The sequence below is a fragment of the Panthera tigris genome, chromosome A1 (genome assembly GCF_018350195.1).
Source record: "Panthera tigris isolate Pti1 chromosome A1, P.tigris_Pti1_mat1.1, whole genome shotgun sequence".
Taxonomy (NCBI): Eukaryota; Metazoa; Chordata; class Mammalia; order Carnivora; family Felidae; genus Panthera; species Panthera tigris.
This window is the reverse complement of record NC_056660.1, coordinates 237,705,485-237,844,550: the sequence shown is the minus strand read 5'-3', so window position 1 is coordinate 237,844,550 and position 139,066 is coordinate 237,705,485. Positions and strand designations below refer to the sequence as shown.

At 54.7% G+C, this 139,066-nt stretch overlaps 3 protein-coding genes and 2 long non-coding RNA genes across 21 annotated transcripts; 2 read left to right on the top strand and 3 right to left on the bottom strand.

Annotated features, from left to right (window-relative positions):
* Positions 1–27,477: 27,477 nt before the first annotated feature.
* LOC122241563 lies at positions 27,478–28,960 on the bottom strand. Of its 2 annotated transcripts, XR_006221830.1 has the most exons (3): positions 28,869–28,960; positions 28,359–28,481; positions 27,478–28,091 (listed from the first exon to the last, which is right to left on the bottom strand). It is a non-coding gene; the product is annotated as an uncharacterized LOC122241563 (long non-coding RNA). The 2 variants fall into 2 exon arrangements; XR_006221829.1 differs by lacking the exon at positions 28,869–28,960 and having other exon boundaries at positions 28,359–28,666.
* On the top strand, positions 28,747–64,743 carry CEP72 (centrosomal protein 72). Of its 6 annotated transcripts, none has more exons than XM_015539864.2 (12): positions 28,750–28,878; positions 34,535–34,650; positions 35,817–36,009; positions 37,708–37,816; positions 45,520–45,698; positions 47,021–47,203; positions 49,650–49,951; positions 52,069–52,210; positions 53,276–53,472; positions 60,014–60,140; positions 62,693–62,804; positions 64,274–64,743. In XM_015539864.2, exons 1-12 carry the CDS (start codon positions 28,797–28,799, stop codon positions 64,413–64,415), a joined length of 1,884 nt encoding a protein of 627 aa, XP_015395350.2. In that variant the 5' UTR covers positions 28,750–28,796; the 3' UTR covers positions 64,416–64,743. The 6 variants fall into 6 exon arrangements, with proteins under 6 accessions (XP_042854164.1, XP_042854159.1, XP_015395350.2 ...); XM_007087282.3 differs by having other exon boundaries at positions 34,535–34,662; XM_042998212.1 differs by lacking the exon at positions 28,750–28,878 and adding an exon at positions 28,935–29,005 and having other exon boundaries at positions 34,535–34,662.
* A 3,890-nt stretch (positions 64,744–68,633) lies between these two features.
* On the bottom strand, positions 68,634–97,069 carry LOC102966506 (tubulin polymerization promoting protein). 5 transcript variants are annotated; one of them, XM_042998186.1, is made up of 5 exons: positions 96,107–96,170; positions 82,496–82,816; positions 73,194–73,347; positions 72,940–73,024; positions 68,634–68,949 (listed from the first exon to the last, which is right to left on the bottom strand). In XM_042998186.1, the coding sequence occupies exons 2-5, from the start codon at positions 82,810–82,812 to the stop codon at positions 68,918–68,920; spliced, it is 588 nt and encodes a 195-aa protein (XP_042854120.1). In that variant the 5' UTR covers positions 82,813–82,816; positions 96,107–96,170; the 3' UTR covers positions 68,634–68,917. The 5 variants fall into 5 exon arrangements, with proteins under 5 accessions (XP_042854120.1, XP_042854114.1, XP_042854098.1 ...); XM_042998180.1 differs by lacking the exon at positions 96,107–96,170 and adding an exon at positions 96,891–97,069 and having other exon boundaries at positions 68,634–73,024; XM_042998164.1 differs by having other exon boundaries at positions 68,634–73,024.
* LOC122241559 lies at positions 78,226–79,807 on the top strand. Its single transcript, XR_006221809.1, has 2 exons — positions 78,226–78,752; positions 79,410–79,807. It is a non-coding gene; the product is annotated as an uncharacterized LOC122241559 (long non-coding RNA).
* A 5,020-nt stretch (positions 97,070–102,089) lies between the features above and the next one.
* LOC102963810 (palmitoyltransferase ZDHHC11-like) lies at positions 102,090–137,478 on the bottom strand. 7 transcript variants are annotated; one of them, XM_042998155.1, is made up of 11 exons: positions 134,067–134,596; positions 133,097–133,356; positions 130,302–130,477; positions 129,757–129,858; positions 126,053–126,177; positions 123,763–123,915; positions 121,234–121,343; positions 113,901–113,935; positions 112,319–112,419; positions 106,779–106,851; positions 102,529–102,855 (listed from the first exon to the last, which is right to left on the bottom strand). In XM_042998155.1, the coding sequence occupies exons 1-11, from the start codon at positions 134,212–134,214 to the stop codon at positions 102,615–102,617; spliced, it is 1,524 nt and encodes a 507-aa protein (XP_042854089.1). In that variant the 5' UTR covers positions 134,215–134,596; the 3' UTR covers positions 102,529–102,614. The 7 variants fall into 7 exon arrangements, 6 of the variants coding, with proteins under 6 accessions (XP_042854074.1, XP_042854071.1, XP_042854080.1 ...); XM_042998158.1 differs by lacking the exon at positions 102,529–102,855 and adding an exon at positions 106,189–106,264; XR_006221791.1 differs by lacking the exon at positions 102,529–102,855 and adding an exon at positions 117,193–117,280.
* Positions 137,479–139,066: the final 1,588 nt, after the last annotated feature.

Genomic DNA, 139,066 nt, shown 5'->3' with positions numbered 1-139,066 from the left:
TCCATTTCCTGACTAGGTATTGGTCCATCCAGATTGTCTGCTTTTCATAATTCAGTCTGGGTGGGTTTTGTGTTTTAGCGATGTGCTCCTTCATCTAGGTCATCGGACTGGTTGGTGTCCATAGGACTCTCCTGACTCTTTTTATTTCTGTAGAATCGGCAGTAACGTCCCCACTCCCATTTCTGATTCTCGTATTTGAGACTTCTCTGTTTTTCTCAGTGCATTTAGCTAAAATTTTGTCAATTTCGTTGATTCTTTTGAAGAACCGACCTTTGGTTTCGTTGGTTCTCTCCACTGTTTCCCTATTCTCCACTTAATGCAACTCCGCTCTGATCTTTACTATCTTCTCTCTTCTGCTAGCTTTGGGTTGTTTGCTCTTCTCCTGGTTCCCGAAGAGTAAAGTTCACTTGTTGATTTGAGATCTCTCTCGTTTTTTAATGTAAGCCTTTAGAGCTATAAATTCCCCCCTTAGCACCACTTTCACTGTGTCCCATAAGTTTTGACGTGTTGTGCTTTTGTTTCCATTTGTCTCTAAGTATTTTCCGCATTTATTTCTTCTTTGATCTATTGGTTGTTTAGACATGTCTTATTTAATGTCCACAGACTGGTGAATTTTTCTTCTGTTACAGATTTCCAACTTCATCCTATCATGGTTGGAGAAGGTATTTTGTATAATATCTGTCTTTTAAAATCTACTGAGATTTAATTAGTGGTGTAAGACATGGTCTGTCCTGGAAAACGTGCTCTTGGAGGAACAGGTGTGCCACTGCTGGGTGGAGTGTCCCCTGGGTGTCTGTTAGAAGTCGGTGCTTGTGTGGTTCGGGTCCTCTACGTCCTTACTTCTCTCCTGACTGCTTGTCCTGTCCGTTACTGTGAGTGACATCGAAGTCTCCCAACTATGATCACAGGACTGTCTACTCCCCAATCTTGCGGATTTCTGCTTCGCGTAATTCGGTGGTCTCTCGTTGAGTGCGTAAATGTTTGTAATTGTATCTTCTGGCTGTAAAGAGCTTCTTATTAACATCTAATGCCTTCTTTGTGTCTTGTAAACTTGTTGATTTGGGGTCTGTTTTGCCTGATATTGGTAGGGCCACCTGCTCTAATCTGGTCACTGTTCACATGAAGTGTTCCCTCCGGCCTCTCATTTCACACGGTTTGTATCTGTGGATCTCAAGTGAGTCTCTTGTAGATGCCAGGTGGCTGCATCTTGTGTTTTTGTCCATTTTGCGGTCTTGGTCTTCTGATTGGAGAGTTTAATCCGCTTACATGTAGAGTAATCCCTGATAGCGGGTGCCTTACTTCCGTCATTTTCCCATTTGATTTCTGTGTGCCTTACAGCCTTTGTGTCTCTCGTTTCTGCATTATTGTCTTGTTTTGTGTTTAGTTGATTTTTTTGTAGTGAAATGGTTGAATTACTCCTCGTTTCCTTTTTTTATATATCCAGTAGCTGTTTTCTTTGTGGTTACCATGGGGATCACGTTTAAAAAATAAAGTTAAAATACTCTGAATTTATCCTGGCTTAACTTCAATAACAGATGAAAACCCTCCTCCTACATGATGCCGTCCTTACCCCTTTTCAGTTGTCGATGTCACAAACTTACATCTTTGTATGTTGTCCAAAAACAGACTCACTGGTTGTTTTTTTTTATGTATTAGTGTCAACCTATGTGGAATTATAAACCAGTTATAGTAATATTATCTTTGAACAAGCAATTTTTTTCCTAGCTGTATTAGTCTTTTAAATTACTTAGAACAAAAAGTAAAGGTACAAACCAAAGTTACAATAACACTGGCTTCTCCAGCTACCCATATATTTACCTTACCGAAATCTGTATTTCTCGACCCAGCTTTGCATTACTGTCCCGCATCCTTTCCTGTCACCTGCAGGGCTCCCAGGAGGTCTCCGGGCAGGTTTTGGGGTCACGAGCTCCCTCAGCTTGTGTGTGTCTGGCAGTGTCTTCATACCTCCTTCATTTTGAAGGATAGTTTTGCTGGGTATGGGACTCAGGTGACAGTGGTTTCCTTTCAGTCTTCGACTGTCCCAGCCCCCTGCCGTCAGGCCTCCACGGTGAACAACCTTCTTGTCTTACTGAGGTTCCCTCATAGGCAGCCAGCTGCCTATGTTTAGTTGATTTTTTGTAGTGAAATGTTAGAATTCCTTCTCATTTCTTTTTGTGTATATTCCATAGCTGTGAAGGGGAGGAAGGGCCCAAGCCCTTTAAATCCCCTGGAAGTCCCTTCAGCTGCAGGGCAAGGGGCTTGCTGCAGTGGGGTGGGGGGAAGGGGAGACACAACAACGACACCCACCTCCGTGTCCGCATCTCCCTGATCAGCCAGCAGTGGGGGCACAGATCCTCAGTATTGGAGGACGTGGTCCTTTCTGCTCACCCAGGTTCTCTCGGGCTGTGTGCGAGCTGCTTCAGGAGCATGTGGCGGGCTGGGCCGGGCCTGGGGAGCTGCTCCTGTGCTCAGAGCTACGACGGACCGAAATTAACCTCAGTTTACCACCGAGCCTTCTCTGGGAAGTTGCTGGCCTTCCGCAGACTCCACAGTCCAAGCAGTTACCCAGCTTCTGCCAGTGCAGTTGTCTGGGTGGCAAGACAGGTCCCCATGCTGTGTCCTCTGTGTCCTTCCCAGCGTCCCACACAGACAGGTCCCTGTCCTCTGCCTCCTTCCCAGTGTCCTGCACAGCCTTTTAGAAAAGAAATATTTCCTCTTGTCATAACATTTTATTCATTCTAAAGGCAGTACTAGCCCAGCCTTAGATTCCCTTTGTTTCCCCTTTTCAAGATGAGCAGGTGTTCCATTTCAATTGGAAAATGGGGGCCAGAAATGTTCGGTTAACAGTATTCTATATCTGAAGTCTTTGGTCTTACGAAGAAGGAGGGTGTGTCCCGAACTGACCGATCCACCTGCTTATGGACTTGGAAGAGGGAGACCAAACCCTGGGGTCTGCTGGCCTTACACGGCCTGGATTTGGGGGACTCTGCATGACTTAGCCTCATGGGCCCAGAAAGGCACCTGTCTCCTTGGCTGTCCAATAGCAGCCTTACCACTTATATCTCAAAGGAGAACGAGAAGAACCCAGCTCTTGAGTGTTCCAAGTGAAGAAAGAGAGCTGTGCCTGGATGCCCCAAGGTCCCTAAAGGAAGACACTATGAGTGGCCAGGACACTTTTTCTTTCTGAGACAGATGCCCCGTTGTCCCCCCAAAGCTTGGCTCTAGGCTGTTGGAATACCCCTCTGCACATGCCCTCACTCAGGACAAGCCACCTCACTCAGGACCGGAAGTGTTGAGTCCACTACGATGTTACCCTTGACAGGAGGCAGGAGGGTGGGCAGGGGATGGTGAACATTGCTCAGCATTGCCTTGGACAGAGTTTTAGGGACAATCAGCCTTTACTGTCTCCCTCAGTGCCCGACACTCCTGTCCTCCTACATTGAACAGCCTCCAAGAGACAGCTAATGTAGGTTGAAACCTAAAGGTGTCATGTTCTAAAATGTGTCTGTTCTCTGATTTTTTAGAATAACTCAGAAGGTATAATTGTCTTCACTGACGGTGGAATATCTTTGAGTAATTCTTTCCAGGGTGTGTGATGTGGATGTGTCTCAGACACTGAGGATGGCAAGGCGGTCAGGGTCCAGACAGCAGGCGAGGCTGAGACCGTCCGCAGGGCTGCGTGAGATGTGTCCAACGCACCCACAAAGGGAAGGAAATCAGACTGGCCACAGACGTCTCATTCACAGTGACAGATGCCAGGAAACAATGCAACGTAGCTTCATCGTGTGAGGGTTAGTAGCTGTCAACACTAAATTGACAGACTAGGCTCCAGAACGAGGGTAAAATAAGGCACTTTGGGACATTTGGTGACTAAAAGGGGTATGTATAACGTACAGCCTCCTTCTGGAGTAGCCACCAAGCAGGTACTTTGTCCGGAAGGAGGAAATGCATTGGAAGAAGCAAGAGCACAGAAATCGGTAAATGTAAATGTAAACAGTATCAATTATTTTGAAATTAAAACATGAGGGAGGCATGAAAACTCTATGGGGTTTTGCTTTGTAAACGGCAGAGTAACTCTCCCTTCGACAGTAATGACACATTCTGCACAAAATTAGAAACACTAAAGGAGCAGCTGGGTGGCTCAATCAGCTGAATGCCGTCTCTTGGTATTGGCTCGGGTTGTGACCTCAGGGTGGTGGGACGGAGCCCCCGACAGGCTCTGTGATGAGCATGGAGGCTGCTTGGGATTCTCTCTCTGCCTCTCTTCCATGCTCGTGCTCATCCTCTCTCTCTAAAATTAAACAAACAGGGGCAGCTGGGTGGCTCAGTGGGTTGAATGTCCGACTTCGGCTCAGGTCATGATCTCGCGGTCTGTGAGTTCGAGCCCCGCGTCGCGCTCTGTGCTGACAGCTCGGAGCCTGGTGCCTGCTTCGGATTCCGTGTCTCCCCCTCTCTCTGCCCCTCCCCCGCTCATGCTCTGACTCTCTCTGTCTATCAAAAATGAATAAGCATTAAAAAAAAATTTTTTTTAGGGGCGCCTGGGTGGCTCAGTCGGTTAGGCGGCCGACTTCGGCTCAGGTCATGATCTCGCGGTCCGTGAGTTCGAGCCCCGTGTCGGGCTCTGTGCTGACGGCTCAGAGCCTGGAGCCTGTTTCGGATTCTGTGTCTCCCCCTCTCTGACCCTCCCCTGTTCATGCTCTGTCTCTCTCTGTCTCAAAAATAAATAAACGTTAAAAAAAATTTTTTTAAATAAAAATAAAAAAATTTTTTTAATTAAACAAACAGCACTAGTTAAAGGTATTGGAAAGCAATGGACGAAGGTACAAACTTAAATACTTAAAAAAAAAACCAAAATGAACAGAACTGCAACAGGGGTTCGCACAGAAACAGCTGTGGCCTGCTGGCAGCTGGGGGTGGGGGGCTGGGCAAGTCAAGCAGAGGCCACGGCCCCCCTGGCTTGAAGAGCTGGACGCCAGAAAGTGAAGGGTGAAGTCCCCAGAAGGGCTACAATGAGGCTGTAGGTCGGTGTACAGATTCCGTCCAAACCCTCGTCTGACTCCCAAGCCGCACGTGCGGGGCGGATGCCGAGATCTCAGAGCAGAGGAGCAGCAGCCACAGGCAGGAAGGGCTGAGCAGACAGACAGCTGCCTCTGTCACGGGGAGGCCGAGGCCGGTGTCTGCAGCCAGGTAGACGGCCTGCTGGAACAAAGATGAACACCCTGCCGGTGAAGTTAGGACAACGCAGAGTCTGGGCTGCAGACCGGCACACAGTGGTTGCCAACGAAACGTCGCTCGACAGGCAAAGACACAGGGAAGTGTGACCCAGCTCAAGATCATGAAAGATGGCGAAACTGGAAGACAAGAACCTTATTTTCTTTTAATTTTTCAAATTATGTTTCTTCATTTTTGAGAGGCAGAGACAGAGCACGAGCGGTGGAGGGGCAGAGAGAGAGGGAGACACGGAATCGGAAGCAGGCTCCAGGCTCTCTGAGCCGTCGGCACAGAGCCCGACGTTGGGCTCGAACTCACGAGCTGTGAGATCACGACCTGAGCCGAAGTCGGAGGCTCAACCGACTGAGCCACCCAGGTGCCCCAGAAGACAAAGACTTGAATATGTTCAGGGAATTTAAGAGAAATGTGGTCATAACAGATAAACAGATGGGGATTCCCAACAGAGAAATATAAATTATTTTTTTAGAGAACCATATGCTGGGTTGTAAAGTACGTCTCAGATGTTTCTAGTAACTGAAATCTTAGAAACTATTCTCTGATCACAATGGAATTAAATTAGAAATTAATAATTACACATTTGGGGAAAAACAGATATTTGCAAATTAAAGAACATACCTTTAAATAATCCATGGGTCAAAAAACCACACGGGAGATTAGAAAATACTTCAAACTGAGCAATAATGAGTGTATAACAAATAAAATCTGTAAGATGAGCCAAAGATGGGCTTGGAAGGGAAATTTTGATTATAATTAAAGGTTATATTTAAAAAGTTATATAAATGTTCACATTAAAAAAATCAAACAGGGGTGCCTGGGTGGCTCAGTCTCTTAAGTGTCTGACTCTTGATTTTGGCTCAGGTCGTGATCTCGTGGTTTGTGAGTTCAAGCCCCGCATCGGGCTCTGTGCTGGCAGCATGGAGCCTGCTTGGGATTCTCTCTCCCCTTCTCTCTGCCTCTCCCCCACTCATGGTGTCTTTCTCTCTCTCAAAATAAATAAATAGACATTAAAATTTTTTCAAACAGACGATCTAAGATTCCACTTTAAGAAGTTTAAAAATTAGGGGCGCCTGGGTGGCTCAGCCGGTTGAGCATCCAATTTTGGCTCAGGTCATGATCTCACAGTTCATGGGTTCAAGCCCTGCGTCGGGCTCTGTGCTGACAGCTCAGAGAGCCTGGAGCCTGCTTCTGATTCCGTGTCTCCCTCTCTCTCCGCCCCTCCCCCACTTATGCTCTGTCTCTCTCTGTCTCAAAAATAAATAAAAACATTAAAAAAAATTTTTTTAGAGAAGTTTGAAAAATGAGCAAAATAAACCCAAATTAAGTAGCAGGAAGTAGAAGCAAAAATGAGAAAAGTGAAAGATGAATAACAGGATTGACCGAGAAGTCAATGAAGACAAAAGTTGCTTTTTGAGATCAATAAAATTATAAAACCCTAGCAAGACTGATCAAAAGAGAAATAACCATAAGTTGCCAACATCAAAAATATGAGATGAAGTTACTACAAACTCTACGTATGTTAATAGGATAGTATTAGAACATTATGAATAATTTTATACTGACAAATTTGACAACTTATGTCATACCTTCTTTCAAAATGCAACTTACCAAAATTGACACAAGGTAAAATAGACAATTTGAATAGCCCTCTTCTTTCAGGTGAGAATGAACTGGGTGCTGTTATTGACGACTGTGTATCTAGTAAAGGAATTAAATTAGTCATCAAATGCCTTCCCACAAAGACAATGCCTGAGCTAGAGGACTTCAAAGATAAATTCTATCTGATAGTTAATGAAGATATGATGCCAATATTTCACAAAATATGCCAAAAACTAGGGAGAAGGAAACCTTGTTTTATGCGACCAGCTTAATTCTGATGTCGAAACCCGGCAAAGGCATTGTAAGGTATGGAGACTGCAGAGGAACACCCTTCATGAGAAGAGATGCAAAAAATCTAAGCAAAATACTAGCAAGCTGAATGTAGCAAGATGTAAAAAAAGGTCAGTTTCTCTGGGATTGCAGGGTTCGGTTACTATTTGAGAGTCAGATCAATGGAATTCACCATATGGACAAAATAAAGCAGAAAACCTGTGAATATCTCCAGGGGGACAGAAAGAGCGCTGACCCAAACTGAAACTACGTGCAAGATAAAAGCTTTCAGCAATCAAAGCCATCAAAGTAAAACCTATAGGCATCCTCATTCTTAAATGGCAGAATATTTGGTGCTTCTCCTCTGAGGCGGAATGAGGGAAGGAGCCTGCTGTGACCTGCGACACCCCCCTCCACCCCACCCCCGTCTCACTGCAGCCCCTAGTGCAGCAAAGCAAGACGAAAATAAGGGACAGAGACCGGTCAGCACAGCATCAAGCTGCCTCTGTCTCCACTCACTGGTGGTGCACCTGTTCGCGCAGAAATTTTTAAGGAGTCGTCAAGAAAAACACGAGAGTGAAGAGTGCAGCCGTGCCTCAGAACACAAGATTAGTATGCCACGGTCCGTCCCGTATCTGCACACTAGCAGCAGATAATTTGGAAACAAAAATTTTGAATGACTCTGTTTATAATAGCATCAAAACTGTCAAGCACGTAAGACTACATTTAACAGAAGGTCCACAAGATCCCTATGAAGCACGGCTGAGGGAAATAGGGGAGACCCGAATGAGTGGAGAAGCATCCTGCATGGCGTGGAGCGTTCATAGTCGTTAAGCGGCTGGTTCTACCCTATGGACGCAACGTGCAGTCACCGTGGAAGCCAAGCAGGTCTGAGACCGGCCGGGGTGGGGGTGGGAGGGCCAGGGGCAGAGGAGGACCGGTGGGGTGGGCTGGGACAAGGCCCGCCTCTGTAGCGAGTGGGGCCCAGCACTGTTGACCTCCTCGCAGTTCAGCCAGGACTGCTGTCCTGACGCAAGGGAAGAGAGGTTGTTTGACCCAGCCAGAGTCACGCAGGTGCACAGAGGCCCGGCTGAGAGTGGACCCCGCACTCCTGCCCTGACCTCATGGCCTCGAGGGTCCTCTGCCCTGACCTCATGGCCTCGAGGGTCCTCTGCCCTGACCTCATGCCCTCGAGGGTCCTCTGCTGCCAGATGATCTGTTACTCATCACCATCTTGTTCGTCAAATGAGGTAAGGGGTCCCTGAATATTATCTGTGGACGGCCACTTCCTGGATTTCTCCGAACCCTAAGGGTTGGGAAAGACTGGTTCGTCCTGGCCCCACAGACCTAAACTCTGGGTGTGATGTCTTTGGCAGTGTCTGAGATGCTGCCGCCCTAAAATGGGCTATCTAGGCATCAAGGCCGTGCGCTGGGGCCCCCCGGGCTGGGGTCCTGCACCGTCGTGCCCCCCTTCTGACTAGGCGAGTTTGACCCTGGCCTTCCGTGAGCTCCGACAAGGCCTGTCCTCTGGGGACACGCGATCCAGTGGCCTCTGAGTCAGTCCTGCCCAAGACTCTTCACTTTGCTTGGACTGGCCCTGCCGCCCTCCCCACCGAAGCCTCACCGCGTCCCGGGGGGCTGGCACACAGTAGGTGTTCAGCGGACGGCGGAGGCTGGGGGCTGCGTGGAAGGGGTGTCTCTGCTTCTCTTCGTAGGGTGAGAACCTTTGACGAAGCCCACGTCCTGCGAAGGGGACACGGGGATTTCTCACGGAGGCAAGACCAGGAGCGTATCAGCATTTGCCGAGCATGTGAGCAAATACTGAGCCCCTTCGTCGTAACCCTCACGGTGTCGGGCAGTGTCTTCCTTTGATAAACTCGGCCTTGTTTTGAATTTCATCCTCATTATGTGTTTAAAGATTTCTTTACGTTTGTTCTGCCTTGTTAGGGCGTTCGTGTGATATCACACGTACAGTGCTCCCTTCCTGGCTCTTAATTCTTTGGTTTCTGCTGATACTTAATATTTCCAATTTCTGAGCCTTCACACGGGTATTATGCTTTTGTTTGCTACAGAATTAAAAAGCAGGAAGAGAACGAATAAAGCAATGTCTTTCATACGGTAAGCTCCAGGGATCCGCACCCTTGGTGTTCCCTCCGGGGAGGCCGCCCGGTGCCCAGGGCACCTGAGCAGGTGCGCAAAGTGCGAAACCTCCAGGCATCTTGAAAACACGGGGAGGGAGCTGAGCGGACGGGTAACGGGCGGGATTTGAGGAAAGTCAGGTGTGCGCACCACTTACAACTGTGCCTCTTTAGCAGATGCGCAGCCCGAAGTCACGGCGTGGCCCCATAACATCCGTGCTACCTCCTGGAACGATGCGCGTGCCCTCAAGGCAAAACTTCAAGTTGCTGACAGAACTCACTCTGACGTTCTGTGGTGAGGAAGCCGTGGACGGAAACCCAGGCCTGCCCCCGCTGCCACCTGGGATCCGCGAGGGCGGTGGGCCGCAGGGTAAGGGTGGTGCCATTTGGTGTGAAGGGAAGAGAAAACACAGTCAGGGGTGCTCTGGGGGCCGGCCTGCAAGAGAGCGGGGGCCGCCGGAGACTTTCCCATCACCTCTCTGTGGTCGGTCTGCTCCTCCGACCCCCTGAGCCCTTTCTTTACTTTCCAAAAATGTAAACGGGGGCTTCCGGACGGGGAGGTCATGGTCGGCTCTTGGTGTCTGTGCTCCTCTGGGTAAAGCTAACTGGACCGCCGTCCTCCCAGCACAGTGCACACCTGGAGTGGGCGGAGGGGGACACGGGCACAGGTCTCAGGACCGTCAGCAGATGTGAACGCGGGCCGGCTGCTGGACGACCTGAGGGACCGCGTTTATCTGGTCCCCACGGGGGTCTGTGGTTGCCCGTGGCGCCAGACCCCGGAGGAAACCGGCCTCTTTCTTTAGAAATGCCCGGTGAAGTACCGAGGGGGAAAATGCCACGCTCTCTGTCAGTTGGCCAAAATCCTCTGACCCAAACAGTAGATGGAGCAAATATGACAAAATGCCCAATGTTAAATCGGCGGGTAAGTGCCTGGGGATGTGCGATTCTCTTCTCTCTATGTGTGTGTATGTTGAAGATCTTTCCCGATCACTTATTGATCCTAGCCAGTGCTCGGGGCCACCGCCCCGCCCGGGGTACAAGGATGGGAGCCGAACCCTCCCGGGTCAGCTGAGGGTCCAGCCAGCCTTGACTGCTGGGCAGGTGTAATCACTGAAAGAAAATGACAAATTCCGATGACCCCTCGTCCGCTGCCCCAAACCCAGACTGTCTCCTTCCCCTCGCGGTCTTTCTCTCTATCTCTGTCTTAAGTTTTTTCCCACGAGGGAAACTACGTCAAGCCCCTTTCTCTAACTTAGTTAACTAGACGTCAGGGGAAAATGGGCACAGAATCACTTCTGTGGCCACCGTCCCACACAGCAATTATTCTCAATTGCATTTCCTCTGGAATTAGCAGTCTTGGGCATTTGGGGCTGAGATGTTCCGAGGCAGCTCTGTGTGGATTGAGCAGGTATGAAGTCTCTTTGTAGCAGACTTCCTGGGCCGTGCCGTGCATCTTTCCAGGAGCCCTGGTGTGCAGTGTGTGTGCGCAGTGTTTCCCGAGCCCCACTGACCACACAACCTTCCCCGCCTGCCTCTTATCCTGCAGGAGGCCACTGTCATCCTCATCGTTTTTCTGCAGCTCTGTGACCCTTTACTTCAGAGACGCTGCGAACTGTCTGGGGGGAGTAGACTTCAAAGTCATGATGCTTCCAGCCATAACCTGAGGTAAGAGTGAGGCTCTGTGCCCGCTCCCCCAGCCCACGGACACCAGGCAGCCGGCCCTGAGGAGCAGGGAGGAGCCGGGAGGAGCTGGCCTGTCACTCACTCTGTGGCCTTCGCCCGGGAGCAGCCCGGACCCACATCCCTCTGGGGCCGGAACGCCGAGGGGACGCGCTGGCCTTGGCACCCGCCTCCCCACGGCGGTCAACACGCTGGGGTTTATCTCCCGCTTCCCCAGCTCAGAAGTTGTCCACATTCAGGAAGAGAGAGTGTGACCCCATGGCGACGGGTCTGAGCCTTCCGGAAGCATCTTCAGAAACATCAGTTTCAGCAGGAGCCCTCCTCGAGACACCGGGTCTACGTCCTCGCCCCGCAGTCACCCCATTGCTTTGCTGAGTCGTGGATGATGCAGCTGGGGACACGTTGTTGTGGAAAGTGACAACTGAAGGCAGACAACTCCCAAGTTCTAGCTCACACCCGAGGTAGGGCAGCAGCTGCCTTCACAGAACTCAAACCACGGCCTCAGCTCCACTCTCGTCCTCCTGCCCAGAGGGACAGAGTTCTTGCGGGACGATCCGTAGCCCAAAAGCTAGCAGCTGGAAACAACAAACATGTCACAGGGGCCGCGGTTGGGAATGGGGGCGGTCTCGCCGGGTGGTCCGCTCAGGGTCCGGTGTGGTGGCCGTGCTGCTCTTGGCTGCAATGGCGGCCTCATCCTTGGCGGGGGGCTGGGGGTCCACTTCCAGGCTCACTTGTGTGAGGTGGGCACGAGGTGCCAGCTTCTTTCTGGACGCCGCCGGAGCGTCTCCCGGTCCAGCCGTCCAAGAGAGGGCCCTCGGGGTAGAAACACGGGCTTACCGACCCCGCCCAGAGCTGGCGCCCCCTCAGAGCCGCCCCCTCCTGCTGCCCCCACGGGCCACGCTGTGTGATGACAGCACAGCTGTGCAGGGCGAGAAACCAGGAGGTGCCGTGGGGGCCCCGGGCGGCCGCGATCAGCAGAGCCAGTGCAGCAAGGTGAGCCTCCTTCACCGTAAATAAACATTTGTGCTGCCCGTTGGGGTTCTAATGTTGTGCTGCATGTTGCAGCAGAAGTCACATCTCCGGCAGGACCTTAACAACCACCCTGCTTAATCTCCTTACTCTGCCGCACAAGGAACTGGCCTTCCAGAGACAGGCAGAAGCTTGCCCAGACATAAAGATACAGTCACTGGCCACAGGGCTGTGATCGGAATGTGTGCTCTAATTCATGTCCATTTCATCCCAATAGTTACCAAGAAGAAAGCACAGCCTCTGCTTTTAAGAATCTGAAAAATTTCTTGGGAAGGCGAATGCCGTTGGAATGAGTGAATGCAACGTGGTCTTAGTGTTTTCCAAAAGCTGTAGAGGGGATCCTGTTCCACAGTGAAGGTAAGAAAAAGGCAGTGGGTGTCTTAACATGTGAGCAAAATGTTTGGAGTAAATCACTAAGGAAGCTTATTCAGAAGCAGGAGAGACGTCCAAGCGTCTGTCACAGGTCTGCCTTGCCCTGGACAGAGCTCTGCTTCCCACTGCGTCCAGAGGGTGACCGATGACAGGTATTCAATAGCATGTTTGTCGGCAAAGAGGGTTCATTTGAATTCATTTAGTGCCAGGGAAGCAGAAAGAAATGACACATCCCGTGGGGAACAATAATTGAAACAGGGCAGATTTCTTATCAGTGTGGAGACCAGAGCACATGGAAGAACATGTTTAAAATGTGAAACCAAAAGAGCCATCAAGTCACAGTCGTATCAGCAAAAGCATCCTTCAGAGACGAGGAAGAAGCAGACCCCCGGGACACAGTCTCATTGCCTGGTGCAATGGGCTTGCTTTGGAAGAACTGTTAAGGGCCCTGCAGGCAGAAGGAGGTGACACTGGAGGGCAACTCAGACTCCAGAAGGAGGAACAGGAGAAGCGGTAGATCCCTGAGCGAACACGGCGGACTATATCTCATAGTCCTCATAGAATGATTTTGGAAGTTTTCCTTCTTCTTCTAATTTTGGGAACGGTTTGGGGAGAATGGGTATTTACTCTTCTTTAAAGGTTTGGTAGAATTCACCTCTGAGGCCTCTGGTCCTACACTTCCGTTTGTTGGGAGTTTTTTGATTACTGATTTAATTTCATTGCTGGTTATCCATCTCTTCAACTTTTCTATTTCTTCCTGTGGCGATGAGGTTCTACATCCCAGTTGCAGTAGTAAAATGTCAATTGTAAGTAGATTGACAAGTAGAGTGAGAAGTTAATCTATGTTGTAATCTGTAGAGAAACCACTAAAGAAACTGGGAAGAGATATAGCAAAAAAAAAAAAAAAAAAAAAAAAAAGAAAATTTAATAAAAACAAAATACTAAAAAATATTCTAATAATCCAAAAGAAAGCAAGCAAGAGAGACGGGGGAAGAGAAAGGATATAGCTAAAACATAATAGGTGGAACATGTGGTGACATCTAACACCGCTGGATCAATAATGAAGCTGGGCACAGATGACCTGAGCACACCACCTGAGACAGAGATTGTTAGACCAGAGACGAGCAACACAACCTACCTATATGCATCTACAAAAAATATAAAAACCCAGGCGGATTCTTCTTTTGAAATAGAAGGCAAGGAAAGTCCTAACAAGTCCTCTTTCAGTAAGTGATAGAAAAGTTGATGGAAGAAAAAAAAGAAAAGCTGATGGGAAACAAACAGGGACCTGGAAGGACTGACAGCGCCAGGAGCCAACAGGACCCCACTGACATTTACAGAATAGTTACTGAATGACCTCAAGGCATGCATCCTTCTTGAGTGCTAATGGGACATTCACTGGGGCAGACCATACTTTAGGTCATAAAACACACCTTAACAAATTTAAAACAAAAACAAAAAAGTCACAATGGAATGAAACTAGAAACCAATAAAAATATCTGGAAAATTTCCCAAATATGTGGAAATTTAACAGCACACTTCTAGATAACCCACACATCCTGGATGATCTCTCAGAAAAATTAGAAACTATTTAAACTGAATAAAAATAGAAATACAACATATCAAAACTTAGTGGTGTTCAGAGGAAAATTTATAGAATTAACTGCTTATATAGGGGCACTTGAACCCCATTGTTTATAGTAGCACTTTCAACAATAGCCAAATTATAGAAAGAGCCTGAATGTCCATCAACTGACGAATGGATAGAGAAGATGTGGTTTATATATACAATGGAATACTATTTGGCAACGAGAAAGAATGAAATCCTGCCATTTGCGGCAACGTGGATGGAACTGGAGGGTATTATGCTGAATGAAATAAGTCAGTCAGAGAAGGACAGATATCACATGTTCTCACTCATATGTGGATCCTGAGAAACTTAACAGAAGACCATTGGGGTTAAAAAAAAAGTTAGAAAGGGAGGGAGGCAAACCATAAGAGACTCTTAAAAACTGAGAATAAACTGAGGGTTGATGGGGGTGGGAGGGAGGGGAGGGTGGGTGATGTGCACTGAGGAGGGCACCTGTTGGGATGAGCACTGGGTGTTGTATGGAAACCAATTTGACAATAAATTATATTTAATGTAAAAAAAAATTTTTAATAAATAAAAAAGAATGAACCGCTTATATTAGAAGCATTTAATTAGAAAGAAGAAATAAATGCTTATATTTGAAACAAAGGAAAATTAGAAATCAACAATTTAATCTTCCACCTTAAGAAATTAGAAAAAGAAGAATAATGTACACTGAGAACAAGCAGAAGGAAAGAAATAATAAATGAGAGAAATCAGTGGAATTAAAAACAGAAAGACCATTAAAAAAATCAGTGAAACTGAAAGCTGGTTCTTTGAAAAGATCAATAAAATCGATAGACCTTTAACCAGACTGTTGACAGAAAGAGAGAGAGAGTGAGAAGGAAGGTTAAATGACCAATTCCGGTAATGAAGGAGGAGACTTCATTACTGGTCCCACAGACATTAAAACGACAGTAGGGGAATGTTACAAACTGCTCTGTGCACATACACTTGACAGCTTAGATGAACCAGACCAATTATTTGAAAGCAACAAGCTACCAAAACTCATCCGAGAAGAAATAGAGACCCTGAATAATCTGAATAATCCTTTCTCTATTAAAGTAGTTGGCTTCACAAGGGAAAAGCCTGAGAATGAGAATTCCAGATAAGACAGTTTCTTTAGTGAATTTTATGAATATTTAAAGAAGAGGGTGCCTGAGTGGCTCAGGTCATGATCTCCCAGCTCATGAGTTCGAGCCCTGTGTCAGGCTCTGTACTGACAGCTCAGGGCCTGGAGCCTGCTTCGGATTCTGTGTCTCCCTCTCTTTCTCTGCCCCTAACCCACTTTCATTCTGTCTCTGTGTCTCTCAAAAGATAAATAAACATTTAAAAAAAATGTAAAGAAGAAATACTACCAATTCTATACAATCTCTTTCAGAAAATAGAGGAGGAGAAACACTTCCCAACTGATGTCATGATGCCAGCTATTCACTGACAACAAAACCAGGTACATGTCAATATAAGAAATGAAACAACATACAAATATCTCTGGCAAACCCAGATATAAAAATATTCATCGATATATTAGCAAATCAGGTAAACAATATATAAAAGCAATAATGCATAATGACAAGCGGGGTAAAAGGCTGGTTAAACCTATGAAATTCAATCAGCACAATCCTCCATATTAACATATGAAAGAAGAAAAACTCCATGATCATTTCAAATAATGCAAAAAAAAAGTGACAAACTTCAAGATTCATTCATGACAAGAACTCTCAGCAAAGTAGAAGGAAGGAACTTCCTTAGTCTGATAAAGGGCATCTATTAGAAGATCTACAGTTGGGGCACCTGGGTGGTTCAATTGGTTGAGTGTCTGACTCTTGATTTCAGCACAGGTCATGATCCCAGGGTCGTGGGATCAAGCCCTGTGTCGGGCTCCATGCTGAGCATGGAGCCTGCTTGAAATTCTCTCTTTCTCTTTCTCTCCCTCTGCCTCTCTCCCCTCACTCATGGTCTCTCTCACTCTAAAATAATAATAGAAAAAGATCTGCAGTTAATGTGCTTAATGGCAAAAAACTGAACATGTTCTCCCTAAGATCTGGGACAAGAAAAGTACACCTGCTCTTTCCACCCCTTTCCAACCCCATGCTAGGGTGAGAAAGCAAGGTAAGGGTAAAGGAAGATAAAGACATTCAGACATGGAAGGAATAAGACCATACCTATTTGCAGATGTTATAATTGGGTAGAAAACCCAAGGAATTTACAAAATATAATGATATTCAGAGCTAATAAACAAGTTTGGCAAGGTCACAGAATACAAGACCAGTACTCATATGTCATACTCTTACGTACTGAGGGTGGACATGTGGAGACTGAGATTTACAGCTCAGTGTCATTCACAGTTGCTGCAGAGGGGCGCCTGGGTGGCTCAGTCGGTTAAGTGTCTGACTTTGGCTCAGGTCATGATCTCGCTGTTCGTGAGTTCGAGCCCTGCATTAGGCTCTGTGCTGATGGCTTGGAGCCTGGAGCCTGCTTCAGATTCTGTGTCTCCTTCTCTCTCTCTGTCCCTCCCCCGCTCATGCTCTGTCTCTCTCTGTCTCTCAAAAATAAATAAATGTTAAAAAAAAAATTCTGCAGAGGAAATGAAATATATATATACTTAACAAAACATGAACCAGATCTTTATGCTGATGAAAGCAGTCAAAGAAGACTTACTACTTAAGACTGCTTTAACATGTTCATTGATTGGAAAACTATCCCCCAAATTGATCTATGGATTTAATGCAATTACAACAAAAACCCCAGCAAGTTTTTTTTCTAGATAAAAAGGCATGTTCGAAAACTTTTACGGAAAGGCATAGGACTGGATTAGCTAAATCAATTTTAAAATAGAAGAGCAAAGTTGGAGAAGTCACATTATCTGATTTTAAGACTTACCGTGAAGGCAGGGCGTCTGGGTGGCTCAGTGGGTTAAGCCTCAGGTCATGGTCTCACGGTTTGTGGGTTCGAGCCCCACATCAGGCCCTGTGCTGACAGTGCAGAGCCTGCTTGGGATTCTCTCTCTCCCTCTCTCTCAAAATAAATATATAAGCTTTAATAAAAAAAAAAAAAGACTTACTGTGAAGGATATAAAGACAGTGTGGTATTGGCAAAAAGACAGATACATAAATCAACAGGAAGTAGAGGGTCTAGAAATAGACCCACACAATAAGGCCCATTGATTTTTATAATCAATGCAAAGGCAGTTCAATGGAGAAAGGATCAGCTTATCAACACATAGTGTTGAAACAATTGGACGTCCACATGCAAGAAGATGAACACTGATAGACACACTGATCTGTAAAAATTAACTCAAAATGGATCAAAAATATAAATGCAAAATCTAAAACTATAAGACTTTAGAAGAAAACAAAGGAGAAAATGTTTTTACTTTGGGTGAGAAATTGAATTCTTAGACATGACACCAAAGCACAAACCGTGAAAGAGAAAATGGATAAAGTGGACCTCACAAGAATCAAATGTTTTGCTCTGCAAAATATGCTACTAAGAGGGTGAAAAGGCAAGGCACAGGCCAAAGGGCAACATCTGTGAGCCATGCATCTGACAAGGGATTTGCATCCACAATATACTAAGAACTGCTAAACAACCCAATACACAAAGGCAAAAGATTTGAATGGATACTTCAGCCAAGAATTTGGGAGGGCAGATAAGCATACACAGAGTTGTTCAACACTGTTAGTCGAGGCAGAATGAAGAGGAACCTCACAGTGTGGTGCTGCCTGTGTCCATCAGAATTAGCACATGGTGGGGGAGGGGAGAGAAAGAAAGAAAGAAAGAAAGAAGAAAGAAAGAAAAGGAAAGAAAGGAAGGAAGAAAGAAGGAAAGAAAGGAAGGAAGAAAGAAAGGAGGAAAGAAAGAAAGAAAAAGAAAAAAAGGAAGGAGGAAAAGGAAAGAAAGGAAAGAAGGAAGAAAGAAAGAAGGAAAGAAAGGAAGGAAGAAAGGAGGAAATAAAGGAAGGAAGAAAGAAAGGAGGAAAGAAAGAAAGAAAGAGAAAGGAAGGAGGAAAAGGAAAGAAAGGAAAGAAGGAAGAAAGAAGGGAAGAAAGAAAGGAGGAAAGAAAGAAAGAAAGGAAAAAGAAAGGAAGGAAGGAGGAAAAGGAAAGAAAGGAAAGAAGGAAGAAAGAAGGGAAGAAAGAAAGGAGGAAAGAAAGAAAGAAAGGAAAAAGAAAGGAAGGAAGGAGGAAAAGGAAAGAAGGAAGAAAGAAAGAAGGAAAGAAAGGAAGGAAGGAGGAAAGAAAGAAAGAAAGGAGGATAGAAAGAAAGAAGGAAAGGAAGGAAGGAAGGAAGGAAGGAAGGAAGGAGGAAAGGAAGGAAGGAAGGAGGAAAGAAAGAAAGGAGGAAAGGAAGGAAGGAAGGAAGGAAGAAAAAGAAAGAAAGAAAGAAAGAAAGAAAGAAAGAAAGAAAGAAAGAAAGAAAGAAGGAAAGGAAGGAAGGAAGAAAGAGCGAGCAAACACTTGACAGCATCGAGTGCTGGTGAGGGTGCAGAGCACCTGGAAGTCTCTTCCGTTGAGGTGGGAATTGAAAGGTGACACAGGTCCTCTGGAGAAGTGGCAGCGTCTTTTAATGCTACACATTCACTACCATGCAATTCAGTAATCCCATCCCCAGAGAAGTGAAAACTTATCTCACAGAAAAATCTGTGCACAACTATTTATACCAGCTTTATTCATGATCACCCAAAGCTGGAAACAATGGAATATGTCTCAGCAGGTGAATGGATGAAGTGTGGACACCTGCACGAGGGGATACTGCTCAGTAACAAAAGGAACCAGCTCTCCATGGGTAACAACTTGGATGAAGCCATGGACACCCTCTGGGTGAAAGAGGCCAATCTAAAAAGGCTCCTGTTTTGTGACATTTCACAAAAGGCAAAACTTTAGAGATGGGGAAACAGATGCGAGTTTCCAGGAGTTTGCAGTGGCAGAAGGGTTTGACTCCACCAGGGAAGTCCGAAGGAAGTTTCTGGCATGATGAAATTATTTTGTGTCCTGATCATTTCTTTTTATTAGAAAAAAGTAAGTTTTATGGTATGCATATCAATTAATCAATCAAATTAAAATGAAAAGGAAAGAGTATAAGTTTTAAAAGTTTCAGAAGTGTTGTCAATATTGGCAACTAACATCTCAGCCTGTCCTTTTGATTTGCATTTTGGATCCTGTTTCTAAGCTGTCAGTTTACGTTCTGGGTTCAGATTCTGAATTCCAAGTTCTGTGTTTAGAATCTTGACTCCAAACGCAGATTCCAAATTCTGTAGTTGACGTCTCCCCACCGTTTGGTTGTCTGAGGCGAATTCTGTAGCACAGAGCTCAACAAACCATGACTCCTGGCGAAATCAAGCCCCCCACTTGTCTCTATGAATCCCCAAGGAAGACCAGTTTTTTATATTTTAGGTGGTTAAGTAAGCATCTTTATAATATCTTCAATTTGCCTCTTGACCCATAGAGCTTAAAATATTTACCATCCAGCCCCCAAGGCAATGTTGGCTGACCACACGCGCGGATTCCCTGAGTTCTGAGGGGTTCGGGTCTGCCTGTGGCCCTTCTGTTACCAATGTGGGTCAGTTGGGCAGGGCGTAGGGTCCCTGGCCTAGATGCTCTTTCCTTGGTTATCTTAAATATGGCACTCCATTACCTTCTGGCAAAAAAAAAAGGACTCTCTGGTTTTCTTTCCTTGAAAAGTGACCTGGGATTTTTGTCTTCTGACCAAGTCATTTCTCTTTTTCTTCCAAGTCCACCAGTTTTGTTAATAGACGCCTCAGAGCCGGTCACTCTGGCTTGTGTTTCCAGCACTTGATGTCCTCTTTCCACGCATGCCTTCCAGTGAGGTTTCTTCTTTGGGACGGTTTCCCGGACTCCCAGAGTTGCAGAGGCTCCCCCAGGGGTACGTGGCCCTGCCTCTTCCCCGCCCCTCCCACGTTTGCAGTCACCGCGTGGACAGAGCATCGCTGTGGCTTCCCACATCTGTGCTTCTGTGTCAGCTTGCCCAAAGTTGGGGACTATTTTAAGTCCCTTCCTGGGATCCGTCGTCTGGCTCCCAAAGGCTGACATTCTGCGCCCTCCTTCTCAGCCGCTCTAGCCACGCTGCCCTTCCAAGGCTTCTACCACTTGCTTCTTTCCAGCTCCTTGTACATTGTGGTTTTCACCAATTTTCTAGTTCGGTCTTACGATGTGCTGGCTGAATTTAATGACACGCAACCTTCAGTGTGGGTTAGAAATGATCCCATGAGTCCATCCCAGTTTACTTCAAGAAGCAGAAAATGAACTGGTTGAATCCAATTAATATTACCAATGGTAATAAATCAGCTATGAGTGTGTGAACGACTAAACTGAGAGCCACTGCAAATTGAAAGACACTTGCTTACATATTTCAATTATTTGCCTATTCTGTTTCTTTAGGGTTTGGCTCCAAATCTTCATTTACTCTTCTAATACCTACAGTTATTTCTGTGCAAGTGTATTAAACTTACCAGTTGACTATTTGAATAACTAATGTAGCAGGGGTGCCTGGGTGGCTCAGTCGGTTGAACGTCCGACCCTTGATCTTGGCTCAGGTCATGATCCCGGGGTCTGAAATAGAGCCTCACATAGGGCTCTGCATTGACAGTGTGGAGCCTGCTTAGGATTCTCTCTCTCCCTCTCTCTCTCTCTCTCTCTCTCTCTCTCTCTGCCCTTTCCCCCTTGAATGAGTGTTCTCTCTCTCTCTCAAAAAAAAAATAAATATTTAAAAACAAATAACTGATGTGACATTTATTTAAGACAACTAAATTAAATACGTCTTTGTGTACAACCTGCCATTGGTCTGGTATCCTGTGAGTCCACACAAACATGAAGAAAGACGAAGTCCACCGGATAGATAAGTGGGGAGGTGGATTCAGTGGAGGTCAGCAGAAGAATAATTTCAGGTACGAAGTCGGGGATAGAAAGGATGAGGACAAACTCTCAGTTGGCACTTTGGTTTCGGGAGGCGCTGATGCTGGTCAGTGGGGGCCCGGTGGGTGAGTGCATCACCCTTGCACAGCTGGCCGAGGTGCCACCCACCTGACCCCAGTGCACCCGGATGAGCGCCTGGCCCTCCCGCGATGCTCAGATGCTGTCCTGCACGCTCCCCGGTGTAAACAGCTAACCCTGCTGTGGTGTAACCCTGTCTAAACCCTGCCTCCTGGATCGGGTCTATCCTGTGCGTATTCAAGACCACAACGTGCCCGGCACCTGAGTGCCTCTCCTGTTCCCGTCTCTTGTTTCCATGGCACGGCTCAGCTTGTGGCACACTGTAGCGTTTCCTGATGCCACGTTCCGGCCTCTGCTCAGTGGAAACAAAGCCCCACTGTGCGCCCAGCACCTAGAACAGGCACTCATGAACACCTGTCGAATAGGTGAATGAAGGCTCCTTCCACAGAAGGAACTGGCCTCACCCACCTGTCTTCCGTGGGTACAAGCAACCACAGAGTAGAGGTGTCAGGAAGCAAGGGGGGTCAGGGCTGGCGAACAGGCCGAAACCGCCAGGAGGGGCTCCAGGGCACACCTTTCTTGGAGGTCCTGTCGGCTCATTTCACGTCTCAGTCACTTTCCTCTGCAGGCCGTGTCCTGCAGCACGAACCTCCTTAGTGTTCCAAGAAGACTGATGTGCCAGCATATCGAAAGCGTCTCAAACACCTGAGAGATGGGTGAGAATTCAGGTGGTGCCTGTGGGTCGGGCCGGGCCCCACGCATGGGCCAGGTGTCTCGGCCTCACGGGGACTTCAAAGGTTCGGGGAGAAAAGGGGCAACCGAGGCGCAAACAGGTGAGTCAGCCTCATTGTTCTGTGTAACTGAGACGTCAACTGGGTCCAAAGTAAAAATATTTATTTAATGAGCAAAAATGTGTGGCTAATTGGTTTTTAAAAGCATACTGCTTCCTGCTCCTTGAGACTGAAAAGAGACCTTTGAAAAAATATTTCCAGGGACTGAGTTCTGAAAACGGGTTTTGGCAGTTAAATGAGTACAGAAAACAGTGTATAAGCCGCAGGAGACAACTCAGGCTTTTGCGGGCGTCTGGAGGAAAGTGGAGTACGGTGGCCCCACGTGACCCTCCCTGCCCTCCAGGGGTCTCCATGGGAGGCGGTCTCCATTAGTGGGGAAGAGCTGAGGGCAGGAGGCAGAGCGGGGTTTGGATCTGAGCAAGTTTCATGGCTCCTTCGAGCCTCAGTTCGCTCCCCCGTAGAATGCGTGTGGGAGAGAGGATCTTCCATCCCGTAGCGCCTTCGTGGGATCCTCACGGCTACTGACCAAGACGACACGGGCAACCTGCCTGGCCCAGCACGGGGGAATCGACCCCTGAGGGCCTGCTTCTCTGCCTCCTCTGAGGACGGCTCTGCCCCGTCCCGAGGCTGGTCGTATTGCCCAGTGTCCCGGAACACTCGTCAGGGGCGTGGTCTCCCCGCCCCGCCCGGGCTCTCCTGAGATGTGGGAGGAGGCAGACCCCGTGGAAATGTCTTCCTTCAGCCCACCGTACAACACAGACTGGACAAGGGCACCGCGGAGCAGAGTCCTCGAACGTAAAGACAACTGACCATCTTGGGAGCTTAGGTAAGGCATTTCACACCTGCAAAAGTCAACTTTCTGCGTATGAAGGGGCTGATCAAGGCAATTTCTGAGGTCATTTTGTATTTCGACTCCCGTGGCCGCTGTGAGCAATCACCACAGACTCATGGCTTCAAACAACACAAATCCACTCTCTCCTGCTGTGGGGCCTGATGTCTGAGGCCAAGTCACTGGCGGGGTTGTGCTCCCTCTGGAGGCTCCAGGGAGCGTTCTTCCTGCCTCTTCCAGCTGCGAGTGCCCCAGGCGTCCCTGGGCTCCCCCTGGCCGTGTCCCTGTGACCTCCGCCTCCCTCGTCCCAGGGGGGCCAGAGTGTGTTTCTCGCGTCTTCTCTTCTTTTATGTGATTGCATTTAGGGCCCTCCAGAAAACCCGGGACAAACTCCTCCCAAGATCCTTAAATTAGTCTCATTGAGGTTCGAGAGATTTTACACGGATTTTGTTGGGGGGAGAGAGGAGTACTTCTGGTTTCATAAATGTTTTCCCAAAATAGCCTTTTCGGGAACCCACCATCAGCTAAACTATAAGCTCTTTGTAGGCAAGACCTTCCGCTTTGGTTTTGTTCTGGGCAGTACCACAGTGATAAGCGGAGGCGTGGTCCCTGTTCCGGGAGTCTCGTCACTGTTTGTCTTAACTGTTGGTGATTACGCACGAAGGGCAGGAGGCCGGGCTGTCGGAATTCTCGCTCACTTTGTAGCCGGGAAACCAGTCGATTGTTTCCGGTTTCTGCTTATACTTGGCCCCGTCTGCTCCATCATCTATACAAACCGCCTGGACTTGGCCAGGTTGGAACTGAGCTCAACCCCAGAGCAGAGGGAGGGCCGTGCCCACCCCAGGCGTCTCTTCCTCTCTGACTGAGCCTCAGGTACAGGAGAGCCCCTTCCTCCCCACTCTGCTGGCAACACCCACCTCCACGCCCCGTCCGCCCCTCTTCTGGGAGCCTGTCTCTCTCCCCCCAGGCAGAAAGGGAGCCCCTCCACATCTGCCTTGCGGAGTATCACGTCTTGGGGACGTCCTTGACTGCACACTCACCACCTGGCACGGCCCGTGCCACGCGTGGCTCGCCCACCACAGCGGGGGGGGATGCGTTTGGCTGTAGCAGGGTCACTGCACACTGGGGTCTTCTCACAGCTAGAAGGCTCGGGGTAGCTGGGACTGGCATTGGTTTGGAGCCCAGGCTGGGAACCTGTGCAATGCCAATTTTCCCCTCATTGTCCCCAAATAACTGCTGCAACCCCAGGCATCACAACTGTGTTCAAGACAAGGAGAAGGGGGGGCATGGCATGTGCCACCTACACTTATTCTTTTTTCCAGAAAGTCAAAACTCTACCCCAAAATGCCATGGTAGCCTCCTGCTTACTTCTTGTCAGTCTGAAATGGAAATCGGCAAAATTGAAGAGGTAGGGAAGCACCGGTTGCCTCAAAACCCTGTTAAGTTTTTAGCGACGGGGAAATCTGTGGTTCAGAGAGCGGCTTGCCCGGCCACACAAACTCGTGGGCCTGCCCACGGCGCCTGCTGGTTCACAGGCCGGCTGGCCTGCTAGAGACGGTCCCTGCCCCCAGCTGTGTCGCTCAACAAGAACACCATCTCGCAGACCAGTGTTCCCACCCTCCATGCTGCCCGCTTTACGGTGGACGTAACACACGAGCCGTAAGAGTGGGCAGCACCTGACCTTTCTCCTTGTGTTTGCCAAGCTCTGCCACATGATGACTCTGAGCCCAACAGGGAATCCCGCCCCGTGGGGATCTGCAGGGATCGGTGCAGGCTGGGGGTGGCCAGCTCTCTGGAGACATTAGGGCTGGCTGACCTTGGCTCGTGGGCAAAGGACCAGGGTGGGGGGCAGGGGCTCCGTGTGGCCACACTCTGCCTGGTCCAAAGGAACCCTGAGCCCTGTGCTCACTAGAGTCTCAGAGGTAGAGAGCGGGCTGCGGGTCCCCAGACCCAACAGAGGTGGGGTGACACCTGAGGTCCATCCCTCACTTGTCCTGCATCTCTCCCTGGCAGTTTAGCAGCCGAGTAGGTAGTGGGAGGGAAGGCAGCGGGTGGGCGCAGAGGCAGCTCCCACTGGGAAGACCCTAAGTCCACAGCAAGAAAGATGCAGGGTGGTTATGGGATGCAGTGTGCCCACAGTGGAGCTGACTGTCCCAGATGGTGGGCAAAGTCCCTGACCTCCGGGTAAGGGCCAAGGCTCAGAGGCCTGGGGAGCTTGCAGACCTGTTCCCGTGGTGCCACTGCTGCTTTGCCCCCACGCTGCTGTAGTGTGCAAACATAGGCCCAGTTGCCCCGTGTCCCCTTCCAGAAGGAGTTGGAAGTCCCCATCTTCCTGAGAAGTCTTTGGATTTTAGGTGTTGGCAACCACAGGACACCGGAGCCTCTGTTCCTCTCTCCCCCTCCGAAGCCCTGACCGGGACAGGGGTGGCTCGGGGACACAGGGCACCCAGCCCACGGACAGAGACTGCTGGATGGGGGGAGGCTCCCCGGGCTCTGTAGGCGGGGTGTGGAGGCAGGGGTTTCCACTGGACATGGACAGGAACGGGTCACATTAGGCCTCATGGGAGTTGAGCTGCGGCCAAGCGTCTGGACAGAGATGCGGTTGCTGGCAGCAAAGCTGAGCTCGCCCCGCATGAGGGGTTCTGCTTGTGTTTCATCCGGGTCTCGCATTGCGTCTGACACCTGAAGTCGGTAGAATGCTTGCCGGCACTCCGAGGTGAGACAAAACCCCCGCCCACGCTTCCCGGGGTGGGTGCATTTTCCTGCTCCGAGGACCTCGCTCCCCCAGGGGAGGCCCCCTGGAGCTGCAGGCCTCCCCAGCAGAGGCCTGGACTCTCACCTTCCCGGAAATGAGGGGCAGAGTCACGTGCCGTGAGTGCTTCCCGAAGACAAGTGGAGTCCACACAGCTGGACTTGCTCCCGGCCTGGAGCCGTGGCCACCCACAGCCTGTCCCCCCGCCTGCCTGGACAGCCCCCACAGCCTCCACCCTGCTGACCACACGGCCCGGGGCCAGCGCAGAGGCAGCACCACCCGTTTCTCCGAGTTATGATTAGCCACGTACGAGGTTAGCACACTAACACGAGCCCCCCAAACTACCCTTGATAGTTGACCTTAAAACAGCCCAGAAGGGGCCTCACACCCCATCTCATTTTGCTCCGAGGAGAGGGGTTAGTTGGCAAAATGGCGCACGGACAATTCACAGGTAGCAATGTTGCTCTTGCTGTTGGAAATACGGCGGGGGGCGGGCTCTTGGTTTGTGGGTGAGCACGAGCCAGCCCTCGTCAGATGCTTCTTCAGGAGGAGGATCTGGTGGGAGGTGGGGAGGACCGTGCCCGCTGGGCCGCCTGCCCCTCCCTCCCTCCCAGCGTGGCCCTCGGGAGACACCAGTAGCCACATCAGACCACAGGCACGTTCCATGAAGTCTCTGAATGAGGTGTGTTTGCAGGGCACCCGCTGTGTCTGGGTGGGGGGTGTCTCCAGCCTGGCCAAGGGTGGGTTCCATCACCCGGCTGGGGAAGGCCGTGTGTGTGAGGGTATGTGACTGTGAGCGTGCAGGTGCACGTGCATGAGTTTAGTGGGCTCACTAGAGACTGGCGAGGTGGGCTTATCCTCGCCGCACAAGAGCCCCTGTGTTTGCTGGACCTGGCACAAAACTGGCACAAAAGCGCAGGTGTGGAGCCTGTGCCCTAAAACTGCACCCAGGTGGTCACTCTGTTTCCTTGCCAGTGAAACGACACGATGCTGGCTTACACCACAGGATGGAGAGGGGAAACCTCATAGTAGGTAACAGAGCACTTCAGAGGCACACAGCGAGCACCCCTCAGCCACTCTGGCTCCCAGGGATGGGTAAGCTCCCCTGTCTTGGGGAAAGTGGGAAATCACCCCACATCGCAGGTCTCTTCCCACCCCCACCCCTTCCCTGGCAAGAACCGTGGTTTAGGAAAAGTCCAGACATCCCAGGGCACCTCTCCAGCTGCCCAGCACAGTGGACATGGGCACATCCTCAGATTGGTCTGTCTCCTTCTCTGGCCTCATCTCTAGGGATGAACTGACCCCAAAGTTGCTGCCTACAGTTTGGTGATTGAGGCTGAGAGGCCCGGAAGCCTCCTTGGAATGTTCTAGAAAGCTGTGGAGGGCTGCAAGCAATGGAGAGCTCGGTGCACGGGGGGGCCCTCCACCCCTGTGTCCAGTGCCTAGCCACCCGGGCTCCCCCCAAATTTCTCCATGCAGCCCCTTGCACTGGCTACGAACACGCTTTCTGGGTTTTAGTCTCCCTGGGTGGATTTGGTCTCCCTGAGCTGGATAAAAGCATTCCCAGAGTTGAAAGGCAGTTTCCTTGGGTCTCTGGACAGGCAGGTGCTGAGCTGGGACAGGGCTGTGTTCCCTCAGTGGTTTCCACACACCTGTTGGAGACTATTCCGTGAAACCCAGTTCAATGCAGTCAGATGTGCCAGGACTCAGGACAGGATGCCACGGAGTTTCCTGCTGTCTCCCTGGGGGGTGAGTGGGGGCTATGTGGGCCAGGGCTTAGGAAGTCCCTGCCTCCCCTTCTAGATCCTTCCTGCTCTATGGTTTCATGGTGCCAGCTCCAGGCTCCAACACTCCTGGCTCCATCCAAAGAGCCCCAAGAGGAACTTCGAGACAATACTCCACCAGACTTGTCAATGTAAGGAAATGGAAACAGGTGGAAGGTCCAGCAATGGAAGGTGAGTCAGATGAACCTGGGTTTGGTTTATGATCTGATGGTCCATTACAATGGATGTTTAGGGGCAGTGGGCGGCTCAGTGGGTTAAGTGTCGACTTCAGCTCAGGTCACGATCTCACGGTTCGTGATCTTGAGCCCCACGTCGGGCTTGCTGCTGTCCGCACAGAGCCCGCTTCGGATCCTCTGTCCCCCTCTGTCTCTCTGCTCCTCCCCTGCTCACGCTCTCTCTCAAAAGTGAATAAACATTAAAAAAAATTTTTAATGGAAGTTTAATAAATGATGTTGAAGAATATTTAGTGACATAAAGAGTTCTTACAAAGTAAAAAATACACATGTATATAATACGAGAACAGTCAGCATAGTCTTGTTTTTGTAAAATATACACAGGCTTGGAAAACACACTTGAAGGACACGTGGAAACATTAACGGTGCTTTTCTCTGTGTGCTGGAATACTTAATCTTTGTTCTCCTGTATTTTGCATTTTTCCTCCAATGAATATGCGATACTTCAGGAAGCAGAAAACACGATTTCCCAAGCTTTCTTGATGCGTCCATGACGGCAGAAACACTGCCTCTGTGGTGCTGTCCTGCAGGGTGTGCGCAGAGGTCCACTGTCCAGCCTCAGGACCCGTGATCGGAGGAAGCAGTGGGTGTGTGGAGTGTGGGCCGCCCCGACAAGCCACTTCCCTCGGGCGGCGCCAGCCGAAGCCTCTTGTTGGCCTTTCTTCGCTTCTGAAGCAGGACGTGGGTTCGCTGTTTGTCAGTGTCTTGCCTGCACAAAGTCCCCCTCAGCGGACCTGGTGCGGTGACCACACCCTGGGCCTGGGATGTGCCCAAACCCGTAGAGAGGGGAGCGCGGGCAGTACCTGGAATGGGACCTGTGTCAGAGTCCCAGGACAACCCCAAAGTATTACCGAGTGTTCGCCAGTCTCAGTAAATGACTCGGCAGCACAAGGGCCCAGTGCGCGAGGTTGGAAGCTCTGCTCTGCTTAGCAGAGATGCGGTACCCTGTACCCCACCACCCTGTGTACACCCCCCTACACCACCACCCCCCAGGCAGTGACATGCCACGTGACCTTGCCAAGGAGCCGGTCACATCTGGGGCGAGGGGCAGCAGAGGTGTTCCCACATACCAGGAGATGGAGGAGGAGAGGGTGACTCCACGGTTCTGGCTGGTTGGGGCAGATGCGACCCAGCCTTCCCTAAACCCTGCAGATCTCACGTGCTCCTCCTGACGCTCAAAGGCCCTAGAGGGACTGACAGGCCACGAACCTCCGGGTCAGAGGGAGAGCCACAAGCTCGGACCCCAGACGTCACCGGCCGCCTCCGAGTGACCCTCCGTGCGGGGTGTCCCGGTGGATTAGGCTCCCCACGGCCTGGTAGGCTTTCCTGGGGAGGGCACTGCTCTCAGCGAGGGCAGAGCAGGGGAGCTCAGAGACCGAGGACCCCCTCGCCCCGCCCCTCGCCCCGCCCCTCGCCCCGCCCCTCGCCCCGCCCCTCGCCCCGCCCCTCGCGGCTCCGCGGCCGCCCCACTGCGCAGGCGCGGACACAGGTGCGTGCCGTTTGAAAGTATGGCGCCTGCGGGCCCGTGGCTGGTGCTGTGTGAAGAGAAGATCCGGGAGAAGAGCGGCCTGGCGCCTCACCGCGACCTGTGTGCGTGGCGGTGACGGCGGGCAGGCTGGGGGCGCGAGCTTCCCGCCGCGGGGGTGGGCGGACGGGGTCCGGCCAGAGACGCGGCACCCGGACCGCGTCTTCCTGAACCGTCGAAGGCGGGTGTGAGGTGGTGGGGAAAATGGGGTGGGAGCGAGGGGACCCGAGTGGGGGTGGGAGGCCCGAGTGGGGCCGGGGGGGCCGAGTGGGGCGCGCAGCCCGAGTGGGGTGGGGCCCGGAGTGGGGCGGGGGACCCCAGTGGGGTCGAGGGGGGGCCTAGTGGGGCGCGGGGCCCGAGTGGAGGTGGGGCCCCGAGTGGGGCGGGGGACCCCAGTGGGGTCGGGAGGGGCCCGAGTGGGGTGGGGTGCCCCACTGGGGTCAGGGGGGCCGAGTGGGGTGGGGGACCCCAGTGGGGTCGGGGGGGCTGAGTGGGGCGCGGGACCCGAGTGGGGCGCGGGGCCCGAGTGGGGTGGGGCCCGGAGTGGGGCGGGGGACCCCAGTGGGGTCGGGGGGGGCCGAGTGGGGCGCGGGGCCCGAGTGGAGGTGGGGGGACCCAGTGGGGTCGGGGGGGGCCGAGTGGGGCGCGGGGCCCGAGTGGGGCGGAGGACCCCAGTGGGGTCGGGAGGGGCCCGAGTGGAGTGGGGGACCCCAGTGGGGTCGGGGGGGCTGAGTGGGGCGCGGGACCCGATTGGAGGTGGGGCCCCGAGTGGGGCACGGGGCCCGAGTGGGGTGGGGCCTGGAGTGGGGCGGGGGACCCCAGTGGGGTCGAGGGGGGGCCGAGTGGGGCGCGGGGCCCGAGTGGAGGTGGGGGGACCCAGTGGGGTCGGGGGGCCGAGTGGGGCGCGGGACCCGAGTGGGGCGGGGGACCCCAGTGGGGTCGGGGGGCGCCTAGTGGGGCGCGGGGCCCGAGTGGGGTGGGGGGGCATTCTTTCACCCATAAATAAGGCGGTTCCAGGTTGGCTTTTAATAAAACCTTGAACCTGCAGTCTTCATTCCTGGGAAGACGCGCCCTCCGCCCCTGTCGCACAATTGTCTCCTGAGGTCTGGTCTCCCATCTCTCTGTGCTGCGGAGTTTTGTGTGTATATTCATGGGGGACATTGGTTGCTGGTTTTCTTTTTGTCCTGCTTGTCTCTGGTTTTGGCATCAAGGTAAAGCTGAGCACCTGAAATACGTTGGGAAGTGTTGCTTCCTCATGTGCATTCTAGAAGAGGTTGTGTAGATTTGGTGCTCTCTGAAACCATATAAGCCTTGAAGTTGTTGTGGTTTTTTTGTTGTTTTTTTTTAATGTTTCTTTCTGAGGGGGGCAGGGAGAGGGACAGAGGATCGGAAGCAGGCTCTGCACTGACAGCAGTGTGCCCCATAGGGGCTGGAACTCACAAACCCCCAGCTCACGATCTGAGTCGCCCAGGCGCCCCTGTATTTGAAGCTTTTAAATTATACATTCAGTTTCTCTGTCTGTTGTAAAACTATCCTTATTATCAGTTTCTTCTTGGGTGAGTTATGGTTGGGATTTGTAAAATTGATTGTTTTCTGGAAGTTGTTGAACTTACGTGTGTAGAGTTGTTTACTCCCTTGCCAGCCTCTTAAATGTTTTTGGGGTCTGTGGTGGTAACCCTTCTTCCATTCTTGATATTGTCATTTCTGTCTTCGATTTTAGACTTGGTAAAGGTTTGTCGATTGTATTAACCTTTTCAGTGAGTCAGCTTTTGGTTTGGTGGGTTTTTCTCCATTGTTTCCTAGTTTCAAATTTTATTGATTCTGTTCTTTATTATTTCCTTTTGTCTGCTCACTTTGCATTTAGTTTTCTCTTGTAGATTCTTGAGGTGAGAGTTTAGATTACTGATTTTATACTTTATAATTTAGTGACATAAGTTTTCCTCTAAGCACAGCTTTAGCTGCATTCACAAATTTTGTTATATGTTCGTTTTCATTAAGTACAGTGCATTTTTAGGTTTTCCTGGAGACGACTTCTCTTTGACCTGTGGACTGCTTGGGGGTGTGTTTTCTCATTGTGTGTTTGGAGATTTTCCTTTTTTCCCCTTCTTTTATTGATTCTAGTGTGATTCCATTATGGTCAGAGTACATACTCTGTGATTTTAATTCTTTTAAATTTGTTGAGGTTTGTTTTTGGTCCAGGATCTGGTTTATATTGGTGAATGTTCCAACTGCACTTGAAAAGAAAGTTGTTGGGTGGAGTATTATGTGAATATCAATTAGATCCTGTTGGCTGATGATGAGGTTTAGTTCTTCTGTATCTTTGTTGATTTTCTGTCTAGTGATTGTATTAGTTACTGGGAGGGAAGTGTTGAAGTCCATAACCGTAATTGTTGATTTCTCTGTTTCCCTTCATATGTTTTGACACTGTGCCTACATATTTAGGGTTTGAAGTGACCCTTGTAACATGTGTGCTATTGCTCTTTGTCCCTGATGATTTTCTTTGTTGAGGCATGTAGTGTAGCCACTGCAGCTTACTTTTGATTAGTGTTTGCAGGGCATATCTTTCCCCTCTATTTACTGTGTAATATTTAAACTTATCTATATCATTATATTTGCAGTGAGGTTCTTATAGGCAGTTTATAGTTGGTTCATTTTTATTTACTCTGCCAATCTCTTTTTTTCTAGTGTATTTAGACCATTTACATTTAATGGAATTGTTAATATAAGATAGTTGGAAGTATGCCATTTTATTATTTGTTTTCTGTTCTTTCCCTGTTCCTGCCTTCTGCCATTTGAGTATTTTTTTAGTGTTCCATTTTGACTTCTCTATTATATTTTTGAGCATATCTCTTTGTATACCTATTTTTAGTGGTTGCTCTATAAGTTACAGTGTATTATGTAATTTAACACAGTCTACCTGTGTGGACATTTTACCCCTTCCAGTGAAATGTAGAAACCTTACCCAATGTGTCCTTTGGTTTTATTATCCTTTATAATTTAGTGATCTTAAATATTTTCTTTGCATACCTTGAGAACCACATTAATCACTTTTTTCTTTTACAGTCATCCAAAATTGTAAATAACTCAGGAGGAAACATTTTTACTTACATGCTTACCTGTTTCATTATTCCTTCATTTCTGATGACCTAGGTTTTCTTCTTTTATCCTTCCTATTTATTTGAAGAGTTTTCTGTAGCAGTTGCCTTAGGGCAGGTGTACTCATGACAGATTCTCTGTGTGTTTCTTCATTTGAAAATATCTTTATTTCACTTCAGTACCTAAGATTGTTTTTGCTGGGTACAGGTTTCATGGTTGAAAGTTCTTTTCTTTCAGCACGTGGAAAATGTGGCTCTCCTTCCTTCACGCCTCCTTGGTTCTGAGGATAATCACCTGCCTTGTCAGTTGTTTTTTCTCTGTGGGTAATGCCTTTTCTTTCTGGCTGTTTTCAAGATGCTTTCATTGTTTTTAATTTTTTTTTAATGTTTATTTATTTTTGAGAGAGACTGAGCGTGAGCAGGGGAGGGGCAGAGAGAGAGGGAGACACAGCTGTCAGCACAGAGCCTGATGTGGGGCTTGAACTCACAAACCACGAGATCATGATCTGAGCTGAAGTTGGACGCTTAACCAACTGAGCCACTCAGATGCCCCTCTTCCACTGTTTTTAGATTGTAGAAGTTTATTTCTGATGTATCTGGGCATGGCTTTTTTTTTTTTTTTTTTTTTTTGTCTTTATTCTGTTTGGGGTTTTCTCAGCTTCTTGAATATATAGCTTTATGTCTTTTGCCAAATTTGGTAAGTTTTCAGCCATTATTTCTGTAATTGCTAAACATTTTTCTTCTTAGTCATACTATCATTCTCTTCTTGGAACTCTAATTGGGACTGCATGGGGACTCATGACAGGAATGTTAGGTTTCTTTTTCCATGGGCCCCTGAGGCTCTGTTCATTCATTCTTTCTTTCTCTTCTTTTTTAAGTCTCTTTTCTCTCTGCTGGTCAGATAGGACAATTTTGACCAGTCTATCTTTGCATTCATTCTTTGAATTTTTTCTTCTGTTATCTCTATGCTGTTACTGAGCTGCTTCTGTGTGGTACTTTTGTTTTGGTTATTGTATTTTATGTTTCTGAAATTCCTATTTTTTTCTTCTTTATATCTTATGGGGTTTTTTTGCCAAGACTTCCTATCTTATCGTTTGTTTCAAGAGTGTTCATAATTGTTCATTAAAGTATTGCTTTAAAATTCTTGTTAAATAATTCTGTCCTGTCAGTGTTGGTGTTGATTGTTTTTCTATTTAAATTGAGATTTTTTTCAGGTTTTGGTCATTTTTTTGTTGTGTCATGGACATTTTGGGTGTTGAGAGACTTGTTTCTTATTTGAATCTTGTTACACATTATTGGCACTGAGCGGGCGCTGCCTTGTTCCTAAGGTAGTGGCCAGGCTCCTGTCACACACGCAGCCTCTATAGATGCCTGTGGGCCACCTCCTTGCAACCCAGGTGGTAATCCGCATCCTCTCACTCTGTCCCAGGGCTGGCCACTGTGCAAGGCCAGGTGTGTGGTGCGTTGTTTTTTGTTTTTTTTTTTTTGCTGGCTCTTGAGCTAGAGTGGGGCTGATTTCAGGAGTCCTTCCTCCACCGCTGCCCCTTCCTGGTCCTTCTACCATGGGCAGCAGGCTTATCCTTACTTTTCAGTCAGTGTCCATGGTGTCTGTGTGTCACCAGCTTCTTTGGCACTCATATTGGGCCATATGGGAGACAAAAAGGACCCCAAACCAGCACAGGGCCCTCACTGCTGGACTGTTTTCTTGAGGTCCCTAAACAGTTGGCCTTCTGTTCCCCACCCTCCAGATCTGTCTGGTGCTTGTTTTGTATATTGTTTTCCAGGCACTTAGGTGTAGTACCTGAGTAGGAGTAGGGTGAAATGGGTCTACTCTGTCTTGTCTGGAAATGGAAGCCCACAAATCAATTTTAAATTTAATTAAGATGTGTTTTAAAACATAATTCTTCCTGGGAAAGTACTGGTGTGCTCAGACCCAAACTGTCTTTTTGATCACAGAAACTTATTTTTGTAGCAACGTTCATTTAATGGCTGCCATTCATTTAATGGCACGCAGAGGCATATGGTGCATAGAGCACACACTGTGCCCTTGCATGTAACTGGCAGGGAGTTGTCACGTTAGCTCACCATTGGTTTTCGAATTGTGATCCCTGCATGGGGGCTCCACAAGTGGGGGCCCAGTTAGGAAGATATTCCTGGTGGGAGAGTGTCTGAGGGGAGAAGCAGGGGTGTGGGGAGCAGGGCATGCGTGGGCATGGAGGCATTTTGGAGATAAACGTGAGCTGGAAGCTTGCATGCATTTCTCCTGTAGTATCAGTACTCAGACCTGGAGTTACATTGTTCTTGTGACTTTTCAGATTCTGAGGTTGCTGTAGCTCATTCTTTTTTTTTTTTAATGTTTTTTTTTTTTTTAATGTTTATTTATTTTTGAGAGAGAGACAGACAGACAGACAGACACAGAATCTGAAGCAGGCTCCAGGCTCTGACCTGTCAGCACGGAGCCTGACGCAGGGCTGGAACTCACGGACCGTGAGATTATGACCTGAGCTGAAGTCGGCCGCTTAACCGGCTGAGCCACCCAGGTGCCCCTGCTGTAGCTCATTCTTATTACAGTAATATATTTTCACTGAAAAGGAAGGTGAAAATCTCATGATTTTTCTATTCTTAGCTGAACTTCGGTCATTATCTATTCCTGGAACTTACCAAGAAAAGATTACTCACCTAGGAAATTCTTTGATGAACTTAACTGGCCTGAAATCTTTAGACCTCTCACGCAACTCCTTGGTGAGTCTAGAGGTAAGTTTTAGGTTTTTTTCTTGAAAGAAATTTTATTGCTGTCAGTAGCAGTGGAAAGTACATTTATAGTAACAATGCAGTATGTTTTATAACTTTGCTTATAATGTATGTAGACCATACACTTAACAACGGTTGTAATATTGCGTTGTTTTTCTTGTGTTCGTTATGAGCTGTAGATTTCATACACATCTCATTACACCTTTAAACTACTTTGACAACTGAAACTCATAGCTCCGATGAAGACGGCTGTATCTTTAAAGGCAATAAAATAGGGGCGCCTGGGTGGCGCAGTCGGTTAAGCGTCCGACTTCAGCCAGGTCACGATCTCGCGGTCCGTGAGTTCGAGCCCCGCGTCGGGCTCTGGTCTGATGGCTCGGAGCCTGGAGCCTGTTTCCGATTCTGTGTCTCCCTCTCTCTCTGCCCCTCCCCCGTTCATGCTCTGTCTCTCTCTGTCCCAAAAATAAAAAATAAAAAAATAAAAAAAAATAATAATAAAAAAAAAAAGGCAATAAAATAAGGCCCGAAAGACTAGTGTTTGTGGCCTGGTCACTGTCCATCCCTGTCTCAGCTGTGTTTTTTTCCATCCACATTCTGCACTTCACGTCTGGCCTCAGACCCTTAAGTGGCAGTGCTGTGTGTGCAGGGCATCCTGGGAAGCCCTTGGTCCTGGTGAGGGAGTGAGAAATCACCCAGGTGGTGGCAGGGGGGGAATTGTGTAAACACTGCCCACGACTTCCTGGAGAGGAGGCTTCTGCCTCACGTTATAGAGAGCGCTTGGAGCCTGGTCGGCGTCACCCGGGAGTTTCAGTCCAGGGCACACCCAGGGCCGGCCCGTTGTTCAACCTCCCCGGGCTGTTTTCTAATCTGTAGAATTGGAGCAGTAACAGTTCTTAGTGTGTGGGGTTGTGTGCGGATTGAATGACGTTGTGAGAACTCCGCAGATACGGGCTGTCCTCCGCGGTCTGCGCTGCTGCAGACGTGGCATCCCGAACCTGCACGGCACGGAGCGCCTTCCGTCTTTGTGCTCCTCCTGGCAGTGCCATGTGGTCGCTTGCGGGTGCCTCTGTTAGGTTGGTGTTGGTTCGTATCGATGGCCCGTCTCGCTGTTTATTTTTCAAAGCATAAACTAATGCTGCGTTTTGCCCCGTTGGCAGGGCATTCAGTACCTGACTGCGCTGGAAAGCCTCAGTCTCTACTACAACTGCATCTCCTCGTTGGCCGAAGTGCTTCAGCTCCACGCCTTGACGGAGCTTACAGACGTGGACCTCCGGCTGAACCCTGTGGTGAAGAACGAGTCTGATTACCGCCTTTTTGTCGTGCACATGCTCCCGAAGCTCAGGCAGCTGGGTAGGCGCCACGGCTGTGCTCACACCCTTGCTCATGGGAGCCCTAATAGGTGTTTTGTGCTCTCAGAAGTTGACTTTCTACTCCCCTGGTGGAGTCCCTGTGTCTGCCAGCGTGAGTCTCGGAGCGCTGCCTGGGGGGATGGCCAGGAACTCTGGCCACAGACACCTGCCGGGGGGGCCGTGAGCACAGGTGTGGGCCAGGCTGCTCTGTCCCTTTCTGGCCCTCCAGTTTCTAGGTGATTGGCTTGGACGTGTTCTCTGAACATCCGGTGCCATTTCCGTGCGTGACTCCCTGGGCTTCATCTCAGGCTCAGCCAGGCGGTTGGATTTTACCTTGTTTCACATCTGCCTAGAAGGTTGTAGGAAGAGAGGTTCGTGTGCCCTCCCCTCCCCCAGGTGATAGCGATGGGAGAGTGTGAGGTCCTGTTGGCAGGTGTAGCTACCCACCGGCTTAGTAGCCCACGTCCCTAAAAGAAACAGATCTTTGTGTCAGGCTTGCAGGCAGAGCTCCCAGGGTGCCCAGTGGTCGTACCAGCTGGGAGGTTCATGCTTGGGGAAGCCATCCATAGCGGCACCTTCCCACCCACCTGCCCGGCTACCAGGAGTTGTCTTTGCCATGAACATTCTCGCCGGTGGCACTGCTGATGCTCCCCGTGTTGCACCTCCAGTGAGAGAGCTAGAGTGTGAGCACCAGGGCACGCGGAGCATGAAGAAGGAGAAGGAGCCTTGTATGCTCAATCCTTCTCCTCCATGAAGGGAGCTAAGTGCTGGGTATTGGGGGTGTGGGAATGTCTGCGTGAAGGGCAGTGTTGTTCTGTGTCCCCAGTGATGACAGTGCATCCTCAATCCTGAGGGCCAGTGCACTGTTTGTTGAGGCTGAGGGGCAGTTGGGGTGTGCCTCCACGAAATGCTCTTTGGGAGGCAGCTTTGGAACTTAACCATTTGTGACGTTAGTTCTGTGGTAGGATGTGTGAAAAGTTGCACAGCATTGACTTTTAGTATTGGGAACCATCTGACTCTCAGGTTTTCTGGGGGGAGACCCAGCAGTAACAAGTGAGCAGAGGCCTTCTGGGGCTCAGGGCTCATGTGTGGGGACAGTTGAAACTCCGGATCTGAGGATGCACACCCTAGGCCCAGACACACAGCCACCACATTCACTCTTCAGCATGTTCAGGATTCTCATCCACGGAGACATCTCAGATGTGCTCAGTGTGGTTCCAGAACCTCATCCAGCACCGAGAACATGCATAGAAAGGAGGTAGACGTGCCGAGAAAGACGTGCCTGTGTGTCAACTTGCATGTGTATTTCTTTTCCCACGGGCAGCAGCCGGCCTCCACAGTAGTGTCTGAGGAGTAGCTTTACGGGAGGAGGCTGACCCTCTTGGAATCGGTATTTGTCATCTGGGAAACCAAGTGTAGCCACCAGAGCCCAGCATTCCTTTACTGGGTCTACCCAGTACTTAACAGGGGATGCTTGTGGCAGGCCTGGCCCCAGGGGATGGAAGGTCCCTGAGCCAGGGGTGGCAGTGCTGGTCCCATGCAGTGTGCTACAGGGTGGGTGACGGGGGCACCTTCATTCCCAAGGGAAGGGTGATGTGCTTCAAGGCTGCTAGGAGGTGCCCCTGTGGGGCTGGGTCGTTGGGGGCCTGTCACCTGCTTCTTGGTGGTGTTTGCTAGTTCTCTGGCATCTTCTCCCTAGATGATCGTCCCGTGAGAGAGAGCGAGCGGAAAGCATCCCAGTTGCATTTTGCATCGGAGGAATCACTGGACTCAAAGGAGAGCTTCCCAGCTGTTTTAAGAGTTGGAAGGTATGAACAGAAGTGGTATTTGAACATTGAGAGAAGCTGTTCAGACTTGCCTGTTGATAGAATGTTTACCTAAAAGATAGGAGCTTCTTTGTGTGCTGATTGCCACTTCAAGGGCAGACGTGCAAAGGAGGAAAGAAGAAATGCTCAGGTACCAACGGGGGCTCAAGGAAATGGTGGTGGGACGGGGGACTTCTCCCCCTGTTGTCCACGTTTTCCATATTTATTTTATAATATTAAAATGTTTATTAAAGTAGTAACATGTAGGGGCGCCTGGGTGGCTCAGTCGGTTGAGCATCCAACTTCGGCTTGGGTCATGATCTCACGGTTTGTGGGTTCGAGCCCCACGTCGGGCTCTGTGCTGACAGCTCAGAGCCTGGAGCCTGCTTTGGATTCTGTTTCTCCCTCTGTCTTTTTCTCTGCCTGTTCCCCACTTGTGCTCTGTCTCTCCCTCAAAAATAAATTTAAAAATGTAAAAAATAAACAAATAAATAAATAATTAAAAAAAAAATAAAGTAGTAACATGTAAAGTCAAGTAGCGATAGGAAGTCACAGCATCTTGTCTCCTCCTTGGCCTGTCCCTCAGAGGCAGCCACTGCTTACTTTCGTGGTTGTTTCCTGCTTGAGTTACTTTCTCATCTCCAGACAGTACAAACACGCCACCTTTTATGCGTGTGAGCGCTTTAAGCGGTAGCTGACTGCTGACTGTCACAGCCCCTTCCTCCCCAACCCCAGTGCTCACGGCCTGTGGAGTACGATCCTTCCCATGTTCTCTGTGGTCAGTGCTGGCGGTGCCGTATGTAGTTGTGCCGTGGGAGTGGGATCCTATGCCTGCCCATGCCCCACATCTGTGCCACCTCCCCGCGGCTGCATTGCTGTGTTTAATGTACACTGTGATGGTTGGTAGTATTTAAATGTGTCCTGAGACCATAAAATGTCTTCGTGGTTTGTGGGTTGATTTTAAAAAAAAATTTTTTTAATGTCTCTTTATTTTTGAGAGAGAGAGAGAGAGAGAGAGAGAGACAAAGTGTAAGCAGGGGAGGGGCAGAGAGAAAGGGAGACACAGAATCCAAAGCAGGCTCCAGGCTCTGAGCTATCAGCACAGAGCCCGACGTGGGGCTCGAACCTACAAACCACGAGATCGTGACCTGAGCTGAAGTCAGACTCCCGACTGAGCCACCCAGGCACCCCTGTGGGTTGATTTTAAGGGGCAAAAATCAATACACTATGTTTACATTGCTTATAATGTGCTAGAAATTACATGATCTTGTACACCATTTTGTTTTGTCTGAAGCTTTTAATGGTTTTCTTTTTCTTGCATTATATGCTTTAGCTCATCCCTAAATTCCTGTAATGTAGGGGTTACCAATTCTTTTTTGAAAAGGGCCGGAGAGTGAATACTTTTGGTTCTGTGGACCGACCATATGATCTCTTCCTCAATTTTTGAACTCTGCCTTTGTAGCATGAAAGCAGCTATAGGCAATATTTAAATGGATGACTGTGTTCCAGTAAAACTTTATTTACAAAAATAGGCAATGGGTTAGATTTGACCTTGTGGGCCATATTTTGCCAGTTTCTGTTCTGATTTCTCAAGATCGATTCCAAATCCTTGGGGTCTCCTGTTCCCTCAGATACCTACACTGTCGCCATCTTCTCCTCACTTCCCCATTAAAACTAGATTAATTACTGTGTAGACAGCTGCTCCCAGTACCCTGTGCAGTGGTCTGGATGTTTGTGGCCCCCCCAAATTCATGTGTTGAAATCCTAACCCCTAGATGACTGTGTTAGGAGGTAGGGCCTCTGAGAGGTGATTAAGTCATAAAGATGGAGACTCATGAATGGGTCTGGTGACTGTTACAAAAAGAGTTTCCTAGCCCCTTTGTCCATGTGAGAGATGGAGTCCGGTGGTGCCAGACCTCTAACTTTGTTCTCCTTCAGTATTTTGTTCGTTTTCCTGGGTCTCTTGCTTTTCTGTGTAAACTATCGGTTTGTTGAGATTTTGACTGGGATTGCAGTGAATCTGTAGATTGAGCTGGGAAGAGCTGACACCTTGACAATATTGAGTCTTCCTCTCTGTGAGCGTAGAATGTCCATTCATTTAGTTCTTTGATTTCATTATCAGAGGTTTGTAGCTTTCCTCAAACAGATCTTGTACATGTTTTGTTAGATTATATTTGATATGTCATTTTTTTGTGCTATTGTAAGTGGCACTGCCTTTTTTTCATTTCAAATTCCAGTTGTTCATTACTGGTATGTAGTAAGTGGTTGACTTTTGTATATTAACCTTATGCATTAGTTTCCTAGAGCTGATGTAAAAGTACCACAAACGGGGTGGCTTAAAATAACAGAAATTTGTTGTCTCACAGTTGTTAAGGGTAGAAGTCTGAAATCAAGGTGTTGGTGACTTGATTCTTTGTGGAGGCTGTAAGGGAGAATCTATTCCATGATTCTGGTGGTTCTTCTGGCTTCTGATGGTTTGCTGGAAATCTTTGGTGTTCCTTGTCTTGCAGATGTATCTCTCCAGTCCTCTTTATATGGCTCTTCTCCCTGTGTCTTTTCATGTAATCTCCCCTTTTGCATGTTTGTTTCTGTGTCCCAGTTTCCCCAAAAGATACCAGTCGGGTTGGATTAGGGCCCACCCCAATCTCCTATTAACTTGATTACCTCTGTAAAGACCCCATTTCCAATTAAGGTCATGTTCTGAGGTATAGGGTATTGGGACTTCATATCTTTTGGCGGCAGGGGGGGGCGGGGGCGGGGGGCGGCAGGGAATACAATGCAACTTATAACTCCTTGTATTTTGCAGCCTTGCTATATAACCACTTGTTAGATCCAGGAGGTTTTTTCCTTTCTTGTTTTTGGTTGATTCTTTGGGATTTTCTATAGACAATCATGTATCTGTGAACAGAGACAACTTTATCTCTTCCTTCTCAATCTGTATATATTTTATTTCCTTTTCTTATTGCATTAGTGGGACTTCCAATATGATGTTTAAAAGAAGGAATGAGAGGGGACACCTTTCCTTGTCCTGATCTTAGCAAAGAAGCATCTAGTTTCTCACCATTGAGGGGGATGTTAGCTGCAGGTTTTTGTAGATGTTCTTTATCCAGTTGAGGAGTTCCCCTCTATTTGTAGTTTGCTCATCATTTTCATCAGGAATGGATGTGGGTTTTGTCAAATGCTTTTTCTGTATCTATTGATATGAGCATATGAGTTTTCTTTTTTAGTCTGTTGATGTGATGATTGCATTAATTTTCAAATGTTGACCTAGCCTTGCATATCTGGAATAAATCCCACTTGGTTGTGGTGAGTTAATTTTTTTTATACATTGTTGGATACAGTTTGCTAATATTTTGTTGAGGATTTTTGCATCTGTATTCATGAGAGATATTGGTCTATAGTTTTCTTGCATATTAAAATAAGGCTGGCCACATAGAATAAGTTAGGAAGTATTCTGTCTGTATCTGTCTTCTGGAAGAGATTATAGAGAATTGCTATAGTTTTTTTTCTTTAAATGTTTGGTGGAATTCACCAGTGAACCCATCTGAACCTAGTTTCAGAGGACTATTATTGATTTTGTGTCTTTAATATATATGTCCATTCAGGTTATCCATTTCTCCTTGTGTGAATTTTGTTAGATTAGTACATTTCCAGGAACTGGTCTGATTAGATTATCAAATTTGTGGGTGTAGAGTTCTTCATAGTATTCCTTTATTATCCTTTTGATGTCCATGGGATCTGTCATTGTGACCCCTCTTTCACTTCTGACATTAGTAATTTGTCTCTCTCTTTTTTTTTCTTAATTAACCTGGTATTGAGGTTTTTCAATTTTATTGATCTCTTTGAAGAACTAACTTTTGGTTTTTGTTGATTTTTCTTTGTTGATTTCCTGTTTTCAGTATCACTGATTTCTGCTCTGATTTTTATTATTTCTTTACTTCTGCTTTCTTTGGATTTAATTGGCTCTTTGTCTAATTTCCTAAGGTGGAAGGTTAGATTATTGATTTTAGATTTTACTATTTTTCTAATATATGCATTCAATGCTGTGAATTTCATTCTAAGTATTGCTTTCACTGCATCCCACAAATTTTGATAAGGTGTATTTTCATTTAATTCGAAATATTTTTAAATTTCTCTGGAGATTTCTTTTTTGACTCATGTCATACATTATTTAGGAGTTTGCTCTTTATTATGTTTTTTTAAATATTTATTTTTGAGAGAGAGGGAGAGATCGATTGCATGCAGGGGAGGGGCAGAGAGAGGGAAGACAGAGAATCCCAAGCAGGCTCCATGCTGTCAGTGCAGAGCCTGGCACAGAGCTCGAACTCATGAACTGTGAGATCATGACCTGAGCTGAAATCAAGAGTTGGACACTTAACTGACTGAGCTATCCAGGCGCCCCAGGAATTTACTCTTTAATCTCCCAAGTATTTAGGATTTTCCATTTTTCTTTCTGTTATCAATTACTGGTAGTCTGAGAGCAGATACTCTATGAATTCTCCTCTTTTAAATTTGTGAAGATTTGTTTTATGGCTCACAGTGTGATTTATCTAAGTTGAATAGAAGCTTGAGAAGAATGTGTAATTCTGCTATTGTTGGATGACGTGGTCTATAGACGTCAGTATATCCAGTTGATTGATGGTACTGTTGACTTCAGCCGTGTCCTTACTGATTTTCTGCCTGCCAGGTCTGTCCATTTCTGATATAGGGGTGCTGGAGTCTCCGGCTGTGGTGGTGGACTCATCTATTTCTCCTTGCAGTTCTGTCAGTTTGGTCTCATGTATTTTGATGCTCTGTTGTTAGGTGTATACAGGTTAAGGGCTTTAAATTCCTCTTGTAGAATTGATCCCTTATCTTTATGTAATGCCCCTTGTATCCCTGTAACTTTCCTTGCTTTGAAGTCAGCTCCATCTGAAATTAATGTAGCTGTTCCTGCATTCTCTCTAGTAGCATCAGGATGATGTATTTGTCATTGTCATTGTCCCTTTACTTTTGATCCATATATGCCTTTATATTTAAAATGGGTTTCTTGTAGACAACGTATAGTTGGATCTTGTTTTTTGATCCTTGTTGAATCTCTCTTAATCGGAACGTTTAGACCATTGATGTTTAAAGTGGTTATTGATACAGTTGGATTCATATCTACCATATTCATTCCTGTTTTCTCTGTTCCTGTTCTGCTTTGTTTCTTCCTTTTGTGCTTCTAAACAAGCATGTTACACCATTCTATTTTCTCTCCTTTGTTAGCATCTCAGTTATATTTTTGCTTTTTTAGTGGTTGCCCTAGAGTATGAAGTAGACCTTTACAGCTAGTCCAAGTCCTCTTTCAAGTAACACTGCACTGCTTCCCAGGCAGTGGAAATACCTCATACTAACAAAACATTCTTAACTCCACCCTCCTGTCCCTTGTATCGGTGCCATCATTGATTTCATTGATGAATAAGCTATAACTGCATGTAATACGTGGGCATCCATAATCAGATACTACATTGTTGCTGGTACTTCAGACTTTCATCTGTTAGATCAGTCCTCTTCCTTTCTTTTTTTTAATGCTTATTTATTTTTGAGAGAGAGAGAGGGAGAGAAAGAGAGCGTGAGTTGGGGAGGGGCAGAGAGAAAAGGAGACACAGAATCTGAAACAGGCTCCAGGCTCTGAGCTGTCAGCACAGAGCCCAACATGGGGCTCAAACCCACGGACCATGAGATCATGACCTGAGCCAAAGTCGGGTGCTCAACCGACTGAGCCACCCAGGTGCCCCAGTGCCCTTCCTTTCTATGTAGATCTGAGTTTCTGACCTGCATCATTCTTTTCTCTAAAGAACTTCTTCTAACATTTCTCACAAGGTAAGTCTACTGGCAACATATTGCAGTTTCTGTTTATCTGAGGAAGTCTTTATTTCTCCTCCACTTTTGAAGGATAATCTTGCAGGTTACCAAATTCTGGGGTGGTAGCTTTTTCTCTCAACAGTTGAAATGCTTCACTCTTTTGCTGCTTGTGTGGTGTCTGAGGAAAAGCCAGATGTAATTCCTATATTTCTTGCTCTATACATAAAGTGTTTTTCCCTTTGCCTTATTTCAGCCTTTTTTTACTTTTTCTTTTTCTTTTTTTTTTTTTTTTTTTCCAGTTTGAATATGATATTCCTTGACGTAAATTTTTGGTTGTTTACTCTGCCAGTGTTCTCTGAGCTTCCTGGATCTGTGGTTTGGTGTCTGACATTAATTTACAGAAATTTTCAGGCTTTAAATATTTTCTCTGTTCCTTTTTTCTCTTCTCTTTCTGATGTTCTCAAGAAGCATGTGTTACACCTTTCGTGGTTTGTCCCTCATTTCTTGAGTATTCTCTTCTGGGTTTTTTCAATCTTTTTCTTTGTTTTTCAGTTTTGGAGGATTCTTTTGAGCTATCCTTGGGCTCAGACACTCTTCCCTTGGCTGTGTCCAGACTTCTGATGAGCCCATCAGAGGCTTCTTCATTTCTCTTCTTTGATCTCTAGTATGTCTTTTGATTCTTAGAGAATTTCCAGCTCTCTGCTTAAATTTCCCACATGTTCTTGTATATTGTCTGCTTTCTTCATTAGACCTCAGTATTATTACTTGTAGTTGTTTTAAAGCCTAGTCTGGTAATGTCAGCAATTCTGCTATATCAGTTCTAATGCTTACTCTTCTTTTTCAAGATTGTTTACCATTTGGCATCCCTTGAGGTCCCAGATGCATTTTATGATGTATTTTTTCCATTTCTGCAAAAAACGTCACTGGGATTTTGATAGGGATTGCACTGGTTCTGTAGGTTGCTTTGGGGACTAGTGACATTTTAACAATGTTAAATCTTCCAGTCCATGAAGATGGGGTGTCTTTCCACTTATTTATGTCTTTAATTTTTTCCACCAATATTCTGTAGCTTACCTAGTCCTTGACCATCTAGAGACTGAACTGTTATGGCGTTTAGAGCTCAGAGGGTCTTATAGGTGACCCAGTGGAACCTTGTGATCCATAGGTGATGTGGAGACCCCCAAGGCAGAAGTGTGTCAGGTGTCCGGTTTCTGTGGACAGACCAGAAAAAGAACCCAAGACCCCTTCCCTCTGCAGTGAGCTGGAAAACTCTCAGAAAATAGTGAACAGTATTGACTTCTTAAAGTATGATCAGGTATCACAGAGTCAGTGTTCATAGTAGGTGATTATTATCTTGAAGAGATTTCATAAGCTGCCTTGTTGGAAATGAATTCCCTTCATGTGTGTTCACCTTCATGTGCGGGGGGGTCACCATTGGTAGGATGTCGTATCTAAAACACCTCATATTCAGTCAGTGTGGAGAGGTTTTCACTTAATGTAAAAATAGAAATTTCAAACACCATTCGCTTTAACTTTCTTGATCAAATGCATCACATCATGGATACGCTAGGAGGAGAGCACACTAGGGGATTTCAGAACAGGAGCTTTCTGGAACTTTCATTCTTGAACAGACCCGACTGGGATGTTGGGATGGCATGGAGACATCACATGACCTTCTTTTCATCACCCAGTGTCCTGGGGAAGCCCTGTGCTGACTTCTGCAATAGAGGCACCCAGAACCATTTTCTTCAGTGCACCAGCTCCTCCCTGGAGACCTTGTGGCCCCGCTGATAGAGCACCCATCTTCCTTCACAGGGTCTGCGTGGGCTGGAGCATGATGCTGGCTTGAACGACAGCACTGAGTTTGCTTTTCCTTGCAGACCACGCCACTCTAGGGCCACGTGCGCTGATCCCTCGGCCAAGAAATGCTTGGTAATGGACGCAGATGATGAGGCCGTCCTGAACCTCATTGCTGAGTGCGAGTGGGACTTGAGCAACCCTCCTGGGAGCACAAGCTCCAGCCAGAGGGGGCGAGAGGCCAACCTCCCTAGTTCCCAAGGTAGGCTGCTACTCTACCACAAAGGCCCAGTGGGCCAGCCTGTTCCGGGGTTCTGGTAATTACTGGCTTCCAGACACACAGTTGTGCTTTCTAGAAAACTCACCTTTAAGTACAGAATCTTCGTGAAGGCTTTGTGAACTTGTAAATACCAGTAGTTTGGATTATAGACTTGTGACAGAAAATATCAGTATAATTGGGCGTATAGTTCTACGGTGTGGTTGTGGAAGTTGTGTCCTTCCTCAGATCGACTTCAACTACACAGGAGACCCAAAAGGTCAAAGCAGACAGGAGGGTAAAGTGTCCTGTGGCTGGTGAGACTACTGTCCATCTGTACCACGAGTGGGTGTTCCCTTAGCTTAGGAGACACTGAGCGCTCAGGCTGCCAGGTTCAGAACTTTAGACCGGACGAGGATGTTGTGAAGTCTTTATAGCATGTGAGTTTCTTCAAGGGCTTTGCTCAGGGCCTCTGTTTTCCACCAGGGCTTGTGTCCGTGCTGTGGCTCTGCTTCTTCTCCTGTTAGGAGTTTCTGAGAGCTTTTCATGAAGACGGCAATAGGTTGAGGCATCAGTTGGGGCTGAAACCCCAGGACTCACCTGCTGGTGCGAGGACATCTGCCCATTGGGTGTCCTCGCCGGCTCCGCGTTGTCAGTCTTGTCAGTTCCGGCTCCTCAGGCAGCGCGGTGGTGTTCCTTATGGTTCTAACACGTGCTTTCCTGAGGACTCTGATGGGCAGGTTTTCAGGGCCACTTGTCTGCTGAGACACTTCTGTTCAAGCCTCTTCCCCTCCCATTTTTCGCTTCTTAGCGCCAGGTCATGAGAGCTCGTTCTCTGTGGCTTTTTTCATACAAGCCCTTTCTCAGATGCAGGTACCGCAGACCTCTCCTGTTCTGTGGCTTGCCGTTTCTTTGCCTAACGTGCTCGGAAGAGCAGAAGTTCTCAGTGGAGTCTGCCTGTCGATTCTGTTTTTTATATGGTTTGTGCTTTTTGGTGTCCTGTAAAGAAATCTTTGTCCACCCCGTGCTTGTGAAGAAACCGTCTTCTCACTCAGTACCATGGCACATCTGTTAGCTCAGCTGACTCGAGTCTCTTTCTAGATTCTGTGTGGTGTTCTGTTGGTTGTCGAGTCTTTGTACCGGTACCAGCTGTGCAGTAAGTGCTGAGGTCGGGCGTCTGCGGCACCTACTGCTGTCACTGCGGGGCTGGCTGCTCAGTCACCTTTTTCTTATTTAATTGTGTACTCTGTAGCCATCATACACTGTCATAAGGTTAAAATGTCATTTCTAATGAAATAAAACTTCTAAAATGTTTTTTAATAAAATAGAATCCAGGCACCTGTTGAGTCCCCAGTCAGTACAGTACCAGTGTGGGGATTCCATAAAGAAAGGCCCCGAGAAGAGGAAAAGCAGCTCTCGAGGGGATGGCTCGGAAGAGAGGCCTCAGAACCAGTACTGTGGGGAGCTCCCACCGCAGTGTGGGCTGCACACACACTTTGCCCCACACCCAGGTGAGCAGTGTCATGCGCCCTCTGTCAGCTCCTCAGCAGTGCATGTTTTCACCGTGTGCTGTCCCTGTGAAATCTCTCCTCCTGTCTTCGATATATTTGTGTGTTTGTGGAGCTCTCTAAGATGTCTTAGGAAAGAATCTCCTACACTGAAACGTGTAGTGGATCCGTGTTGCAGAGTCTAGTCGCTAAGTACCTGGCCCTTCTATCTATACACACATACACATCTTCTGAATACAGGGGTCCAGGTTACGACTGTGGCTACATTTTAAAAATTACAGTGAGGGGCACCTGGGCGACTCAGTCAGTTAAGCATCCACCTCTTGATTTCGGCTCAGGTCACTATCCCAGGGTCATGGGATCAAGCCCCACATCTGGCTCTGCACTGAGCATGGAGCCTACTTGGGATTCTCTCCCTCTTTCCCCCTCTGCCCTGCTTGCACTCTCGCTCTCTCAAAAAAAAAAAAGAAAAAAAAAAAGAAGAAAAGAAGTAAATCGGGAGTGTTGTATGCATGTGTGTGGCAAAGTTGTCAGAAAACCTCCCAATATGAGCAAACCAGGCACGTTCCTGAGGCTTGTCTGTGGGGCCTTTCGAAGCCAGCAGGTTGTGCTGGTGACGTGCCTGGCTTGCCTGCGGCCGCTGCCGAACAAAACATGGCAGACCGGCTGCTTTTACCCCTGAGGCCTCGCAGTGGTGCCGTGGGGTGTGTGGTGCACGGGACCGCCACGTTGTCAGCGCTCCTTATTTTACCTCTATTCACAAAGACGCATGTGCTTGATGTTCAGACCTCTCACAGAGTGATCACAGAAAAGCTGCCATGACAGAACCATGAAGGTTCATGTCTGCTTTGTCCAGATGCCCCCAGAGTTTGCATTTACCACATTTGTTCGGTTGTGCCCCTCCCCTCCCCACCATGTATGTGTGTATGGTATGTGTGTGTGTGCATCTTTGTGTGGGCACACGTGCTTATGTATGTAACGTAGGGACGTATACGCATATGTATGTGTGCACATAGGCTGTCGTCGGCCTTTCTGGAACCTTCTCGGGGAAGCGTATCCTGTCACTCTTAACCACTCTAGTGTGGTTTCCTAAGCGCAACGACACTCTCCTGGATAACGAGCATTAACTCTCCAGAATGGGACATGAACCTTACCACAGACCTGCCACTCAACCCATAGACTCTGTTCATGTTTCACTAAATGTTCCATTGATGTTTTGTTTTGTTTTTTTTCCGGTCCAGGATTTTGTCCAGGTGCACAGAGCATATCTAATTGTCACATCTCCTCAGACTCCTATGACCCAGAACAGTTTCTCAGTCTTTCCATTTTCTGTATCCTTGAGGCACTCAGACTTGACTTTACCCCCACTGTGACTTGCTCTGCTGATCCCTGGTGGCCAGACTCCACCGTGCGTTTTGGGAGAGTGGGCTCATGCAGAGGCGGTGGGCTGGAAGGGGAGAAGGAAGAGCACAGGTCACAGGTTGAGGTGAGGTGGCACGGCAGCACTTGGGCTGTGTCTGTCCCCGGGGCAGGGGTGGGGGGAGGTGGTGTGAGTGGCTGCTGTGTGTTTGGGTTGTAGAGGGTGCACGGGAGGGTCTGCCCCAGAGGGTATGGCAGACCAGTCCCAGCAAGAGGCAGCGGTCAGGCAGACTTGGGGAGGTTCAGCGATGGACGTGTTGCTCAGGGAGCAGAGTGCTGGTGATCTCTGACCCAGCAGCTGGATGACTGTTGTCTCCTCAGGTCGTGAGCACTTGAGGCACAGGTTCGCTAGGGAAGTCCTTGGCTTGGTGAGCCCGAGGAGCCTTGGAGCTGTCGATGCCACGCGAGAACACAGCAGCAAGAGCCCAGAGGAGAGGCCTGGGCTGGAGGGTGGCCTGGTGAGACGGGTGTGGCCGTGGGGCCTGAAGAGCCAGGCTGGCGTGCAGAGTCCAGAGTCCAGGCAGAGCTCGGTGCTGTGGTGCCTCGAGACAGCAGCAGGGAGGGGATGCAGGGAGAGCCTGCCCACGGAGCAAGGCCCTGTCTGCAGCGCACGGGGGCCTGAGGGGCCAGGGAGAGCCTTCGTCTCCTCCCGGTGCCGGGCAGTGCTTGGTGAAAGCCCGCTTCAGGGACGTGGCCCAGTGGCCGTCCCAGTGGCAGGGAGGGTCTCAGGGACTGACATGTTAACAAAGTCTGCTACAGGAGCAAATCGTTCAGTCCTCTGTAATTCCCAGACTCTAAGTTTTTACTCACTTCTTTTTCTCATACGTGATTTTGTCAGGAACATAGTAGTTGGTTGATTGATTTCTTAAAGTTATTAGCTCAGTTTTATCACTTTTGGGTGGATTTTCCATATTTGTGCGTGTGCACATACACACATATGCGTGCACACACACCTTTTTAAATTACGGTACTGGTCACTGAGGCCAGAGAACTTGGTCTGCTGAGGGCTCTCTTCTGCTCTCCTTTACAGATTCCACAGACATTGAGGAGTCCACCCTTTCTCAGAAGTCAAGTTTGTCAGCCCAAAAGGTATTGAATCCATTGCCAGCTCCTGAAAAGTACAGGAAGCGAAGAATGCCTGGTGGGAGATCTCAGGCACCTGCAGACCAGGAGTGTCTGCACTGCCCGGAGAGGCCCAGTGTGCCCTCGAGCCCTGAGGAGAGTCTGAGCAGGCAGAGTGGCTCGGAGGGCAGGAGTGAAAGGACCTTTCCTCACTCAGCGGTGTCGGAGCCCGAAGAGGAGAGGCCCCCCAGCGTGAGTGGCACCGGAGAGGTGAGTGGGAGAGGTGAGCAGGACCGGATGGAGAGGTGGGGGCTGCCAGGCCTGTGTGCCCCCTCTCCCTTCCCTGTGCTCACTGGCTCCCAGCTGGAGAAACTTCTACACATGCTTCTCCCCAGCATTTGCTACCTGTTGATCTGGTGGAAATATACTCCCAGGCTTCCCACCACTTTCTGCCACGCTCCGTGCTTTGAGGCTGGAATGTGGGCACAGTTGAGGGGCAGTTGTGCTCTGCTTTTTGGCAAGGGAGCTTGTCTTAGAGGCGGAACCCATCATCTTGGCCAGGGAGCCACCAGTGGCCCTGTTGTGAGGGTGTCCTGGACGTGCATCCTGTGGTTTTCCAAAGGACTTGGCCCTGGGTAGGGACTGAGGGTTCTGCCACCCTGCAAATGACCCAGAGCCACATGGGTGATGACTCTGTTGCCTTTGTCACTGGCTTTGTTGGAGATAGAGGCACAAAGTTGTGGGAACTGGGGCAGACATTGGGCGGGCACGGGCTGTGGCAAAGGGGTCTGCCCTGTTGCTGGTCTGCCAGACAAACCCAGACAGTCGGGAGGGTGGGAGAGCGTCACAGTGGAGGGGGTCTGGGGCCAGGGGAGAGAGAGGGTGCAGCAGAGTTAGGGACAAGATGCTGCTTGGTTAGGGAAATGATCTGGCTTCCTGTGGTCGGTCCTGAGTTGCAAAGAGGGAAAAAAAATTAGGGGAGCTGTCACTTAACTGATCAAATTCTGGCTGCTGGGCTGACCGTTACAGGGGTCACAGTTTGGCCTCCTGGCTGGTTGCCATACATGAGGGGCTGGCTTCTGGGCCGGTCGCTGCAGGTCTTGGGTCAGAGTGTCAGGATGCGGCCACTGTTTGTTTATATGGCCAGTCTCTCACTGTCTGGACCGAGAGAAGGAAGAGAAATGAGGATTTGCTTGAGTGGGGAACAGGCCCGGGCCTTTCCTGCCCCCTGGAGGCCTGGCCTCGCTCACCAAGGATGGACAGCGCCAGGGGCGAAGCTTCACCCAGAGAGCTCATGCACTCACCGAGGGGCTGGGACCTCACGGTGATCGGCCTCTCGCAGAGGACACTGCCCTGTGCTCCTCAGGTAGGAGACAGAAGCCTGAGTGAGTGCACTGGGGACATGGGCTCTGTCACCTGTGCCTGAGGACAGGTGTCCAGATAGTTTGATGGAGGATGGAAGTGTTGGTGCCAGACACTCACCAGGGCTATATGCTCTTACCCTTAGCTTTTTGGGGTGAGCAGCCAGGCCTTGGCATTTTCACCCTGCCCCTCCCCCAGTGTGACCTTGGTCAGTGCGGTGCTCGCTCACCAGGCCCTGTCCCTGGTGGACCTGGGGTGGGCGGTGGTGGCAGGACCTGAGCCCAGCCCATGTCCCGGCTCTTCCTGGACACCTGAGACCAGCCTGTGTCTTGGCTCTGGCCGTCAGCCCAGAGACAGATGCAGGCTTCTATTCCCTCCCTCCCCAAGCCCCCAGACGCTTGGAAAGTGGGTAGGAGGGCAGAACCATCTCCCTTTCTTTGGTAATTCTTTAAAATTGGTGAAGCAATTTCTAAAGAGGAAAGGAGAGCTGTTGATGTGATTGCTGACACGGCACTGATGTGGCCAGGCCCTGGGTGGAGTCTTGGTGGTTTTGCCTGGCCGTCTTCTGCACACATCGTCCTGGCCTGACCTCCGTCTGGTCTGGCATGTGGCCTCATGCATTTGGGGTACCGTTCAGGCCGAGACTGACTCTAAAGGGTCTGCAGCCTCCAGGAGTCCCTGTGCACTGGTTCAGGAGGGCCCAGGACAGGCCATTGTGGGACTGGGGTTCCCACAGCCTTAGAGCTTAAATTACGATGTGGGTCTCATGACTGACACACTTGGTGTGACACCTGCTAGCACGTCCTTTAGCTGTTCCTCCCGGTATGAGGATGCCACACGTCCGGGGGCAGGAAAGGGATCCCTATGTGCCACCCCTGTAGCGTTGTGATGTTTGGACAGCCCTATCGTGCACACCTCAGCAGGACAAGGGCATCAGCATGAGGCATGCTGGTGTCAGAGGCCTTGCTTCACACAGTAACCACTGATTTTGGCATCTCAGCATCATGGCTTTGTCTCCGTGGCAGGTGTCTCCTGCCAAACTGTACTCAGCTCCGCCTCCCGGGAAGAAGGCTGGCCTGGAAGTGGTGCTCCTGGAGGCGCTCCTCGACCTGGTGGACAGGTACTGGGGCGGCTGCAAGTCCCTGCACGGCAACGAGGTGTTCCGCGGTGAGTCAGGAGGACGGTCCACTCAGACCCGTACTTGGGCCGCCCTCCGGGCAGCATTCTGTTTGCAGGTGCTATTCGCCTGCTGGGTTCTGAGCCCTGCACCTTGCTGGACCCTCCCCATTGGCCGTCACCGTCCCTGCCGCACTGCATGGAGCATCCTGACGCCCTCTTGAAGCGGCTCGGGGCTTCCATGAGGTGTGAGGCACGAGGGGTGTCGTGCAGGACTGTGGCTGTTGGTTTTCCTACTGGTACTCTGCATCGTCACCTGGTTCTGTTGGAGGTGCTGTTCACATGTTGGGTTCTCGTTGCTCTGGTTTATGTGAAGGTTTGGAGAGATCACAAAGCTGTGCCGTCTCCTTCCGGCCCTCCAAACGTGTGCTCTTTTGTGCAGGGCCCTGGATTTGCTGAGCTTTCACTGAGGATGAGGCCCAGGAGGGTGGTCACTTCCCAGGGAGGACTTGGCTTTGCTTCTGCTTGTGCCTGGGTGCAGGAGCACACGGGGCGCCCTTCATCCAGGGAGTGAGACGCCACACCCTGGGGTGGTTACTGTGTCTTTCTCCCGCAGCCCAGTGTGTGGCCTTCAGGGTCTCAGTTGGGGCAGGAGCTCGCTCGTCCTTCCTGCAGACCCTGGACCCTGCCCGGAGCTGAGCTGTGTGCTCGGTATCATGGCCCTGGAGCTTCTAGAATCAGGACTGCCCAGGATGCTGGAGCCCCTGGATCCTGATCCTGTAAATCTTACCCACTTGCTCCCAGGCTAGGAGCAGGAGCAGGCAGTGCCATGGAAGAGAGCGTGGCAGGCCACTGGGACGTCCAGGCACACTGTCCAGTCGTGGCCTTCTCTTCAGGGGCACCTTTGCTTTAGAATAAAACTCTTCCTGTGTCCCCGCCTCCCATCCCACCTGTGAGTGGATGGGTGTGCAGACACCTGAGGGAGGTGGTGTCGCTGGCGTCCGTGTCCTTTTGCCAGTTGAGAGTTTGTGTTACTCCAGATGTGCTGGACACGTTTTGTTTATTCTTCGTGTTTTCAACGTAACTGCCACAATATCATTTGATTTTTACTCCTAGCTCAGGCAAGACAGATTTTGTCATCGATGCAAGAGTTTACAGCAGCTCAGGACATCTCAGCAGCCGTGAGTGAAGAAATTAGCTTCCTTACTCTGGAAAAGAGATCTTTGCAAAAGCTCCTTGCTGAACAGCAGCAGCAGTACAGCATGAGGATGAGCGAGGTGGCGTCGGAACTCAGCAACACGCGGAAGGAGATGGTGAGCCGTGCCCTTGGCGGCGTCTCTGTTCATTCACCCCTCTGTTCGTGGGGTGGAGGCCTTGTTTGGGGATGCATTTCCCCTTGGCTGTTGTCAGGCCACAGGGGCAGGGGTCCCCTCCCCCGCCAGCCTCCCCACCCCCCAACTCCCTGCATGGTTCCCGAGCCCTACACAGCAGGGCTTTGTGGATGACAGCATCCTGTCCTAGCCTCAATGTCCTAGCCCTGCCTGTCCTGCACAAGAGAGCACACATGGAGCTGGGCTTGAGGTGGAGTTTTTGTGGCTCTGGTGCTCCCTGGCTCGGGCTCCCTGACCACTGGGACCACTGGCGAGAGAGGCTCCAGTTAGCTGGGTGAGCCCGGGGTCCCTGCTGCTGTCCTGCCTGCATCAGTCAGCACAGGCCCACGACGTGCTTGCTTTTGGACCGGATGGACTTTGTCCACCAGGTGGCACCCAAGGGCAGGTAGAGCCAGTACAGCTTCCACCCCAGCACCCGAGCCCAAGACTCCTGGCTGGGCAGGGCTGCCCCCGCCCTTCCTAACCTCACCGTGTAAGACCGTGACACACAAATGCCTATGTTAAAAAAGAAGAAAGATCTCAACAACCTAACTTTACACCTCAGGGAACTAGAAAAAGAAAAGCAAACTAAACCCAAAGTTAGCAACAGAAAAAAAGAAAGAAATTGTAAACATCAGAGCAGAAATAAATCAAATAGAGAATTCGAAAAATAATGGGGAAAAAATACCAGAACTGAGATGGGTTTTGGAAAAAATATCCACAATCCACAGACCATTAGCTGGATTAAGAAAATGGGAGAAGACTCAAACCACAAGTGAAAGAGGAGACGTCACAGTGAATGCCTCAGAAATAAAAAGGGTCCTAAGGACTGTTACCAGTGCTTACATGTGAGCACACTGGAGAACCCGGAAGAAATGGGTAAATTCCGAGAAACATGCAGCCTGCCAAGACTACATCAAGAAGAAGTAAAGCCTGGGCGCCTGGGTGGCTCAGTCAGTTGAGTGTCTGACTTCAGCTTGGGTTGTGATCTCGCAGTTCATGAGTTTGAGCCCCACATTGGGCTCTGTGCTGACAGCTCAGAGCCTGGAGCCTGCTTCGAATTCTGTGTCACCTTCTCTCTCTGCCTCTCCCCCACTCGCACTCTGTCTCTCTCACTCTCAAAAATGAATAAAAATTAAAAAAAAAAAAAAAAAAGCCTGAACAGACCAAGAACAAATAAGGAAATTGGGCAATAATATAAAACCTCCCAATAACAACAACAACAAACAAAACCGAGACCTGATGCCTTCATGGCTTAATTTTATTGCACATTCACAGAAGAATTAATACTCCTTCTTAAACTCTTCCAGAAAATAGAAGTAAATACTTTTGTACTCACTTATGAAGCCAGCATCACCCTAATACCAAAAACACCACAAGAAAATAAAACAACAGGCTAATACCACGGATGAACATAATTTAAAAATCTGCAGTGAAATACTAGGAAGTCAAATTCAAGAAACAAATCAAAAAAAGTATACACCATAACCAAGTGGGATTTCCCCCTGGAATGCAAGGTTGGTTTAACATATGCTGATTAAAACACCACATAAACAGATTGAAACATCAAAACCACACAGTTATCTCAACAGATGGGAAAAAGCATTTGACCAAATTAACATCCGTTCATTATAAAAAGTCTCAACAAAACAGATAACACAAGAAAGTTTCCTCAACACCATATAGGCCGCTTATGATAAGGCCACAGCTAACCTCATGATCAGTGGGAGAAAACCAAAAGCTTGCTTTCTAAGCTGAGACCCGCTATCGGACACATATAGGACGTGCATATCCATGCACTGGAAGTAGTAGCAAGAGCATGCAGGAAAAGGAGACATCCAGATTGGAAAGGAAGAAGTAAGATTATCTGTTTGCAGAGGACAGGATTGTATGTGTAAAAAATCCTGAAGACTCAGAACAACAAAAACCTATTAGAACTAATCAATTCATAAAGTTGTAAGACATAAAATCAGTATAACAAATCAGTCGTGTTTCTTTACACCAACAGTCTTCTGAAAAGGAAATGAAATCATCTCATTTATGGCTGCATCAAAAAGGATAAAATACATAGGAATATATTTAACCAAGGAGGTTAAATATCTAAACACTGAAAACATTAAGACATGGATGAATGAATGGAGGGATATCCTATGTTCATGAATTGGAAGATTAATAGTGTTAAAAACCCCATGCTGCTGAAAGTTATGTACAGATTCAGTGCAATCTCTATAAAAATTCCAATGGCATTTTTCACAGAAATAAAAAATTATAAAATTTGTGATTATTTTTCTTAAAATTTGTATTCTCCTTTTTCTAGTTGCACAAAAAGACCCTCAATAGCCAAACCCATATTAAGAAAAAAGCATCACACTCCATGATTTCACATTATATTATGAAGGAAGCTATAGTAATCAAAACATATGGTGTTGACATAAAAACAGACACACAGATCAATGGAACAGAATAGAGACCCCAGAAATAAATTCATACATAAATGGCCAACAAATTTTTGACAAGGACACCAAGAATATATATGATGGGGAAAGGACAGTCTCTTCAATAAATGGTGCTGGGAAGACTGGATAGCTTCATGCAAAAGAATGCAGCCAGACCCTTAACACCATGCATAGAAGTCAATTCAAAATGGATTAAAGATTGAAATGTAAGACTTGAAACTGTAGAACTTCTAGAAAAAAACAGAGAAAAGGCCCCTTGATAGGGTCTTGGTGATGATTTTTTCGATTTGACACCCAAAGTACAGGCAACAAAAACAAAAATCCACAAGTGGGACTATATCAAACTCAAAAGCTCCTGCACAGCACCAGTGAGGAGGCAGCCTGTGGACTGGGAGAGAATGTTTGTAAACCATTTGTTTCATAATGGGCTAAATTCTAGAATATATAAATACCACAACTCCGTAGCAAAAAGAGAACCCAACTGAGAAATGGCTGGAGGCTCTGAATAGACATTTCTCCAAGGAAGACATTCAGATGGCCAACAGCTACATGAAAAGATGCCCAGCATCACTCATCATCAGGGAAAAGGAGATCCAAGCTACAAAGAGACGTCACCTGTCAGAAGCAGTTAGAATCAAAAAAAACAAAACAACGTGTTGGCGAGGATGTGGAGAAAAGGGAACCTCGTGCACTGTTGGAGGGAATACAAACTGGCACAGCGAGCACAGAAGACAGTATGGAGGCTCCCCCCAAATTAAAATAAGTCTGTGATATGACCCAGCAATCCCACTTTCAGGTATGTGACCACAGGAAGTGAAAGTAGTACCTCCAAGAGCGATCTGCACCCCCAAGCTCACACCAGCATTATCCACTGTGGCAAAGACACGGGAAACCCAACTGTCCGTCAATGGATGGACAGATTTAAAAAAATGTGTACTTATAGCATGGAATATTACTCAGCCGTTAAAAGAAGGAAGTCTTGTCTTCAATGACATGGAGGGACCTGCAGGACAGTATGCCCGGTGACCAGACAGAGCAAGAAATCAGCTGCATGGTCTCACTTATAAGTGGAGTCTAAGAGTTGAATACATAGAAACGGAGTGGGAGATGATCACCAGGGGCGGGCAGGTGGGGGGACGGGGAGATGGCGGTAAGGGGACATTTCCGTGGTTGTGCAGGATGACTAGGTCTGGGGCCACAGTTCCTATACTGCAGTGAGTCTGGAAGTTTGCTATGAAAATAGCTGTGATGTGCTCACCAAGAAATGTTAACTGTGAGAAGCTGCAGTAATCAGCTTGACTGTGGTCATCATTTCACCATCTATGTGTGTATCATCAAGTGCACACCTCAAATATATACGATTTTTACTTTAAAATGTCTGTCGTGTGGGGCGCTTGGGGGGCTCAGTCAGTTAAATGTCTGACTCCTGATTTTAGCTCAGGTCATGATCTCATAGTTTGTGAGATCGAGCCCCACGTGGGCAATCAGCGCAGAGCCTGCTTGGGATTCTCTCCCTCTCTCTCTGCCCGTCTTGTATGTTCTCAAATGCTCTCGCACTGTCCTCTCAAAATAAATGTGTGTGTGTGTGTGTGTGTGTAAATGAGTAAGATGTCTACTGTGCACTCAGCCGGGTGAAGTTGTTTACCTTGCAAAGTATTATGGTTGAGTTTTACTAGATGGACTGTGTTCAGGGGGCTCTTCTTGTAAAGAGTCAGTACTAACAGATTATGTCATGTGGTTGAGAGGGTGGGCTGGGACACAGCAGCCGGTCAGTCCTCGCAAGTTACGTAGCCCTCTGTGTGTGTCCCTCACTGCTGCCTATGAGGTTACCCTAGAGGGCAGCACCGTCAGTAGCAAGGATTTATTGTCGACATCTCCTGTGGGTCAGGAGTCCCAGAGCAGCCGAGCCGTGTGTCTGACTCAGGGTCTTGCCATCACGTTGTCGATTGAGGGCTTGGTGGAGGTGGGTAGCCCCTGCCGGACTTGCCTACAGCAGCCTTGGATCTGTGCTCGAGGGCCTCTCTCCAGGCCGCCCGAGGCCCTCACGGCATGGCGGCTGCTCCTCAGGGCCAGGGAGTGGCCCGGTAGAAGGTCGTCCTTTGTTACCTGCTCTTGAGAGGGACGTGTCAGCACTTCTGCATAGTGTGTCGCGCGGGATCCAGTCAGTAGGTCCACCCACATGAGGGGAGGGCGCCCCGTGATGGCGGGAGCACCCCCGGGCCGTCTCGGCAGCTGCCCACCCAGCCTCGGCGTCAGCCGTGTCTTTCAGACACCTGATGCCATCTTTATGAGAAGCTGCCATTTCAGAGATCCCACACGAAGCTTTACTTTTAGAGAAAAAGATAAAAAATGGTGAAATGATACTGGCGGCCTCTGGTCTTTGGATGGATGCACTGTGGACACGTATGTGTGCACACAAGTGGTGACTGCGCCCAGAAAGGACTGGAGCCCTGTGACCCTGAACCATAATCACTGCGTAGACGTTCTTTTTGTTGGACGGTGTTGACCCCATGGGACGCGGCATGGCCGGTTAACCATGGAAACAAAAGGCCACGGCTTTTGGGTTTGGTGCAGATGAGTAGGTAGCCCGTCCCCTTACAGTGCTGAGTGTGGGACCAGTGGGATCCATGCAGACGGGCCCCTGGGGTCCGTTCCACAGTGATGCGGTCTAGTGCGGAAGTCGTGCTCCTTCACCTCTGTGGACGGTCTGACTGACCCTGTCCTACAGGGTGACCTTGGCTGGGGGCAGTGAGAGGCCCTGCCCGGACAAGCAGTCTTGAACCATCGGGAAGCCCAAGAGTCCTGCTCAGTCGTTTCTGAGATTCACCCCATTGACCCCATCCCAGGGGAGGGGAGGCGTGGTCAGTGGAGCTCGGTCAGGAGACCTGTGGTGAGTCAGCCAGGAGGTACTTCTCACAGAAGAAGTCATTTGTTCCTGAAGGGCCTGTTGCTGACCCTGGTTTCCTCCCCGTTACGAGGACGCTGGTTCCGCAGTCGTGTCTCCTCAGATCCCAGTGCCCGGGGAGCCGGTCTTGGCGAAAGCCCTGCCCCCGAGCCGGTCCAGCCTGGCTCTAGGCAGCAGTGTCGCACATATCTGAGCGCCGTCTCTCCACTGTCCCTGCTTCAGCCTCCACTGAGACCGTCAGCACTGGGGCCCGGTCCCTGCCCTCTCAGCACCCCACGTGTTCGGGAGACGAGTCGTCGGACATAACTGGCCGTGTAACAGTTTCTGTAGTGCCCTAGTGTATGTGCACACAGAGGGGCCAGTGCGCTGGCTGGGCTGTTGGGGTGGAGAATGAGCGTAGCAGTTTCCTGAAAGGGCCCCTGTCACTTTGAGACAGACGCTCACTCCTCTGGTGGGGGTGTGTGTGTGCTGGTTTCTCTGCAGGCAAGGTGGCTTTGATGGGTCATATGCCACTAGCTCTCACAGTGGCCTCGGTCCCCTCTCCTCCCTTTTAATGTCCCGCGGCGTGCTGGGCATTGCCTCTGTCTCCGGGTGCGAGGGGAGCCCACTCCGTCTGCAGCTCCCGCAGGCTTGATTCCATCCACTTACAGACTGCAGGGAGGCGCCTGCTTGGGGGTAGTGCAGAGCCCTGGGGTCTGCCTGTGCTCTCGCCCAAGAAGTGAGCCCAGAGGGACCACATGGGGCTGGCACACTGCCCAGCCCTTGTTCCTGCTCCTCGAGAAGAGAGAGGGAGCCAGGCTGTGGTAACCATGGAGCCTTCCTGGAGGAGGCAGGGCTCCGGCAGCCAGCACATCGCCTCTCCTGCGGAAGCACACCCTCCCCAGGGACTCCGGGGACACCACCTGCCCCCTCGTGAACTGTGCCACCCCTCTCACTGTCCCCTTTGAAGTACACTGTGCTGCTCAGCTGGGGGCAGTTGTGATTTCTCTTGTTCACATTGTGGTTTATTGGCTATGAAATATAAAAGAAAACTAACGTCTGGTGATTTCCAAGGTTTAGTTTTCTATATACGTTTTACTGAATTTGACTCATCTGTCTTAAGTGTATTGTTCTGTGTCCTTAGGGTGACTTGAGACAGCATCTAGACAAATCTCTGGAGGAGAACAGTAGCCTAAAGGCTCTTTTGTTCAGCCTGAAAAAAGAAGTAAAAAATGCAGACACTGCAGCTGCGTTAAACTTGCAGATTACTGGTGAGTTTGTGGTTTATTTGGTGACGTTATTTGGTGAAGTGTAAGTGTTCAAACACTCATAGGTAGACTTCAGGTCCAGTAAATACTGTAAAATGTCCTGAGGGCCGAGAGACACTCCCACTTGGTCTGAGCAGACCCCTAAAAGCTCGGATGTGGTCTGTGTTGTTGGCAATGCCGTGGACCGGGGAGCCCCCTGCCCGCCTCCCCGAGCATGCACACGGTCACTCCTCTGTCTCCTTGGCTCTTCCCAGCCACGTGGTGCTTTTCCTCTTTGTCACGTTTCTTCCAGAGCCAGGTCACTTTCATTTCCCTCTCTTCACTGTATTTCTATTTTGCCATTTTTACAAAAGTGCACTCGGTATTTCAAGGTCAGATTCTGGGGTTTCAGTGACGGGCTGGTGGTAGTTTGTGTCTTCCGTGAATCTCGTCTGGGTGTAAACCGCCAAGTCGCTGGGAGGTTTTAACTTCGCTGAGGACTGCCCCACCGAGGTCCCCGGGGGTCCAAAAACTTTTCTTAAAGGGCCACGGAGCAGATGTCTCCGGGCTACGGCCCATCACAGGCCCTCTCTGTGGGCTTGGTCCTGGGAGCGCAGCCACAGACGAGACCCTCGCTCTGGGCAGGCGTCTGTGACGCACCTACTCAGGCCTCTTCCGCTGTGTTTATCGGGCTGTTTCGTGGCGTGCTAAGAGTTCGTCATAGTCTCTTCTTTAATTTTCATGTAAAAACTTTCCACTTTTCACCTGTTTCCTGAGATGTCATCGTCCTGTTTCACTTGCTCAGCCTTCGCTTCTCATGAAGCTTTCCTTTGCTGCGAGCTCGTGCCTGAGGCCAGCCGCCTCCTCTCTGACATTCCCATTTCTGACTAAGTTGTTCTTCCATTTCTTGTTATCATTTCTTTTTTTTTTTTTAAGGTCACTTATTTATTTTGAGAGAGACAGTGCGAGTTGGGGAGGGAGACAGAGTCCCCAGCAGGCTCCACACAGCCAGTGCACTGCCCGACGTGGGGCTCGAGCTCACAAACCGTGAGATCACGACCTGAGCTGAAACCAAGAGTCTGATGCTTGACCGACTGAGCCACCCAGGCACCCCTCTTATATCATTCCTTTCTGTCCTCAGCTCATTCTGAAATATCCAGTCCTGGTTTTGATGTGTCCCGAGTGTGGCTTCTTGTTGTCCGGGGGCAACAGCTTTGTGTGGGGTTTGCCTTTAGTGCTCTGTGCTGTTCACTTGCACATGGAATTGGTCCTCTCAGTGTCCAGGAGTACAGCACGCAGCACGTCAAACTTCACAGAGAAGTTCAGCAGCCCCATGGGGGACTCCCAGGCCTTGTTCACTCTCCCGCTTGCCTCTGGTGTCCTCTCCTGCACGACTTGGGCCCCTCCCCAGCTGTTCCTCTGTGGTACGGCCCTGCTCTGGAAGGGACTGGGCAGGCCAGCCTTGAGGGGCCAGGGTTGCTCCAGTCCCTTCAGACCACACGGGGTCCTCTGGTCTGCCCTCGCTGGGGGAGGCCGAGCCTCTCGTGTCAGCCGCGGGTCCTCAGTTGCCCTGCAGGGATTTCTTGTGAAAATAGGGGACACTTAGCAGCTGCCCCCCTCCTGACTGCTGCTCCTCTCCCACAGATGAAGCCGTGCATGGCTTGTGGCTCTCGTGTTTGGGTCTTGAGGCTGCCTCACCACCAGGTGCCGAAAGGTCGTCTGTGGGACTCCAGTTTTGTCATCTAGTTACTCTTGGTGCTAGACTACTATGGGGATTCTGGGGGATGCCGAAACTGTGCCGTCACTGTCTCTTCCCACGGTCCCTTCCACTCACCCTCCGGTGTAAGTGCGGGTGGATGTGGATGCTGAGGAGTGTCGTCCCATCGTAGTGCTTTCGGGAGCCTCTGCCTTTGCTGTGGGAGCCTGCTATCCGTGTCCTCACCGAACCTCTTCCCGTACCTGCCCGCTCTGGCTCTCCTGTTGTCTCTGGACTTGTGTCGTTCCACAGCCATGTGTCTGTGTGTGGATTTATTTGGATCCTGGTTTTGGGGTTTGGGAGCCAAGAAATGATATATTTCTTCTCCTCACAAGTTGGAAGCCCAGAGACAGGAGTCATGTAGATGGAGTCCAAACACACAGTGTGTCACTGATGGGCCTGGGAGCGGAGGACACATCAGAGACCTACGGCCACTGCGGGCCTCTTGTCGCTTGTCCCCGAAGCTTCAGGGCCTCCCCTAGGGCAGAGCTTGCTGCCTGGTGGAAGAGACACCCCTGAAGGCCCTTTCCTGCCAGCACATAGATCAGTGGAGTGAGCTTCCAGCTGGCACCAGGCCCACCTCTGTCTCCACTCTCTACCCTCCATGCGGGGATGTGGTTCCGTGGGTGTCCGGAGGGCAGAGGCCCAAGGCTTTAATCCCAAGGTGATTTTTGAGTTGCTTACAGAAACCGACCTTTCCCAAGCTATATGTCTTTGCTGTCCCAATCCGGTTTCAACTCGAACTATTTTAGCTTTCAGGACATGAAACACTCCAACACATTCAATTTCACTAACTGATGTTACTTTTTTTCTCTTTCAGGACTTGAAACGAGTGTGAAGAGGCTCTCTGGTGAGATCGTGGAGTTGAAGCAGCATCTGGAGCACTACGACAAGGTCTGGGAGCTGACCCGGATGCTGCAGGAGAGCCACAGGTGCCGTCCCCGGGGCGGCGGGGGGGCAGGGGGAGGCAGGGCCGGCCCCAGTGACGGCAGGGTACGCGGAGGAGCCGCCCGGTGGCGTCGCAGCAGGCGGGGTTCTGGGCCGCACGCGTCGCCGGTTGACTCTGAGCTCCCCCGAGCTCCCCTTTCTTCAGGAAAAGCGCGTCCCTTCTTGCCGCGGCGTCTGTGAGGGGCGGGTGAGAGCTGCTGAGAGACTCTGGGCTGCCCCAGTCCACCCGGCGTGGTTCCCGTCAGTTCTCCTAGAGCGCGGGGCCTCCCCCTTTACTCCCAGCTGTGTGCTGGGTGGCGAGAAGGGAGCAGGCAGTGTGGGGGCTGTCCAGGCGGAGCCTCGGTTTCTATCCAGAGAAGCGGGTGCAGGGAGGAGGCGTGCCGCTCACTGGGTGGGGTGAGGTGTACTTTGTGGAGGTGCGGAGCTCGAGCCCAACTCCCCCTACTCCCCCACCTTGGGCTGAGTCCCACACACCTCCCCCGGGCTCGGGTGCAGCACGGCCCCAGGTGGAGCCAGGCTGTGACGCCGGGGGGTCAGCGGGCCCACCCCAAGCGCGAGGTACCGGGGGGAAGGGGCTCCTGGGAGATGAGCTGGAGCGTAGATGGAGCAGCGGAAGGGAGCAGAAGGTGGCCGTCGTGGGTGCGGTGGAGGGGGGGGGGGACGGGAGAGGCAGGATGGCTCCCAGGACCCGATGGGCCCCCATCCGCAGCACTGTGGGCTCCGTGTGGACGGGGCCGCCGTGCAGCGGGTGGAAGTGGGGGGCAGTGGTGGTCCACGCCGACTTCATCCAGTCTGGGCCTTAGCCTGGCCGGAGCAGACGGCTGGTGCCTGCACAGGAGGTCTGTCGTCGGGGGCGTGCGTCTACGGGAAGATGGCCCCGCTCCCATCTATCCCTGGCCGCTGCCGACGGGGGGGCGAGGGCGCTTCGCAGGTGGCCGAGTGGGCAGTACAGGGCCGCTTCTTCCCTGAAGTCCTTCCAAAGGCAACCGTGGTCCACACTGTAAAACCAGGACTCTTCAGTTACGCTATCCGTATGTCAGAATTATTCAGGGAGCCCCTTTACGTTGGACCGGGAGATAGGAACAGGTCAGTCTTGGGATCTGTTCCAGAATGAGAACATTGTTCTGCTAGCTGGGAAGATGATGATGGTTTTCTCAGAAAACAGGTGCGGCTGGAGTAGCGAGGCACCCCTCCGTCGTTCGTTGCCTTCGCCCGTCCGTCCGGGTGCCGAGCCTGCACGTGGCCTGGTGGCCGAGGGCTCGGGTCACGCGTAGCCTCACGCGGTCTGGAGGCCAGGGGCGGATGGCGGGAGCGGGAGCCGGTGGGAGCCGGGAAGGGGTTGGCTGCGGGGACCGGGGCGGACGGGGAGGGCCCCGGCCGGGTGAGGGAGGACGCCGCTGGAGAGGAGGCGGCGGGCGGTGCTCAGGCGTCGCTCCCCCGTGCCCTCCTCCAGCTCCCTGGTCGGCACCAACGAGCACCTCCTGCAGGAACTGAGCCAGGCGCGCGCGCAGCACAAGGCCGAGGTCGAGCAGCTGCACTGGAGCTACAAGGAGCTCAAGAAGACGCTGGGCCTGTTCCCGCGCGGCGGCTGCTAGGCCGCGTCTGCGTCGCCTCCACGCACCTGGTAAACCGCGGAAGCTCTTTTCTACCTGGTACGATTGTGGGGCGGAGCTCTGCCTCCCGTTCATAATCAGCTGAAGTTTTGAAACGTGTTCAGGGCCTCCAGCTCGGTTTTCTAAAACCCCCTGAGAAGATGGGATTGATCTGCCTGTAGGCGAGTCTGCGAACAAGGACATGTAGGGGTAGTGTTCGCAGGGAGGTGCTAACCAGGGTGGCTCCCTCTGACTCCATGCTGCTCCTGCTCCTGAGATTGCAAAAAAAAAAAAAAAAAAAAAGGATTAATCCAAGCCCTTCACATGTTTTGAGACAAGACATATTGATGTTTTTTGAGACCGGCGTCATTAATTGTCCGTGAAATATCTTGAGATAAAATGCAGTATTTTTCTCCCTAATGTAAAGAGCGTATGTGTGATCATTAAATAGTTTTGTGTGACAAGATAAACTAACATTCTAAAAAGTGACTTTTTATAAATCGTGACTGAGATTTTCTCACTGAATTCTTTCATGCAGCAAGCTAGGCGCAGGTGGGACAGATACGTTCCAAGATTTAATAAAAGTAACACAGTTTGGGGAAACATTAAAAATACCATTTTGTGACATCACTGCCTCACAGTGGAAGTACTTCCCCAGGCGCTCTCTTGCTTACAATTACAGTGCATTTCTGAAAATTAGAGCACACACGGACAAAATACTAGATTTTTAGTTTGGAAACTTCTTATCTTATGTAAATACTTGGCTTCTAGGTAAAACAAAGTACTTTCTTAAACCAAGCCTACTTAATGTATGGAGAAGAGCAGGCAGGCCTACAGGTGCCTGCGCGTGTCGTCGGGCTCTGCCAGTGGCGGTCGGGGGTCGGGCGTTTCCCTCAGGAACCGGGGTGGCCTCCCCGGTTCCCTCCTGTCTGGTCGTGGCTGTGTCCTTTGGCATCAGTTTCTCTGCAACTTAGCAGGAAAGCATGTCACAGCAAATACGGTTTTTGTGGGGGAGTGCGATTTCTTTCATCATACCGTTTTTTTTAATTTATTGAAAAGATTTTAGCATTCAACCATTTTAGGCTTGTTGGAAACGCTCCCCATGCTATTACCTTATGTTTCTCTTGTTTGGGTTTTGTTGAGCTTCTTAGACCTGTGAGTTTATAATTTTCATCAAATCTGGGAAAGGTCTGGCCACCATTTCTTCAACATGGTTATTCGATCCAGCTTCTGTCCCACCCTCCCTCCCGGACCCCTGTTACACCCAGACCACTTGGTAGCATCCCCACGGGTCCCCAGACTTCGGGTCTCTTTCCCCATCTTTTGTTCTTGCCCTCCATTGGGGTCATTTCTGCTGCCTTGTCACAGGCCTCATCCATTCTGCAGTTGGGCCTGTGTAGATAATGGATTTTTAATTTCAGAAATTACATGTTTTTAGTTCTAAAATCCCATTTGGTTCTTATTAACTTTGTGTCCCATTATGTTCGTGTTTCACTTAACTCCTGAACCATGTTCTTAACGCCTTTGCTGCAGATAATTTCAGATGATTTCTAGAATGGTTACACTGATGCTCCGTTAGAAGTGTATTAGTTTCTGTCGGTCCATGTTTCCAGCACTTACTGTCAAAGATTTAATGTTTTCATTCTAGAGGGTGTGTGATGCATAGTGTTTTTATAGATAGACTTTATCAGGTTAAAGAAGCTCCTTGTAGTGTTAATTTGCCAAGACGTTTTTTATCGTGAATGGATGAATTTTATCACTTTTTCTGCAGCCATTGAAGATGACCATGTGGTTTTTCTCCTTTATTCTGTTCATGTGGTTAATTACAGTAATTTGCTAATGTAAAAACAACCGAAATTTTCTGGGTTAAGCACAGCCTAGTAATGGTGGGTTTTCCTTTGCAAACATACTGTTGGATTTGGTTACTATTTTGTTTAGGATTTTGTATTCCGGGTACCCCACTTAATATCTGACATTTAATTATTGGAATTCTCTGGGTCTCCATTTCCTCATCTGTAGAAAGGGGTGATAAGTGCCTGCCCCCGCTGTCGTGAAGAGGAAGCGGTAGCTAGAGTCTGGTCCCAGGACCCCGCTGACGCGGCACCGCATGGTGTGGTTGTCGGCTGGGACGGCGACAGGAACCCGTCCTGTCCCCGCGGTGACGCCACCTACGGTCCTCCCTTAAGGTACCGCTCTCCTCTGCGTTCGCACCGCCACGCCGTGCCCGTGACGGAAGTTCGGCTGTGCACCCTTCTCTGCTTTCTAGGAGAATTCAGGACAGGTTGTAACTCTCTCTTCCCTGAGCGTGCGATGGAACTTGCTGAGGAAGCCAGTCGGGCCCGAAATGCTCTTTGTGGGAGACTTCTGGCCACGGGTTTAGTTCCCTTAGCCCCTTCTCACAGAGCGCCGTCCACCCCTCCGTTCGCCAGCCCCCCGCAGTGGGTTTGGGGCCATGTGGCTCATTCTGAGTGGGACAGAGAAGAGCTGCCGGGCCACCAGGGTGGCCGCCGTCCCCTCCAGAGCCTTGCCGGCGGTGCCACTGACCAGCGGGCCTGTTTCTCTCCTGGGGGCAGAGAGCCCTCCTTGACCTCGGCTAGACTCCGTGTGCGTAAGAAAGGAATGTCACTGTGTCAGCCACTAGGTTCGGGGGCTTTTCTACTTTGCCATTAGTTACTCGGCCTAAGCCCTGGGATGGCGCAGGCTGTCCCTTTCTTCCTGAGTTCTCATAAGGGCTGTATCTCGAATTCGCTCATATTGCCTAATTGTCCAAGTTTTGGGCCTAACAGTCTTTTAATGGCATTTCCACGGCCTCAGCATCTGGAGCTGTGTCCCTAAGGCAGACCCGTCGGGGTGGTGGTTGCTTCAAGCAAGTCCTTGCCGTTCGGGGAAGGGAAGGGACGTGGGTGAGCGATGGCCACGGGTTGCTCCCGACCTCAGGCTCCATCTCCACTTTCAAGCCAAGGACGCGTTGGGGCGGCCCTGGCCGGTGACAGAGCAGGCGGAACACCAGGGCCAGCTGCGGGGCTCTGGCGGGGCCGGCAAGGCTTGGTCCGCACCTGCGTCCTCCCCATGGCACCAGGGCCACCCTGTCCCCCTGGCCATGGTTCATGCTGGTCCATGGCACCGCTTTCTCTCTCACTTCCTCTCCTGCACCACAGCTTCTGTTCCTTTCCATCTTTAGTGGAAATTACTGACACATTCGGCTCTAAAACCTTTTACTTTACCGCTTTTCTCTCTTTTCTCTTGCCATATCGCCTGACATAATCGATACGCTTTTGTTTCTTCTTGTTTTGTATTCTGTTTCTTCTGTGATTGTCCCCTTCTATACTGTAGCCATTTTCACCTCTGCTGGGTTTGGAAGCTATGCGTTCTTTCTGGCATATTATCACAGCGGGTGTTCATCTAATCAGGGCTTCTGCTCCCCCTGGTAGTGTACGGGAGCCATGAGCATGTACCTCCCTGGGCACCCTTCGGCTTCCATGTGATGGTTTTTAAGGGGTTTTTGGTTTTTGGTTTTTGCTTTAGTGTTTTTGTTTTGTTTTGTTTTGTTTTTGAGAGAGAAGGACAGAGAGAGAGCCAATCCCAACCAAGTAGGCTCCACCCCCAGCACAGAGCCTCACTCTGGGCTAGAACTCACAAACTGTGGGATCACGACCTGAGCTGAAATAAAGAGTCGGACACTTAACTGACTGGGCCACCCAGGCGCCCCAGTGTTCGAGTATTTTAGTGAAATATTTTTGCCCACAGAAAGCATTTATTTACAGGGTTTTTGTATGGTTACTTACTGCCTATTTTTTGAGCCACTTCCCTGCAGACATTCTGTCTGTGGTCATGTTCTTGCTGCAATTAGACTTACTTTTAATGTCTGCTGGTGCAGTTTTCCCTGTTGTGGTCTTAGAATGAATGCCTTTATCTTCAGTTTTGAAAACTATCTCACAGAGGATTTCATGTTGGTACTTACTCGAGGACATCATTGCTATGTCTGGGCCCCCACCCGGGGCTGCACCAGGGCGAGATTGGAACGAGCCTGGGACTACGAGGCAGGAGTCATCCCGTCTAAATGAGGAAGCAAAAGTCTCCTCCCTGCGGGGAGGTGACGTGAGACCCTGTGAGCTGTGGCTCCCGTCCCTCCCACATCCCCTCCCACAGCCCGTCCGTGTTAGATATCAGTGCCTGTGCGTGACTGCTGGTGTAGGTGGTGCGCCTTGAGGACAACAGATCCACATTTCAACACCTTTATTTATCACTTTACCAATTTGACACACAATGTTAACAGCGAACACAGGAGGAGCAGTATGCAGACAGACACGAGCTGTTTCGCTACAGGTTTGCAGGTCAGGCCTTGCAGGTCAGCTCTGACCGGGGCCACCGTGCCTCACGCTCTGGGAGGGAGAGGAGGGCCACCCCGATCCCATACGTATCCCTGGTTGAGTGCAGCTTTGAGACGCCAGCAGACGTGCCTTTCTGAGTCAGAACACCCAAGACGTCGACTCTACTCTTCACCATCACACTGATAAAGTGATACACTCAGGACTCCCTAATGGTAACAAAACAGTGTAAAAATATATTGCATATATATATAAATTTACTTCCCTTTCCTGAAAAAAACTTAGTACAAACTAGTAGTATCCGATCCCTTTCAAGTTTCTTTTAAGTTGTGCGGGTTTCCTTTGTGTTTGGCTTGGTTTGGGTTTTCGAGAGTCTAGAGGGAGAGAAAAAAACCTCTCGAAGCTCAGGGTGGCCACTGCCCAGCCCACCTGGGGCCATGCCCTCCACATGCCCAGGGACAGAGGCCATACCCTGAACCACCAGGTTCCACAGTGTTCAGTAGTCAATCAGTGGAGGGGAGCTGTTCGGGGTCAGTGTTTTAAGGACATTCTAGCCTATTGGTAACTTCACAGTACAGCTGAATTGTCAACCTGGCCTGCACGGAACAGGTGACGACGGGGCGTCCCATGTGGCGTGGGCTGCGGGACGGGGGAGCAGCCAGCTTGTGTATGGAGAGAGCTGGGCTGGGTCCCCAGGGCAGGGCCAGCACATGCTTTTCCCGTAAAGGGCCAGATGGTGAAAATCTTAGGTGTCCCCTCCTACCACCACCACGCGACGTAGCGCAAAAGCAGCCACACGTCCTGCCCCACTGAGCACACGGGCACAGCTGGGCGCCAGAAAACTATTCACAGAGGCGGTCTGGGGTGGGGGCACGAGCCCGCCGCCGCAGGCCCTGTCCACCGAGCAGCCAGAGGGACGCCCGCGGCCTGTCCTGAGCGCCGAGCACGGGGACGCGGACGCAGAGCCACGCCAACAGGAAGCGGTGCCCTCGAGCCGCCTGCGCGCACCGTTCCCCGGCCTCTCGCATCGGCCGTGATTTTCATCTGCCGCAGACGTAGGACTGGGGACACTAGAGGTGTGAAAATACTCCAGTATAAATCTGTATCTTCTGCGATAACATCCTAAACTTACATGATTTGAACTTCATCTTGGTAAAGCTGACTGTTACCGCCGCCTAGTTGCCTATCCTATCACGTTAAATAGAAATAAATAAGTGTTCTGGTGTGATCAGTGTTAAGCGCCCTCCGCCAGTTCTCCTGACACTCAGATGCTGCCAGCCCTGCCCTCCCTGGCAGAACGCGTCCTGTCTCCTCGTGCTGTGCAGTCTCTCGCTCACAGACAGACGCTGGATTTCTGGGTAACCGCGGTTAGTAGAAGCTAATTGGCATTGCAAATAACATGCAGCAAAGACACACACCCTGCCTGTGTGTTCTCCGCGTTCAGACCCCGAGGGAGGAGCATGCGTGTGCGTGCGTGTTCTGTGTGCGGGGGCCACACACGTGCGGCGACACGTTTAGCAGATGATTTTAAGCCGATGGAATGGAGAGCGCTGAAGTCTCGTGATGGAGTCTTTGCTACCTCCCCCTCCTTCCTGACTGAGGGAACGTCCGTCCAGGCTTTGGGGACGGGCGCCGTCCGAAGAGGCTTTGGGGTTGGGCGGGGGAGGCAGGGGAGACTGTAGCCCCCGTGTGGCCAACCGGACCTCCCTGCTGTGGGACGGGGTGGACCGCCAAGGGGTCCCATTCACAAACCCCACGGGAAGGTGCTGCGAGAACAGTCAGGAGCACGCTGGGAAGCGCTGGTCACAAGTGAGCACTCAGCTCCACCAGCCTGCGGCACTGGTGCCTTCCGCTAGGAAGAGGGCTGCTCTGGGGAGGGCGTGACAGCAGGGGTCCCCGTGGGCAGGCAGACGGGTGGTTTCTCTTGCTCAGACCCCAGTCTCCCAGGGTGGCCCTGGGGAGGCTGTTCTGCCTGGAGACTCCGCTCTGGCACAGAAGATGGCCTCCTGGGGGTGAGGGGGGCTGAGAAGGGCCGGTGGAAGGGGGGCTATGCATTCCCGGTACAGGCTGTGGCACGGGGACCCTCGTCCCTCTGCTCACTGGGGCATGCACGCTGTGGGAGCCAAGGTCCTGCCGGACTCCAGTGTCCACGCCGTGTCATGGCTGTGCTAGTGGGGACCCGGGTGTTTAATGGCAGGAGGCGGAGCCCCACCGCCTCAGACGGTGCTCCCCAACGTGGTGCCCGAGAGGGTCTGGGAGGAGGTCGTGTTTGCGATCTGCTCGTTGTTGAGAAACATTTGTCGTGTTCAGAGTCGCCTTCCAACATTTCCCACGTCCTCCCCTTGCCTCCAGATCCTCACCGCGGTCCAGCCGGGGGTCCTGTGTCCTGCTTGCTCGTCCCTCCTCCAGCACTCAGTCCTCGGTTTCTCCACCTTCCCCCACCATGGGGTGGAGAGGCCTGGCCGGGCAGCTCAGGATCGCCAAGGTAGAAACTAGAGACTGCAGTGAGCACAGGTGACTCAAGGCCTGCAACCATCTCCGATTTTACGCACCGGGAAGTCTCAGAACCTCGGGAGGAAGCTGCTGGCGAGGCCCCACCGTGGGGGCGAGGGGGAGGACCACATCCCTTCAGAGGGGCCATGCTGGATGGGAGCTCGAGCCCCGAGCCCCACCGCACAGACGAGGGACCATCCCTAGCCCTAGCGACGACCAGCATGCCCTTTGGGCACAGGGAGGCGGGTGCGTGTGCCACCCCGGTGCCGGTCTTTATTTCAACCGCCTGTGCTGTGCGCCAGGGAGTGCCCCCAACCAGCCAGCTGCCACGGACACAGAACAGGGGCCAGGGTGGACGGGCTCCAAGAAGCATTTCCCTGAGGCTCCCGTGGGCTTTTCCCAGGACCAGCGCCAGGACCACACGGCCCCACCAGTCACTCGCCAGGCTTGGTGGCACTTCTGCAAGGGGACATGTCCCCATGAAGCCACTGTGACAAGAGTCCCAATGCTCGGGTCCCCTGTCCAGCCTCACGGAGAAACCAAATGCCAACAAATGCTGCTGGCCTCAGGGCCCTTTGTGGGCCTGCCTCTGTCGTGTGGTTTTCTGCATTTGCAGGGGTTGGGAGAGGTTAGGGAAGACTCATGCAGAGACTGAACCACGAACCTGAACGGCGAACAGGGAGCAGCCACGGGGACCCACAGCCCGGAGGCCCTGAGTGCAGAGTGGGGCCCCGGACAGAAGACGGCATCATGCCAGCAAAGCGACTGCACGGGAAGCCTCGGCCGGCAGGGTCTCCTGGCCTAGAGACACAAACGGCAGGAGAGAAAGGGGCAGAAACGGTATTCTGTCTTCGCTGACCCATTCTGGGAACAAATACGTTTCCAGTTTCTTCTTAGGAAAACACAATAAAGCGAACGGTCTTGTCCTTGGCTTCCATTTTGACAACTTCAGACCGTGTTCCTCTGGTCCACTGAGGAGCCGCTTCCACTGGCTCACCTTCCTCCGGCTCCACGACGTGTGTGCGTGTGTGTGTGTGTGTGTGTGTGCGAGCATGTGCGTATTGCAGGCACACACATGTGGGTATGTGTGAGTGTGCACATGCAAGCACCTGTCCCACCTCCCCACACCTTCCTGATGTCCTGTTAGCAGCTCACTTCTGTCGTCTTGGTGCTGCTGGTTAGTGCGTTAGCTTGTGCCGCCCTCGAGGTTCCAGGGAGGGGTTTGCAGTTCAGCAGGTGGCCACCTTCTGACAGGGTCTGTCCCACTCACCCCTTGTGGCCCACCGGCCCCTTTAAAATGGCCTTTTCGCCTGCGAGTCAGGTAGCTAGTGTGGTCTGGTCCCAGGAGACGCTCTGAAAAAGGCCATTTGTTGTCGGCCAGCACTGGACGAGGCAGGTGTGTTAGAAACGGTCAGTGATTTCGGGGCCCCACTGGGGGGTCAGAGAGAAGCATGCCAGGCCCCAGGCAGGGGGAGGCCTGACTGCCGCCCCCGCGGCCCCGGGGCCCCAGCCTTGAGTTCTGCCCCAGGGAGCAAGGGAATGTAATGAAGTGTGAGGTGGCGCGGGCCGCCGCGGGAAGGGCTGCTCCTGGGCTGGCTACTTGCCACCCTGCACCTTCTGGTCATAGGTGCCCGCGTGCTTATAGCCCGGTACGTAGCCCGACTCATCCACCAGGTCCACACGGCCCGCCTTGCCCTTGCCCTTGCCTGATGGGTCGAAGCGTTCCTTGTGGGAGCCCGTGAACTTGGTCGTGTCCGTGAGCCGGGACACAGTGGGCGACGAGATGGCCTTCTGTAGAGGGAGAGAATGGGGCGCGCCCGTGTGAGCGCAAGGGGCCAAGTGAGCGCGTGAGGCCGTCGGCAGCTGGGTCGGCACACCCCCAGGGAGTAACACGTCCGCTGTCCCACCCCAGACCCCACGGGCTGCTGCCCTCCGGGGAGTCCCTGCTAGCCATGCTCACCGTCACCCCTGAGATGATGGGGGCCTTGCCCTCGATGAGCCTGTGCACCTCGCGGACGGCCTCCTCGCTGCTCTTGTCTTTGAATCTCTTCTTGGAGAGCTCTTCAAGCGCCTCCTTGAACTGCTCGAATGTGATGGTCCGGCAGGATTTCCCTCTGAGGGAGGAGAGCGCTCAGGGCCCGGGCCAGGGCCACTCCCCTCCGTAACGCACAGCCCCACCAAGTAGTGCCCCCAGAACCTGCTGACATCCGGGGACCAGGCGATGTCAGGGGACCCCTTCCCAGGGACCTGGTGGCATCAGGAGACCCCTGCCCGGGGACCAGGTGACATTGGGGAAACCCTGGCCCTGCCCAGGGACCTGATGACATCGGGAGACTACCTCCCAGGGACCTGGTGACATCGGGGGGCCCCTGCCTCTGGGCACCCAGTGACATCGGGGTAACCCTGCCCCCGCCCAGGGATCAGTGACATCAGGGGATCCCTACCCAGGAACCTGGTGGGGGCCCAGTGGCCTTGGGGAACCCCCACCTCTCTCCCACAGCAGAAATCAAGTCTAACGTTAAGATACAGAATATGCCCCTCCCCCACCCTGGTGTGCACTGTTTATGCCCAACAGTCGGTCGCCATGGGCAACGGCAGCAAATATAAATTGTCTTGGAAAAAAGCTTAAAGGAACCACATCCTTTATGAACAACTGGACATTAAAACAAAGCTGTTGTCTGGGTCTAAAATGGGGCGTGTGTGGCGTCCACTCAGAGCAGGAGGGAAAAAGTCAGGTCAAGACGCTCATCCCATCTGAACCACACAGAGGCCGAATCCTGCCTGGGGCCACCGTGGCCCGACGTCCCTGTCATCACACAGGGACGGGGTCGGGCGGCCGCCTCGCCAATACGCCCAGCAAGGTGGTCCCAGGGCCCGTCCCTCCTCCCAGGACCCCCACTGTCCCCACCTGAAAGCCGCCTGCCTAAGGGGCACAAGGGGGCTAGGGGCAGATGCAGCCCTATTCGTTCCCTGCCGCAGGCCACTCACAAAATTTCAGGAAGATTTTAAACTGTGCACGTTTTATAATTTTTACTAAAAACCATTTTTACCACTTTGGATCTCTCCTGCTAATCCATGGAGTGAGTCGTCAGGGTTTTAGAACAAGAGGTCCTGTGGGGGCGGCTTCTTGCCATGCAGGGACACCCTGTGGGTGCAGAGGCCTGAGTGGGACTGCCCTGCAGATGTCCACGAGCAGACGGCCCAGAACAGCCACCATAACCACGAAGGCACAAGGACAGACCCACACGAGGGTTTCCACGGAAGAGCAAAGAAAGGCAGCTCGGCAGAGAAAGGCCCGTCTCTAAACAGCTGGTGCTGGTACAGCGGGGACCCAGCCCTGTCCTGTGCCTCGAAGTGCCTACAGAGACTCACTCAAAACGGGCCATCGTCCTAAGTTCAGCACAAAGCCTAGAACTATAAACTTCTGGAAGAATACCTAAGAGAAAAACTTTGTGACCTTGGGTGAAGCAAAGATTTCTTAGAAACAACACCAAAAAAGTCCATAAAAGAAACAAGGAATTGGAATGCACTGAAATTTAAAACCCCACGCCCTTGAAAAGATGCTGTTCCGAGGAATACGAGACGAGCCACAGATGGGGAGAAAACACGTGCAAACAGACACCTGAAAGAGAAAGTTTTTCAAACTTAACAGGGAGGATCCCACATAGAAAACGGGGCAAATACCCGAACCGGACACTGTCCAGGAAGACCCCTGGGTGGCCAGGGCAGAGCACACAGAGCGCCACCCCACATGGCGAGTCCTACCGGGCCGGACGGCCAGCGTGGCTGAAGCCGGTGAAATGGCCGCACCGGGAGGATGTGGTCAGCCGGGCACTCCCGACGTGGCGTCCACCCGGGGAGGCGGTTGGGCAGTTACGGCTCTGAGCCCCCACGTCTGGGCTCGACGCAGGACAGACGCACCGCAGTCCCGCGTGAACCACGTAGTCAGGTGTCCTTCAGCAGTGAACAGCTGGACGCCACACGCAGGGACTCAGAGGCACTTGACGTGCCCGTCGGAAGACACGGGACACAGCCCGCAGTCGGGGAGCGGGGCTGGGAAGCCTGAGCCCCCACGGGGCCTGCACTCAACACAGACGCCCCTTCTGTCCTCGGGTGCTGGTCCCGACCACGACCGCACAGCAGGGGCTGGTGGCCTGGTGGGTGCAGGGATTCCTCAGACCCAGTGGTGGGCAGGGCAGTGGGCTCTGCCCCCGCAGCAGTTGGTCTCGACCCCTCCCCCCCCCCCAGCCTCTGGGGAAACCTTCCTGGGCAGCGAGCTTCTCACAGCAGCCGCCCCGCACGGAGATCCCTGCCCTGCTGCCGGGCCGAGGCCCTGTTTGTTTGTCCTGGGCCGTCAAAGGCACTCCTGTCTCCTATTCACGCCCTGCCCGGGTGGCATGTGGATGCCAGGCCTGACGGCCAGCCCCGGGACTGGCCGCCGGAGCACGCAGCCCTCTCTGGGCACCGCGGCACCAGGCGCCACCAGTGTGAGTCACTTGAGCTGGGGGTGGGGGGGAAGGCTGACGGGGGCTCCCATCAGAGGGCCACATTCAGAGCTGGTGGACACGGGCCTAAGGCCGACTCTCCCGCTCCACCTGGCCGGGCCGGGTGTCCCCAAGTGTCCCCACCGTGACTGCCCAGCAGGGAGTTCTCCCCAGGGGACCCGGCACCCTGCTGCAGAGAGCCATGCACAGCAAGTTCTAGAATGACAATGCCCGTCTCTTCCCCAGAGACACTGATCACATTACACTGCTCTCTGGACACAGAGTGAGCCTGTTCTCCAGAGTCCACAGAACTGGAGGGTGTCCCCACCCTGAAACCCCCTCTCCCGGCTCCAGGCCGGGCTGGCCGGTGCCCTGCCTGCAGGCCCGCCCAGCAGGAATGGGGTCACTGATCACACACAAGGCCCCGTGAGCTGGGGTTTCACTTTGCTTCCCAAGCCCTGTGTCCCCCAGGCCTCCAGACCCAACTCAGGGTGGGCAGGGGGCTGAACCCTGCCAGTGCCAAAGGTCACCCGGGGACACTGGGGCTGGCGGGGGCCAGGGCAGCCCTCCAGAGACAGGCGTATGTCCCTCCAGGGCCAACAGCAGGAAGGCTCCCGGGCTTCAGGCCAAAACGTGCCAGCACCTCCATGATTCAGGACCGATGGCACTCCCAGGGACACCTCTCCAAGAGGTGGGAGGCAGCATGCTGGGTCATTACATTACGGAGAACTTGCCGCTCGGGTGGGAGGAAGCTACTGGCCCCCCGTGCACCCCCCCCCCCCCCCCCCCGCAGCAAAGCCAGGGCCCTGGGAGACCTGTCCAGAGGGCAGCCTGGCTGGCCAGGGTGACAGCGCAGGCAGGAAGTGGGGTGTCGAGGGGCCACTTAAGGCTCTGATGAGGCTCAGTGAGAAGGAGGGGCCTGTGGGGAATTCCTTTGGGCTGGCAGGAGTGGGAGGCTCCTGGGGGAGCTGTCATTTGGCTGTGACGTAGCGGTGCCCTCACGTCATGCCTGACCTGGGGCAGCTCCCAGGCCAGACCAGCGGCTCCAACTGCACGCTGTGCCCAAGGAGGACCGCCGGTGGGCTGCCTGGGGGGCTCTGTCAAGTGTCTGGCTTCAGCTCAGGTCACGGTCTCAACGGTACACGAGTCCGAGCCCGGCTTCGGGCTCTGTGCTGACGGCTCGGAGCCTGCTACCGACCCTCTGTCCTCTCTCTCTGCCCCTCCCCTGCGTTCGCTTGCTCTCGCTCTCTCTTAAAAAAAATAAACAACAAAGAAAGGAGGACCAGTCGCAGCCAGACCTTCCTGGCAGACGGCGGCCGCCCTGCTCCTGCCCAGGGCTCCCCAGTGCCGCTGACCAACCCGCCTATCAGGGCCCGGGCACAACCATGACGCTGTGGGTCCGTAGGGGCCGCGGGGAGGCCCCGATCTGCCTGAAGGGGCAGTTGTGGCCCCGACTCTTCCCCGCCAAGTAGGTAAAAGCCACCGTAGCGTGCTTGCTTCATGCAGGAGCCTGGGGCTGGGCTTGCCCTGTGAGGGGCAGGGGCGGGGTCCCTGGGGGCTCCAGCCACCACCCCCCGCCCACGACCTGCACCCCTAATTGCCATCGTGGCTGTGGCAGGGGATGGGCTATGAAACAGACCCACTGAGGTCACTGAAACCATTTCTGAGCATTTGGGGAAGGTCACCTTAAAAGGACAAAAGGTGTGCTGAGACCCAGCATCCGCATCAACCCAGCGAGGGGCCAAGGGCCAGCAACTCCCCGATTCCAGACGCAGCAGGCTGCCCACCGCGGAGGCCCTGCGTGGCCTCGGGCCAGGAGAGGGCCCCCACAGAGAAGGCCTCAGCCACGTGGCCGTCCTGACCCCGCCGCTCACCCCGAATGCCCACGCTCACTCGCCCCCTGCCTGGACAGCGTGGGCCCTGGGCAGACCCGGCACAGGGGAGCCCCCGTCCCTGGTGTCTCTGGGATGTGCCCGCACACACGGGGCCCTGCCAGCCTCCCCCGGACCTCCGGTGGACGCCCCCGCCCCACAATCGTGGTGGACCGGCGGCGGGCAGCATCTGGACTGTGTTCTGTGGGGAAGGCTCAGCTCTGTTATTCCCGCTTCCTGCCTCGGACAAGTCCCACCACGTCCGGGCCGTGGCCATGTCCCGGCTGGGGCCACGGGGTGTGTGGCAAGAATGGAGCCGGTCAGTGGCCGACAGGCCCCAGGGAGCCCCGCCAAGGTGCTTCTTCCTAACCTGAGACCCAGACGCCAGCATCATGTTGCAGGAAACACGGCCCCTCACTCTGAACACACAGCAACCCCAAAATAGGCGCGTGCATGGGCCAGGAGGCCGCCCTCTGCCCCCCTCAGGCCGGGCCCGCCACCTGCACCCCACGCGAGCACACGGGCAGAACTGAGGCGACGCTGTCGTCCAGGCGCCCCACGCGGGGCTGTCAGGGTGCTATTCGTGCTGGGCACACAGAGTCTGGATTAATTAGTATTTCAGACCCACCGAGGTCTGCCCCTCGGGGCGGAGAGGGTGCCAGAAGGCTTTGTCTTGGTAACAATAGCGTTCAATCGAGACCTGGAGTGGAGCCGCAAGAAATTTGTTTAAAATTTAACACATAGTAACATCAAAACAAACAAGCGCTGCCGTGGCAACAGGACCTAAACAAAGCCTGCAGATACCCGGGCTGGCGCCACCGCCCGCAGAGCCATGGCAACCGCCTGCAAACAGAGCGGGATCTCCTCCACCAGTCAGCGGCTGTGGCTCCGCATCCGCGGCTCCCACGAGGCGAGGACGCTTCTGCCACGGCTGCCACTTGGAACAAGTGTGACCCCAGACCCCATCGATCAGGACGTGCACGTCCCGCCCAAGACCACCCTCGTCACGAGGCCAAAGAAAAGCAGATCCAAACGGTCTCCTTGGGACCTCCCAGCGTCCTCTAACCCTGCAGCCTTCCCTTGGGACCCCACGACCCCGCCCGGGACACCATCCACCTCCCCTTCCAGGGACAAGGCACGATGCCCCTGCCACACCCTCCCAAGGTGACCAGCAAGCCTACCCGGGCACGGGCCCTGCCCGCACCTGCCCCCTTGTAGGGGCCCCAGTGGCCACCACAGGCCCGTGTGACTGCGTTGTGACCACAACCCCTTGCTGGGCTGGGGCCCCCCACTGCCCACCCATCAGACGACTTCCCCCTCCCGATGCGAGCCGGGGCAGAGACACCAGGGGTCCCAAGCAGCCCCCGATGCGAGCCGGGGCAGAGACACCAGGGGTCCCAAGCAGCCCTGGGCTCTGCAATGTGGAGCCCTCTGTGCCCAGGGGCCGGGGGCCGAGCCTTGGCCCCAAGCTTCTGAGCGGCTGACGCCCTGCCTCCTGGGACGGGGACTGCAACCAGATGGGGTTCCCTTACGGGTGCTCACACCAGGGCCCGCGTCCCACTCCCTGGGTGGCGGGCTGCCCACGCCTCCTGCACGCAGGAGGGCACCCGTCCTCTGAGTGAGCCACCTCCCCACCCCCGGGGCTGTGGAGAGCCTGAGTTCTACCTGTGAGCACACATGCCTGCGTACGTGCACACGTGTGTCCTGGGAGCCGTGTGCGTGTATGTGCTTCTGTGCACACGAGTGTGGGCTGTGAGTGCGTGTGTGCACACGTGTGCAAATGCCTGTGCGCAGTAGCGTGGAGGCAACTTTCTGTGACAGGAATGAAAGGTGACGGAAGGAAGGGCTGCCATCACCCGTCCCGACAGTTCGACGTCTGGGCCGGCGCCGAGGGTGTGGGACCCCTGGCGTGTTACTGGCTGTGCCTTCCCCGCCCTGTTGAAACCCTCCCCGAGGGACACGGCTCTGAGGTTCCTCTGCTCCCGGCCTGCCCATGTCTCCTGGATGCGTGCGGTTTCCCAAGGTCAGTGCTGAAGGCCTGAAGACACGCCCAGGGGAGAAATGGGGGCCATGCTGGGCCTCATCGGGGTCCCTGCCCCCCAGCTCAGGACACGTGGGCCCCCTGGGGCTCCTGCTGCCCCCACCCCAGCAGTGTGAGCACACGGTAAACACGGCTGCCCTCCTGTCCCTCCCGCTTGGGGTGCCGGAGCACGGCTGCACCGCGGAACGAGTTCTGTGCTAGAGTCACCTTCGGAGGCAGCCGCGGGCTCCGTCTGGCCCTGGGGGTCGGCCAACGGCGGCACCACACGCCCGAGACCGGCTGGCCGTGGCGACCGTCCACGGGAACCACACACCACAGATCTGGCTCGTGTTTCTTAGCAAGGAGAGCAGGCCAGCACCCCCCCACCCTACCCCCCACCCCGGCAGAGGACACAGCACCTCGGGCTGGAACCCGGTCCCTGGTGATGATGGCATCTCCGAAGTCAGGTATCAGTCCCCTTGGTCACAACCCGGGGGCCACAGGGACGGCAAATGTGCAGACCCCAAGGTGGGGACACAGAGGGCTGGTCCCTGCCAGCTGCCAGACTGCCATCCCGGGCAGTGGGTAGAGGCAGGCTCCGTGTGGCTCCCCGGTCCCCAAAGGTCCTGAAGCCCCCAACCTGGAGACACGGGGGAAAGAACCACGATGCGGCCCCTCCCCGGCCCCCTCCCCGGTGGACGCCAAGTAGGAACACTTTAGCACCTTCTGGGCTGAGGTGGCCCGCCCCTGCCCCTCTTGGGAATGTCCTTGACCCCGAGGCCACACTTGCCAGAGGCTCCCAGAGTCTGGCCCCTGCTCTGTGGGGGTGACCCTGGGGATCAGGCAGACCCAGCCGGGGAGCGCACAGCTTCTCATCTCCAGGGTGCAGCCTGTAGCCAAGGAGGGACTAGAAGACGCCCCAAGGACACAGCAAGAGAGGTCGGGAACCCGCGCCCCAGGTGCGTGGGGGTTCAGGTGGGCTGGGCCTCTGTGAGGAGGTGGGACGGCACCAGTCAGGGTCCAGCAGGTCTGCGAGCAGGGCGGCGATGGGCAGGGGTCAGCCCCGAGGCTCAGGCCGGGGTCAGTGTGACAAAGTGACCAGGAGACCCAGCACACCCCAGAGGGCAGGTCCCACGCAGCCGAACCCCACACGGACACTGAAGGCCAAGACGCGTGGAGGAGGGGGGGACCAGAGCGCCCAGCCAGGCACGGGGCGGGGGGGGGGGCAGACAGGGTGGGGGCAGGAGGGGGCACGGATCAGAGGAACAGAGGGGAGCGGGGGCAGAGGTGGGGGGCTCATTTGTCCACACCGGCTCCTCCACTGGGCTGTCTCCTCAGCCTCCACAGGTGGGAGGTGCGGGGCCGGGGGGGGTGGGGGGGGGGCACAGGCGACAGAATGGACGTTTGGGCCCAGACGCCGCCGCGTGGACACCCAGTCAGAGGAGCGGTCCGTCTGCTGGAGAGAGGTCCAGGTTCGGGGACTCAGGCACCAGGGCTCTACAGACCAGGGAGCCGATGAGGGACCCAGGAGGTCCGGAGTGCGCACCTGCCCTCCGCCCGGGGCCCTGCCCCACAGACACTGCGCAGGTCGGCGGGCGGAGGGGCGGGGACACCGGGCCTCTGGGGGTTCTGGCCCACACCGTCGGCAGAACATCTCCGGGGCTCCCAGGGCGTCACCTGGCCCTGGCGATGGAGTGTCTACCTGGGACCCCAAACCAACCACAGAGCACCTCCCGCCCTGCACCCCGCCTTTCCCTCCTCCTCCTCCCCCTGCACCCTGCCTTCCCCTCCTCCTCCCCCCGCCTTCACCTCCTCCTCCTCCCCCTGCACCCCACCTTCCCCTCCTCCTCCTCTCCGTGCACCCCACCTTTACCTCCTCATCCCCCCTGCACCCCAGCCCTGTCCCTTCCCCTCTGACCCTAGGCCTTGGGAGTGGAGTGCTCACTAGAATCCCTTTCCCTCAGCTGTGGTCTCCTTGGGGCCTCTGCCCGGACCCTGAATTCTGACTGGTTCCTCCTCTGGCACCAAGTCCCCTCCACTTGGCGGGTGGTCTGGGTCCTGAGGGTTGGTTTTCTCGTGGGGCAACTCTACCCTCCTGCAGCCTCCCAGCTCTAGAGGAGAAGGCTGCCCCCGTGGCCGGTGGTCACTGTGAGGACAGGCACGAGTGTTTGCCCAGGAAAGCAGGCAGACCTCCCTGGATAGACACACCATGTCTGGTGACACGGAGGCACAGCCGCTGGGGACACACAGGGAGGAAACCATCCACCGCTGAATGTACAGGGAGGGCACAGGGCCGTCCCAGGAAACATGCCCAGGTCACGGGGACGTGCAGCTAAGGCATCACAGTAACTGAGATGGACACGTATCAGAAAGAAGCTATTTTCCCACAAGTGTGACCTACACCGAGATCGCTAGATGCCAGGCAGCCTTGGGCGTGCTGTGACATTTCTCGGGTGGGTCCTCAGGCTGGGAGGGTGGGAGGCGGGGGAGGGTGTCCTCGGGCCGCAGAAGCGCCCAGAGGAACGGGGAAGGCACGTAACCACGCCTGACGCTCTCTCCAGCATCCAGGAGGAAGGACACGCGCACGCGTGCAGGAAGCACATGGGCTCACTGCTCACAGCCACCGGGTCCGCGGCGACGACGCTGCATCAGAGTTCGGGTGTGAACACCTCCCCAGGCTCGAGGGTGCGAGGCACCTGTCATGCCCGAGGGGCAGGCTTCTCAGCTCTGCGCCAGCTCCAGGGACACCCGCCAGCCCCGGCCAAATCCTGGGCATCTTATCCGGAGAAGGGACGGGTCAGGGGCACTGGCACATCCCACCCCCTCACTGCCAGCTGAACACAACGCCCACCGGGAGTCCTGAGTGCGAGGCCTGGGGGGCACTTACTTGATTTTGCTGAAGACGATGTCCACGTCAGTGACGGTCACATTCTTCCCATCGATGACCTGGCAATCCTTACACAGCTTCGACCAGTTCTTGCCATGCATCTCCCTCCCGGTGGCCCTGGTGTCCCCGTGCACGGCAAAGCGCCGGAAAGCCTCCTCCAGGGCGCTGAGCTCTGGGGCCGCAGCGGCCGCCCCTTCGCCGGCACCTTCTGTCTCCAGTGACAGCCTCTTGGCCGCTCTGTCCTTTGCGGAGTCCCCCGGGGACTTGGGGGGTGTCTTGTTGGCGGCCTTGGCGGCCTTGGCCTTGCTGTCAGCCATGTTGCTGGAAGAGGAAGGGGAGAAAGGGGTCACCACGCTTCTACAGAGCCATGCGTAGGGCAGGAGGCTGGCCGCCCATGTCACAGTGGGCACCCAGGATGGGGCAGGTCCCTCGGGCATCAAGCTACTGCCAGGCACTCTGCCCCTCCCAGTGCTGGCCCCCGCCAGGCGCCCGGTGGTTGGATGAGGGCTGTCCCCAAACAGCCAACGTCCACGGGGAAGCACCCAATCCGGCCTCCTGTGGGCTCGGCGCCCCTCCTGTCACTCCCCTACTGGCCACTGTGTCAGTGTCTCCTCCCTGGGCCACATCTGCTTGACTCTCCAGAAAGATATCCTCCCAAGGGACCTGACAGTGATGGGGAGGGAGACCCAGAACCGTGGGCTGCGGACCTAGTGCAGGCACATGGCGGGAGTGGGAGTGTGGCAGACGTTGCCCCAGGGTGGGGACCACATGTGGGGCCCCTCATCAGGAGCCCAGCGGAGGCTGCCCTGCCCTATCCACGGGTCTCTGCCTTCGTGGGGCACCTGATCCCCGAGGCCGGTGGGTCCCTGTGGGGCCCCCGCCCTGTGTCACGGCCAGCGGCCCAGACAGGAGCCTGAGATGTCCGAGCCCCACCGAGGTGTGTGACCGAGCCCCCAGAAGTCACTTCCCAGGGGAGCAGTGGGTGGCCGTCCGTGCCCCAGGGGGCTCGGCAAGAGCAGAGTGCCCCCAGGGCACACGCAGAGTCCTGAGCGGCAAGCATGTGGTGAGTCCTCAGTTCAGTGAGCGTCCCCTCCCAGTCTGGGCTGGGGGCCCTGGCTGGCCCAGAGGAAGCCAGGACGGGCACCTGAGACCGGGGTCACCCGTGCCCACCCGGTCAGCAAAGCCGGTGCAGGTCTGGACTGACGGCTCTCGAGGCCACCCATGCCCTCTCCTCCAGGCGGCCCCCTGTGGATGCACAGGGAGCAGACCCTCTAGGCTCCCGCAGGCCCGCCCAGGGACAGGAACCCGGCGCCTGCCTTGGGAGTGCCTGCCCTCAGAGGGACCCACAGCAGAGGCCGGGTGACACCCAGTTACTTCCAGTGTTATCGCTGACCCCATTTCTCTGAAAAAGGAGCTTCTTAGGGCAGAGGGAGGAGGAGTCACATGCGTTCTGCGTGTCCTTTCCTATCCTTTGATAAATCCATGTGCTATGTGACGAGATAATGACACGATTAGTTTGTAAAAGCCCGAGAGCTCTAGCAGAGGCTTCCTGGAATACGGAGCTGTCGAGAGAGGCCTGTCTGTGCCGCGGATGGCAGCCCGGACCTGCGGGCACGGGTCTCCGGGTCACCCGAGGAGAGCCCTTACCTTGCAGGGCACAAATCAGCACACAGTGGGGGGGCGGGCCCCTCACGTGTGACCAGGTACGACCAGGGATGCCCAGGGATCACTCTGGCTGGCCAGAGACCTGGCGGTCCGAATGCCCTGCCCACTCCCTCCATGTGAGGACTTCCCCCAGCTCAGGACCGCCCCAAGAGTTCCCTACACCCCCACGACCCCCCACTCTCTGTGAAACCCTTGAGTCTCTCTCCTTGCCCTCACCTGCTTTCCTGAAAAAAAACCCAGACTGTTTGGGGATGTGTAAGAATCGGGGTGGGGAGGGGGGGAAGTGAGGAGGGGGAGGAAGTCAGCACAGGGGGGTGGGGAGGAAGTGAGCGCAGGGGGGTGGGGAGGAAGTGAGGAGGGGGAGGAAGTGAGTGCAGGGGGGTGGGGAGGAAGTGAGCGCAGGGGGGTGGGGAGGAAGTGAGTGCAGGGGGGTGGGGAGGAAGTGAGGAGGGGGAGGAAGTGAGTGCAGGGGGGTGGGGAGGAAGTGAGCGCAGGGGGGTGGGGAGGAAGTGAGTGCAGGGGGGTGGGGAGGAAGTGAGGAGGGGGAGGAAGTGAGTGCAGGGGGGTGGGGAGGAAGTGAGTGCAGGGGGGTGGGGAGGAAGTGAGGAGGGGGAGGAAGTGAGCGCAGGGGGGTGGGGAGGAAGTGAGTGCAGGGGGGTGGGGAGGAAGCGAGGAGGGGGAGGAAGTGAGCGCAGGGGGGTGGGGAGGAAGTGAGGAGGGGGAGGAAGTGAGTGCAGGGGGGTGGGGAGGAAGCGAGGAGGGGGAGGAAGTGAGGAGGGGGAGGAAGTGAGCGCAGGGGGGTGGGCAGGAAGTGAGGAGGGGGAGGAAGTGAGCGCAGGGGGGTGGGGAGGAAGTGAGGAGGGGGAGGAAGTGAGCGCAGGGGGGTGGGGAGGAAGCGAGCGCAGGGGGGTGGGGAGGAAGTGAGGAGGGGGAGGAAGCGAGTGCAGGGGGTGGGGAGGAAGTGAGGAGGGGGAGGAAGCACCCAGGTCTCCTGCGAGCCATCCCCCTGGGCCAGAAGGGTCAGGAGCAGGCAGCTGATAAACACCCACACTGGGTGTGGGGAGACTGTGTTACTGGATTTGCACTTTCAAAGAAGGGCCTGGAGAGGCCCTGCCAAGGTGGAATTAGGGACCGGGGGGGGGGGGGGCCAGAGGGCAGCCCCTGCCAGCGGGCCCCATACAGACCCGGGTGGGCCTGAGCCCCAGTGTGTGCCAGACAGGGATCATCCCGCCACCGGGAAAGGCTGTCTCTCAGACGCCACGTGGTCTCCCCGGCCCCCACCCCCCGGGAGCCATCGAGGCCCCAAAGAGGCACCAGGCCAAGGCCCCCATTTCCAAAATGAGTCGGGCCCCAATTCAGAAGGACTCTCCCTGGCGACCTCCTTAAGCCTCGACTGCCTAAAGCGAAACTTACAGAAGAGGTGACACGGGACAGACCCCGACAGACCACTGTCAGCTGCCACACGGACATCAGCACACAGAATTCCTGACCAGGAATTCCCTGACCTGCAATTCCCTGTTAGTGATGTTCCCGCAACAGAAACAGGTGTGTCTGTGAGCAGGCGCAGGTGTCTGTGAGCAGGCGCAGGTGTCTGTGAGCAGGACCAGGTGTCTGTGAGCAGGACCAGGTGTCTGTGAGCAGGACCAGGTGTCTGTGAGCAGGTGCAGGTGTCTGTGAGCAGGACCAGGTGTCTGTGAGCAGGACCAGGTGTCTGTGAGCAGGCGCAGGTGTCTGTGAGCAGGACCAGGTGTCTGTGAGCAGGCGCAGGTGTCTGTGAGCAGGACCAGGTGTCTGTGAGCAGGCGCAGGTGTCTGTGAGCAGGACCAGGTGTCTGTGAGCAGGACCAGGTGTCTGTGAGCAGGTGCAGGTGTCTGTGAGCAGGACCAGGTGTCTGTGAGCAGGACCAGGTGTCTGTGAGCAGGACCAGGTGTCTGTGAGCAGGCGCAGGTGTCTGTGAGCAGGACCAGGTGTCTGTGAGCAGGACCAGGTGTCTGTGAGCAGGACCAGGTGTCTGTGAGCAGGACCAGGTGTCTGTGAGCAGGTGCAGGTGTCTGTGAGCAGGACCAGGTGTCTGTGAGCAGGCGCAGGTGTCTGTGAGCAGGACCAGGTGTCTGTGAGCAGGACCAGGTGTCTGTGAGCAGGTGCAGGTGTCTGTGAGCAGGCGCAGGTGTCTGTGAGCAGGACCAGGTGTCTGTGAGCAGGACCAGGTGTCTGTGAGCAGGACCAGGTGTCTGTGAGCAGGACCAGGTGTCTGTGAGCAGGCGCAGGTGTCTGTGAGCAGGACCAGGTGTCTGTGAGCAGGACCAGGTGTCTGTGAGCAGGACCAGGTGTCTCTGAGCAGGCGCAGGTGTCTCTGAGCAGGCGCAGGTGTCTGTGAGCAGGTGCAGGTGTCTGTGAGCAGGACCAGGTGTCTGTGAGCAGGACCAGGTGTCTGTGAGCAGGACCAGGTGTCTGTGAGCAGGCGCAGGTGTCTGTGAGCAGGACCAGGTGTCTGTGAGCAGGACCAGGTGTCTCTGAGCAGGACCAGGTGTCTCTGAGCAGGCGCAGGTGTCTGTGAGCAGGACCAGGTGTCTGTGAGCAGGTGCAGGTGTCTGTGAGCAGGACCAGGTGTCTGTGAGCAGGACCAGGTGTCTGTGAGCAGGCGCAGGTGTCTGTGAGCAGGACCAGGTGTCTGTGAGCAGGACCAGGTGTCTGTGAGCAGGTGCAGGTGTCTGTGAGCAGGACCAGGTGTCTGTGAGCAGGACCAGGTGTCTGTGAGCAGGACCAGGTGTCTGTGAGCAGGTGCAGGTGTCTGTGAGCAGGACCAGGTGTCTGTGAGCAGGCGCAGGTGTCTGTGAGCAGGACCAGGTGTCTGTGAGCAGGCGCAGGTGTCTGTGAGCAGGACCAGGTGTCTGTGAGCAGGACCAGGTGTCTGTGAGCAGGACCAGGTGTCTGTGAGCAGGACCAGGTGTCTCTGAGCAGGCGCAGGTGTCTGTGAGCAGGACCAGGTGTCTGTGAGCAGGCTCTGTGGGAGAGCTGCTCTTACACTAGAATCAGAGACCAGGGATGGCGTGCAGGGTGGGGTGAGGTGGGGGCCGGCAGGACGCCTGTGTCTGGGAATCCGGACAGGCCGCAGGGAAGCCAGAGCTCACCCAGACCCCTGTCCCCCAGTCCTCCACATGCCGCTGGCTTCTGTCACTCTTCCTGGGGGCTGCGTGAGCCCCTCCTCTGGCCCCATCTCCCCGGGAACCTCTGGCCCGGAGGTGGGCAGCCCCCCAGAGACCCTGTCTGAGAAACGCCAGCCCCTCCTCCCGCCCACCTGCCCCTGGGCCCCCGCTCTGAGAGGGGGGAGAGCCCACCAGTGTGACCCCGAGTCCCCCAGCACACTCCCGGGCTCTGTCCCGACTCCTGGAACTCCACGTTGGTGTCCTTGAAGGAGCCAGGTCCTGCCCAGCTGGCACCCCGGTGTCCTGAGCTGGCCTCCCCGTGCTGCTGGGGTGCGGCGTGAGTCCAGGCCCCCGAAACAGGGGGAACCGGTGTCCTCCTCGGGGACAGCCTGCGGCCACAAACCCAGAAGAGGCGGATATTCTTCACAAAATAACAGGGCTGGGGTGTCCTGAAGCCTTGGAGCCCACCGCGTTCCCTGGAGAATTCCCTATTTGCGTGCAGGGGCAGGGACACGGGCCTGCGGGCCTGTGTGGAGGCTGCTCGCCCCGCCAAGCCCCTTGGCTCCCAGAAGTGCCCGCCCACGAAAGGCAGGATCTTGTTCAGGGTTCTTGCCTTAACCTCTTCCGCTAAAGGCACAGCGCCAGCCCCTCTGGGTGCATTGGAGTCTGCGCGGGACACACCGTGTTGCGAGTGGAACTGAGAACCGGGCTCTGGGCCCCTGAGGGACACCCCAGGCCCTGCAGGGGGACAGGGACCCTGGGGGCGGGCGCAGCACAGGGAAGCTTCTGGAAGCCACTCTGGCTCTCCCCGAGTCCCCGCTCAGTGTCCCTGCTGTTCACTCCCACGTCTCCCGGACCTTGACACCTCGTTCCAGGCCAGCGAAAGCTCTAGGTGCTGAAGCCCCGGGGATGGTCGCTGGGCCCACCGACAGGACGCCGGGGCCCAGGGTCCAGACCGAGACCCCATTTCTGTGCCAGAACCCTCGAGGGGCCTGGCCGCACAAGCATAAAGCGGGATCCTGCTCAGACCTCACGGGCGGCCAGGAGCGCAGCTGGGGACGGGGGCTGAGCCAAGGAAACCACGAGGAGGCCGTGGGAGGCACCTTACCGGATGCCACCAGACTCTCAGCGACAACGCGGGGACGGCGAACAAAAGGCGCAGACACAAGAGAACGACAACAAGAGACACGCTCCTTGCCCCTCTGAGGCTTCCAGGCAGACCCTGCGGGATGCGGCGGGCAGAGGCACCGAGGCCCCCGGGCTGGCCCTTTCCAGAACACTTCACGCGGCTTGCCTCCCTGCTCTCCACCTTCTACCAGGGCCCAGAGCCCACCTGGAGGCTCAGGCCCCGGCATCAGGGTCTAGAGGCGCGTCGCCCTGGCTGCTGCCCCTGGGGGAACAAAGGCACTCGTCCCCGCTGAGGGCCGCTCTGGGCGGTGAGAGCCTCCCGGGCGGACAAAGCGGGCTTTCTGAGCTGCACATTCCCGAGAAACACTGGGGCAGCCAGGAATCCCACCCTCCACAGGACACAGCCCCAGTGCGAGAGCTGGCGTGACCTGGGCTGTGTGAGCAGGATACGGCTCAGGTCCCAGATCCCGTAGCCTGAGGCCACTGGCCCCGACAGGTCCCCCGGGGCCAGGCTGTCCAGGCCCTGAGGCCAGGCCATCGTGTGTTCCCAGTCAGAAGACTAAACTGAGTTCTCTCCAATGGAAAAACACGAGCAGAGCACCAAGCTCGTGTCTTGTCTGTGTCCCCGAACATCCCGGGGCCAGGGACCTGTCCTGCACTGTCCCGCAGCAAGGTTGCCTTGGGAGCCCCAGCCTCTGACCTGGGGAGCTGCTGCCCAGCTGGTGGGTCGGGCTTAGGGGCAGCCAGCACAGGGGGGCCAGGCTGGACGGGGCTGGGGGGCCGGGAGGGACGGGGCTGGGGGCTGGGCAGCCAGCACAGGGGGGCCAGGACAGGCTGTGTGCTCTCCAAAAGGTGACCTTGTGGGGCAGAAGCCTTTCCAGTAAGGGAGACTGAGGAAGGCAGGGCATCTTCAAACCACACCTACCCCTTGAGGACCTCTGGGTGGCTCTCCCCAGCCCCTTAACAGCGGGACATTCTCCTGTCACCACGAAGCCAGGGATTTCGGGGGGACCCGCTTCCCTCAGAGAGTTTCATAGAGAATCCAAAGCCACAGCTTACCAGGAGTGTGAAGCAGACCATGTCTGCATGTGGATCTCAGAAAATGAGGGCTGTGGGGGCCAAGGGGCAGCCCCAAAGGGCACCACGGCACACCCCCAGTCCCGAAAGAGGGCCTCAGAACCAAGGAGAGCGGAGTGGCGTGGGAGGGTGGCCCCCGGGCACCAGCAGGGACAGAGAAGGGGGCTCAGCCCACCTGGGCCCTCTGGGGTCTCCGAGACGGCTGCCCAGGCCCACACTAGCCCGTGGCTCACCGTCTGGGCCACGGGTTCTCTAAGACCTGTCCTAAGATGCTCTGCCCACAAGTCCCAGCCACGACACGGGAAACACTGAAGCCCTGAGTGTGCGGGTGCCGCGTTTCCCACACTTTACACTCTGGTCCTGGTGGGCTGAACCGGAGGGAGACTTGAGGCTCCCGGACAGATGTCCCCGGGCAGGTGGCGCCCTACGGGTTGGATGAGGACACAGATGGAAACTTCTAGCCGCTCAGTCACCCAGCGCCTGGCCCCACAAGTGCCCGGCCAGGGGTCTCTGTCAGCGCCTGCAGGCAGCCTGAGGGCAAGTGGAGTGGGCTGAGAGGCGGCCCCGAGAAAGGAACGGCCACATCCTAACCCCCAGAACTGTGAATGTGACCTTGTTTGGAGAAAGGGTCTTTGCAGGCGTCATCAAGCTGAAGATACCAAGGCGAGGTCTGATTTGCCTGGAGGCCCTGAACCCAATGACAAGTGCTCTGGGAAGCAGACACACAGACATGGGGGAGGCCACGTGATGACAGAGCCACAGCCCTGGAACCCCAGGAGCTGGAAGAGGCAGGAAGGACCCTCCCCAAGACCCTCCGGAGGGAGCGAGATCCCCCGGCCCCCAGCCCCAAGCCTCTGGCCCCAGCACTGAGAGAAGATAAACGTCCGTGTGTTAAGTCACCGTTTTGTGGCTCTTTGTCACAGCCACCTCGGAGCACTCAGGGGACCAGAGAGACCAGAGGAGGAGCGTTCCCCCACAGATAACAGTGCGTGGAGGAGAGAAGCCAGGGGCCGTGGCCCAGAGGGCCCAGAGGATCAGGCGGGCCGGGTTCCAAAGGCCCCTGGAGGACAGGCTCCCAGTGCAGGACAGCCATATGACACCTGCCTGCTGGGATCCCTGCTCTGGCCTCAAGTTGCAGGCACTGGGCACAGGAAGAGGCGGCTCACACAGCCTGTTGCTTTAGGAAAGGCTTAAAGCCCATGCTGGGGCAGTGGCCGGCGGGGGGGGGGGGGGGGGGGGGCGGGTCCTACACAGCCCTGCTGCAGGGGCGAGGCGGCCAGGTCCGGCCTCGGTGGGAGCCAGAGTCACTCCACACCGCAAGCAGATCTGAGGAGCTGCCCATGGATACAAAAACTGTCCTTCACAATCCTAAACAAAACATTAACCAACGGAATCCCGTCAGAGATAAAAAGGATCAACACTTTGCAGTCAAGTTGGGGCCGGGCCGGGAATGTGGCTAAATGTGAGGGTCACACTAATGCCACCGTCATAAACGCAGGGAGAGCATCTGGCAGAGGTCAGCATCTATGCATCATGCGAATTCTTAGGAAATCGAAAAAAGAGGAAAACTCCTTAATCTGAGAAAAAGGGCCACCTGCAAAAAAACTGAAAAAAGCCGCCACACTTGAAATATTGAAAGCGTTTGTTTTTAAGTTGGGGCAAGTACTGTATTCCCCATGTCAGTACAGAAAGACAAGAAAAGGAAATGAAGATATAAAAATTGTTAGGGAAAAAAACTCATCATCTGCAGTTTCTAGGGTTGTGCACACACCAAACCCAAAGGGATCCCAGGACGATTATTAGAACCAGTGAGTGAGTCTAGTGGTGTTTCTGGATACGTGGTCAACACACAAAAGGCCATTTCATTTCTGCGTAACAGCAAAGACGCACAGTCAAAAGCATTTAGAAATGCAACATTTAAAATATGAAGAAATACAAGTTCCTAGGAACACCGCTCACAGAGGGCGCACAGACAGTCAACACAGAAAACTCGGCCACTGAAGGAAACGAAAGGCCTAAATGATGACGTTATGAACATGGGTTGGAATCTACGTACAGAAAGATGTCAACTGTCCTTAAATTCGACCACAGTCTTAACTTAATCTGGATAAAAACTCCGACAGCTTTTGTGTCTAGTATCTAGATGCACTGAGCTGACATATGTGGGAGAAGGGCTGTGAATACACAGTGATCTTAAAAGAAAGACAAGATTTGCTCCATGGGCATGGAGACTCGAGAGGAAGGTCTGGAAGCAGAGACAGCACCAACGGGACAGAACCACCAATGGGAGGGACGCCAGAGCCCAAACACATGCGCACACATGTGTGACAAGGTGGCCCTGCAGAAAAAAGGGAGGAGCATATTTTCAGTAAATGGCAGATGCAGGGGAGACGGGGCATCGGCACCACCCTTCAGGCGCTCCGAGGACTGAAGTAGGAGAGGCAAAATCCTCACGAAGGTGAGGGCCGAGGGTATCTGACGTCCTGGGGAGAGAGAAAGATCCGCTGCACAAGCCTCAAAAATCACTGCCCTTAAAGGAAACCATTCTAGGGTGGCAGCAGGCTGAAATCAAGAACTTCTGTTCATCAAAAAATATCACCGATGGAGAGAAAAGGGAAGCCACGGGGTAGGAGAAGATACAAATATGGGCTCGTCTCCAGAACCCGTAAAGGACCCTACAACTCAATGAGAAAAAGGCAGCAAGTCCAGAGAAGCAGCCAGGGGCCCCTGCCGGGGTGGAAGGCCCAGTGGGGCAGGGCCTGCAGGGTGTCAGGAGAACGGAGCCTCAGCCCCCGAGGACGCGGGGGACAGCTGACCGAGCAGCAGGAATCAGAACCAGGGCGCAGCGGGCGGCGCGGCCGAGGGGGGGCCGTCCACCCACAGACGTGCCACCTGCTGCCACGGAAAGGGTGCAGCGAGTCCCGAGGGAGCAGGCCAGGGGCCGTCAAAGGCCGAGGGGCACAGGGCCAGGGGCCCCAGGGGCTGCCACAACTGGTCCTCCGAAGCACCGAGAAGAGGGGCCACCCTTGAGCGTCTCCCACCCACCAGCTCCGGCCCCTCAAGCCAGGGGCACTTCCCCAGCTGGCTGGACCGTGGGACACAGCCACACGACAAAGAACCAGGCTCCCCTGTTCCCTCGAGGGACAGGCAAACGTTCCAGAGAGACCCCACACAGAGACAGGGGAGCCTCGTGCCAGTCACTCAACCCAGACTCAACTAAGCAGGGCAGCCTCGGGTGGTCCTGTCTGGCCGGCAGACCCCTAGCCGAGGTCAGGGGATGGGGACCACTGTCCGTGCCAAGCCCTGCTGGCTGGCAGAGTCATGAGCAAAAGCAAACGGGGTCACTGTCTTAAAGCCCTGGTTTGGGGACAGTCTGTCCTACGGCATTAAATGACTGGAGCGGGGTCGAGGGTCAGTGAGTGCACGAAGCACGCACACCTGGATGGAGAAGGAGGGTGTGGGCGGGCTTTCTACAGACAGCTTGTGACGCAGGGCCGCAGGCACACTCGAGGAGCACCTGACTTAACGTCGGTTCTGGGCCCAGACCCACACCTGCACCGCACACCCCCCCCCACCCCGCCCCATGCAGGGGAGACAGCGGGGCATGTGGGGACTGCACGAGGTCACCCGGGGGCGCCGGCTGCTGGGTGTTGTCCCCACTGCAGTGGGGCTTCCCAGGTAAAGGCCACCTGGCCGGTGCTCAGCAGACATGCAATCACTCAGGTGTGACAGGGAGAGGTCTGGGGAAACGTGGCTCAGGGCAGGAGGTCACACGGAGCCCACGCGGGGGCACTGCACTTACGCCAAGAGAACCGGAGACACAGGCACCCTGGGGACATGCTGGAGACCTGCAGGGACATGTGGGGACACACAGGGACACACGCTGGGGACACACGGGTGCGCCCCACCACAGACGCAGCAGGAGGAGTGGGAAAGGCTCCAGGAGGTTTTAACACCTAGGCTTCAGCGAAGGTAAGAACCCATCATTCCTCACCACAAACCTAATTAAAAACAAGAAAAAGTCGGTGTGGACGTGCTCCTCCCAGGACCGGCTGGCAGGTCCCGCTGCTGAGAGAAGCCAGGGCCGGGGGCGAGGGCGGGGAAGGCAGAAAACTGTCACTGCCTTACACTCCGTGCAAGACTTTGGGCTCTTCACCAAAGAAGGCCCTGTGTTTGGACGCTAAATTACACCTCCCGGCTGACGGCCGTCCCGTGCTATTGCACAGTTCCAGGGAACGAGGAGCCTGGGAACAGACCGACACCCCACATCAGATGAGAGCGGGGGAGGAGGGAGGAGCGGCCCCCCCACAGGCGGCTCCTGGGGCTCCCACAGGGCCGCACCCTCACCCGAGGCCCCAGCAGGGCCGACCCCGCACCCCGCACTCTCCGCTGCCGCAAAGGGTCCCCCTGAAGACGCACTGCCGAGGGCAGACACCCGGGCTCCGTCCCCACCCAGAAAGGCTGGAGACCACGTCTGAGCCCCAGGCGCAGGTGCGCTCCATCCCCCCACCCCCTTGAGGCAAGGCTGCTGCTGACACACAGGGGAGCGTCTGCCGGTCCAGGGTCTGCGGGCTCAGGGGCACCCGCCCCGCCCCCACCGCCCTCCCGCCAGAGCCACTCTGAGCCCACAGAGGACCTGACACTTCAAGGTGCAGCAGGGCCCTTGCCTCGTGGTCCCAAGATCCCCAGACGTGCTCCTCCTGCCTCACCAGCAACATCACCAGCTATAAATAGGCCTGGCTTCCAGGCAGCGCAGCCTCTCCCAGAGGAAGCTTTTCATTCTCAGTCTCTCCTGCCGGGAGCACTCTGCGGCCCTGAGGACCGTCTGGCTGCTAAAAGCCTTCTCTGCATCCTCAAGCAGTGATGAGTGATTTGATTTTCTTTAAATTCTCCTGTGATTTACACAGTTTCCACCGTGAGTATTCATAACCTCGTATACGGTTTTACCACAGGTATTTACTGAGACTTCAAAGGATTCGGGAGATAAGAATGCAGCCAAGAGAGCTTCCCACGATCTCCATCACTTGATCCTTCCGGACTCACGGAGAGGGATTTTCTAACGTAGCACTTAAGTTATGGTACCTTTCTGACTCATGGAACCCTCTGGAAATCAGGAAAGCGGCAGACCCTTCCCCCAGGAGAATGCACATACCCTCCTACCGCAGGCAATTTGCAGACAAATTCACCAGCACCCCTCCCCCCAGAACCCTCGAGGAGCCCTGTGATTTGGACCATGTGACAGGAACAGTGGCTGGTACCAGAGACGGGGTCACAGAATCCAGCTTAATTAAGGCATCGGTCAAGCCGCTGTCTCGCTGCCCCACCCCCATTTCCTGCCTGTTCCAAGCTCTCTCCCCATCACTCCAAGCCCCTGTGGTCCCAGGGCACTCAGGATCCAGGTTGGCCTTTACCAATCACCTCCTAGGAGTGCGGCGCTGCCCTGGATTGTGCAGAGCTCCCCCGCCCCCCCACCTCCATTGGGTCCTCCCCGAGAGGCTGGCCATGGGGAGTCAGGACAGGCCTGCAGAGGGGGACATGGGAGCTGGGTCCTTTATCCATCGTCCCCGAGACCCTGCCGAGACCCTGCCGGTATCCAAAAAATGCCAGGTAAATTAACCACGAAATACGCAGATAGATGGCCACACTGTCAGCTTACCCTAAACGGTGTCTCATCTTCAGAGACACCAAACGCCTGTCGAAATAGTCATGAGCAGAGTGGCAGGAATGGCTTTTCTCCCCAGCTCATTTCGAGGCTGCATTTGCGTAACTGAAACCGCAGAATAAAGGGTTTCTCTGGTCCTGCTGCACAGGTGGGGCACTGCTCCCCAGAGGTGTGTGAGCAAACCTGCTGGCAGCCGATCTCTTCATCCTGACTGCCGGGTTCTGTGCTCACAGGCGATAAGAGAACGTGACACCCTCCGGGGAGGCTGCTGGAGTCGCACACTGTGCGGCTGACACTGTCACCTGGCGTGATAATGGTGACGCAAATGCGGCCGGAGAGGGGCCTGGGACCCCGAGGGGGCGGCACGGTCTCTGCCAAGGGACCACGCTCACTCTGGGCCCTCTGCGTGGCCCCGGGTCTCCCGGAATTGGGGCTGCCCGGCACTGGCTTCATTTCACACCCTCTACGCCCTAATTCCCTTCGGTCTTGCCACCCCAGGCCCGGGCGTCCGCGTAGCGGGACGTGGGGAGGCGGCAGCGGCGGCGGCGGCGGCGGCGGCGGCGGCGGCGGCGGCGGCGGGGAAAGGGGCTGCCGGGAGTGGGGGGGGGGCGGCTTCGTCGCGTGAAGCGCTGCCGCCCAGACAGGCCCAGCGTCTCATCCGGGGCCCACGCACCAACCACCTGTCCCTCGCAGCGGGGTCGCCCCCGCCCGCGCCCCTCGAGCCCCGGGACCCACGCCCCCGACGCAGCCCCCGGGGGCCTCAGCGCGCAGCACCGACCGCCAGGCAGCCCAGGGCCGGGGATGGGGGCGCACGGACGCAGGGGGCTGCAGCCAGGAGGAGGCGCGGCGGGCGCAGGTGGCAGGCGCGGCGGGCCCGGGCGGGGTGCGTGGTCCTGCGTCCGGCGCCCCGGACCGAGCTCTGCGGACGCTTACCTCGGAGATGCGGCCACTGCAGCGGGCGCCTCCGCGACTCGGCCGCGCGCGACCGGGTGTCCGGCGAGCGCCCGCGCCCCCGCCGCCCCGGGCCCGCCAGCCCCGCCCCGCGCGCCCCGACGGCCCGCCCTCGGCCCGCCCCGCCCCGCGCGCTCATTGGCCCGCCCCGCCCCGCGCGCTCATTGGCCCGCCCCCGGCCCACCCCGCCCCGCGCGCTCATTGGCCCGCCCCCGGCCCTGCCACACCCCCGGCCCCTCCCGGCCCGGGGAGCGCGCGGGGCGCACGGAGGCCGGCGGCGGCGCGGCTCTGCCTTACAAGGCCGGCGCGGCGCAGGGGCGTGGGAACCCCGCAGGGGAGGCGAGCCGGGGGCGGTGGGCTAGGGGCGGCCGCACCTGGCCCTCCGGGACCTCGGGAGACCCGCCCGCATCCCCGCGGCCGACAGCACGCGAGCGGACGGGCCTGCGGGGAGGGGCGGGGGGGACGGCGGGGCCCTGCCCTCTCCGCGGAGACTCGGGCCGACGAGGAGGCCCAATGTGGAGTAGGGTAGGGTCGGGGGTGCGGGCTGGGACCTCACGGAGGCGGCGCAGGGAGGCCCGGCGGGGAATGGGCCTCGTCCGGGAGATTGGGAGCAGCCGGAACGTGCAGCCGCGCCTGGGTGCGGTCAGGCTGTGCTGGGCCCCGGTGCAGCCGGAGCCACCCTCCCAGGGACAAGCAGCGGCTGCATCCCCAGCGCAGCCTGGAGACCCTGTTCTTCCTGCGCTCGAGGTGGGCCCGTCCTGCCTACCTGCGCACGCAGATCCGGAAATCTTCCAATGTCTCCTTCTCTTTTCTGGGTGAGGCCCGCTGCCCTTCCCCTCCAGGCTGGCCCCACTTGCTTAGTGCTGGGGCTTGGGGTGCAAGGGCCTCCCTGTCTGTCCTGCAGGACACCCTCCAGTGGAGAAGGCCGGTGGGGGGGCGGGGTGTGACCCTTCTTCCAGTTTCATTGCTGTGGCTCCCTTGGACCTCGCCAAGGAACCACAACCCCAGGTTCTGCCCTCCCCTCCTGGCTACAGAACCCCCACCCACATGCCCACCCAGTCTCTGTCCTTGGTCCATCTGGCACAAGACCCCCGCCCCCACCCAGGCTCTGTCCTTAACTCTCCCAGCTGCAGAGACCCCCCCACACACACACACCCCCTCCAGACTCTGCCCTGCTCCCAGAGCCCCATGAATCACAAGTGCCAGACTCTGCAGGTGGGATGCAGCTTTGGGGCTCACCTCAGAGATTCCGGCCTGCTCAGAGCCTGCACAGGCAGCTCACAAACCAGAGGGGGCGGTGGTGCAGGCTCTGCCGCAGTCCACTAGGCCACGGTGGGGAGGACGTGCTTTTCCTGACATTTCTGGAGCCAGGGACAGGCAGCCCTAGGGGCTCAGCCCCACCCCAGCCCCACAGAGGTCCTGGGTTCCACATGCCTCCTTTCAACCCTCTAGTTTCTACTTCCGCTTCAAACTGGTGGAAGATGGGCGGCCGTCTAGAGGTCTGTTCGTTGAGACTCAAGGTTCTGTTTGTTCCGGTCAGAGCTGGACAGCGTCTTCGCCGCATCCCACTCAGGCCTCAGCCTGCTTTCTCCTGGACATCACTACTAACGATGCAAGAGGAAGAAAGAAAAACATTGCACACTATGTTCCCACTGTCGTATCGGCCAAAGGTGACCGTTGAATCCATTTTGCAAGACCTGTTAGAGCTCTGACATAGACACAGGGTAATCTGCCAACAGAGGTGGGCACCAGGTTTCAGGAGCATAAATATTCAAGGAGCATAAATATTCAAGGAGCATTTTCCCTGGGAAGGAGAGGCAAGGCCTCGGGAGATGGGGACACCCTCAGGGCAGGGCGCTGGGGGAGCCCTCAGGGCCAGATGGGCAGAGTCACACCCGCGGAGGTCCTGCCCCCACATTCCAGGCGGGCTGGCGCCCTGCTTCTGGAGGGTGGAGACAGCATCATTGTCAGGACCAGCTATACATACGGGGCCTGGTCAGAATTCAAACCTGGGGCCCCTTGTGCAAAAATCGGTAGCACCCCCAGGATGGCAACAACGGAGTATTGAACAGAGCTCAGGGTCCCCCTCGGGGTCCTCGGCACACACAGCCCTGATTGCAGTCCTGCTGCCGGGCAACTCTTGGGACTCAGAGAGGTGGGGTAGTTGACACGAGGACACACAGAGGCATAGGGCAGGGCTGGCGCCCACAGCCCGTGCGTGTGATGCTTGCTTCAGAAACTTGCTTTTTCATCTTTATTTTTAAATGCAAACTTACTTATTTTGAGAGAGAGAGAGAGAGGTGGGAAGGGGCAGAGAGAGAGGGGGGGGTAGAGACAGAGAAGCCCAAGCAGGCCCCGCACTGTCAGCGCAGAGCCCGACACGGGGCTCGATCTCATGAATTGTGACATCATGACCTGAGCCAAAATTAACAGTTGGATGCTCAACCGACTGAGCCACCCAGGGAGCCCCAAACTTGCTTTTTTAGCTTATGAATTTATCCTTGCAATCCTAAACCTGGCCCTGGAGTGTGCACCAGAGGAGGCGTGTGAACGAGGTGGCTCTCTGGCTGCCCCTCTGGGAGGACGCGGTGCATCACCAAGTTATCGGGTGATGAAAACAGAAACAATCTGCCACCACTGAGATCCAAGCCCTTCAAGGAGCTGCTCCCACATGTGCATGAAAACCCGTCAGAAGGCAGCCATGGGGCAGAGAGGTGCCACAGCCTCCCAGGAAGCCTCCACGTGGTAACAAAATCTGTCCCTTAGTACGGTCCAGATCTGCCCCCAGTTAATCTAAGCCAGCGTTCCTCTGCGGCCTTCCGTGCACAGGACCACGTGCGCACCTCCTGGCTAGCGCAGCCATGCCTTCCACTCTGACACAGTGCTCCCCTCAAGAGTTCCGGGATGGGGTTCATCCCAGCGCCTCTCCACCTCCCGGGGACACAGCGGCTGAGCCTTTTAAGGTCCAGCAGACTCTGCTTCCGTGAGTGCGTTTTCTGCTCTTGCAGAGGAAAATGGGCCTTTGCGCAGCAGCGCGTACCGTCTGTCCCATTGTTCCGGAACAGGTTTTCGCGTCCAGATGAGGCGGGGTCACAGGAATCAGGTGTGCTCTCTCACATGGAGCAAAGGCAGCAAAGCACAGGACCCCTGAGCGGCAGGGTCCCCAGCAAGCGCCTGGGTATAGCCTCCAAGCGCCATGCAGGGTGACCGAACTCAAAGACGGAGTACAAAAGAAGACGGACCCAGAGCCCCGCGGGAGCCCCGTGAGAATGCAGCTGGGTCGAGCCGGCGTGTGCAGCGAGTGCGGAGGCCGAGCTCAAGACTCAGCATCCGGGGGGTGCCGACTGAGGCAACAGGGGAAGGAGACAACTTAGTGGGGGGCCATTAGCCCCACCCAAGGCACAAAGATCAAACTCTTTAACTGCATCTCGGAATGAATTTCGAGAATATTCATAAAAATACAGAAACACTCAGCACCCCATAAGGTGAACATCATGATTCCACGTAGCACTACCAGGGGTGCAAACCAGCAGGAAAATCAGATCCATGTGACAAGACCAGTCATCGGGGACCGACCCAGGACTGACACGAGGTATTAGCACAGCTAACTGCATTCCACGGGGCCTGAAAGTTAAGTTGAGACATGGGAGTCACAGCAGCACCACAGACTGAATTAGTAGGACTGAAAAACCACAGCGTGTGACATGGAAAATCCCCTGGACGGGCCAATGGCAGATTAGACACGGAACAAATGTAGCAACAGAAGCTACCCAAAGCGAAACAGGAAGAAGAGAATTAGAAAACCCGGATCGTCCGTGATCTGTGGGACAGCTTCAGGCAGCCTACCGTGTGCTTAATCGGGGTCCCCCCAAAAGCAGAGAGAATACTTGGGACAAGGGTGCAGAAAAGGTGTTAGAAAAATAACGGCCGAGATGTTTCCAAGTTTGACATAAACTATGACCCTATAACCCACAGACGAAAGAGGCTGGATGCTCCCCGACCATAAGGACCACAAGGGAAACGCTGCTGGCAGTGAGCAGGAAGGGGCAGGAACAGCCGGGAGACCGGCACAGTGTGAAGGGGCAGAGGAACAGAGGGGCGGCACGCCGAGGGTCCCTGGGTGGTAAGTGCGCTGAGGTGAGGCAGGGCAACCCAGGCTCCATTTCTCGAAAAGGTCCACGAGCCCCGGGAGAACACACACCTCCCAACAAGTGAGCCCGGGGTCCGCAGCCGTCCCGCGGATCAGGCTCGTTACTTGCGTCGTCCAAATCTGTGTCTTCACTGTGTGAAAACCTGGTGAGCCGACAGGAAGCACGAGGGGGTCAGGGTGAATGTCGCACCTGTTCCCGTGGCTCCTGTCCGTGTCTGCTTCGCACACTTCTCTCCGTTCTGTCTTCTCCAGTCACAGCACTGTGGGTTTGGTGGTAGTAAGCACAGTTCTCTGTCATCTACAAACGTGGTTTTACTTTTTCCGACGTGTGGCACTTCTGGGTATGTGACTCCAGGTCGACGGCTATTTTCTGTCACGCTTTGTGGAAGTCATTTCCTCCCTCTGTCCTTACAGCCAGGTCTGCTGTCCGTCTGCTCTTCCTCTGTCGGTGATCTTTCCTCTGGCTGTTCTTAAGGTCAGAGTGTCTCCGGCGCCCCGTGCTTCCGCACGGGAGGTCGAGGTGTAGATCTCCTCACCTGTGCGGCTGGCTGGACAAGAAGCCACCGGCACGTGTTTTGTGAGTCCTGGGCGACCCTGCCACTACAAAGTCCCTTCTCGGGGGCTTTGTGGACGCGTCTGAGGCCCACCTGCCCTCCGCGCCCGCCAGCCCTCCCTCCACGTGGCCCTCACGGCTGCATCCACATTCTGGCAACTTCTTCAGATTACTTTCCAGTTCAAGAACTCTCTCTTTGGCTATGTTTAATCTGGTGTTTAATTTATCCTAGCTTTTAACAAGTATATTTTTTATTTCTAAAAATTCTTTTCAACCTTTAAAAAATTTTTTTTAACGTTTATTTATTTTTGAGACAGAGACAGAGCATGAATGGGGGAGGGGCAGAGAGAGAGGGAGACACAGAATCGGAAGCAGGCTCCAGGCTCCCGGCTGTCAGCACAGAGCCCGACGCGGGGCGCGAACTCACGAGCTGTGAGATGGTGACCTGAGCTGCAGTCAGTCGCCCAACCGACTGATCCACCCACGCGCCCCAACTTTAAAAGATTCTGTGCATCCTCTTTAATATCCTGTATTTCTAATCCTTGAGGTTTCTGGGGGTCTGAATTCTCTTTTACTGTTTCTTGGCTCTCTCATGCGTGATGGTTTGTGATCTTTGGTTGTGAGCTTATCTGGACTGATCTTAAGCTCTGAAAATCTAGCTTCTTAACTTGGGCCAGTTTAGCTCAGTTTATTTCTGCCTGAGACTGGATTCATCCTGGATCCTTGCCCCCAGCTCTGTTCCGGGCTTCTGGATCAAGGCCTGGTTTCAAAGGAGCCACTGGTCCTGGACCACCTACCTATCAGCTCACTTTTGTTCTCCAGTTTTGGGGGGATTTTCTCACTTTGTATGAATCCAGGATGCAATGAAATTACATTTTCATGAGAGCACTAATTATCTTGTGGTGAAAAGTTCACCATAAAGCCAGAAGCCCTGGGGCTCCTGGGGGGGGGGCTCAGTGGGTTAAGCGTCTGACTCTTGGTTTTGGCTCAGGTCGTGATCTCACTGTTTATGAGTTCAAGACCCATATCAGGCTCTGTGCTGGTGGCATGGGGCCTGCCCCTCCCTTGCTCACTGTCTTTCTCTTTCAAAATAAATAGACTTAAAAAAAAAAAAAAGGCCAGAATCCCCTCCTCTGTATCACACCCCTCGTCCTCACTCTGGCCAGGACTCAGGCTGGGTGGGGGCAGGAGGGGCTTCGAAAAGGCCACTTGAAACCCAAGAATTTAAAGTTTACCAAGACTGATTTCAAGCTTATTGCCAATGAAATTATTTTTTATTATTTCGTATAACTAAGAAATTCTGAAGAATTTCCCTAAAGGCTACTTAGGTTCATAACAGTTGTCAACATTCCTAAGTAACACAAGTGAAAACACCACACCAAGTCTGTCCTGAATCTTGGAGCACGATGGGGACGTGTTCGGGAAATAGCGCAAGTCAGGGTGTGCACAGGCTCCCTTCTTTCCTGGACTCCGGATGCGGACCCAGCACTCCGCTTGGAGGAAGCCGGGCCATCGGCTGCCACCGGTGCCTGCGTAGAGGCGAGGGCTGCACTGCACCATGAACACAGCGGGAGCCCCTGCCGGCCTCAGGCCAGGCAGGCATCGTGGGAGTCGGGGTGAGCGCCTGCCCTGGACTCGGGGGCTTCCGTGGCAGGGCGGACACAAGTCGTGCTGACAGAGATATCCAGGTTGACCCTGGTCTCTCCCTAAGCATCGAGCGGGCCCTCTGCTTCCTGGCTGGATGGCGATGCCTGGCCCCAAGCCGCCTCTGCTGTCTGTCCTGGGAGCTAGATGTGCTGGAGATTGCACGCCTGCCCATCCGCTGGCTTCCTGGCGGTGGTGACAGTGGCAGGCTCCGTGCCCTGGACCTGCTGCCTCCGCAAGGGGACATCCAGGCGCAGCACATTCTGGCTGCTGGAGGGCAGTAGGTGCGGGAGCCTGAGTTTCTCCAGGGCCGCCTCCCGAGCCCGGATCTCTAAGGACACGGGTGTGTGGATGCCCATTTGGCCAGTGTGGGCTCCTTGGCTCCTGCAGAGCAAAAGAAAGTGCCATGAGCACCTGAGGGCGGTGAGCAGAGGGCGCGCCCAGTCCTTGGCCCCGGGTGCAGAACCGGCCCTCTGCCAGGAAGGCCAGGGACAGGTTCCTGGTGCCGTCCGTCCTGACCTCTTGCCAGGAGGGCGGCCGCTTCTGCACAGAACATCTGTGTCTGCACACACAGCCCTGCTCAGCGGGTCAGCGGGAACCCTCCTCCACCCCTCCCCCGTGCTGGGGTCCCCGTACTGGGCACCTCCTCGGACCCAGCAGCAATGCTCATGGCTCCTGGTGCAGCGGGCAGGCATTTCCCAACCCACACGCGGGATGACTGGCGGTGCCGACGGCCTTGTCCACCAGTTGTGGGCGCGGCACTGGCCCAGCCCACCAGCCGCGGGCGCGTCCCAGGCCCACCTGTGCCAGTCCTCAGTGACGGCAGACTCACACCTGCTCACGTGACAGGGACCGCACCCCACCACATGTGGTTTTCAGTCACATTTCCCGGAGGATGGCAGAAGGTACGCACTTGTTTGTGGGTCTTCTGGGTTCCCTGTTCCCCGAAGTGCCCAGCCATCATGCGGCTATGTTTTTCCTGCTGGTGTCATAGTACTTTGTGTCCTGGACACCAATTCTTTGTCACCTATGTGTCACAAATATTTTCCCGATTTTTGACAGCCTCCCTTTGTATCTGGGTGTGATCTAATTTCTGTGTACCTTCCTTTAGGGACAGCGCCTTTAAGAAAACCCTGCTTAAGGACCCTCAGTCACCATGAGGACCTAAGGACAGTACCAGGGGTGCCCGGGGTGGGGGGGGGGCTCAGTCTGTGAAGCGTCGGACTCTGGGTCTCGGCTCAGGTCATAATCTCACGGTTTCCTGGGATCGAGCCCCGCGTCGGGCTCTGTGCTGACAGTGCTGAGCCTGCTTGGGATTCTCTGTCTCCCTGGCTCTCTGCCCCTCCCCTACTCTCCGTCTCTCCCGAAATAAATAAACAAACTTAAAAAAAGCAGATAGTACCAAATATTATCTTCCAGTTTGTATAGTCGTCCCTTCAGCTATTATGTCTTTAGTCCACGTGGAGTTAATTTGTGTAAACGGTACAAGGTGGGGTCTGATTCCATTAGTGTCATTCCCACACGGCACCAAACGTTTCCGCGTTTATGAGACAATCTACCCACCCCTGCCCGTCAGCCGCCCCGTGCCACAAACGGTGTCCCTGTGCCCACTGACGTGCTCGCGGCCCCTGCGAGCCACCACGCCAGGCCCTGTGCTTATTTCGGCACAGACCCCGCTCTATCTTTGACTCACGAGCTTCGTGGAAGCGGCCCGGCCAGACGTCCTAAATCGCCCCTCTCCCGCTCCTTGGCATTCTTGGTCCTTTGCAGTTCCACACACATCTCAGACGCAGGGTTTCGAGCTGGCGTCCTGCACTGGCCTCTCTGGGAGGCCTGGCACGCACGCCGTGAGCTGGGTCTGTCCGCGCTCATCAGGCTCCTTAAAACGTCCCTCTGCGAGTTTTACCGTTTTCTCCATGCGTCCGGCGTGTCTTTTGTTAGCTCTGTTCCTAGGGACGTCGCTTTCTGAAAATGCTCCGAAAATGGTCTAGTTTCCCCTCCCTAACGTTCCTTACTTCTGTGTGAAGTGCCTGTTTCACTTTCACTTTAAAAGGTGCATCAGCCAGGAGGGCAGCCCTGGGCGGATGGCCCCCCGTACTGCAGGCAGGACTGCACTCTGCCGTAGCTTCCGTTACAGGGAGCGTAGTTAGTCGACATTCCCCGGAAGGACTCCCCTTTATTTATCGCCAAATGTTTAAAAATGTACATTTTCTTTGTCTCTGGAGTGTGCCAGCTCGCTCACGACATAGCTACAGTCTCACTTGCCGTTCCTGGCCTCATCGGACCCGAGTGCGTGCGGGTTTGCAGCGCAGGGCCCTCAGCCCCACCGCCTCGCACGCTGCCCCCCGAGCGCCCCTCCCCGCCGGGGACTCCGCTCACACGGCAGACCCCAGCCCCACCTCCGGTCGCGCTCTGCGCCTGTCGTCCTGTCTTCGAGTGTCAGGTAACCTCTCCGGTTCCGGCTTCGAGCTCACGAACTCCAGCTGCGACCCGCGCGCTGCAGAACCCTCAGCCAGCCGCCCCACGTCAGTGGTATTTTCTGCAGCTCTAAGTTTCATTTGGTTTCTCTTCAAATACACGTGCGATGTAAACAAGTTTTCTGTCCTCTTCAGATGTTTTTCCCTTTGCCTGTTGTTTCCCCAAACAACACCACAGTTACTTTGCATTTGGTCCTCGAGCCCAACTCCCGACCTGTGTCTGTCTCTGTGGTGGCCTTGGCCTCCACGAGGGCGTGGCCATGTGGGATGAGAGCGCCTGGTATCTCCCCAGCTCCTGCGAGGGGAGCGCCTCTCGGCACCTGCAAACGGCTGGTCCAGAATCACTTGGTGTTAATCCTCAGCTTGAGGAGTTGGGGGATTTTCTCAGCTCCTTTCGGCTCCAAGGGTCATTCTTGTGTCCTGTGGGAGCGGAGCACGGGGTTCTTCCGGGCTCACCACTACAATGCGCGTGTGGCCATTTGGGTCCCGATTTTACCGGATGACTCATCGGCCTTCCGTTCTGGCTGCGCCCTGAGCTTGGGCCTGTCTCTCCCTCCTGCGAGGCCACGAGAACCCGGCTCACCAGGGAGGCAGGGGCCCTTGGGACACAGGCTGCAGGTGCCCACGGGGCTCTCTGTGGGTTTTCTCTTTGCCTCCGTCCCTGGCTGAGGACCCCTTGTTCTTACCTGTCCACGAGCACCTACACCCACATGGACGGCGTGCACATGCACGCCCCCGTGGCGTCAGTCCACTCAGGAGCCAACCTGCCACGTACCCAGACCTGAGGCTCAGGCTCCCTGTCACTTTGCCACTTGCTTGTAGTTTAGGTTTCTTAAAATCCAGCTTTGGCCCTTTCTGGAATCACACAGAAATCAAACTCACCCTCTCAGCTTCCACCTCTTTTCTAGAAACAGGCGCCACTGACTCCTGCGACCACGGGCGTGTTGAGAGGTCAGCCTCCACCTCTTTCCTAGAAACAGGCGCCACTGACTCCTGCGGCCACGGGCGTGTTGAGAGGTCAGCCTCCACCTCTTTTCTAGAAACAGGCGCCACTGACTCCTGCGGCCACAGGCGTGTTGAGAGGTCAGCCTCCACATCTTTTCTAGAAACAGGAGCCACTGACTCCTGCGGCCACGGGCGTGTTGAGAGGTCAGCCTCCACCTCTTTTCTAGAAACAGGAGCACTGGAGAATTGCACTGTGAGCTCTGAAGCGACGGCGGCAGCAGGAGGCGTCATCGTGGCCGAGGGTAGGTAGTTGTTTAAAAGCTGAGTGGCGAACATTTCCTTAGATGAGGCGGGGCCGTCTCAGAAGGACTCTGGAAGGGTCAGGCGAGTGAATAACAAAATCACCGTGCATTTCAGCAGACAGCATGCGGGTGGTGGAGTCTGAGCCTCTAACAGAGCACATCAGGCCTTTGGTTCCGGTCACTAGTCAAACCCTCCGTGGCCCTCGCTCTGGTGCCATCGTTAGGTTGGCCACCGTTGCACGTCAGGGTCCCCGGCTCAGATCGGCGGCCACGGCGACGCCACCCAGGGCCAGCTCCTACCTTGCAGGCGCTCTTTCAGCTGGGCGTCCAGCCCCACGTCTTGCACCTGCTGCTTTGTGGCACACAGAGCAGGTGGCGGGGCTAGCGCGGGGACGCCAGGCCCCATCGGCAGACACTACGTGAGCCCAAGCTCGTCCTCCGTGCCACTGAGACAACAAGCGTCCTAGCCTTTGACTCCCCACCGGTGATTTCTCCCTCTCCTTGTTTTTCTGTAGAAAACGCTTTCCTCTTTAGGGAATCAAACTTGGGTGGATCTCAACTCCCACGCTGGGTGATGTCTCACCTGAAGCTGGGCCTTTGCCCTCGGCACTGTCTGCTGGCACAGGCAACCTCGTTTCCTGTTGGTCCTTTGAGACCTGCAGAGAAATAACGGGAAATACGTGACACGGCATCTCTTGCACTGCCAAAGGGAACAGAACGGAGCTGCAAGAGCACATTTTGGAGACGGAGCCACGACGGGCTCTGGGACACCGGCGGCCATCTCACCTCTTGACCTCAGAGCACTCGCTTGTATGTGGGGCTGCTGATGAGGCTGCCCCGGGGGGGGGGGGTGGCTTTTCCCTCTGCACGCACATCAGGACGGAGACAAGTGGTGCTTTTCCTGATGAGCAGGAGGGTCTCCTGGGGGCCACCAAAGCCTATTTGGACCCTTGGCACGGGGGGAAGACGCAACACAGGCCGCCTCGTCTTGCTTGGCACTTCTCTGCACAACTCTGCTTGCTGGTGGTGAGTCCGGGCTACCCAGGGGCACCGAATGTCCTCACACCATCTCCTGAAAGCAGGAGGTTTCTCCCTTGCCCTGGTGCTACTGGCCCTGCTGACGGTGACTTCAGATCCCCTGCACGGACGACAGGGGAGAGCACGGCTCTTGCCAAACGGCCGGGGACGGTGCTCCTTCTGACTTACGGGGCTGTGTGCGGCGGGACTGGACTGTGCAGCTGTGCACAACTTTCCTTGGAAGGTTCTGCGAGTCCAGTGTCTCTAGGAGATCTCTAAACCCATACATGCCTTCGTCCTCCTCCCAGAGCCAGCTCTTGAGAATTAGTCAAGATACAAACTGAGGTGTGAATGAGATTAAATAGGAAGGAAATGAAAGGGGAACCTCAATGAACAATGGCTCCCTGAAGAAGAGGAAGCAAACGGGAACAGACTGTAGAAAAGCCAGGTGTGACAATGCTGTTGAGATGGACAGGCCCCCCGGGGACCCAACGCAGAGGCAGTTGTGGGAGCTGAGGTGGGGGTAGGGCTCCGATGGGTAAGAGGTGGGGGTGCCGGCCACAGAGGGCCACGGAGTGGGCAGCAACCTGGTAGAGGCAGGACGTGTAAGAAAAACCCACAGAAGGAGGCGATGGTGCTTGGAAGCAAAGGTGATCAAGGTATTACTGAAATGATGCCCCAGGGAAGCACACTGTTTGTTTAGAATGAAAACAGAAACACAACGGAGCCGGGCCGTGGAACAGTGGAGGCCTGCCTGCGGGGTAGAGATTTGTGGGGAGGTGGTGACACGTGTTCTCAGAGCGCACATCGGCATCCTTCACCTGAGGACAAAGCCGGGGAGCAGGAAGCACGAGAGACTGGTCCTCCACAGATGTGACCACTGTGCTAAAGAGAGCCTTTGGGGTCAACTATTCCAGACTCTGAAGCCAGACCAGACACGCTGCACAGCACCAGGGGAGAGATGCTGCCCAACTCTTCCGAGTGAGTGGTGTCAACAGAGCAGCGACAACCCACCTCAGTCCTCCTGCGGCTACAGGCCAACAGCCTTCATTCCTGTGCAGGCAGTAGGGACTCTGTACTCCAAAACTTGTCTGTTGTGCCTTTTGGTTAGTCTGGTCATGTCCTGAGGGGCCGGCACAAGGGCTCACTTGCCCTGGCCCCCTTGGCAGCAGTAGCTGTCTTTGGGAGCATCTACTGGGACACTTAGTCCCCCTATTTGCAGCCAGACATTGAAGGAAAACACTGGCTGACCACAGAGATAATGAGAGAAACTCTGCAACAACAAATACATGTTTTGCAAAAATAGCTTGGGAGAGTCACAAACTGATAGTTCAACAAGCAAAGATCTATAATCCCAAGCAGTGGGAGAATCTGATGTCCAGACTTAACCACATTATAATACTCAGAATATACAGTTCTCAACAAAAAATTATAAAACATCCAGAGAAAAAGGAAAATATGGCCCATTCAAAGGAGAAAAAGAATTTGACAGAATTTCCTGGAAGAGGCCCAGACATTTGAATTAGTAGTCAAGGACATTAGGTCAGTTATCTTAAATGTGCTCAATGAGCCAAGGTGAAGAATTAAAGGAAGTCATGAAAATACTGAATGAACAAAAAAGAAAATCAATAAAGAGATAGAATTACAAAAAAGAACCAAACAAATTCTGCCACTGAAAAGTGTGAAATTAAAAATTCACTAGAAGAGTTCAAAACAGAGCAGGAGAAGAAAGGATCTGTGAGCCTGAAGACAATTGAAATTCTCCAACCTGAGGACCAGGGAGAAAAATGGAACAAAGGAAAATGAGAGCACCCGGCGGACCTGAGGCCCAGAAGGAGAAGAGAGGGGGCAGAGAGAAAAAGTATCTGAAGAAACACTGCCTGCACGCTTTCCAAATCCGATGGAAGATATGGATCTACACATCCAAGATGCTCAACAAACTCCAAGCAAGATAAACTCAGAAGGGTTCGCACCAAGACACAGCACTGCCAGATTCTCAGAACCCAAAGAGAGGAGTCTGAAAGCATTGAGAGAGAAGTGGTTAATCACGTACAAGGGGCCTCAGTAAGATCAACAGCTGATTTCTCATCAGAAACCATGGAGTCCAGAGGGCACCTTTCAAGTCCTGGAAGGAAAATAAATCTGCCGACCAAGAATTCTAAATCCAACAAAACCATATTTTGGGAATAAAGAAGAAATTAAGATGTTCTTAGATAAAAGCTAAGAGAATTCATGACCAACAGACCTCCCCTACAAGAAATGCTAAAGGGAGATCTTTAGGCTAAAACAGAGGCTTCTAGACAGCAGATGAAATAAAGTACTCTCGGAAAGGTAACCACACAGGTCGAGACATAAGCAAGGATTGTCGTACTTTGGTCTGTAACTCCTCTTCTTCTCTACGTGACTTAAAAGACCAATTCACAGAATAAGTATAAATCTTTCTTAATGGGCACACAATGTATAAAGATGTAACAATATAAAGGAAGAGGTAGGAAGATGTATAGGATCAGAGTATATACTACCGAAATTAACGTAGTATTATTCAAACTAGACTCTTATAAGTTTAAGGTATTAATTGTAATCCCCAAGGTAACCAGTAAGAAGGTAACTAAAAAGTATAAGCAAAAGGAAAGAAGATGGGAATCACAATGGCACAGTATGCAAATTCAACTAAATACAGAAAGGCAGTAGTGGAGGAATTATGGAATAAAAAATATACGAGACATACAAAAAATAAATCAGTGGGGGAAAGAAGGTCAATCTGATGTTTAGTGAAAGCAGCTGGAACAACAGAAACCACCTGGAACGGATGAAGCTGGATCCCTACCTCACACTAAACACACTAATGACCCACAGAGTGAGGACTCAACTCTCAAAATCAAATGTTGAAAATTAGCAGTGGAAGGTATAGATGACTGTCTTTTAGAAGATTGGGTTTGAGATTAATCGAGACCAAAAAGCATTACCATAAAATATGCACAAGTGTGAGTGTGACTCTGACTCATCAAATGTTGAGTTCAGCTAAGCATGGAGTCGAGTTCCTGTGACACTCTATCTGTAATTCACCCAACTAATGAGGCGTTTGTATCAAGCATATATAAAGCACACAAATAAATCTATAAGAAAAGCAGAAAGAGCCCAGGAGGAAAATGGGCCAAGGACAAGAGGAAGCACTTCCGACAGAAGGAAATTCACATGGCTAATGCATATTCAGCACCATCGGTGGTGAGGGGAAGGCTGGGAGGGATCGTGAGCCGCCAGCCGCACCACTCGGTGCCCCAGGTGTTGGGGACGACACGGACCTACGGGGCTCCGAATATGCATACGCTTCTGCGGGAGTGCAGACCGAGCACCCCTGTAGAAGAGTCTGGCCTTGTAGAAGAGATGGCCTGCTGCTCATCACAGGGACCCGCACAGGGGCACACATCCTGCTGGCCCACAGCAGAGGGGACGGACGAGTTACAAGAAGCAGTCGCAGAAGGAAGGCAAATGAGCTCGGCCACCCGGGACAGGGAACCACCGTTTTGACCGAGAGGTAGTAAATGAAAAGGTGATTCCCCCAAATTCCAAACATCACATACACACTATGTCCTTTCTGTGAAATAAAGAGTAACCGATGTGTTGTGAGCATCTATTTTTTAGGAATACGTATGATGTGAAACACTGAAGCGAAAGGAAAACATGAGAACAAAGAGCGTGGCCAAGCCACGTACACAGAAGCAGACCACACGTGGCCGGGCCACACAGAAGTTGACCACATCAGGACCCTGCCTTTTTCTGGGGGGAGGGGTGGCGGTGATGCTTCATCTGTTACCAAAAATAAATAAAATACCGAGTAAACTTAGGAAGCAGGTAACGCATAGATCAGTGATGAGTCTGTGTCCTCAGATGAGGATTATAATTAATGGGCAGCAAGGTCCGAAGCAGGTGTGATGGGGGACGGGGGTTACCATTTACTGAGCACCAGTCCCAGCTGGACACCGGCAGCAGGACTCGGGACCCCTCACGGAGTCCATGCGTATCTTGCAAGCGTGGAGACCCAGGCACTCCAGGAGGAGGTTAAAGAACTTACTCTGGGCTGTGGAGCCAGTCACGCCTGCCCACCAGAGTGCACTCCCAAGTCCAAGTGTGCCTTATGGCGCCCATTTCTCTCTAACGACTCTGCTAAGAGCTACGGGCCTTGGGGTCGCCCGCAGAGGGGTGGGCCTGGCACGAAGTGGGGCACACGGGGCGCCAGGATTAAACGCGGGTTCCAGAATGAGCAGAGAGGAAGCGCCAGCCCGGGGAAGGGCGTGAGTTCAGTGAATGTGCATGGGCGGCTGAGCGCCAGGGTCTGAGGGGCCCTCTCAAGTGCAGTCAAGCTCGAAGCCGAGGCTTCCGGCACATTGTCTGGAGCCTCTTGCTGTTACAGAAGCAACTCAGGCCCCACTGGCTGGGTGGCCCCGTGAGCCACTCTGGAAGGGAGCACACAGAAGGACGGACGGTGGGAGCCGGGCCCTCCACAGCCCCGCCTTTCCGGGTTCTACACTCACCTGCTGGTGAGGCTGCCACCATACCGTGTCTGCCTGTGTCTCCTGCCTGGCCACACGGGCCACCCCACCCGCCCTGTCCTGGGGCCATGAGCGTATCATCTGCAGGCTTCCTCACTCAACCCCGTGTGTGGCTCATACGCTCTGTGTTGACCGTCAGTTATACACACCCCTTCTCTATCCCAACATTTATCATGAAAAACTCCAAACACACAGAGAGTTGAAGGGATTACACGGGACACCCTGAAAACACCCACCGCTGAGAGTCTATCACAGCGGGCGTTCTGGTCTGTGTCACCTGCCACGTGGCCATCACCAGCACGTGGCACCAGAGCACACGTACGAGGCTCGTTTTAGGGACACCTGTGTGGGGACTCCGCTTCTCACGCACACGGGCCCCGTCAGGAGCGTGATCTGCCCTCGCTTCTCCTCCTACTCCACACACACCGTCGGTGCCCTTTGTGTAGCGGCCCAGGCACCCAGTAAATGCAGAACACCAGTGCGACCCGCATCCAGGTATGGTGCTGAGCCCGGCTTAGGAGGGAGCCCCAGGCCCCACATCTGAGCACAGGCTCACCTTCACTGCAGGTGGTCCTCTGTGCCGGCGGCCAAGGTGGGGTGTAGGGTGAAGTCATTGGATCACTGGATGGCGACAGGAACACCTTGCTCCCGGGTCCGCTAGGGCAGAGCGGGGAAGAAGGAACACGTACGTTACAGAGCAGGCCCTCGCCGGGCGGGCTAGTGCGTGGGGACCCTGCAGGCTCCACGGCGCCCGTGGACGTCTCCCCGCTGGGGCCCCCTCTTATCTGCAGTCTCGGGAGCAGGCAGCGCCTGGAGGCCGAGTGCCGGGGGGGGGGGGCCCGCGCCATAAACACGCAGAAGGTTCATGCGAGAAGGACGCTGCAGGCTTCCACCACCGGTGGAAAACTCAAACAAGCCACCCGGTGGATTTCTGCCGACAGAAATGCCTTTAAAGCCAGACAGAAGCAGCTTCACCTGCATGATGGACCCTCCCCCTTATTCAGATATTCACTGTTTGGCCGATTTGTACATAACCAGCAGACCGGACACCCTAGACAGATAAACAGCCGGGGAGAAGTACTCCCAATAAGTTTGTCTGCCAGCGACCGCGAGGAACACAGGCTGTATGGAGTCCTACGAGGTCTCCCTGTGATCCACGTCCCGGGGAGGCCCCGGGTGGGTGGGCCTCGAGGACTGAGACTCGGGTGAGGCCTCAGGAGCGGGCCACGGACGGTGTCTAAAGCGCTAGCTGCTCAACTGGGTCCAAACTCTTCGGTTACCAAAGAAACATTTTCTGCAACAGTCCCTGCGGGCCAGAGCGGGAGGTCTGTGTGTGTGTGTGTGTGTGTGTGTGGTGGGTGACATTCAAGTAAATAACTTGCCCTTTTTCATTTCACTTCAAATGCATTAAAGGGCACTTGGTGCAAAGTTACTGAGGTTGTGAAGTGAGGATACAATATTCAGCCACTTACAGCTGTGAAATGTTCCCCAGAACCATCCTTCCAGAAACAGAGGGAGGCTGTGCTCACCGTGTGCTCAGGGAAATGCAGGGGAGACAGCACGGACCTCGCTGACATGGGTGCCGCGTAGCCTCCTGTTACTCATACTCCGGGAGAAGACGACGTCTTGTCGCGGGGACGGTAGTCACCGTGTTCCGCTACACCTGATTTACCCTAAAATGCGCGCTTGAAGCTGGGCCACGATGCGAGAGGGGCCGCTCTCTGCCTCTGTGGCACAGGAGGGGCAGAGGCCGTGTGCTCCCCAGGGGCCTGCGAGGTGCGGTCACCCACCTGGCACGTGGAGAGCCCTGCCTCTGCTGCACACGGTCATGGACCGCGGCGCCCTCTGCACGCGGCACATGCTCGCAGACAGAAAGTAGACGGGCATCGCTCACACCCGTGCACTGGCTCACGTGTTACTTGTGAAGAACCTAGAGAGGTCTCATCGCAAGCTCCAGCGAGCGGAGTATGGCGAGCCCTTCGGGCGGCTCTCCGCGTCTGTGACGTCAAGGGAAACTGGCTTGTCTTCGATCGCGTCATCACAGTACCCTAAGGTTTCCCACCAAAGACTGTGTTCGTCGGGAATCGTGGTGAAGTCTTTGAGACCGGGAAGCACCGGCAGGAGGCTCAGAGACTCACCTGAGGGCGGACGAAGTCAGGCTGCTGGCTATTTCCTGTGAGGGAAGAAATGATTGTTCACGACAGGAAACAGGAAACGAGATGGAGCGGTCAACGTGGAGCTTATTGTTAAACAAAACGACATTCGATTTGGAGCAAACGTCCTCAGGGTCCCGGGGCCAGGGAAGGGGTCTGTGGGGGAGCGCACTCCACCACCAGTGCGAGAGGGCAGGCAGGCCCTCCTGGTTCGTTAATTTTCAACCATTCTTGCCAGAAAGGGGCAAAATGGGAAAATTGAAGAGACAAAGGGAAAACAGCATCAGGTACGAGCCAAGGAGAGAAGCCGAGTGCAGGTCCTACGACTGGGGACACGTCGAGGTGAGTCCGGCTCCAGCCTCCAGGGCAGTGAGACGGTACAATTCTATTTTTTAAGCCACCTGTTCTGTGGTCCTTTGTCAGGGCAGCCCTGGCAGATCGAGCCCCTCACCCCAACGCGAGCATATTTCTCGTTTCTCCGTGTTCCGAGGCGACTTTCCACACTGGTACAATTTCCAAGTGGAGACCGAGGGCACGTTTTAAAATGTGTGCTCACCCTGGCTCGCGACCTTCATAATGGGCCACTTTCTGCTTCTGTGACTTTGCAGGGGTGCACTTTGGGTGCGTGTGCGCGTGCAGGGCTGTCCTCTGCGTGACTGCTCGCCGGCTCAGAACGAGCAGGCATGGCTCAGCAGCGACGGGAAACTACGTATTATCGGAGGTCATAAAAAGGAGGCTGGGCCCGCTCCCCACACGTTCTCCGGCCGACACGCAGAACGAATGAGCGCCGCCGCCGCCGTGCTGGTTGAGACTCGAGTTGTCGGCAGGGAGACAATTGCCGCATTTCCCCAAGCACGTGGAGCGCCAAAGGTCCCTGCGTAGCTGTACGCGGCACTGCTACGTGAGACAGCGTTATCTCCTACTGTGTTGTCACATTATTTAAAAATAACCCATCGGAGATGAGTCACTCTCCAAAGCAACTTAGGAGCGCGTAGCCGTTTTCATTCAGAGAGAACAAGTCCGGCGAGCTTACAAGCTCCCCGCGCGAGGGTGACTTCAGGTCACCTGTGGCTGCCTGTGGGCGTAAAGGAAAGAGAAGAAATGGTCGGTGCCGAGGCTCTTCGTAGGAATTCAAGTCCGCCCTTCGTTCCGGGTGCGTGTGGCTCAGGGCCTTCCCGGGAAGGGGTCTCTGCGTGGGGGTCGCCGTGGCAGAGGTTAGGAACACACCGGAGATTTTAAGAAACCGTCCGACTACTTTCCACAGCGGTATCGCTGTAAGCCCCCGACGACCTGGCCCGGCTGGCCGCGGGCCGCCGGTTCCTCCGTGTCTCCCGCTCCTGGCGCCAGTAGCCTTTCCGAGGGAGCCGTTCCAACCGTCTTGCCGTGGCTTTAGCTGCGCTTTCCTAGTGGCGGATGACGCGGAACATCTTGTCAGGTGATGATTTGCCACCCATATGTCCTATTTGGTAAAGTTCATTAGAATCTTTTCCCCGTTTTAAAAATGGGGCCGTTTTTCCCTATTAAGTGTCAAGAGTTCTTTATTTATTCTGGATTTAAGTACAGGGTTTGCAAATATTTATTCCAACCCGTGACTTACATTTTCATTTTTGCGGTGGTGAATTCTGAACAGGAAATGCTTTCTTTTATAAAAAAGTCACATTTTCCATTTTCTTCCTTAATAGTGGTTCTGGTGCCCATATTGAAGAAAACTTTGTCTACCTCAAGACCACAAAGGTCTTATTCTGTTTTCTTCCTAAAGTGTCACAGGTTAGCCCCTAAACTCAGAACTGTGATGGATTTTGAGTTATTTTTGTGTGTGTGGTGTGAAGCAGCTATTAAGCTCTTCCCCGCCCTCTCTTTCTGCATATGGTCATCCAAGTGTTCTGGTACAGCTTATTAAATGTACTCTCATCTCTCCCCGTTTAACTATCCTGGCACCTCTGTTTCACACCCACTGATCAGGTGTTCTTTCTGGACTTGCTATCCTGTTCCCTTGACCGGCATGTCTCCCCTCCCTGGGCACACCACCCTCACGGCCCACACGGTCCCGACTACTGCAGCTCGATAGTTCATTTTTAAGTCAGATTGAGTAAGTCCTCCAATTTGCTGCTTCTTTTTCTAAATTCTTTTGGCCACTCTATGTCCTTTGGATTTCGGTATCTATTTTAGGGTTGGCTTGCTATTTCCTTAAAGAAAAAAGCTTGCTGGAAACTCAACAGGGATCATGGTAATTATGTAGATCAATTTTGGGGGGAGTTTTCCATCATGACCATATTTTCCAGTCCACGAATATTCTAAATCTTTCCGTTTATTTGGATTGTGTTCAGTTTCTCTCATCAATAGTTTGTAGCTTTAAGTATATACTTTTGGTGCTTGTTTTATTTTATTTTATTATTTTCAATGCTATTGCAGATGGAATGCTTTTCTTAACATCATTTTGAGATTTTTCATTGTTAGTGTACAGAAATATAATTGGGGTTATATTGATTTTGTATCCTACCACCTTGCTGAGCTATCTTATTATTTCTACCATATATTTTGCAGATTTGTTAGAAGCACGTTTCCTGCAAATAAATACAGTTTCATTTTCAAATCTATATGTCTTTGTATTTCTTGCTGTATTACACTGGCTGGAACTTTAGTAAAATGTCAAATAGAAGTTTGAGGTGGACATTCTTGCCTCAGTCTCAATCTGTGAAGAGCAGACATCAACAGACACACACACACACACCCCCCTTACTCCATGTCTGTGTCCTACAGTTATTCCCTAACACTTTTTTAAGAATGGACAATTTCAAACACCCAGAAAAGTGGAAAGGATTGTACAAGAATGCCCAAACACTCAACTTCCAGGTCCTATCATCATTAAAATTTTGCTGTAAATATTTCTTTTTAACCACGTGACTATCCATCCATCATTTTATTTTCTGGTGTTTTTCAAAGCCAGCAGGACGCAGACATCAGTACCCTTCGCTAAAGCACACGGATGCCACTTCAGTCTTAGCACACCCAGATTGCACTGCATTTATCTCTTTCTCTCCCCTTACACACACACACACACACACACACACACACACACACACTATAAGCCCTACAGTTAAGAATATTTTCTGTCTGTCAGTTTTTCTTCTCTTCTCCCTCCACCTTTGTTCCCATATGAGTAGCATGCCTGGGTACCGAGTAAATGCTTCAAATCAGTCAAACAAGCAATCCCAAGCATTTTCTGTCCTCATTCCGGGGGCAGCCTGAGACCCTTCACGTGCCCGGCGGCTCTCACCTGCAGCGAGGAGCTCTCCCGGCACGTGGCGATGGTGGGACACAGACCCGGACACCTCGGCTGCGGCGGGGCCTCCTTGCGCTGCTCTCTACAGGGATGGGGCAAAAGGGAGGACAGACTCCCATCGGCAAAGAAGGGCCTTGCTTTGTGCAGTGAGCTCAGAGAGCGCCACCGACAGCTGCGAAGCTCCATGCACTGGCCGCCATCATGACATGCTCATCTGCAGAGCCTCAGAGCCAGCAGCTCCTGGGAGGCCGTCCGTGTGCCCTCGGGTTGGCTGCACAACGGAGGACGCGGCGCAGGAGCGCCACCCGTAAAGGTCTATGACCGCTCGCCGGCGGGAGGCCACAGGGGTGCTTCCTCCTGCTGCGGCGCCCCCACGCTGGGCCACTGCGTTCCCGAGTCTGTGGGTGCAGCAGAGCTCAGTTACAGATGGACAAAGTGACCTGCCTTGGAGACCACGGCATTGTCACTCTGTGCTCATTCCTTGCAGCAACTGTAGGAAACGGAGGACTGTCCTTGATTACCCAAGTAGGTCCAATGCAATCACACGAGTCCTTCAAAACTGAGCAATGAGGAAAACGAGGAAGTCTGAGAGATCTAAAATATGAGGAGACTAGACCCACCATTACCGACTTAGAGACAGAAGGGCCACGTGGCAAGAGCGGGAAAGCCACAGCTGCATCGGCATTCTCAATCTGCCCGGAAGCAGACTCGTCCCCATAACCTCCAGAAGGGAGGGCTGACCTGTAAGCCGTGACTGCTGCCTTGGGAGGCACCAGTCAGGGACCCAGCTGAGCTTGCCAGGCATGTGACCCACAAGGGCTTTCACACGAGTCTTAGTTCAAGCCACCACATTTGTGGGAATTTGCCACATAGCAATAGAAAATAAGTACAAGCCACTTGACGGACATTAGCTGAGCAGAACACCTGTAGGATTAGGCAAGAAGTATCTTCACACGTGTGATCCTACTTTCGCAGCAGATTAACGGTCCAGAGGAAATACTCCCAATAAATTGGTCTGATAACTACTATTAGAGAGAAGCACCTTAGAGAGTCCGACACTAAGTTCTCCCCTAAAATACACCAGTGATTTCCATCACGGAACTCCACAGGCACTTACTGAGTGGATTTTTCTTTTGGGGGGTGGGCGGAGTGCCACATGATTTAAACATATTCTTTGATCTCTAGGAGCTGACATTCTGACAGTGGGCTTTGCCTAACATGTAAGGCTGTGAGTGTCCAGGTCAAACTAGGGACACTTCTGCAGGAAAGAGAGGCCACTGTGACAGACGGCCCAGCGCATTGAGAGGGCTTGTCTCTCAACACAATCGACCTTTCAATACAAAGGTTAGCAGCTCACTTTCCAGTTGGAGAAGGGAACACTATAGTGATTGAAAATAAGAAATAACATTCCAGAGATGAGGAATATGGTCCCTCCCAAAGATGAAATAACTTATATTCATAAAAATTATGTTTCTTTTTCTTTTAACTATGTCCACAACGTATGGAATTTTTTAAAGTTTATTTATTTATTTTGACAGAGAGAGACCTTGGGGAGAAGGGGCAGAGAGAGAGGCAGAGAGAATCCCAAGCAGGCTCACTGCTGCCAGCACAGAGCCCAACGTGGGGCTCAAACCCACAAACCGTGAGATCATGACCTCAGTAGAAACCAAGCGTCCCATGCTTAACCGCCTGAGCCACCCAGTAGCACCACAATATATGGAATTTTTAAAAGGGGCTCTAAAGAGTTGAACAATGTGATTACAATTTTATAAAAACAAAGCATCGTGAGTATAACTCACAAAATAATACTAAAACGGAACTTGGTAGACAGTCCTCGGAGGGCCAGCAGTGACTGCAGCGCGTGGGGCGGCCAGCGACTTTGGGTCCCCAGTTCCTGCGCGGCGTCCACACCGACTGCCCGAAAACGGGGTTAGTCTCGGTTGCTTCTAGAGGCGGCCGGCCCCCAGGCCGGACAGGGTGAGGGGAATGTGCTCAGATTGTACCTAAAGGACCGCAGTGAGGCCATGCTTCAAGTGAAACTCCAAACGACCCGGGTTTTCCCAGAAGCATGGCCACCGGGTGTCTAAGGAAACAAATGCAGAAGGAAGGAGCGGATTCCTTGTGGAGGGATTCCCGCCCCTCCGTCGAGAGCCGGCACCGGCCCTGCGACCCGCCCCGCTCCGCCGGAACATGGGAGTCGCCCCCCACCCGTTTCTGCAAGGACCGAGCTTCCGAGAGCACCGCCGAATTGTGGCACTTCCGGCCCGCTCCCCCGGGGGAGACCGACTTCCGGGGCAGTTTCAGGGCGTGGAGCTGAGACCACGCGGCTCCGCTCGCTCCCGCCTCTAGGGAATGTTTATTGTAACTCCACTTCGAACTCCGCCTTTCTCAGAACTGCACGAAAACTATTTTAAAATTTACACAGAGACTAAAAACGTGGAGGAATTGTCAACTATGAAAACTAAAAAATGCCGAGGGCGTTCCCCTGCCGGACGTTCAGGGTGAGGCGCGGCCGGAAGAGGGTCTCCCGGGGGAGCCCGGGGCACCAGGTCCCGGGCGAAGTGCGGCGCTGGCTCAGGGCGACATAACGACCTTAGCCCCTGTCTCCGTGAACACGCAAACAAATTCAGGACGGCTTGGAAATCAAAATGCAAAGCGAATAAAACTGGTGAAAATACTAGCAGAGAATGTGGATATTTGTATAACCTTGGAGTCATGAAGACTTTTTAAAGCAAGACTATTGAGAGCATATAGTATTTGTCAGACAGATAAAACTCTAGTAAGCTTACACATTTACCTACGTGCAGATGGACTCAGGTCGTCATCTGCTTGCTGTGGGCGATAAAAATTCACAAAGTGAAAAAGCTGCTGACACTGGGCTTAGTCTTATACACAATCCAAGTCAGTTAGTAGTTAATTTTGAGTAACGGTGCCTCAGAGTCTCCTGGGTCCTAGGAAAGGATCTCACTGGGGGATAGCACCCCTGTCACATGAATACCTGGGTCTTCGCTTAACTAATAGTTAAGAAACTGGAAGTGGGACTGCTGACTTCAACGGTGAGTATACATTTCACTTTTTAAGAAAACACCAAACTGCTTATCAAAGTGATATAATTTGGTATCTGCACTAGTAACGTAGGGGCCCTTCGATCTACAGCTTCACCAATGCTTTTTATTGTTGGTTCTTTTGATTATAGCCATTCTAATGGGTGTGTAATGGTATCTTACTGTGGTTTTGTGTTTTCTTAATGGTAAATGATGTCGATGTGCTTATCTGTCACCATGGATCCTCCTTGGTGAACAGTTGGTTCAAATCTTTCGCCCATTTAAAAAGTTAAAACACTGTGTCATTTTTCTCATAATGGAATTTTGAATTCTTTATATATTCTGGACACAAGTATACGATTTGCATATATTTCTGCCTTTGGCTTATGTTTTCATTTTCTTAATGGCACCCGTTTGAAAAGCAAATGTTTTTAATTTTGATGAGAAGCAGCTGCATTAATATACGGGCCTAAAAGGAGTCAGCCCTGCTGGCTTGATTCTGTGGATAGTGAACATACCAATGATATAACACACATGCACACCACACACCAAACACACATGTACTGCGCTGCACACACACACCACGTACACATGCACACATACACATGCACTCAGTCACACACACACACACACACACGCACCGTATCTCACACTAAACACACACAGAAGCACACACACATGCACTGCATCGCGTACTATGCACACGCAACCACACACATGTGCATCACATTATACACATCATGCACTCACACATGCAAACATGCAGTGCATCTCACACCAAACACATGCACACACGCCGCATCACACACACCTGCACTGCATCACACAACGCACGCGCGCGTGCGCGCGCACACACACACACACGGAATCGAAGATTGTGCCAACACAGAAGCAAAGGACTGTGTCTGAGAAGTCCCAGCTGCAAGGTGACACTGGGCACTGCCCCAGGCCCCGGAGAGCGCAGATGGTGAAGCAGAGGGGCACCCGCTACCTGTGGCATGCTTATTTTGAAGGACAGCTCTTTCCTCCCTGCTGGAACTTCTGGAGTCTTCTGATGGAGGTTCCGTGTCACATACTCGTACGTGCTCAACTTCTTGAACACTAGAGAGGAGAAAGGCGAAACGGGCAGTCACAATTACGCAAGCGGGCAGAGTGGCCCACAGGCCACCACCCGGTCTCCCAGGGCTTCCCCCCAGGGTGCCGGGAGCTGCCTCCTAACCCGGGGCGCCGGGGGGCCGCCGCATGGCCACCCCGGGGCCCACCTGGCCTGTGGGAGGCAAGCGGTAGCTCGTCACAGCCCCAAGGCTGCTGGCGCCCCGTCCCAGGAACAGCTGCCCTGCAGCCTTCCAGGCCCACAAAGCCAGTGTGGACCCGGACGCCGGCTCCGGCACTGTGGCAGAAGCACCCCGGGTCACTGAAAGGACATCTGAGACCCGGGTCTGTCAACAGACAGCACCGTCCAGCAAACGGGTTCTGTGCCTGCTTCAGCAGAGGCACCAATCCTCCCACTTCTCTTTCCCTAAAACCAACACGAGGACGGATGGCTTCTAATTATTTCTGGAAAGGGAGAAGGGCCGCCCACAGAAGCCCATCTGCAGCTGGAGGAGCAGACGGAGGGTGGGCTGCCCCCACACCCGCGTGGAGCCCGTTCCCTTCCCTGGGTGGTGTGTACAGGTGCGTCTGTCTGTGTTTGCTTTGGCTTGCTGCTGGACTCCACCTGGCCCTTACTGGTCCTCCCACCTCCCCCAGAACCCGTGCGAGGGCGTCATTTGCGCCTGGCCACACGCTCGCGAAAACGCTCGTTCTCTCGCAGGGATTGCAGGGACGGCTGCCATCGCCGTCGGGTGGCAAGTACACACTGTGTGTTCCCCAGAGCTCACACTCGTCCAGAGTTTTGTGTAAACGCCTTCATCTGACAGTAGCGAGAGGAGATGTGGCTGGGGAGGGAGGCCAGAGTGCGGTGTGCGCCGAATGAGCGTCTGCCATGTCCCCCCCGGCGACACTAGGCGACAACACAGCAGCCGGGGCCGCTGGTCTCTGGGATGCTCTGTGCCCCCGCTCGTGTGGAGGCGGCTTTCCCCACACTCCTGCTGCTGGCACCCCGACATCCGTGCGTCTTCCTGGGAGGTCTTGCCCTCACCAACGCTGCACTCTGCTCGTGCTGCAGCCTCGTCAGGATGTCCTTCCCCCAAACTTCAGCGTGGGGCATCCAGCTGCCCACGGCTTCCGACAGGCCCCCCAGCAGCCCCCCCACCCCACCTCAGGGTATTTGCGTCACACCGTCCCTTGGAGAGTGAGTGGCCCCAGCGCCTTGCACAAGAGGTGAGGGGCGTCACTTCCATGACTGGGCTACAAGAGGCCGGCTGCCCCCTCGTGCTGGAGCGTCCTGGCGGGAGGAGGCACCGGCCAACAACTCACGGGGAACTGAGGCCAGGAACTGGCCTGCCAACACCCTGGCGTGGGTCCCGGTCGGATGAGACCACAGCCCTCCTCACACCTGGCGGAAGCCTTGTGGCCAAGCAGGGCCAGTGGACCCAGCTAAGCTATGCTGAACCCATGACCCACAGAGACTGCAAGGTGATAACTCTGTTACTTCAAGCAGGGTAAGTTTACTGTAACGATAGCTAAAAATCCAACTTTTTCTGGAAGTCTGTGCTTTGCTGTCCAAATACCCTGTAAACAGCACCTTGAGCCATAAGCTCCGTGTGCGTCTCCCTCCCCTACCCCCACAGTGAGTGTGGCACCACCACCCTCCCTGTTGCTTGGGTTGGGGCCCTCTGGTCCCTCTCCCATTGGCCATCTGTCCCGTGGGCCTATTCTCCAGTCTCACATCCATCTGTCCTGAGTGGCCGCAGTGGACTTCTGGACCTGCCCAGCTTGCCACCTGCCGGCTGTCATGTAGGCTGCAGCTGGGGCACTGTCCCCAAATGCACCCTTGTCCCCATTGGCCAGTGCGTGGAAGCTTTAGGATAAGGGCCTGGGCTGACCCACCTCTGGCTCTGGGTGCTGATTCTGGCTCTGGCTCTGCTGAGGACACTCCCTGCGCCGGACCTGCTCCGGCAGCCACATGGGGCCCCCACTGCCACCTTCTCCCTTGCGGAGGCCACAGAGAGAAGTCGTGCCCTCCCCCGGGCCACGGCATAGTGGGGCCTGCCGCACGCAGTGCTGCGTGGACTCCAAGAAATGGCCAGTGTCCCTGCAGCGAGCTGGGTCAGCAGATACCCTGTCGCTGGCTCACTATTTTTCATTGTTAGGACTTGGTGCTTCTCTAAATCCCCTGTTCTTTTTTTAATGGTGCCTGTTCCTGCCTCACACGTTCTGCTCCCTTATCTAACTTACTCCTAGGCCCTCTCGTGTCCTCTGCAGGCCTCAGAGCAGAATGAGCCCTGCTGTCCCTCTAGGGGTGTCTCTTCCTGTGATTTGTCTGATGTGCTCGTTTCTAGCAGGGGCCAGCAGACCTTGTCGTGGGCCATGTTGGAACGCAAGGGACAAAGACTGGAGTGGGGGTCAGGACACATACTTAAGAAGAGGTGGAAGATGAGCAGGTGTCCAAGCAGCAGGAGGCTGAGGGCGGACAGCAGCAGGACGAACACCCCAATGCCCAGGACCACCAGGGTCTTCGTCTTTACAGGGAACAAAGGAAGGAACAGCAGCCAAGTGTCCTTGGAGACGTCTGCGGAGGCAAGGGAGACGTGCGTGCATCCAGCACCTGGGGCATGGCCAGCCCCTCCTTGGGAGGTGGGGGAGGGTGAGCAGCCCGAGGGAGCCTCTCCCCCGCCCCAGTGTGTGCCCTACCTCACCCAGGTGCCCTTGCAGCCCCCTGACTGAGGTGGGTGTCGCAGCCCCACTTTACGGGTCTGGAAGGTGAGGCTGGGAGAGGATAACTAAGGGTCCGGGTCGCAGAGCCTGACCCCCTGCCTGGCTGAACCCCCACCCTGTCCTGAGGGCCATGCCACTGTGCCAGGCCCTCCCCGTTCTCAGTCAGCCGCCCTCACAGGGAACTGCAAGGCAGTAGCCAGCGCCTTGGGACATTTCCAGGATGTGGTCCTCTGGGCCCCGAGGGCTGCTGATACTTCCAAACTTAAGTGTGAGGAAAGCACTGAGGAATCTGCAGGCAGGCCCATGGAGATGGAATCCAGCTGAAACGCTCTCATCCCACCACAGAGTCTGGGAGGTACTGATTCCAGTCCCTTATGTGGCATGGAAAGTGGCCGCCAGGCCAGTTGCGCGCCTCGGGGGCTGCAGCGCAGTGTGCATGAAGCCGGATGTACCATGGGGTGGCCGGCCACATGCTTGTCCCCTCAGCCGTGATGTCTTGATGATTCCCACCAATGAGAGCAAAGTGCCCCAGGGAACTGGCGGGTAAGCAGCCCCATGGAATCTTCTGGAACAGCAAACCCAGGAGATTGCCTCAGTCATCAGGCAATCATGTGCAGCACATCCACAATGGTTCCGGGGCCAGCAAGTTCCCAGAGAGAAGCACCTTCGGAGACCAGGCTGCCCTCTGTCCTGCCAGCGTGTGGCAGCGAGGGTCCAGCCGACGCCCACATTGGGAGGAAGTAAGGACACGTGCCATGGAACTCGGGTGCGCTGAGGCTGCCCCTTACCATGTGCGAGCCACATTTCAGAGCGTGTTGGGGCGATGAGAGGCCCCGTGGCGGGAAGGACCTTCGCAGGGAAGCCCCGGTGCCCACCGGTGACTGTTCTGAGGCGGCGGTCACCGGCCAGCCCTTCTGCTCAGGCCGCGTGTGGAGACTGTCAGGAAGGATGGCAGGCGGAGGCCTCCGGCTGGCTGTGTGCAGAGTGCAGGCGGCTCTTCCCGCTGAGCAGGGCCGGGTCTCGCTGAGACCCCACTGTTCCCTTTTACCATGGAAATAGCCAGGATGCACTCCGGAGCAGGTGCAGGTCAGATGGCCCATCCCACGAGGGCTCATCCAGCCCAGGTGCAGTGCGGGCCTGGGGGTGAAGGTGCACAGGGCACGGTGCCCCTCCAGGAAGAGGGCATGGCCGTGACGTGCTCTGGAGAGAGGCCTGGACTGAGAAAGGAATCTTTGCTCTGCACCCTGAGGGCTGAGGTCGCCAAACACTCAGGACAGACACACGAGGTGCTCCACTCGGGGTCCTCCCTGCATCAGTGTCCAGGGCTGCTGTGACCGATGGCCATAGACCAGGCAGTTTCAACAGCAGAGATGAAGCCCCGATGTCAGGCTGTTGCAGGGCCCGTCTCCCTCCGAGGCCACGGGGGAGGATCTATCCTTGGATCTAACAGCTTCTGGGGCTCCAGGCAACCCTGGGCTTGTGCCCATGTCCCCCCAGTCTCTTATAAGGATGTTTTCACTGGATCCAGGACCCCACACGTTGCCGGGTAACCCATGATCATCTCAGGATCCTTAATCACATCTGGGAGGACCCTCTCTCCAAATAAGGTCACGGTCACAGGCCCGGGGGGTGGGCAGTGATGGAAAGACCTTTGAGGCACATGTGTTCCCAAGGCCAGGCTCCTGGAGCCGCTCAGCAGACACCTGCAGCCACACACCACCCGGCACCTTCCCCAGGCAGCCCTGCCCTCCCGCCCCACCCTGCTCCCTGCCAAGACCAGCTGCTGGGTGATGGGCACGGGGCCCCAAACCTGCCTTCTGGTGCCTGGGGGCTGCTGCCCTCCTGCCCGGCCCCGCAGCTCAACCAGCTAGGGGGCGGGCCAGACTGATTCCCCCTCATAGGGAGAGCTTTCCCCGAAAGACAGCTGGAGAGGCTACCACCACGAGGGACCCGAGGGAAAGCAACGCCAGAGGGGGCCCCCCGCCCCGTACCTTCATAGAGGGGATGACTGCGCAGCACCTCCGGGTTGACAAAGTATTGGATGAAGACGTACAGCAGGATGGTGATCAGGCAGAGCAGGCTGGCCGAGGCAGAGACCAAGGAGCAGAAGAAGTATCTGCGGGGGCCAGAGCCTGACTCAGGGCTGGGCAAGGTGCCCCTGACCCCGAACCCAAGGCCCAGCCTTCTTCCTGTCTCCTGGCACCCGAGCTCCCCAGGGGACGCCCTGAGGGCACCTCCAGTTTCTCTGTCCCCCTCCCACCCCCACGCAGCAGTGAGAAGGGCCCGGCCCGGCTCCCAGGTGGGTACACAGAGGCTCCAAGCAGGTCGGGCCACCCGCAGCTTCCTCCACACGCCGCCACCGCTCACCAGGGCTCCGCCAGGTCGGGGTCGGGACCACCACCCCTGCCCTCCACGTTGCACGGGACCCTGGGTGCTGTGCTTCCATCCAGAGGCATGGAAGCCCAGCAGGTCGGGAAGGCCAGGGGTGCTGGGACAGGCACCTGGCCGGCCAGCGGCCCACAGTGCATCATCTCCACACACCCTCCAGGGGCCTGTGCACACTTCTGTGCACAAGTGACATCTTGTGCTTTGGCAGGCATTAGACCAGAATCACTCCTGTCCTCTTGCCTGTGCTCAGGACAGAGAACGATCTAACCATCCAAAAATTAAGTTCTGGTCAGCAATTCTTGGAATAAGCTTCTGCTGCAAGGTCTTCCTTTGGGCTTTCTACCGTGGTGATATTTAAGGAAACTGTTTCTTTAGCATTTTCAATCTTCATCAATGTCTTTTCTCCAGCTGAAATTTATCTGACTCCATTATTCTTTTCCAGAACATCTTGAGGTTTTTTTTTTTTTTTTTTTTTTTTTTTTTTAACACATCTTTAGGCAGAGAGCTAAAATGTGAATGTCCTCAAAAGGTCATATAGATGTGGAGGGCAGCCTGCATTGTGGCCCCTTGTCGAAGGCCCTGGAGGGCACGTGTCCTGTGTGTCCCGAGCCGCAGGGGGCAGAAGCCTGGCCCCACACCTGGCTCTGGTCCCCGGGGAGCCTGTAGTGTGCAGTGCAACTATTCCAGCCGACGGGCTCACCCTCAGCAGAAGGCCCTCGGCCATCCGCTGCTGCTGGCACCCGGCCAGAGGCGGCCCTCCCGGCAGGGTGAGGGCCAAAGCCACTCCAGCTGCACTTTCGGGGCCCGAAACGTCGCTGTCGTCCCTGACTCCCGCGTCTGTGGTGCCTCAGCGCCCAGTCCGGGCACTTCCCCTGTGAAGGCACGTCCTCTCAGGAGCTTATCACACTTTGCCAACTGTTTTGGCCAACTCGTCTTCTAAATGCAGTCATTTCCTGTTGCTTTCTCTGCCTGACGGTGGAAGGGACAGGAGGGAGTCTGGGACTCCACGTGGACAGGGGTGGCCACGCCCTCACCAGGACCCCCGCACACAAGGTGCCCTCACTTCTGTGCACACTCCTTGATGCTGACACTGCCCAGTGGGTAGGAGGGCTCCTAGGGCCCAGCCGTCCCCACCGGGAACTTCTGCAGCCTGTTGCGTCCGGAGGCCACTGTCAGGACCTCGGAACTCCACCCTGTGTGCCCTTTGGGGCCCGGTCCGCTTGGTCCTCCTCAGTGGCAGGGCCACAAACCCTCTCCCGTCCCCGACGGCTGACCAGACCTCAAGGCCACCAGCCTGTGGCATCAAGGCCTTAAGAGGAGCATCTGGGGGAGAGAAGAAAGCCCTGCTACCGTGAGGAGGCAGCCCCAGCTGGCCTGGGGCTCCTCCTCTGTAGGGGAGAGGGCGGCATGGGGGCTCCCAGGCCCCCGATTCTCATTAGACTTTTCTAATCATGACAGCTTTGCATTTCCTTCTGCTCAAAGCAGCAACGCTTTTCAAACCTGAACAAGTGGAGCATTTCTTGACTGGGCTGCACAGAGCATGGCCCTCCTGGACCGGGCTGCCCGGAGCACAGACCACGACGCTCCAAGACCGGGCTGCACGGAGCACAACCCTCCTGGACCGGGCTGCCCGGAGCACAGACCACGACGCTCCAAGACCGGGCTGCACGGAGCACAACCCTCCTGGACCGGGCTGCACGGAGCACAACCCTCCTGGACCGGGCTGCACGGGGCACAGACCCCGACGCTCCAAGACCAGGCTGCACGGAGCACAACCCTCCTGGACCGGGCTGCACGGAGCACAGACCACGACGCTCCATGACCAGGCCGCACGAAGCACAGACCACGACGCTCCATGACCGGGCTGCACGGAGCACAACCCTCCTGGACCGGGCTGCACGGGGCACAGACCCCGACGCTCCAAGACCGGGCTGCACGGAGCACAACCCTCCTGGACCGGGCTGCCTGGAGCACAGACCACGACGCTCCATGACCGGGCTGCACGGAGCACAGACCATGACGCTCCATGACCGGGCTGCCCGGAGCACAGATCACGACGCTCCAAGACCGGGCCGCACGGAGCACAACCCTCCTGGACCGGGCTGCACGGAGCACAGACCACGACGCTCCATGACCGGGCTGCACGGAGCACAGACCACGACGCTCCAAGACCGGGCTGCACAGAGCACAACCCTCCTGGACCGGGCTGCACAGAGCAAAGACCACGACGCTCCATGACCGGGCTGCACGGAGCACAACCCTCCTGGACCGGGCTGCCTGGAGCACAGACCACGACGCTCCATGACCGGGCTGCGTGGAGCACAGACCACGACGCTCCATGACCGGGCTGCGCGGAGCACAACCCTCCTGGACCGGGCTGCCTGGAGCACAGACCACGACGCTCCATGACCGGGCTGCACGGAGCACAACCCTCCTGGACCGGGCTGCACGGAGCACAGACCACGACGCTCCAAGACCGGGCTGCACGGAGCACAGACCACGACGCTCCAAGACCGGGCTGCACGGAGCACAACCCTCCTGGACCGGGCTGCACGGAGCACAGACCACGACGCTCCAAGACCGGGCTGCACGGAGCACACCTGCTACGAGTGGTGGGTGAGCAGTGGAACCCCTTGCAGCGCCATGAGCCGGCGAAGGCCACTCTGAACTAACCGGGGGAGCCCCTGCGACTTTCTTGGCCACTCACAGCCTGGGCCCTAGCACGTGGGGTCCTGGCGAAGCCCGTGCAGGACTGAACACCTGCTCCCAGTGCAGCCTCGGCCCACATCCTCTGTGCTCCGACGGCCTCCCGGGAGAAAGCGCCCGGGTCCAGGCCAGCGGGTCGAGGACAAGTCAGCTCGGCCTGAGCCCCTCTGGATGGGGCTGGGCCTCCACATTCGGGAGGGGCTCCAGGCCAACACATTTCAGAGCCAGACAAGGAGAACAGAAAGACGCTAAGGACCGCTGTGCTGGGGACAGCACGGGACTCCCCCCACTGCCTGTGGCCCCCACTCTCTTACCCATGAGGCCCCCAGCCTGCAGGACCCCTCTCTCTGGGCCCCCTCCCTCCCCCAGTCCTTTCACCCTCCCCCCTGCCAAGTCCCACCTCCCCCTTCCCTAGCACCCCACCCCTCTCCCCTGCCAAGGACCTCCTCTCCCTCCCCCAGGACCTCACCCCTCCCCACTTCGAGGTCCCCCCCCCCGCCCCAGCCCTGCAATACCCTTATCCCTCTTCCCTGCTGGGTCTCCCTCTCCCTCCCCCAGGACTCTGCCCTTCCCTCCCGGACCTCCCCCTCCAGCCCCTCACCTATAATTCCTGCCCCCTACACAGTTGTTAAGCCATTTGCAGTGGTGGTCAAAGTCAGATACACACTTGTTGCAGGCCCTACAGTGTTTAGCCTTCTTGTTCCTAGAAGGAAGAATTCACACGAGCAGCCCGTTTGCAGCATGTGCGGGAGGAAGACAGGGTCAGAAGGGAGAGACAGGTGGCAGGGAAGACCAGGCCCCAGGCGGGTTATCTTCCCTCAGCCACGCCTGCCACACGGTGCCACCAGCTCCCATCCTGAGCCACAGGCCTCCCTCCCAGGCTGCCTGCTGAGCCTTCAGTGCTCTGACTAGCCCAGGTGGGGTTCCGGTGGGGGGGCTGGGACTCATCTGAGCCCCTAGATGGGTGAGGGGTCCTGCGTGTCTCAGGGCCACTGCTGCTCATTCAAGGAAAGCAGCACCAGTCAGCTCCATGGAAACAGAAAGGCCGGGGCAGGACCTGCCTGTGCACAGCACGGGGAGGGGACGGGTCCACATGGCAGGGGCCGCGGCCTCGGGGCTGCCTGCCCCCACACGCTGGGTACTCACACGGTGACCTCACACAGGTGGCAATATTGGTTCTCGATGACATGCGTGTGTTTGGATGGGTCGAAGGTGGGTACGGGCTCCGAGTAATTCTTGAGCCGTACGTTGGTTTCAGCAGGATCGATGGAAATTGCAAGCAAGTGGACCACGAAGTGGAAACAGAAAAGCCCACCAGTCACCTGGGCGTGAGTGTGTCAAGGAACGTGCGGCCAGGCCTGGTCAACACGGCGAAGGTGCCCGCTCAAACTAGAAGCAGGACCCTGGAGGCGCCTGCTTGCGGCCTGAGGGTGTGGACCCCACATTCACCAAGGCAGCAAGGGAAGGCCCTCAGGGGCCAGCGGCCACCACGCTGGGTGCCAAAGTCGTGGGGCTTCTTTGGGCAGCAGAGATGCTCAGAGCACGTGTGTCGGGGGAAGAAGACAGTGTATCATCAAAAAATTGAGGGGAGCAGGGAGGGCTCACACGGCCAGTCTGCACGGTCTGTCTGGGTCTCGTCTCGTCTCTCCTCGCCCCTAGGCCCCTCTGGCTCTCTGGCACCCACTCCCGCCGTGGCACCCAGGGTAAAACCAGTCCCCGGGCTCCCATCCTCCTCCTCCCCTTCGGGACCAACACACTGTCTGTCCCCTTGGAAACCAAACAGACGAGGTGGAAGCCGCCTCCCTGTCAGCCCTGCCCTGCTTCCCAGGACCAGTGCTGAATGGGAGGGTTCAGGGTTTACAGGCTGGGTTCCAGGGTGTGGCAGGGGGAAATGACCCAGCCCGGGAGGCGAGGCCACAGTGCACGGGGTTCTGCCGGGATCTGACAGGGGTGGGGGTTCGGAGCAGGGGGCTGGGGCTACTGCTCAGTCCTGCGGGAAGCCCCCTCGGGGTCCTCCTCAGACCTGCCAGCCGCTGCTGCCTCAGCCTCTGCCTCCGCCTCCACGGGCCTGGGGCTGACAGGCGGGGTCCTGCCTCCACAATGCACTAGCCTGAGCGGGAGGCTGCTTCTGGCCCAAATCGCTCATTCCTCCCTCGCCCTCCAGCCTCTAGGCACCACGTGCAGACCCAGGACTCAGGCTGCCAGATGACGGCATGGAGGCAATGGGGACCCAGCCCTGCTGGGGGAGGAGGGCGGGAGGAGGGCAGGCGAGAATGAGCTGAGGGCCGTGAGGATCAGCCCAGGAAGCTGGTGCCCAGGCCAGGGGTGAGTGGAAGGGTGGCTGAGAACCAGCCGGGCCCTGGGGGACCTGCACGGGGGCACGAGACTGACCAGATCCCTCAGTGCCACATAAGGGATGTGGTGACACCAAGGCCCTTCCTGTGGCCACAGGACCCTGCAGGGCTGGGTAAGGCCTGAGCCTCCCCTGCTCTGCTGTTCCATTCAGGGTATGGGGCCGCGGCCAGGTGGTCAGGGGCCTGGTCAGGCTCTGCCATCACAGCTGGAGACACCAACACAGTGCTGGCACGCGGTCCCCCTGTACCTGCTCCCTGAAGCCCGAGGCGCTGGGTGGAGGCAAGCACTGTTTGTGTGGTTACTGGGGTAGCAGGTCCTGAGCACAGGGGTCCGGCCCAGGACAAGAGGTGCGGCAGGAAGGCCCCTTCCTCTGTCGCATCAGAAATAGGCAGGCAAGGGGTGGGGGAGGGACTGAGGCGTTGGGGCCCTTGGAGACGGTGTAGGGGCAGCGTGGCCTGCACTCTAGTCTCAAACTGGAGGCAGCGAGGCCCCTGACCTGAGCCTGATTTTCCCCTCATGTCCCAACCCTGCAGGTGCCGTGGCCAGGCCACTACCAGAACGTGTCCCCCAGGAACAGAGGGGCAGCCCCCCGCCATGTGGTAGGCAAGCCCCCTTAAGCACGAACACAGGTTCAGGGCAGGTCACCCGTGGGAGTGACATGGGCGAGCAAAAGGCCACCACCGCGTTTTGCCTGGCCATTCACTCCGCCAGCCACTTGGCTGAGAAGTGTCAGCAGGTGGGCACCACACCAAAGTTCTGCCCCCACATTCAGATGCCCGGGTTATGGGTGTCTCAGGTTGCAGAGAATAACAAAAAGTAAAAGGCACAAGGTAGGAGGTCTCCAGCGGCAGAAGGCCAGGCCCTGCCCTCGAGGCCCCATCCCCTTAGCGACAATCTGTGTTTGGTAAACACACAGCTCCGCCAGCCCAGGACACACGCCCTCCCGACCTTCCTTTCAGGTCCTTCCGGTTCTGCGGTTCTGCGGCAGGAAGGGGTGAGGCGCCCCCCAGAGCTCCCACCACCCCCCACCAGCCCTGCAGTCACTGAGGCTAACCTAACCAGGGGTTTCGCCTGGCCACGGCGCAGGCTCCCGGACTAAGACGGGTCACGTCAGAGGCCAGTCCCTCAGCACAGGGACCCTCCGGGGCCCTTCGCAGGGGCAGGGCTGTGGGGGAAGCTGGCCGCTGAGGTCAGCGGGGAACCAGGGGTCCGCCTCCTCTGCTGTGTCTTCTGGAGGTGCAACCCAGACCCTGCCCTCCCTCCTGGGGCAGCAGTCCCTGCAGCGCCGAACGACGGTGGCGCCCCCCGGTGGCCAAGCGCTGCGGAGCCTGAGGGGAAAGGAAGCCAGCCAGAACCTGGGACTCGGGCCAGCCAGGGGCTCCTGGGAGAAAGGGTGTGCAAGTGAGCTCGGGACGCCCTCTGGGCCCGAAAGCAGGTGAGTTCTCAGAGTGCTCCCTGGACAGAGAACACAAGGCAGCTCGAGAAGGCCCCAGAACAGGCTGAGCCACAGCGAAGGGAGAAGGGAGACAACGGATTAGAACCCAGAACGCAAACAAACCCACAGTCAGGGACGGAGGTTAGGATACAGATAGAGGGGCAGCTGGAGGCAGCAAGGAGGCCAGGAACTGGCCCTCCCCGGAGCTGGCCCCTGCCGACACTGAGGGCTTCTGGTCCCAGAACGAGAGAGGGCTCCCTCTCAGAACTGGGAGATGTTTCGCTGTGGTGCGAGTCCCAGTGAGAGTGCCATTCTGACCAGGAAGTCGTGGGTCGGGCACTGCTGGCCTTCGTGCTGGGACACAGAGAGGAGACCCCTCGCCACACGCGAAGCGCGAACTGTGCCTGGATTCTGAATTTAAAAAACCCGACAAAGCAGGTTTTGGGGACCAGTAGAGAAATCTACAAGGCTGGCCGACTTCTGCCCATCCTCTTGTGTGGGAAAGACACAAGTTACACGGGGCGATGTGGGGCGTGGGATGTTGGCTTGGCAGGCCCCACCTAGCGTCGCCAGCCCTGGGCCACAGGCCTAGAAGTGGGGCAGCTGCATCCGGACACACAGGACCCACATTCCCAGCTCCGTGCCACTGGATCAGACACCCGGAGGGCCCCACAGGGGGAGGCTGGCCAGATCGGGGGCTGCATGGCGCTGGGGGGGCAGCAGGCTTGCGCGTCAGGCCGTGGGGGACGCCCAGGCTCACTGGTGGGGTTGGCCAGCGGCGGCCCCCGGAGCGTGGATGCGCTGGCAGAACTGAGGTCCGTCACCCACAGGGTGAGGTGTGAGGAGGGGGCAAGGCTGGCGATGCCCGCCTGGCCGGGGGAGGAGCACTCGGCTGCACCTGCCACGCTCCACCAGGGGGCCTGCGCGCCAGCCCCAAGTGCGTCCCCGACGCCCGCCCACCTGGCCTGAAGCCTACTCTGGTGACACGTCTGGAGCCTCCTTTCTAGGCCACCACGGGGTTCACAGTCCCCACTGTGGCCTACGTGGCTCCTAGCAGCCGGCGGGTTTTCTCTCTGGCCTCGGCCACTCCAGGCCCAGCCAACACCCGCCACCAGACTCACCTGTCGCAAGAGGGACGCAGTTATAATCGGTGTCTTCCTCGCACCCCTGGCGTGGCTCCCCCGCCAGCCAGCCTGACCCAGCCCACTGCAGACCTGCAGACAAGCGGGGCCCGCATGGGGCACCCCAGACCCTGAGAACGAACGCCATGTGAATCCCTGGGACTCAGCCTTCAGTTTCTGAGCCAGCCCTGCGACCCCTCTGCGACCCTTTCCTGTCGTCCAGGCTGCCTGCCTCACCCCAAAGCCCCTCCAGCCCTGGCCCCCAGGCGTGCTCTCCCTGCACTGACGGCAGGCAAGCAGCAGACACTCCTGTGCTTTTAGCCCCGGCCCCAAGCCAGGGAGCCACACAGAGAACGAACGTAAGGTTTCAGGCAGCGTGGCCGTGGCGGGTGTCTGAGGTGAAGAGGAGGAGCGGGGTCGCAGAACAGGGGTCGCAGCGGGGGCTGGTAGGCGTGGCAGGGCCCCGAGCCAGATCTGGGGCAGGGCCCGCGGGGAGCCTCCCTGGGACAGCGGGCGCTGCTCCCACAGTGAAGGATACACCATAGATGACCAAGTTCCAGTCAGGCGGCAGCAAAGGGACGAAGATACCGAAGTTGGCGAAGGCCAAGATGAACAGCGTGATCCAGGCCACCGCCTGGAAGGTGTGCAGGGGCCACGACCAGCCATTCACTCTGGACCAGCGGCGGGGCGAGGCCTGCTTCCTGCTGGCTTCCCGCAGGGCCCCTCTCTGGCTCCGGCTGCACAGATCCATGTGCAAGACGGGAGGAGGGTCACTCCCACCCCCAGGGAAACCGAGGAAAAGATTGCAGGAAAAGCAGAGCCTATGACAACGCGACACTCTTGTGTGCTGAAATCCTCAGGGAATCTTCTGCAAGTTTCCCTTGAGGACAGAACAAGAGACCGCGTTCCTGCTGCAGAACAAAGGCCTGCTGACCAAGGGGCTTCTGGGGTCTCTGGGCACTCTGGGGACACCCAGGTCGAGCTGAGGGGCTGGGAGGGAGCCGTGGCCACTTCTGGCCAGGTGTCCGGCTGTTGGAGAAGGTGAGCCACATCACAGCCGCCTCTGGCAGAGCCGAGGGTCCTGGGGACTTTGCCTCATTAGGGAGGATTTCTGCCACTCTTCTCGGGGTGTGGGGCCAGGCAGGGCTTACCTGATCACCGAGACCCCTGGGGGACCACAGAGACCATCCCACATGGACGGCGAGGCCAGCACCCCGGGGGTTGGAGCGCAGAAAGGCACCGTGTTACGAATGACACGATTCCTGCGTGAAAACAACATTTGGATGGAAGTACCGGCCAATGGGAAGGATGCTTCTGAAAACCAAAGCCCACTAACGGGGAGGTGGGCTCTAGGGCGTAACCGCAGACCTCGGCCCAGGGAGGTGAAGCAGGGACGTGGGAGAAACCGGATGTGCCGTGGAGGATGGCAGTGGAGACGGCACCTATCTTGTCGAAGGAGCGACGGGGTGCGGACAGGACACGAGGGCACAGGGAAGGCACAGGAGGGCGCACGTCGGCCCAGGAGCCCGTGCAAGGCAAGGGCGGGCCGCGTCCTACGGGGCTTCCCAGGACAGAGATGGCATCACTGACGCGTGGAAACCCTGAGGTTGCAGCTGGCATTGGATTTGGTAAAACTTGAAGCAGAGCGAGTTTTCAAGCTCTGAGACTGCTTTGAACCCCAACAGAGACAGCCAAAGTGTCACGGGAACATGGGACTGAGAGTGCACGCGTGGGGGCACCGCAGCAGCACTCCTCGGAGGCCCCCCGGAAGCTTCCCTGCAGCCGACCTCAAAGCGGCACCAAGAGCAACACTCCACTGGGGGGCGAGCGCAGCCTCGGTCCCCGGGGCAGGACCACAGCGGCCTGAGTGTGAGGTCACAACCACGCACGCGGCCCAAGCAGCCGCGGCGGGAGGTGCACACTTACCGTCACCGGGAGTGGCTGCGGCCGGCACCGCCAGTCACGTGGGCGCTGGTGAGCCGGGGGGTCTGGAGAGAGCAGCTGCAGGTGGTGCAGGGGCCTCGCCCCGGGCCCCCTGGCGGGGCAGGTGCTCGGCTCGCACACCCCCTTGGATCTGCCGGTTCGGTTTTTTCGCTCTCAGAAGATTCCAGCAGTTGTCACCAGGACAAATACACAGTTACCAACAAACGTACGGGCTCCTGACTCCTGCCGGGACCAGATGGCACAGCTAACGTGGGCTCCGCGTGTGCACGAGACACCCGTGCGGACACGTCCATCCACACGCGGAACACACGTGCACACGCAACACACCGCACATGCCACATACGTGACAGACCACACACACACACGTGGAACACACGCACCAGAGACATACACGTGCACCACACGTACAGCACGCACACAAGACACACACACACTCTCACAGCTTAGGCACACAAGATTTCTCGGCTCACTTCTCGTTCCTGACCTTTCTCGTGCTATTTCCTCAGCCTGGAGCCACGTCGTTTCCCCCCCCCCCCCCCCCCCCCCCCCCCCGCTAATGGCCATCTCTTGCCTTTGGAGCCTGTGCTGGCGTCACTCCCTAGACGACCTCCTAACCGCCACCCCCCCCCCCCACCAGATCTGAGCCAGGCCCCCGTCCACTCCTTCCGCAAATGCCGGGACTGGTCCTCCGGATTCAGGCCGCAGGAAGGGGACCTAACGATCTCCCTCTTGGGCAGACTCGGTGGGGCCTGGGTCCCTTCTTAGCCCAAGCTCAGTTCCTGACGTTCGTTTTTCGTCATTCCTAAGGGTTTAGTCCAGGTTTTGGTTTGAGACGTGTTGGAGCCGCAATGCTCCCACAAGGCCATCGTCACCTCCACGTCCCCAACACGAACATGGCCGACTCACAGAAGCTTCGAGCAGAGGCTGCTGCGCTGGCCCAGCGTGACTGTGGACGGTGACCCTGCCCCCTGCCAGACAGACACCGTCACACCATGCTCTCTGAACAGGGCGTCCTGGGCACACCTGCGTGTTTGTGATATCACAGCCTGGCAAACGTGACCTTCTGAAACCTGACACAGGTCCTGACAGCCCCCGAATCATTGTTTCATCCTGTGTCCTGCTTGGGGATGCGCACAGGTTACGCCTCTGCGTTCTCTGGTCACAGTAGAAGCAGGAGACACCTACCCCGCTGGGAGACAGGACCCGCTCCACTTCCTTCCTGGTCGACAGTCCAGGCAGGAATGAGGATCAAGGGCTCACTCGGCCCAGGTCTGAGAAACAACAAAGGCCCGGTTGCCGTGGCAATGATGGAGCCCAAGGCGCCTCATAAAGCCAGGGCCGGCCCCACCCTGGGGCCCCCACAGCCAACGGGGGGCAGGGCGGGTCCAGCTACAGACACCCTGTAGAGAAGGCCCGGGGCCCCCACAGCCAGCTGGGGACACCCTGCACAGAAGGCCCCCGTGGCCAGGGCGGGGCCAACTTCTGGTCTGGGTCAGTCCTACATCCAGCCTGACTACCTGGGCTTCCACGTCCTCAACACGTACCCCCTTTGGCCCAACACGCCGTGCGGAGCGATCTTCAGGAGCAAAGCGTCCCTGGGGATGACAGGGACGCTGATCCTGGCAGCCTTGTCTGACTACAGGCGGGCGAGAGGAGACAGGGCCCAGGATGAGGGGCCGCAGGGAATGAGGGCGCTGGAGGCCGGTGGCCAGGCGGGGGAGGGGAACACGGCTGCCCCCTCTGGGCCCTGCACACCAGCACCCGCCCGCGGGCAGCCCCGGGTTGGCGCCCACACAGCTCTGCGTGCTAACCTCCACCTGGAACCACATCCCAGGGACTCCCGTGCCCAGGCCTGCCGGCCACCACTGTCCACGGCGCTCCCCCGGGCCAGGCCAACATGCCACCAGAGACCCAAGGCAGACGACAGGCTGCCTGACCAGGGTCTCAGACCCCCAAGAGCCCAGCCATCCGCACGGCAGAGGCCGCGGAAGGTGGGAGATGCCAGTAACTGAACACAGTTCAAGTTCAGGGCAGGGCACCCGCCAGAGTGTAGGCCTCCCACAGTGCACTCACTTTGGAACGGCCACGTCTGACGCGGCATGTGAGTGTCGGCTGTGAGGCCACCACTCCCACCGGCAGAGCTCAAGCTGCGGCAAAGTGCAGCCTTTACGGCGCTTGAAAAGTGTGAAGACGAGCAAGGTCTCGGCCTTCTGCGCAGAACGTCCTTCCCCAGATACGCCTGTGTGCAGGCTGCTGGCCCCTCGCTGGGCTTTTTTCTGGGGCCTGTGACCTCAACCCCTCGACTCGGCAGACCCTGAAAGAGGCACCGGGGAGTGGGGCAGGGGAGACACTACCCCAGGGGTCCCCCGAGTCTGCAGGTGGTCGGGCCTCCCGGCTGACCTGGAGCCACGGTGACCTCAGCCACTCACCCCTATGAGAAATGTGCCTCCGAAAGAGACACCTTCGCTCCATGAGAAAAACTCCAGAAGCTACAACACTAAGAAACAGACCTCAACCCAGAGCCGTAACCCCCATCCGGGACAACCAGGACTTTTCCCATGCACAACTGCATGCCCTGAACTTCTAACGGGACAGGCGTGCTGTGGGCCCCACTCTGCAACCCACTCTTGTCCCCTCTGCTGCAGCCCAGCGTCCCCTTCCCTCGACACAGACTCGCCCCTATTTTTAGGGTGCACAGAGCACTCCGAGTGTGATCCTCAACGTGCCTGACAGGAAGGTCATTCACAAGCTCTGTTACGGGCCGGCTGCAATCCCGCTGCGCAGACACCTAAGCACCCAACCCCCAAAGGGTCAGCACTGGGGCCGGGGGCAGGGATGGCGGAGGAGTGAGGTGGAGCGCGGGACAGGTAGGCGCTGGCACTCACGTGCACACACACAGGCACCGACACACACACGCCAACACATGCACTCACACGTGTACGGACATAGACTCGCACACACTCTCACACACGTGCTCACACGTGCACTAACACAATGTGCACGTGCACACTCGTGCACCAGAATAAACATGTGCACGCGCGTGCTCACACATATGC

What these genes read in the sequence shown, in the direction of transcription:
- LOC102963810 (XM_042998134.1), bottom strand. Translation starts at nt 135,345, where the DNA reads ATGTTGTTTTCACGCAGGAATCGTGTCATTCGTAACACGGTGCCTTTC. An exon ending in CCAGGGGTCTCGGTGATCAG is followed by an intron (nt 134,804 to 135,217) that starts GTAAGCCCTGCC and finishes GGATCTGTGCAG; the next exon opens with CCGGAGCCAGAGAGGGGCCC. An exon ending in GGAACTTGGTCATCTATGGT is followed by an intron (nt 130,478 to 134,604) that starts GTATCCTTCACT and finishes ACTCACGCCCAG; the next exon opens with GTGACTGGTGGGCTTTTCTG.
- LOC102966506 (XM_042998180.1), bottom strand. Translation starts at nt 82,812, where the DNA reads ATGGCTGACAGCAAGGCCAAGGCCGCCAAGGCCGCCAACAAGACACCC. An exon ending in ATCGTCTTCAGCAAAATCAA is followed by an intron (nt 73,348 to 82,495) that starts GTAAGTGCCCCC and finishes CTCCTCCCTCAG; the next exon opens with AGGGAAATCCTGCCGGACCA. An exon ending in CCATCATCTCAGGGGTGACG is followed by an intron (nt 73,025 to 73,193) that starts GTGAGCATGGCT and finishes CTCCCTCTACAG; the next exon opens with AAGGCCATCTCGTCGCCCAC.
- CEP72 (XM_007087282.3), top strand. Translation starts at nt 28,797, where the DNA reads ATGGCGCCTGCGGGCCCGTGGCTGGTGCTGTGTGAAGAGAAGATCCGG. An exon ending in GGCGCCTCACCGCGACCTGT is followed by an intron (nt 28,879 to 34,534) that starts GTGCGTGGCGGT and finishes TTCTATTCTTAG; the next exon opens with CTGAACTTCGGTCATTATCT. An exon ending in GCGTGAGTGGCACCGGAGAG is followed by an intron (nt 49,952 to 52,068) that starts GTGAGTGGGAGA and finishes TCTCCGTGGCAG; the next exon opens with GTGTCTCCTGCCAAACTGTA.